Source organism: Pinus tabuliformis, chromosome 5_2, assembly GCF_031772625.1.
Source record: "Pinus tabuliformis cultivar Carrire ecotype Pingquan chromosome 5_2, CPIR1, whole genome shotgun sequence".
NCBI lineage: Eukaryota > Viridiplantae > Streptophyta > Pinopsida > Pinales > Pinaceae > Pinus > Pinus tabuliformis.
The window spans coordinates 794702760-794846938 of record NC_142306.1 but is presented as its reverse complement, the minus strand read 5'-3'; positions in this window follow the sequence as shown (position 1 = coordinate 794846938).

Here is a 144179-nt window from a genome sequence, read left to right as displayed (position 1 = left end):
GTTGCGTTCATGTTTAATTTCGTATCATAAATACTGATATCATTGAATAAATTAGTATATTATCATTTCAAAATTAAATATCATAAAGACAAATGGATAGAATCATTGCAACAAGAATTACTGACCAAAGAAAATGTATTATTAATATTTGCCAAGTGTGATGCACTTTGTGATACTAGTGATATCATTCATATGACGAATAGTTCTACTGAGAATTTTCACTTGATTAATGATATTAATTTCAATGTATATATGCATCTCTCTTGTCCTAAGGCGTCGAATAATTATCTTGGTAATATTTTTAAAGATGAATATGATGAACTAGCCTATTTTGAGAAGCACAAGAAGGAATTGTTTCCAATATTGGACTAAAATGGGTTATGATGGAAAGGATTTAGGTAAAATAGGTCAAGGTACTGAGAAGCCCATACAAATATATGTAAGGACAAAAAATCAAGGCCTAGGTTATGAAGGTGAAAAAAGTAATGCAATGATTAAATTTGTGAAAGGAGTAATATTGATAATAAATGAACCATCTACAACTAGTGGTACAACAAATAAAGTGTAGAAGCAAGAAAAGTTTTGCAGTCATTACGGTATAAAAGGACAACTACAAGCTAAATGCAATGATCAAATTTTTGAAAGGATTAATATTGATAGTCAATGACCCATCTACAACTAGTGGTACAACAAATAAAGTATAGAAGCAAGAAAAAGTTTGTAGTTATTGCGACAGAAAAGGACAACTACAAGCTAAATGTTGGAACCTACATCCTTGCAGTGTTTTTGGTCTTACAAATCATGGTCCTCGCGATTGATGAATTTTAGCAGAAATTCACAACAACCCTTGAATCCTTGTACTGGTTAGACCAAGGATATGGGAATGTATCCTAGTTTAAAGCTAGTGCAATATGATATAAATTCAAAGTATCAAAATAAAATAAAAGAAAAATAACATAAAACCTAAAACAAGAAACTTCTAAACTATAAAGAGTATTAAACAAGTAACCAAAGTATGTCATTTAAGAGAGCAGTAATCAACAAATTGTATTTCAAGCCAAACTCACAAGCAGATAATCAGTGATGATCAAATGAAAAATAAAATTACTACTTCCCGTTAATGTCATACATCATAGAGAAGAGAATTGTAATGTACAATATACAAATTGCAGTTAACAAGAAAAGGAAAATATAAAAATGATTATCAAGACACAAGATGGTAGAAAAAGTGAAAGATTCTTCATTGATATTATAAAAGAATAGTGTTCAAATAAGGTATCCATAGACTTGGCAGATTAAATTTTTCATAAGGAAACATCTTTAACAAATGACCTTGTTTACAAGACCATGTGGTCATATGCTAACAAATAAAACAACTAAATGAAACAAATCTCATTGCAACAAGCTCAAAGGGGCACATATACCACTCCAAAAAGAGTCAACATTAGAATTGACAAAAGCAGTAAGTTTCAATCTTCAGTAAATGAAATCAAATATACCTCAGACAACAAGAAGTATTATGAACCTCTGTCAGTGTTGCTACTTAAAAGAATCCCTGTAAAACAATGCATGTGAATAACAATTGCCTAAACAGAAAGAGGTTGAAACTAAAATTAAGAATAATACTTCGATCATACCAACTTGTGATGTAGCCAAAGGCCTTTGTCTTCCTTTTGAAGCCTACATTTATACTCATAATTTTGAAAATAGTTGCATAACTATTTTTTTAATCAAAATAATTAGGCTTAGTTAATTAAAGGTAAGACAAAAAGGGTGGACTTCTAAAAAGTAGTCAATGACTTGAAAGGGGAGGACCCACATCCATAATATATGAAATGGAACCAACACTCTAGAAAACCTCAAAGGCACTCAAAATTTGCAAATTAAACAACTTAAATTTCTGATTCTTAAAAATATCTACGGGATTTTGGGAAAATTTGACTAGAAAAAGTGGCCATTTAGTCTATTAGTTTGACAAAGCATTACCTTTCTTTCCATAACAATATTATTGTATTGCTTCATGTCCACTTTAAATAATGATCAAATTCCAATTAAGATAAATAATCATTTAGTACCATATTCTTAGTTCATCCGCTACAAACTTTATTATTTATTATTTACGTCCAAGTCAAAATACCTTGATCGCTTTCCCAAAACAGTTATTAAATATTCTTTTTGGTCCCACCTTGTGCTGAGTGGTGGAACTTACCCTTTACCTTTGCACATCTTTAGCTCTCCCGAAACAATTATTAAATTTTTTTTTTGGGCCCAACCTTGTGCTAAGCAGTGAACTTACCCTTTACCTTTGCACATCTTTAACTCCACACATGCTTTACTTCTACACAAGGTTTAACCTCGCACATGCTTTACTTTTGCACAAGGTTTACCCTCGAACATGCTTTACTTTTGTGTAGGATTTACCTTGGCACATGCTTAACTTCTACTCATGGTTTACTCTACACACGTTTTACTGCAAGCTTTAGACTTAGTGAGCTTTTTCACCCGAAAAAACGTTTATGTGTGTGTGTGTGTGCGTTTTTTCACGTGAAAAATCTGTAACAGCCCTGGTTAAAAATCCATGTAAAAAAATATAATACCAAGGTCATGGGACACATATTCAAAGCTGAATGGTGGGAAAAACATCCTAGTGGGGTGTCAGTTTGGTTTATTAATGGCTAAGGAAATTGGAAAAGGTAATGGAAAAGGATTTTAAAAGGAAAAGAGGTATTAACTGGCATTTTATTTATGAAAATAATGGAAATTAGAAGAAAAGGAAGGTGAAAGGTCACAGGTTGCGTGTGAGGATTAAAATGAAGGAAAATAATGGAAAATGAAGAAAATAAAGGCCTCATTGATAAAAAGGCTTTTGAGGATCAGTTGGTAGTTTTTGTCAGTGTTAGACTTTTGGTCCATTTTAGCTTGGAGCTCTCTCTCTATTCTCTCTCTTTCATACTCTTAGACACTTATAAGAGTTTTCTTGGAGCAATCTTAGAGGAGTGTGGCATACTTGAAGTTTTGGAGCAAGAAGGCAAAGGAAGAGCAGGAAAGTGCAAGAGGACATCAAGATCAGCAATTACAGCTAGATTTCTTTTCATGTATGGTTTCCTTTCTAGTTTTGGCATGCATGGAATATGCATGTGGTTTCTTGGTTATGATATGTCATTAGCATGGAAGATTTCCTGGATAGATAGTGGTTTTGCCTAGCCTTTCCATTTCCTATATAGCCATGGTGTTGTGGGTTTTATCTTTATTTTCTAGTTGGTTGTCATGTTCCTTTGGTTATGGGTTGAGTTATTAGTTCTTGGAGCCTTGGTTGGAAAAATGCTCTAGATCCCTTGGTAGGTTGAGTTACTAGTCCTGGAGCCTTGGTTGGACAAACGTGCTAGAGCCCAACAGCAACTTAACGTTGAGTTACTATTTCTTGAGCCTTGGTTGAACAAACACTCTAGAGCTTGACAGTAGTCGTGGGTTGAGTTACTAGTCTTGGAAGTTGGGATGGAACAAACGCTTCGAAGCCCTGGACATCTTGTGTAGAGACCAATCTGGTGATGGTTAGTGATGTCTGACCGTTAGGTGGAATCACTAGTTGAGGGTTGAGGTGGTTTGGCCTCTAGGAACTCTGGTTTGGTTTATGTTGGTTTATTCCATGAGATCCCACATTCATGCTTGGAATATGGCATGGGGGTGATTGGCTGAAGAGAGATTTGGTTCAACCAATCTAAGGTCGGGTGGAAAGTGGAAGTCCCCAACCTGGTTGGCCTTTGCACTCATGTTTAAGAGCTTCTTCTACTTAGTATTTTATGTGTAAATATATTGGTTTATATGTGGATTCTATAGTTGTTGTATCCTTATTATTTATGTGGTTTATATGTTGGTTATGAGCATGTTTTATAACAATGATGATGTATCGATCTCATCGTGTTTTGATTTGTAAATGAATGAACAATGAATATGTGACCTAATAGATGATAATTCAGCTAATGTGATAAGGCATCAATTATTCTTAGCGATTCTCAAATAAGTATGAGACCCCTATGCTCAGGTATGTTGTTATGACCTGCAGATTACTTGTTCATGATCTATTTGACGAAATGTTTGTCATGGTTGGGCATGGCTAGGTCAAGTCCTTGATCAATTTTTGTTTTAGAGGGTTTGTCTTGGTGTCATTTATTGTCTTAGAAAGTCTCATCAACTTTTTGGGCAGTGGTTTGGAGGCTAGCTCTGAAAAAGTGGCTTAAATCTCATATTCTATGGCATAAAACTTGTTGAAAAAAACTGCAGTCTTTCCCTTGCATGCATTGTGGGAGTGACTGGAGGGTCCTAGCTGCATGAATTCCCATGTCATGGGAGCGACTAGGGGTTTGAAAAGGAAATTTGACTTAGGGCTTGGGCAGATGGAGGGGTGGTTTAGCTCTTGAGAGTCCTGTAGCACCTAAGGGAGGTCTGTAAAGTGTTGGTTTGTCGGTTCCACTTCCTTAACTACAATTAGGGGTTTTAATCATATCATAGTAACTCTTTGTCACATATTTACCCCGGTGGAATGGTAAGCTTGGGTAAGTGTGGGAGGAGGGTGGTTACAGAGTGGTATTAGAGCATGGTTCAACACTTGGAATAGATGGGCAGAATGTGTTTATTATGCATACATGTTGGTTACATATATGTCCTTATTCTTGTGGTTTATGTACTTGTTTTGTATTCATGGTAGTGGTCATTTTCATAGTTGTGTTGCCATGTAGGAGTTGATGATGTTGTTGTTGGAATGTGTTTGTCATGAATGCATGTCAGTTGTATATGCATTTGGTATGTATGTCAATTTCTATATGTTGTTATGCATGTATTGTCATGGCTATGGTTATGCATGTATAGTAGGTCAAAGATGCATTGTGATGGTAATTGTTGTGATCTTGTGTCATCGTGATGATATTGGTTGTTATGATGCTAATGTGTTGGCTGAGATAGAGCAGGAGATGAAAACTATCAGAGTGAGGTTGCAACACTAGACTTTGGGGGTAAGAGAAAATTGTCATACAAGTATTGTATATTTGGCATGTAGGTATGTTAGTTAATGAATTGTTATATGCATTAGGGTTATATACATGTTTGTCATTTTATTGTTGTTGTGGTTACATGCATGGTAGATGCTAGTGAATCAGTGTGGTCATATGCACATGTGTCGAATTGTCATGAATAATAGTAACTTCTTATTATATGCATTGTTGATGTTGTTTTATGTTAGTTAACTTGATGATTATGTTATATGGTGTTGATGAGTATGCTATATGTTAACTTGTCGTTGCTATATATTAGTTAACTTGATTATTAGGGTTATTCCAGTTAAGACCTTGATGTTATATGTATCATGCTAATTTGGATTGGCCTATGCAGATGGTTAGGGTTATTACATTCAGGTATGAGTTGACCTATTTGTGATATTGTGTTGTACTAATCTAGATTGATTGTGCATATGTGATTTTTATGCATGAATGACAATTTTTTATGAACTTATGAGGTGAACATGTTAGCTAGTTATTGTTATGGATATCATGATCCTATTTATGTTTGATTTGATACGTTGTGAAGTTATATCATGCTAATATAGATTGATTGTGTAGATAAGATAGCCTCCCCTAAGATACATTGAGGTATAAGTTTGCTTATGTCGCCTATTTGGTGTTTGAGCATCTGGTGTCTATTATTTCGACTAGTTTATTTATTTAACATTGTACCTTTATATTTTGTTGAATGTTTGATTAATTTCATGAGATGAGTTTCCATCTATAAGATTGCATGAAGGAATGATCTTGTTTTAAGATGGTTGTACTAATTCATATGTGTTGAGATAACAGATATGTACTTGAGTGTAAGTAGGTGATAGTTATAACATTATGTCTTATGATTGTTAGTTGATTATGACCTAGTTGTTAGACTTGGTAAAGGTTGATTTCAAATTAATGTGCATGATGTCTTGATCTTCAGAACGTGAGACTAACATGTGTGAGAAGTTGCAAGAAAACATGCTTGGTATTAGCTTGATAAGGTAATAGTTGATATGTTTATATAACTAACAGTTGGGTGATGTGATAATGTATAGTAAGACTCAATTGCAGAAAGGAAAAGGTAAAAGAAAGGAACTGTGTGAAAATTCCTTTGGCTATGTTTGGGAACCATAATTCCAAACAAGTGAGTGCTTTGCATACAGGAAGTCTTCTTAACCTTGATTTTGTTTGACATTATGTGGATATGTGTTATATTCTCGAACATGTACTTGACAGGTATAATAACTAAATTCCAGTTATGGATGGATTCGTCAAGGTAATTGGAGTCCCTTGAGAGATGGCATGGATGTGTTCAGTTACAAGGAAATGTGCTTGGCACAACAAGGTAAGGTAACTAGTATGTTGTTATGTTTATTTATGCACTGGCAGTTATGTGTTTATGGCAATATGATGCAAGGGATTGCATGGAAAAGAGATTGCCATGAAATTTTGAAGAAGGCTCAGGTTGAGCTTTCCTTTGGAAGCACTGGGAACCATGGGGATTGAGTCATGGTGTTTTTTGCTAATCTTCTACTTTTGGTATTTTGTGATTTGTTTGAGCTTGATTTATGGGTTCTGAGTGCGTCTAGTGCAAGGCCTTGCCACTTTGTTTATGGTGTCATATTGTATTGGTTTTCATGGTTTCTTCTTGTTTGCTTTTTGGTCTTGCATTTTATGTTTTGAGAGTCTTGGGAATTGGTTGGGAAAGAGGAAAGTTAATGGAGCTCGGGAAGAGCTGAATGAAACCCAACATGTGATGTAAGGCTCGAATGAAGCTGGGCACATGTATAAGGGCAGTGAAGGCAAGAATATAACAGTTGGTTGAATTGGTTAGGTCCATCATGGTAAATGGACGGTGGCAGTACAAACATGAGAAAAGTAATCAGGAAAGGAAAATTAAATGGATTTGAGACATCATATGCCTTGGATAAGTTGGGAACTGTTGTTCTCAATGTTGTGCATGGATAAAGGGAGTTCTCTTAACCTAGACCTTATGTTATTTGGTAATTATGTTGTGATCATGATTATGTTGATGTTTATATATGTATACATGTATGTATGTATGTATGTTGTGTCTAACAGGGTCATCATGGATCATGGTTGTTTAATGTTAATGTTTACATGTATATATGTGTGTATGTATGTCATTGTCTGACACGATCATGATTGTTTTATGCTAATGTTTATGTATGTGTATCTATGTTGCTGTCTGACAGGGTTGTCATGGATCATTCTTGTGGAGGAATGATTTCTTATGTAGGTAAATGGTGTGAAGATGTTCCTGGTCTTATGAGGAATCAAGTGGGAATAGTAGTCCTAGAAAGTCTATGAGTTCAATATCATGTGCTTATGAGTTGATGTTATGTGATTATACTATGTCTATGTTATGGACAGGCTATACTGAGAGATACATCAGTGGAATGAAAGTAGCGTGATCTACGACATGCTAGGATAAGCATGGATGGCGGAGAGACACCAGAGGCAAGGTTTCCTAGTAGAGACAGTTTGGTATTTGGATGTGCAGTGCTACTGTTGTGTATATGTTATGAATATTGTATATTTAGTGATTTTACATATGATGTTGTGTGCCTGTTGTATATATGGTGTTCTTTGTATATTCCATATGCGGTGTTGGGTATAGATGGTGCTATGTACTTGTTGGATTTGTGGTGTTGTATACATATTGTATTATGTGCATGATGGATATGCAGTGTTGTGTGCATGTTGGATATGCGGTGTTGTGTACATATGATGTAATGTACGTGTTTTATATGCAGTGTTATATACATATGGTGTTGTGTGCATGTGGTGCTATGTACATATGGTGTTGTGTGCATTATTGTACATGTGGTGTTGTGTGCATGTGGTGTCATGTACATGTTGTATATGTGGTGTTGTTTGCATGTGGTGTTGTGTATTTGTCGTGCACGTGGCGTTGTGTACATGTGGTGTCGTGTACATGTCGTGCAAGTGATGTTGTGTACATGTGGTGTTGTGTACATGGTGTGCATGTGGTGTTGTGTACATGTGGTATTGTGTACACATTGTATAGGTGGTGCGGTGTACATGTGGCGTTATGTACACGTTGTGCAGGTGGTGTCATGTACATGTAATGTTGTACACACATTGTGTAGGTGCTGATGTGTAAAGGTGGTATTGTGTACATGTTGTACATATAGTACTAGTGTACATGTGGTATTTTGTGCATGTCGTACATGTTGTGTTGCAGGCATGCGGTACTATGTATGTTCCTTTTGCATTCGTGGCATTGTGACATGCGTATTCGTTGTGTTTTACTATGTGTACGTATGTACATTTGTTGTACATCAGATGTAGGAGTATGTATTGTGTCAGGTGTAGGTGTACGTGTCGTGATGTATATCAGGTGTGGGTGTATGTGTTGTGTTGTGTTGTACATCAGGTGTAGGTGTATGTGTCATGATGTATATCAGGTGTAGGTGTATGTATTGTGTGGTGTTGTACATTGTGTGTGGATGTATGTGTTATGATGTACATTGTGTATGTGTACATGATTGAAGAAAATAAAAAGGCACTAAGTGTTTGTTGGTTGTGGAAACCAATCTGGTATGTGTACGAAAAGGACAAAGATAAAGGTATAAGTGAAGGACCGATTAAAGGATAAGTATTAGTATTTCAGTTTTATTATGCATGTGATCTATAATTCTAACTTGTGATATTTACATGTGATTTATGATTATGGTTTATGATGATTTCATGTAATTCATGATTTTGATGTATGATAGTTTATGTTTTGAGCTAACCAGATGTGATATGTTTATTCATGATGATTTGATCAAACGACTAGTTTGACTTGTTGTGACAAGAAGTAAGCAGAATTATAGGTGTACCTTGTTGACAAGCTAATGATGAGGTATGATGTGAATTTATTTCAATTTATTTTGAGTCTAATGAAATTTATGTGCTTGGTACAGGAAAGCATGGAAATTCCCAATTAAGTGGTTGAAACTGGCTATAAGAATTAATAGCGTCAGTGAAAGGAATTGGAACAGGAAGCAGTATGTTGGTAAAGCACTTCAGGAGCAGGGCCATTGTAGGACACTGGTACCCAATAGTGCCCATTGATTTCCATGAGCATGTTATTATCAGTATGATGGTTTTGAGGCAAGAATATGCCTTGGTTTTTAGACTTTTCGATGCGAGGAAGCCTTGATAAGGGATGGACTACCCTGGATGGGGTTGCCAGTAGAACTTGGAAGGTGTGTGACTGCATGAAAGGGGGTGACCAAATTTCCCGGGGGAATGTGTAGCATAGAATGGAAGGTCAGGGATGGATTTTTTTTGGTCATTAGCATTACTAGATGGAATTAGATGCACATTGGGAGTGTGCCTTAGAACAATGAGTCAATAAATATTCACCAAGAGGACAAGTGGCTCAAGGATTGTAGCGTTATACATTGGATGCAGCTTTGACTTTAGTAATGGATTCTAGACTTCCTCGGAAGGAGGTGAATCTTGGTACTACTTTGAGGGTGGAGGTGTGAGCCTCTGGATTCCTTTATTGTAGATGCAGGCATCGTATGCTTTATTTGTTGGTTGAGTAAATGTGCATATGTGTACATTATTGTAAATATTGCATCGAGCTAGATTTATAAAGCTCTGTAAACAATATGGTTATTTTTTGGTTGAAGCAAATATGCATGAGTATATGTGGTTGTTATTGTAAATATCGTAATGAGCTATGTTATAAAGCTCTAATAAGTGGTATGATTGTCATGTTTTCAGCTGGTGGTCATTGTAAATACTGCAATGAGCTATGTTATAAAGTTCCATAGGCAGTATGTTTTGTTTTTAGCGGTTTGCTAGTTTATAGGTTTCATTGAACACCAAGGACATCTTCCCCCAAGGGTCAGGGTTATGTAACAACCCTGGTTAAAAATCCATGTAAAAAAATATAATACCAATGTCATGGGACATGTATTCCAAGTTGAATGGTGGGAAAAACATCCTAGTGGGGTGTCACTTTGGTTTATTAATGGCTAAGAAATTTGGCAAAGGATTTTAAAGGGAAAAGAGGTATTAATTAGTATTTTATTTATGAAAATAATGGAAAATAGGAGAAAAGGAAGGTGAAAGGTCACAGGTTGCATGTGAGGAGGAAAATGAAGAAAATAGAGACCTCATTAATAAAAAGGCTTCTAAGGATCATTTCATAGCTTTTGTCAGTATTATAATTTTGGTCAGTTTTAGCTTGGAGCTCTCTCTCTACTCTCTCTCTCATACTCTTGGACACTTCGATTTTTCTTGGAGCACTCTTAGAGGAGTGTGGCATACTAGGATTTTTGGAGCAAGAAGGCAAAGGAAGACTAGGAAAGTGCAAGAAGACATTGGGATCAAAAACTACAGTTGGATTTCTTTGCATGTATGATTTCCTTTCTAGTTTTGGCATGAATGGCACATGCATGTGGTTTCTTGGTTATGATTTGTCATTGGCATGGAGGATTTCTTGGATTGACAGTGGTTTTTCCTAGCCTTGTCATTTCTTGTATAACCATGGTGTTGTGGGTTTTATCTTTGTTTTATGGTTGGTGCTCATGTTCCTTTGGTTGTGGCTTAAGTTATTAGTTCTTGGAACCTTGGGTGGAAAAACACTCTAGAAGCCTTGTAATGGCTTGGGTTGAGTTATCAGTCTTGGAAGCCCTGGTTGAAAAAATGCTTTGGAAGCCTTGTGACAGCTTGGGTTGAGTTACTAGTCGTGGATGTCTTGGTTGGACAAATGATCTAGAGCCCCTGGTGGGTTGAGTTACTAGTCTTGGAGCCTTGGTTGGACAAACACTCTGGAGCTCGGCAACAGTTATGGATTGAGTTAATAGCCCTGGAGCCTTGGTTGGACAAATGCTCTGAAGCCCAGCTACAGTCATGGATTGAGTTACTAGTTCTGGAAGCTAGGTTGGAACAAACACTCTAGAGCCGTAAACAACTTGCGTAGAGGCTGATCTGGTGATGGTTAGTGATGTTCAACCATGAGGTGGAATCAATGGTTAAGGGTTGAGGTGGTTTGGCCTATGGAAGCCCTGGTTTGGTTTATGTTGGTTCATTCCATGAGGTCCCACATTCATGCTTGGAATATAACACGAGGATGATTGGCTAAAGAGATATTTGGTTCAGCCAATCTATGGTCGAGTGGAACATGGAAGTTTCGAACCTAGTTTAACTTTGTAATCATGATTAAGAGCTTCTTCTACTTGGTATTTTATGTCTAAATATATTGGTTGTTGGGTAGTGAAAGCCCCGCGAAACAAGTATGGGGTGCGAAGCCCGGAATTTTGGGTAATATTAGGGTAAAAGACTTTGCAGAAAGCGCAGAGCGCGAGCTATAAGAGGTTGAGTCAAAGGGTAGTCCGCCCGAAAATATTGTAAAGAAATAGTAATAGAGTCGGCCCGCGGTGGGATCGCAGGCCAAGGGAAAGTATAAATAGAGTGAGGCTCTATGAGGGAAAGGCAGTTCAGTTTTTGGATTTTTGATTCTATGATGTAATGGGTGAATAGTCTAAGAGCAGTTGTAAGTCTTATTTGAGGGAGTAGGGTAGAAGGTAGAGACTTTGCAGCTGTGTGAGCAGAGGCCTGGAAAGTTCGCAGCTGTGTGCGCGGACCCCTGCAACTGAGTGCGCAGGGTGGATCTAGATGTATTGTGGAAGATTGATAATAAAGATAAGTTTCTTCTGAATTCTGTGTTGATTACGACTGTACTCTTTTATGATAAATGTATTGTTATGATTTCTGCATTTGCTATGGTTGAATTCATGTGAACTATATTAATCTTGATGCGCAAAGTAACGAAAAGTAATAAATGTTTCCTTAAAGACCACTTTAACTAGATCAAACTAGTAATAAGTGATTCCATCTGTAATAAGTGCGATAAGGGTATTCCGATCTGCACGAATCTGGGGTAGCGTGAGGCTGCAGAACAGCGCACAAGTCCCAAACCACATCCAAGACATCCCCAGGGTGTAGAAACCTGGTTCCAGCGCCCTCCCCTGCTACCTCGGGTGAGACCTCAGTCCGCGCTTCGCGGACTGTTGCCGAAAGGGCAGGTAGCTGCGGGATTTGTTTGGCTAAATAATTCTTATGAACCTGTGTCAAGCCCATATATGCCAACCAATGGTTCCATTACTGGGACCGGGATCTGCCTAAGGGGTGTCTAATGTGGGAACATTGGAATCCTACAAAGAAAGAGCTCAAAGATTGGTGGGATCTGAAGCTCCACGAATTCGTGGTTCAGGAAAACAAGAACTCACAGATATCAGAAGAATAGTGGTTGGATCGCTATATCCTCATGGACATACATGAGATCTTCTTCGTAACATTCCCGATAGAATTGTATGAGTGGATTGCAAAGTTAGCTGATAGCGTGGGAAGGTGCAGATTAGACTAGCCAATAATGTGGACCGCAGACTAGTGCATAGACTAGAAGCCACTGAAGACAAACTCGCACGCGTGGTCGATCACTAGGTAGATCAAATCATTGGAGCATTTATCACTGAATTCGCAATAGATACCACTAGAAGCTACAGCGAAGCGGAAAGACAATTTCTCCAAGGACCGCGGGGTAGGTACATCAAGTCATTAAACACTTGGATTAAGATCCTGTTATGCGAAAAATAGATTATGCGCATACATTAATATCTGGGGTAACACAGAGTGGAAGAGGTTACCGAGGAACGGGAGGAGCAGGGAACAGTCCTCTGATTTCTATCTCATGGGAAAGCGAGGAAGATCTCGCTAGGTTCTTGCCCAGAAGTGTAGTCCGGTTGATTACAGAATGCCTTCCACTGATACCACCTCCATCTACGCCATCACCCCCATCACCCACATCACGTCCGCCCACACCACCTCAACCCTCACCACCTCTTCCACCACCTCCTAGAACAGGGATGGCGGCCGCAGTCAAGTTACCAACCTTTCAAGGTATAGGGAATGAAGATCCAAGCCGGTTTTGGTTTGTGATAAACTTCGTATGGGATGCGCAAGGTATAACAGATGAAAACATCAAAAAGGCTACGCTGGTCAGTGCACTCCAGGACCGTGCACTGACATGGTACATAAAACACTCAACCGACCATCCGAATGAAGGACTAGCAGCTATACAAGATGCACTTAATAAGGAGTTTGGCCAACCAAAGTCTAAGAACCAATCGATCATTGGGTTCAAGGAAATAGCAATGCTGCCTGGTGAAACCCCGTGGGATCTGGACCAAAGATTAAAGAGTACTATTCACGAAGCTAATATGATGTTGACTGACGGACAGCATTGCGCATGGTTTGTGGCATCGTTAACACCCCATCTAAGGACGGCTCTGTCACAATAGAAGATCTCAACCCAGGCCGAGGCACTAGAGACAACTATGAGGTTATACGCAACCCCGCTTCCGGACCCAAGGTTGGGAGTTCAGCAACTCCACGCGCAACTTCAGACCTTAAGTTTGGAAGTACAAAGCCTGAAGCAAGGAAGAATGCCTCGATCAAGGGTATAGCCGGAGGCAAGGTGTATTAAATGTAAAAGCCACACACATGACAAAGACCATTTCCCGGTCTTCGCGACTATCTAGCAGGAGGAGGCCCGATGCCATTAAAAGTGGAAGTCTAGACAGGACAAAATGCCACGCCTGTGCTCTGGTGTGCAATTTTCCAAGTGGGAGGGAAACATGCAATAGATAACTGCCATCTATTACAGAAGTATACCCAGACCTCACAACAGTTATATTGCAATTTTTTTCGATTAGTAGGACACGATGAGCAAACGTGTCGAAGTTACGACTTAATGATGGAATGGACCCCAGCCTACAGGGTACAGGCTGAAACACGGGGAGGATTTCAAGGACAAGGTCGGGGAAGAGGATGGGGACCCAGCTGAGGTTGCGGACAGATAACTTGTTATAATTGTGGTGAACAAGGACACTATGCTCATGAGTGCACGAACCCAACTAGGATCTCATGTCCTTATTGCGAACAGTTCGATCACGAATTGGTAGATTGTCCAACATTGCTTGCCCAATTAAACGAGAAAGGGGTGCTTCAACCTCTGCCAACCCAGAATGTCCAGATGATGCGTGCGAAACCCCGCGAAGAGGACACTAGTATAAATATGGTGCGAAGGAATAGCGTAACAGAAGGAGGGAACACAGGAGGGGCGCGAGGCAACCCACCTATGGGGAACCATACTATTGAGCTAAAGCAAGGAAGGGTGGGGCCAAGCGAAGATCAACTGAGCTTCATGAAAGCTGCCACCTCAGGTGAGAAGGACCAAATGAAAGCCAAAATGGACCCCTATATGATCACCTCCTTTCTTGATGCGTGCATGAAATTACTGCGGAATCAGAAGGTTGTCCAAGGGCTACAGGAGTTGATTACCAAGAGTCCTGAATTCAGCGAACCCCAAGAGGTCCGGAGGATAGGACGACATGCTCTACGCATTGGACGAGAAATGAGAATGACGGCGCAAATAGGAGATTATGAGATGGATCAACTCATCATGGATTTAGGCTTAGATGCAAATATAATACCTAAGCAAAACCCCAATCAAATGCATTACAACGACAATAGAAGAACCTCATGGGAACGTGAGAGTATCTGCACTATCAATTTTGAGGAGGAGAAGGAGCACTGGCATAATTGATTGCAGGGAGTTACAACACTCAACTGTAATAGGGTGACTCGATCGGCACGATGTGAAGAAGGACACCACCCGAAAGAGCAAGGCGAGACCACTAAAGACCAGCGCACATGTATAGTACAGGAACTGCCCAGTGCGTTGGTAGATAGGGCGCGTGCACCGATAGAAGGATCGGGGAAGTCCAGATACACAAGAAAGTTTCGACTCTGAATTGGAAGATATGCGCGGCGATTCAGTTGGCACAAAATGATAGCACGAAGAATACAGGTGTATGGCGGACGACCGACACTTCAAACAGACCACAGTGAACCACAGGATCATCAAGCTAGAGGGAACCTCCCCCATACGGCCCAATCGGACACTATAGGCATAGCTTCTCCCACCATAGATGGCGTCCATGACACGGTTTAGCAATTGTGGGCTGCCATTCAACGTGAAAAATGACGACTTGATGAGTTGGAACAAACTAAGGCCCGAATCTGTGACCACCGTATGAAGTTGGACAAAGCCATGGAGAAACTTCAATTAGAAGTAGTCGCTCTAGATGATGAAAAGGAATGGCCCAAGGAAACCAACATGGTTGGCTTTCCTACCTTGATAGGGCTGCACTAGAAGCCATAGAGGCGCACACACCATAATTTCGTGATAGAAGCAGGAGAACAACTAGGATGCTTGCGACCCGGGTGAGTGAGGAACTGGGGGGACTCGCGAGAAGGGTTCACCCTTCTGACTATCCATCAAGGGTTCAGTCCCAGCACCGCGAGTAGTTGGAAGAGGGTGCGTGACTATAAAACAGGTTGTTGTACAATGGCACGATACGACCACCGGCCCCTTGGAGAAACCGCATCTGCGACCTTGGGGATTCGCGGCTACAAAGGAAAGATGGAAAGTGACCATTAAAGACAGTGCTCATGGTATAATGGTGCATTTAAAGCACCTTGAAGCAAGTGGTGGGCCATTAAGGCAAAAGGATAACCATCCAAATCGCATTTATGAGCTATCACAAGAACAAGCTGTTGATTTTAGGTTCAATCAATATATAAACAGCACAAAGGTCACACCACCACGTCATACTATCCAGCAAGAAAATCGGCCCGTATTACCTACGTCATGAGCAATGAGGAAGTTGAAAACAGTCTGTGCTTTCTGGCATTGCCACAACAATACAAAGATGTCATCTTGAAACGAGGGCGTAGTTCAGTTGGCTAAGCTCAAACGAGACCCCTTCCCGGGAAGAGTGAATGGCAGTCGCCTAAAGCTCTATACAGGCAGGCCGACCACCTGACTAACTATTCCACAGAGAGTCTCACCGCTCCGACCAGTTGAAAGAGAGTGAGGGACGATAAAGCAATCTGGGGAAAAGATGCGTCGGTATCAGGGTACGTGTACAATTGGCCTACAATCAGAGGCATGCTTCCGCGAACAAAGCCACGCGGGTGTGCCGCTCCAAGGAATGATGACCATTAATACCACTATTCATGACAAGATGGCTGCATTATGGAAAAAGGGAGCAGGTGGCGGGCAATTAAGAGCCATCGTATGAGCCAGATATGAAATGATCGACCACAGATTTCACACGGGAAGGTTACACGAGCTGGAACGAGCGGTAATCCGGGCATTTGAAGTTTGCATGGCTTATAAATCACCATGGGGAATCCGCTGGGCAACCTACGCTTTGGAAATACAGATGGAACTTGTCATCATCATTGCACCCGGCATGCGCTCGAAGGTAGTAATCTGGCCGAAGAAGGGGCAGGACTCTTTAAGGAGTCTGATATTGACAGTTGCGGGTATCCTGCAGGCTGCAGCTTCGCTAGCAGGGGATGTATCGAAAAAAAGGGAATGCGAAGTAGAATTGGTCCGGATGTCGTCACCCCGCCTAGGGGTAGGATGGCGCGTTACAACATAACAATAGAAGGATGGATAGACAGTGACCACAAGTGGAGATGCAGTCAATAAGTTGCCTCTAATGGTTCTCGATGAATGGGATCCGGCAGACGGCCAGGGTCTTGCAAAATTGCAACACAAGTTGCAGCGGATGGTGCGAAGAGAAGATACATCGGTCAGGAAGGGCTATGGTGGTACCAAGAGGTCCTGTATGCGGCTCCCCCGCTCATGCTAAAATCCTTAGAGGGGGTGTTCTGTGTTAACCGAGCAGAGTAGAATGAGCATCATCGGTTGCGAGATATGGTAGAAACGCTGAAGCCAGAAAAGTGTTGCAAGAACATTCGGATGACGAGCACCACTCAATGAAAGGTGAACCATGAAGCCAAGATTGAGCATCTAGCCACATCGTTCAGTGACTCAGGACGAGTCACGATGATTGTGTTTGGGGATTGTTGGGTAGTGCAAGCCTCGCGAAACGAGTATGGGGCGCAAAGCTCGAAATTTTGGGTAATATTAGGGTAAAAGACTCCGCAGAAAAAGAGAAGCGCGAGCTATAGTAGGTTGAGTCAAAGGGTAGTCCACCCAAAAATAATGTAAAGAAATAGTAATAGAGTCGGCTCGCGGAGGGATCGCAGGCCAAGGGAAAGTATAAATAGAGCGGGGCTCTATGAGGGAAAGTAGTTCTTTTGGAAGATGGAATGTAATGGGTTCTGAAAGGAAATAGCTTGAAAGCATCTGTAAGTCCAAGTCAAGGGAGTAGGGTAGAAGGTAGAGGCTCTGCAGCTGTGTGCGCAGAGGCCTGGAAAGTCCGCAGCTGTGTGCGCGGACCCCTGCAACTGAGTGCGCAGGGTGGATCTGGATGTATTGTGGAAGATTGATAATAAAGATAAGTTTCTTCTGAATTCTGTGTTGATTGCGACTTTACTCTTTTATGATAAATGAACTATTATGATTTCTGTAATTTCTACGGTTGAATACATGTGAACTGGGTTAATCTTGATGCGCGAAGTAACCAAAAGTAATAAATGTTTGCTTAAAGACCGTTTTAACTAGATCAAACCAGTAATAAGTGATTCCATCTGTAATAAGCGCCATAGAGGTATTCTAATCTGCGCGGATCTGGCGTAGCGCGAGGCTACAGAACAGCGCGCGAGCCCCAAACCACATCCAAGACATCCCCAGGGTGCGGAAACCTAGTTCCAGCACCCTCCCCTGCTACCTCGGGTGAGACCTCAGTCCGCGCATCACAATCGAACTTCGTGCAAGGGCCGGCCGCGTCGACCAGATACTCCAAGAGCAGAAAATTGATATTGAACAGCTACGGCTCTACCGAAATGAAGCAGTCACACAAAAACAACATATGGAAAAGGTAGTAGTCGAAGCTTGTTTAGGTGCTCAGGCGTTAGATATTATAGAGGACTTGCATGTTGAAGCACAGATTCATACGTTGGCTACGGAGTTCCGAAGGACAAAAGAGGAGGCCACACGGCTGCAGCTCGAACTCACCGCACAGATCGCCGAGTTGAAATTGCAGGTCCCACCACCAACGCCCCCAGAGGTCGTAGTACAATGCAAGAACATTATTGATATGGGGCGCGCAATGCTTGCACGATCACTTGAAGAATGTACCGAGTTGCTAACTTAGTCGATTGATATGCTCACTGTCCTTCAGGAAGATCCCACACTTCGCAGGTTAGAAGCAGAGGCCCGGGAACTTCAGCACGCCTACGATCAGCTCCGGGGAACCGCGTATACCGTTGTTATCCCGCAACGGTTGGCTAAGATGAGGGAGGTGCAGGACATGAAAATCCAAGCAGAAGTCGCTTGACAAAAGGAAGTCATGGTGAAAGCTCGTATCTAGCCATGGTTGGACAAGGCATTTGCAGTTTCAACCACCATAGAGCATAAGGTAGCACACACGAAGGCCGAATGTGCTAGGATGGAGATAGCCGAGATTGGGGCAGAAATATCGGTACCACAGGTGGAATGGATGCAGCGCATGATGGAAGAATTTGCTGCTAATACCAGCGACACACAGAAGTTGTTGACTGATCTCCGCGCAAAGATGGATGCACCAGCTCAGTGACTCGGGATGAGTCACGATGATTGTGTTGGGGGATTGTTGGGTAGTGAAAGCCTCGCGGAATGAGTATGGGGTGCGAAGCCCAGAATTTTGGGTAATATTAGGGTAAAAGACTCCACGGAAAGCACAGAGCGCGAGCTATAGGAGGTTGAGTCAAAGGGTAGTCCACCCGAAAATATTGTAAATAAATAGTAATAGAGTCGGCCCGCGGTGGGATCGCAGGCCAAGGGAAAGTATAAATAGAGCGAGGCTCTATGAGGGAAAGGCATTTCAGTTTTTGGATTTTTGATTCTATGATGTAATGGGTGAATAGTCTAAGAGCAGTTGTAAGTCTGAGTCGAGGGAGTAGGGTAGAAGGTAGAGGCTCTGTAGCTATGTGCGCAAAGGCCTAGAAAGTCTGCAGCTGTGTGCGCGGACCCCTGCAGCTGAGTGCGCAGGGTGGATCTGGATGTATTGTGGAAGATTGATAATAAAGATAAGTTTCTTCTGAATTCTGTGTTGATTGCGTTGTACTCTTTTATGATAAATGTATTGTTATGATTTCTACATTTGCTACAGTTGAATTCATGTGAACTGGATTAATCTTGATGCACAAAGTAACCAAAAGTAATAAATGTTTGCTTAAAGTCCGCTTTAACTAGATCAAACCACTAATAAGTGATTCCATCTGTAATAAGCACGATAAGGGTATTCTGATCTGCGCGAATCTGACGTAGCATGAGGATGCAGAATAGCGCACGAGCCCCAAACCACATCCAAGACATCCCCGGGGTATGGAAACCTGGTTCCAGCACCCTCCCCTGCTACCTCGGGTGAGACCTCAGTCTGCGCTTCACGGACTGTTGCCGAAAGGGCCAGTAGCTGCAGGATTTGTTTGGCTAAATAATTCTTGCGAACCTGGGTCAAGCCCATATAAGCCAACATTGGTTTATATGTGGATTCTATGGACATTGTATCCTTATTATTTATGTGGTTTATATGCTAGTTATGAGCATGTTTTATGACAATGATGATGTATGGCTCTCATCATGTTTTGATTTTTAAATGAATGAACAACGAATATGTGACCTAATAGATGATAATGCAGCTAATTTGATAAGGAATCAATGCTTCTTAACAATTCTCAGATAAACATGAGACCCCTATGCTTAGATATGTTGTTATGACATGTAGATTACATGTTCATGATCTGTTTGACAAAATGTGTCATGGTTGGGCTTGGTTAGGTCAAGTCCTTAATCAAGTTTTGTGTTAGAGGCTTTATCTTGGTGACATTTATTGTGTTGTAAAGTCTCATCAAGTCCCGAGTGTTGGAAAAATAGAAACATAGTAAATATTTTCTCGATCTTTATAATTACTTGTGATGTTACTTATTATTATGATTCTTTATATCTTCTATCTTTAGTTCATCAAGCTATTACCAAAAGTAGCAGCAAATAAAAAAATGAACACAAGATGTAGGCACATGCCAGGGAAAAACCCCCCTTGGGGAAAACACGGTCAAAGTAATTCTTCCTTTCAATAGTATTCTTTGAGACTCTTCACCCTAGACCTTGACCAGACCTTCCCTCCACACCAAGTCAAACTCCATAAGATTGATCTCTACCCAACAACTTTGACTATGCAGCAGCTAACAACTTTCGACAGCAGTCCAACTTTGGAGACTTCATTCTCCCAATCCAAAACATGAAATAGAGAGAGACCACCACCAAAATTTCAATTTTCCTTAACTCCTTAGACTCCCCCAAATTCACATTCACTTCATCTTCCCGACAATTGACTTTCCCAGCTTCCTACTTCGCATTTCTACCCAACAAACAAATTTTCACACTTCTTTCCAGTAGAGAGAGAATGAGAAGTGATGCTCCAAATGAATTCAAAGTCTTTCATTTTATAGGCTTCTTGTGCGGTCAGATAGGTCCTTAGACCGACTTGATCTTTTCTTAGGATGACATGGTGTGCAGGTTACATAATTCATATTTGACTCAATACTTAACCTTTTTACATGATTCAAAAGCCCAAGAAGGGTCTCTTTAAATGTACAATAATTCTATAGACCCATAATAAATCCTAGAAGTCCTCAATGGGGACCTTGACCTAAAACATGGTGACTCAAGCATGAAACCCATGCTTTAATAAGTCACAATAATAATAATTTTCTTTATTCTTTTGACAAGTACATTACATAATGACTCAAGTAAATTATTGAAGATTGAACATATTTACTTTTTCCAACGCTCCCTCTTAAATAGGGAGGTATTCATAATATACATATATAATGGAAGATCTCAAACTATATGAACCATGAAGAACTTTAGGTACTGCAATGCCATGGACTAGATTCTTGACCAAGGTAATCTATCCAACTAGTCACTCAACAATTTAGGCACCACAATGCCATGGACTAGATTCCTGGCCAAGGAAATATATCCAGGTGGGACTAAGGTGGACTCAAGATTTCAGCCCCTCTAGGTACCATCGGGCTTACTTGTTAACCACCAACCCAATAATTCAGGTGTGTAACAGAGCTCGATAATCAACACCACCTTTCTAACTTCGAGGACTCAGACATCAACACAAAGTGTCAACCAGATGTCTCCCAAGGCAATGCTTCACTTGCAAAGCCTCAACACCCCTTGATCCAACAGATCAAGAATAACTAATCTCTCCCAATCAAACTGATTGGTAACCAACATGCTTTCCTTCGAGAGATTCACCTGTACAAACACAACCCCAATCAATAACATACTTTCACATGTACATAATCAAATACAAACCTCTAGGTTCTTCCGAGTGACAAATGTTACTTCTCAATTTTCCATAGTAGGACTATCAACTGAATCTTTGACAGAATATTCCTCATACATTTTTTCTTCCTACTTTATATGCACCAACATAGTCGAATCTCGCTTTCCTTCTTTCAACAGCACTTCAAAATGCATTCTCCAATTTCCTTTTTCCTATTCATGGTCTTCACTTAGACTTACGGATGTTAGTCCTGGTCTAGTGCATGGCACATGAAGCAGAGAACCATATATGTCACTCCCTCTCAACCAAGAAGCACCTCTTTATCCAGACTCCCTCTTAATATTAGGGAGATCTCTTATATTCATGCTTCCTCCAAGAGATCAGCTTCTTCTTTTCGACACCGAAGAATCTTTCATGGTTTCCAACTATTTCATCAGAGTTATTATCATCCTCATCATGTTTATCATAGCGAGCATCTTTACCAAGTTGAAGATTTTGTATTAGCACAGCTTTCTTGTTACATCGAACATCTTCACCAAGTTGAACATTGTGTACCTGCGCAAATTAGATAGAAAGTACAACCAAATATATAGAAGCATGATGTTTAGCCATATCAAAAACATAGAAGCATTTCAACTTTATTCATATCAGATACCCAGAATTAGTTATAAGCAAGAAACATATACTCTTCAACATCTTGCTAGGGACTTTATACACCCTAGACTCCTTCATAAGATCATTCATTCCATATAGGGTTTCAATGTGTCTTCCAAATGTATAACATACCTTACTACAACATATAGAAAACCCTAGACATATTTCAAAATAAATATAGATTTTCAAAGCATCTAACAACATTTCAAAATACATATGTTAGATTTATTACTAGGGATTCATATAAATCCTAGATTTCATACAAACAAATCAATCAAATTCAATCATAGCTTAGTCATCAACTTGACCAGCTTCCACCAAGGTTAGTTCCAAGCCCCCAGATTTTCAAGCATCAATCAGTGATTAACATGACCAACTACTACTAAGGTTACTTGCAAACCCTATATTTCAATTTTCACAAATTCAACAATCTTATACAAATCTCAAATCATCATATTCCGTAGATTTTACTTTGACTAAGTTTTAATTCCAAAACCTCATATTTCCAATCTCAAAAATCATTTTATGCATAAATCTCAGATTGTTATATTTCACACATACTAAACAGCTTTTAACTTCACTAGGGTTTAGCTATAACACTCCATATTTCCAAACATCAACATCCTAGAAACTCAGACAAGGATTCATTGAATCCTAAGACTCATGACCATCACTAGGTCATCACACATATCTAGGAATCCATAACCATGCATAAGCATATCATATGTCAAATAACATAAATACAAATAACCTAGACCAAGCTATGGATTCAACCAAGAAGAACATATTTAAATATGCCTATATTTCATTATCATGCAAAGACATTTCATATCATGTGTTAGTCAAACCCAACTTCTTAACAATATCAAATAAGAGTTAGACACACAATCATTTGATTACTCTAGGGGTTGATCAGACAAACACACACATACCAAGTAGATCAATTCTAAGATAATATAAGGGTCTTGCTCACACATTCCACCAAATCTCAATGAGCTAGGGTTCCAATGTGGAAACGTAGAAAACCCTATATTACCATAACTTCAAAGGTTTCGAGATTTTAGACCTTATCATTCCATCCTAACAAGTTAGGATTTCCCGATCATACCAAAATCCCAAAGATGAAATCATCAATAAAGACTTCAACTAGCATTTCACAATATCCCTAATCAGCTTATGGTTTCAAACATTCACAATAGCATACCCTCCAGTTAGGGTTTTCCAGAATGTAATATCCCTCCCCTTAATAATAAATAATAAATAATAAATAATAAATAATACAAAAATAATAATTAATTCAACTTAACTTCGAGACGAAGTTCCTTAAAGTGGGAGAGTATGTAATATCCCTCCCCTTAATAATAAATAATAAATATTACAAAAATAATAATTAATAATATAAATTATAAATAATAATAAATAAATCACTTAATAATAATAAAAATAATAAATCATAAATGTTAAATAATAAATGATATTAAAAATTATATAAAAAGAAATAAGTAATAAAAATAATAAAAATAAAAATAGTAATAACCATACTAAAGCTCTAGATAAAAATAAGGAAACTATCAAAAAGAAGGAAATAAAACAAGAAAAGGAAACTATCAAAAAGAAGGAAATAAAACAAGAAAAGGAAACTGTCAAAAAGAAAGAAATCAAAAGAAAGTTGCATGAGACACATGGAGTGTGTGCATGTGGTTCCTCTTCCAATGTTTGTTCTATTTAATAAATGGCGAGGAAGATGGGAGGCATTCATGCATTCCATCTTTCCGAGATTCTGTCTTTCATTCTCTTGGGAGAATGGTATACTAAGACCTAGGAGTCACTGGCAGCAGTACGTTGATTAAGGGCTCGGGGGTGGCCAGTTGTAGCAAGACGTTGCACAATTGAGCCTACGGTTGGGTGGAGAGTCGTCCCCAAAACCTTGTTGCGGTAAGCCTACTTCGACCATAGGTAAACAGGTAAGCACTATTCATTCAATTTGAATTGTTAATGAATTACATGTTTATTGGGCTAGGTAAGTGCCACTCTCATTTAAATTAATGTTAAATTAGATATTTATTTTTTGGACTGTTACATATGAATCTAAAACTGGCAACTAATCGTTTAAATCTGAGCTGGAAATGATTTTATTTTTCTTCATTACAGGAGCTCAAAACTATGTCATCTTTTCTATTCCCATCCATCCTAAAAGAAACATCAAACCATAGTCTTTTGTCTTCAAAAATAGGGTACCAAAAAGTTCTTCTAGACTAAAGTAGAATTTTCAGCAAGAATTTTCAGCAACATGATCATAGTTGGCATGTTCTTCAAAATCTGGAAAAATATTTTCCTCATCAGGATTGCAAAACTTTTCTACCTTTATAATGAAAATCCGAAATCTCAACTAAATTATAATAGCTAACGATTATGAAACTTAAAACAATTTAAGATAAATAAATAAATTGGAAAATGAAATTTGCATTTAGCATTCTGAAGTGAAAATGGAGAAATATTAAGAATTATCCTTATACATTATATGTATATGTATAGTATAAAGGTTTGTATTAAAAAGTTTGAAGTATAACTAAAATTCAAAATATCATTTTTGAAAATACCCATTTTTATAATGATTTACAATGACAGTGACATTGGTTTTTCTTAAATTCCACATATTTCAGTGTTGAAATTAAAATATACAATATACAAATAGTCAATATCATAGAAGTCAAAATAAATTTTATATGGAGATAGACTTTACATGGATATTTTCAAAATCAATCATGAAGGATGATTATGGATTAGGAAAAATGAAATTGGTGAAATGTTACAGTTGTATGTTTAGTATTTGTATGTAAATTGTATAATCTATTAAAGTAATAGAAGTTGTTAATGAATTTATATAAGCGACATTTCATTATATTAAAAGGGAATTTAGATATGAAAATGGAAAATTATAGAACATGAAATAGTAATGGGTAATAACCTGTCTACTCTTTTCTTCTTTTATTTTGGTGATTAATTGTAAGAAAATATTCATGGTATAATTATTTTGAAATATTGACCCTGTTTTGATTTTATTTCTATTAGAATGTTTTTCCCCTTTTTCCTTGTAGTCATGTTTTAACATAGAATTATGTTGGCTATTAGGTGGCCTTTGAAATTAATGTGAATCTTCACTTAGTGAAGATTATTTTTCTTGTCCAATTTTGTGCATGTTTATAGTTATGGTTACATCTCATTTTCCATGCATTAATCAAAAGTGGAATCAATTCTTTTGATATCTTTTTATATTTCATAAACTATAACCTGAAGGAAATTTTGTGGTTAGGTAAAGAAGATATAACAAGCAATTCATAACATTAAGAAATTTCATATGAGGATGACACCTCTTTATATGCTCCTTGCAACACACCTATTTTCACAAAGATGATAATAAAATTATGGTGGTATTGATGAGTCCACAAAGAAATCAATATGCATCTTATCTACTTGATAATGTAAAATTAAAAGCTTGGAATGAACTTGTAAAAGAGACCATTAAACATGAAGTGGCATACATGCAAAACTAGTTTAGTTAATATGTAAATTAAAGAGACACTAGCTATTTGGCGAAGGTGTGAGAAAATAGTGGTGTAATTCCAGGGAACTAATAAATATAAACCTAAGATAACAAGATACTAGCCTTGGGAGAACAACAAACCTATTATTAGAATAAGGTGATGGAAAAATATATAGACAACAACCTTAAGAAGTGGAAGCAACATTAATGATCAACTAACACAGTTGAATAATAAAAAGGGTCATTGTCAAGGGCCTGAAGGGTATGATAACATTGAATTAAAGAAGTGAAACCATAATAAAATTCATCAATTTGAGAAGATAATTTATGTGATAGTAACAATATTTCCTAGTGTAACAATTTTATACATTTCAGAGAGAGGAGGAAAATAAACTAGTATGACTAAAGGTGAGAAAACAAGGCCAATTTAATAATATTTCTATCTTTGAAGCTAGTAGACACGGAGTGGATTGGTCAACATGATTGGTAAGGGTCAAAGTGATGGCCTATAGAAGTGTCATTATAGGAAGTTCTAAGCACTTGTAATCGGTGAGAAATGACAAATGATAAACTAGGAAAATGTTCCAAGGATAATAATTGTTTAACTTTTTGAAAAAGAAATACATGATGTAGACTAATGAGAAAACATTGAGCATGAAGTGTAGGAAGAAATATTGTTGGAAATATAGTTGGAAACTCTATAATGAGACTTTGATATGGATTACATATAAATTGGCAAAAGAAGTGAGATTCAACTAATAAAGGGTGCAATTGAATAAATTTCACTCACGAGTGGATTGATCATATATTGTTACCTCATACAAAACAACTTACTAGTGCGCGTCATTAGTATTGAAAGAAGTTATTGCCAAAATACAATGGGCATACCAAATCATTCATAGATGATAATGATGGTAGTGGTTCCAATCATTTCAAAGTCTAAACTGAATATTTAATGAGTGAAAATTAAAGTGGAAGAATCCCTATTCCAACTTGAACATGGGTGAATCTATGATAATAGAGATCAAGTGGAAACTTGATGAGAAAAGCAAATCTTTTTAGGATGAACAATGAAAATTATGCAACTAATGAATAAATCATGAGGGGGCAACAAGCCCTCATGCAGGTAGATTAAGCATAAAATAAGACTTAAATAAGATGACCTCTTGTATGTGTGCTACTTGGATAAGAAAAATATGTATAGTGATCATGGAACTTTAACTTGATATTGATGATTTAAATGATTATACAAATGCTAACATATTAGCAATGAATTTCATTGGGGAAGGAAGAATAAGTGATGAGAGATTAAGACTGAAGATGGTGAGGCTAAGTTGAAATTTAACGATGTACTTAGATGAGTATACCTAATATAAATAACATGAAAAGATTATCTAAAAGTAATTGGTAACTTGATAGAAACATGACACTAATAACACTAGCGAGATAACATAAATCCTAGATGGATGTTGAATGTTTGTACAAGTAAATGAAATTGATGAATCATGATAAGAATACTTATAGAATATTATTCTATATTTGTATTGAAATGTATCTCAGATTAACGATGTTTCATGATATGATGGTATGAGGATGATCATGCTCATGTGGTTCATATTTATATAGTTGTTACAATAGTGATGATGTATACTTATGATGATGATGATATGCATAGGCATTATAATGTTATGTCTAGGTATATTGACATATTCATTTACTACGTGATGATAGGTATTTAATGTTGAATACTCATGATGGATATGATATGCATAACATGGCATAGGAATTATGATGCTATAATATGAGATTTAGTTACATATGGTTCATTTATTATGTGAAGTCATGATATGTCTTTGATGTAAATATGTTGATGTCATAACTTATGATGGTATTTCATGAAGTGAAGCATATGATAGTTTCATACAAATTTATGACATGCATAAGCATGCGGTTCGTTATTATTCATAATGATGAATGTTCTCATGATGACATGCAAGACTTGGCATGTGGATTATTTTCTATGATACTATGATGGTATAGCTAATGCATTGGTTGCATATTGAGGTGTGATGATTGACAGGACTCCACAAATAGGCCGAGAGGGCCGGTTTATTTGATGATCTCGTGCGAGCCCATACGCACGAGGGAGAATAAGTAACACCATATGGGCTGGGGACAAACTCAATCAACACTACATATGCCAAAATAATACATTATTGAAAGTCAAGATGCCTTGGCAATTCTACACAAAAACAATATGGACTGTTAATTTATTTTAAAAATCACAATCTGGCCCAGAATGTATAAATGAATTCTAATTTAAAAACCAAAACAGTTAGAATATGCCCCATTAAAATAACAATGATGATTTAATGAAAAACTTAAAACGGAAATTTCTGTTGTTTGATCGGAAAATTTTGTTGTTCGCATTTAGAGGGGTGGTTATGATTCGGAATATTGCTTTTCACGGACATTTTGTTGATGTCGAACGAGAAATTTAATGCGTGTATTTAGTGAGTAGTTAAAATTTGGACAATTAGATTTTACAGGCCAATTGTAAGATTTTACATGCAGCGCCTTCCAAGGGACCCAATAACAAAATATGAGGAGTATATATATCTGAGCTCTCAGAATTCTAATGGATCATAACTCTAGCTCATTCGCGTTGCATTCTCTCACTGAGTGCAACATATATTCAGCGAGAATTAAGATCGAAATGGGTGGAGGGCTATCACTATGTTTACTCATAATGTTGGTCTCATAATGTTTACTCTGTCTACACTTGCAATTGGGAAGGCAACAATGACAAGGAAGTGGACCCATTAAGGCTAAAGCACACGGGCACCTCTAAGCTATGTCAGTGTAGGAATGAGGGAGAAAGTTGCACTCAAAGCCAAATTCGATGCAGATTGACAACGCTTATAGTGTGTGTTATAAACCGCCCTTGTTTCACAAAACAATGAAAATTCCACTATACTAAAAATCAACAAGGTGAGAAATTAAACGCTTAACTCTATAGTTTCATGTAGGTGAGTGATATTAGGATGGTCAATTTTTCTGAGTATCTCGATCTCTGACAGAAGACTCTCCTGTAACTTTTTGTTAAGCCGTCCGGTTGCAATTTCCTTGATAGCAACATCATAACCCTTGAATTTGTGCTTTGCATGCCATACTACCGAGAACGAGCCGGATCCAATCTGCTCAATGACTGAGTAGTCCCCTATCTCCGCGGGCTGATTTCCATATTGTGCCATCACAGATAACAGTAGAGCTAAATTGTTCTTCGAGACCAACTCTTGAAATTGGTTTCTATCAATTGTACAGTATTGGCTTGTATATCATTGCATTGGGGAATCCAGCAGAGCCAGGGAGGATTCAAGTAAAGCATCAGAACACGAAAGACTAAATGCCCAGATGCAAAAAATCAGTTGGAGAAGGCGATGCCCACAGGTGATTTAAATTAAAGGCTTAAACACAGAAAAGGAAATCGCAATGATATAAAAAAAATGTTTCTGAACGCAATTCTCTTAAAATCCATAAAATAAAAGGGGAGGGGTTTAAAATTTAACCAAAATGGGCCCAAAATACAGTCATGCTTAAGGAGTGTAATGAAATCAAATCAGCCCATGTAAACAAAATTGAAGGATCCCACGTCCTGAATTTACGCAAGAAATCTACCCAGGTGAACGAAATTGATAAGCAAAATCAGAAATTCAAACCCTCCCCGAGAACTGATACCATATGTAACAGTCCAACATACGAAGGAATTCGGAGAATGGTGAACTCACGCATTAACACATATACTCAGATGTTTTTGGGTATATACCAGAGAGTTTTAATGAGGTTTTAGCCCAAACAGCTCAATATAACTCATCTCAAGAAAAAAAAATTAGGCAAGACAAGAAAGGATAAACACTAATTCCCAATAACAGCGCATGCCAGAGAATTTCCACCAACTTGCCACAATGCAAAATAGAGTCAACAGAGATGTCCACAACATCAAACGACCTTCAAAAAAAAAAAAATAAGCAATCCGTTCAGCCTCTAGACTGACCAGGTGGTTGTACTCTGCCAACCGAGTCGACCCATTTCTCAACCTACACATAAAATGAATACCGAAGAATGCCTTTGAATTGATACCCAAGTAAACATAGATGACAGTTCTGCATCCAAACCCACCTTAACGTGCAGGGCTTCGGCTTTTTCTCCTCACTGGGTGATTTTTGTGTGCTGTGAACCGAGTTCTTGATCATGGCTGAATTCAACCACCTCTTTTGAAAGCGTCTAGGTAGGTGTACCGTCTTCTGGAAACGTTTAGAGCGTTAAGAAGCCCGGAAGCTAAGTCTTCGAACGCTTCAAAATATTAAAAATTATAGAATGTTAGAACGAAACTCGTCCGAGGAATGATCATGAATTTTCACTACCAGACAGAAACATTAAAAAAGTAAACAAAAAAGAGCTCACAGGATTTGAAAAATGTCGGGTCAATTGCCCTTTTTCTAAGAGTCGTGGGAAGATTGCGCGAAGCACTCTCGGCGGCGGTGATGATGTCGCGTGTTTCTGAAGACCAGTGGATGATCAACTTAGGATATTGGAAATTTGTATTATTGGTACTTGGAAGTAGAAATTCTCCTGACAAAAGTGCCCCTCATTTATTTATTAATTTTGCTAAGAAAGCCATTCGCAATTGTTATTGGCTCAGTTGCGGGCTAACGGTCGCAGAAAGTTAGCGACGGTTTAAGCCAATGAAGTCAGATTTCATCATTGGGAGTTTCACACGGCCAGTTGAGCTGATTTGTTTGATAAAACAGCTGTGGTCTGACAGTAATAGTAGACTGGTCACGGTTTAAGCCAATTAAGTCAGATTTAGTAGCTGAGAATATTTACCCAATTTAATTAAATCTGTTGTTTCGATGAAAATATAATCCAATAAATTCAGATTCGACTTTCAACACATATATGAAAGTATTTACTTGAAAATTTCGTGAGCCATCCTATGAAGATTCCTTCTCTGAGCCATCCAATGAGAATTCCTTCACTGTTAATAATTAAAGGAGCAACATGAAAATCCTTAAGCTATCCAAAGAAAACTCCTCCACTATGAATAATGAAAAACAAGAATTAAAAGACTGTCAAAGATAGAGTGCCGAGACACTCGAGAGAGTGACACGGAAATCCTAAAGCCATCCAAAGAAAACGCCTCTACTTAGAACAATTAAAAACAAGCTTTAAAAGGACTATCAGAGACAGAAATTGAGGGAATACACTCCCAACGATTGGATGACTCATCTGATGCCAGTGTTTTCCTGTACAATTAGTTTTGCAAACTAAAAATAAAAATTTTAATAAATGATGTTTAAAATTAGATTAGGACGAGGTTGTCATGATTAAAAAGAAATCACACATTTTCAATGCGTTTAATTTCATATAAATTTTTCTAAGGTTTTATCGCTTTTAATATATAATCCCAATTAGGTGGGGAATTGAATCGGTAATTTTACATCAAAGAATGTTTAAAATACCATTTATCCAAAACCCGTGAATTTTAACCTGTAAGTGCATAAAATTCCCATAGAAGTGCTGCAAAAGTCAACAAATTTAAAGTATAAAAGGTAGAGGGAAAAATATCGTGTGCCTATTTGGTTATAGCTTGGATTCGGTCTTGCAATAATAGCTAAAGGAGATCAGGAAATAAGGCACTAAATTAATTGAGATTATGGCATATCTGACACAAATTTTTAATGTTGAAAATCGATGAATGTCGTTTACTTCATTCTTGGAAACTTCTAGAAAATGAAAGATTCATGGACTTATACGACATAAACAAATGAAACATCTCAAGTCTTGGCATCAATAATAGTTTTCCAAAAAAATACTGTACATCGTCAGAGAGACCATAAACGATACAGCATCCCCCTTTCACCGGTAAGGCAATGACCAGGTAAGTGCATTTAATAATAAAAAAACTTAATATATAAACAAATTAATACATCTCTCATGAAAGTAGTAAATGTCAAGAAATAATAAAAAATTTCTACATAAAAATGCCCATAGGCCCTAGGTGTCCCTACTCTGATACCATATGTATAGTGCTTACCTGTTTACCTGTGGTCGAAGTAGGCTTACCACAACAAGATTTTGGGGACGACTCTCCACCCAACCGTAGGCTCAATTGTGCAACGTCTTGCTACAACTGGCCACCCCCGAGCCCTCAATCAACGTACTGCTGCCAGTGACTCCTAGGTCTTAGTATACCATTCTCCCAAGAGAATGAAAGACAGAATCTCGGAAAGATGGAATGCATGAATGCCTCCCATCTTCCTCGCCATCTATTAAATAGAACAAACATTGGAAGAGGAACTACATGCACACACTCCATGTGTCTCATGCAACTTTCTTTTGATTTCTTTCTTTTTGATAGTTTCCTTTTCTTGTTTTATTTCCTTCTTTTTGATGGTTTCCTTTTCTTGTTTTATTTCCTTCTTTTTGATATGTTCCTTATTCTTATCTAGAGCTTTAGTATGGTTATTACTATTTTTATTTTTATTACTTATTTCTTTTTATATAATTTTTAATATCATTTATTATTTAACATTTATGATTTATTATTATTATTATTATTAAGTGATTTATTTATTATTATTTATAATTTATATTATTAATTATTATTTTTGTATTATTTATTATTTTTATTTTTATTATTTTTATTTATTATTAAGGGGAGGGATATTACATACTCTCCCACTTTAAGGAACTTCGTCCCGAAGTTAAGTTGAATTATTTATTATTTTTATTATTTATTATTTATCATTTAATTTACTTCATGTTGCCAACACCCTCTGCTGAACTAGTATAACCAGCAGGCATCGAAAGTCCCCAACACCCCGGGAAATCTCAAGGAATCTCTGTCCTTTTTCCCACTTTCGGCACCAGGCTAAGCCTGACCCGGTTTGTATCCTAGTCCAAGGCTGGCCCCAAGGCTCACGCCTGACTCAGACCTCATCTGCCCCAAGGCAGGCATCCAGTCCGGTACTCAATGACCCCGGGCATCTGGCATGGCTGGCCCACTCCCTCCACAACTACTAAGGCGCACAGCCCCAGCCATCGAAGTCCTTTACATCCCTTCCAGACTTCGGCATCCCGATCCAATAACAGGCACCAAGCCTAGAACATCAGGCACTTGGCCTCCTCAAGATGGTCCCATAGCTCTTCTAGAGCTATCCATCAAGAGCTATACACAAGACAAAGGAACCACTGACATATGTAGTGTTGATTGAGTTTGTCCCCAGCCCATATGGTGTTACTTATTCTCTCTCATGCGTATGGGCTCACACGAGATTATCGAATAAACCGGCCCTTTCGGCCCATTTGTGGAGTCCTGTGAATCATCACACCTCAACATGCAACCAATGGATTAGCTATACCATCATAGTATCATTGAAAATAATCCACATGCCAAGTCTTGCATGTCATCATGAGAACATTCATCATTGTTAATCGCAAAAATAACGAACTACATGCTCATGTATGTCATAAATTTGTATGCAACTATCACATGCTTCACCTCATGAAATGCCATCATAAGTTATAACATCAACATATTTGCATCAAGGATATATCATGACTTCACATAATAAATGAAACACATGTCAGTATACATCTTATCATAACATCATGATCTCTATGAATATCATACCCATTATGAACATTCAACATCGTTATAATAAGAGATAAATAAAGAAGCATCACATATACCCTCATACCATCACATCATGAAACATCATTAATATGATAACCATCTCAATACTTATCAAATATAGAACAACAATGCACTTTAAGCATTATTATCATGAACTGATTTCATTTAATTATATAAACAATGAATACTAACTATGAATTAAGATTATTCAACATCCCTCTAAGATCTATGTTATCTCATGAATACTATTATTGTCATGTTTTCATCAAGATACCAATTGCTTTCCAATATTCATTTTCACTTCTTTCAACTAGGAAGTTGACAATTCATTAAGTACATCGTGAGCCTCATCAGCTTTGAAATTTAATCTCTCGTCATATTTTCTTCCTTCCTCAATATATTACTAGCCTTACAACATTCCTTAAATTATTAATATTGGACAGCATCGTTTGCTGTTCAACAAGTATTCTCAACTTCCAATTTAGACACTTCCACTTTGCAGGTCATCATTATGACCCTTACCAATCATGTTGCTCAATCCACTCATTAACATCTTAGGAACAATGTCATAACATCTTGAATTCTATTCTATATGCACTTTAAATACATTCTACATCCACTTTAAATACTTCCCACATAAAACTCCAAATTCTTTATGGATTGTATATTGTACTAATATTTTCCCTTTAATAAGAAAACATGATAATTAATAATTCCTAGTAGGTGGTCATAGTAATCATCACCCCATACTTTCATCATAAATAAGTTTGAAAAAGTTTGTTTGGAATGGTCCTCATCTCATTGGAATATAAAAATTTTAAACACTTCAACCTTCCCATATTTCATTAAGTTTCCACAATGCATCATTCTAAAGATGTGCCTCTTAAGAAGTGCAAACATAAAGAGCTTAGTGACAATGCAATTCCTATATATATATATATATATATATATATATATATATATATATATATATATTTTTTTTTTATTTTTTTTATTATACAACCTCTTTAAGATATGTGATTGCGTGGTATTTGATGCGCTATAATTAGATATACAAACCTTCTTTGAAAAAAATATATAAGGATTTGTATATTTGTAACATAATTCAAATGTTTCATTTTTACTAAATAATTAAGCTTTATGAAAATTTTAAATGCATTCCAAATCGAAATCTAGAAAACCAACCTTTCCACCACATTGATTATTCTATTGGATCTCCTTGAAAACCGGATATACACCCTTAGTGTGTCTTTTCAACAACGAAATTTCAACTAAAATAAGATATTAGTTTATTGATTTTCGTAGTTTGTTTGAATCTACAAGTAAGATAATGTTGCAATAAAGTCAATAATGAAATTATTACTATGTATGGATAAGGATAAAATAAGAAAAAGGAAATGCACGAGATAATAATATTTCTTAATCGAGAGTTGTAGAAAATTAATATGGACCTATGGTTAAGATTAAAGAGTAGAAACTATTATGTCATCAGGACCAAACTCTGATAGACATTCAAGAAGAACCACAGGCCAGTGTAAGAATCTGACATGATTTAATCGAATACAGGCCAGTGTAAGAATCTGACATGATTTAATCGAATACAGGCCAGTGTAATGCGTTTGAGAGTTGCATACCATATTGCTCAAGCACTAGACCACTGTAATAGTGAAGATCATCGGATTTATCATCATTTAAATACTTACAGGGTCCTCTTTGATGAGGTGAGACCTAGAAAATAGACAAATCTTTTGATTGTGAATAAAAAGTGTACCTGTTACATGTTTATTTCAATTCATATACGGCTCACAATAAGGGAGAACGACTATCATTCAAACAGCAAGGGGAACGACTATCAACTATTTTCAAAGTCTAAAAATCATCATGTAATATCTCATTTGTATATTGGGAAGAAAAATCACCCAATCTTGCCTTGTAAAATCATTATTTGTTATGTTGAACCTATCTCATAATTGGGTAAACTCTGAGATTGGGGAATTGGTTTTAACTGCTTGTGATTCATAATAATGTCTAAATTATATTATTGTTTTCTAATCATATAGATCACGCATAAGAGTCACATATGAATCGAAGATGATGTAACCAAAAAAAAAAAAAAATTAGGGATGAGGGTTTCGTAGAACCACTAGAAAAATTTATGGAAAAATTATTGGAGACGTTCGTGGAAATAGTTGAACTGAATATCTAATAATAACATGGTTGTTATGTTTATAAAAGGACAGTATATAATAAAAATACACAGAGAAATGCAATGAAATATAATTTCCCCCTGTGTGTATTGCAAGTCTAGAAAGACTTTCACTGAATGCTACTAATATTATTCTAGTGAATTTCAATCTCTCCAATTATTCTGCCAACCCCAAATAGGAAAACATGAAAAGAAACATAAATCCCCAAAAATGGCTCCCACACAAAATTCAGGGACAGTTCAATTATTTTGTCAAGCCTCGTCATCTAAAAACACCACCTTCGTAGACTTCGAGACTAAAATATTATAGAGACCTCTCAAATAAGAATGAAGCATGGACCGAAATGAGAAATCAGAAAGACCAAATTCTAGGATAACAGGAGCAGTTTTCTAGAGACGGCCAGATATTGAATGGTCGACATCTACAAAACCATGAAGTGGAGCTCAGTATGGCAACAAGAAGACACAATAGGCAGATCGACGTAGTATCATGGCACAATGGAAGAAAAATAAATGGGCAGAGTCAGGAGATATAGAGTTCAGAACGCATTACTGTCAACACACTGTAATGTAGCTTTACAAAGAATTCAGCTATCAAATATCAGTTTAAGCCTTCAGGGTATGTATAAACCACTGAATATGAAATAGTAGAAAGGGAAAAAAAATAGGAGAATTTTAAGATGCACCAAACTGCATTGATCAAAAATCAAAAGAGCCATGATCATACAACACGCTGAATGAAATAGGAAGCAAAAGATTTCAATAAGATGGCACAAAATACATTATTGAAAGTCAAGATGCCTTGGCAATTCTACACAAAAACAATATGGACTGTTAATTTATTTTAAAAATTACAACTTGGCTCTGATACCATATGTAACAGTCCAAAAAATAAATATCTAATTTAACATTAATTTAAATGAGAGTGGCACTTACCTAGCCCAATAAACATGTAATTCATTAACAATTCAAATTGAATGAATAGTGCTTACCTGTTTACCTGTGGTCAAAGTAGGCTTACCGCAACAAGGTTTTGGGGACGACTCTCCACCCAACCGTAGGCTCAATTGTGCAACGTCTTGCTACAACTGGCCACCCCCGAGCCCTCAATCAACGTACTGCTGCCAGTGACTCCTAGGTCTTAGTATACCATTCTCCCAAGAGAATGAAAGACAGAATCTCGGAAAGATGGAATGCATGAATGCCTCTCATCTTCCTCGCCATCTATTAAATAGAACAAACATTGGAAGAGGAACCACATGCACACACTCCATGTGTCTCATGCAACTTTCTTTTGATTTCTTTCTTTTTGATAGTTTCCTTTTCTTGTTTTATTTCCTTCTTTTTGATAGTTTCCTTATTCTTATCTAGAGCTTTAGTATGGTTATTACTATTTTTATTTTTATTATTTTTATTACTTATTTCTTTTTATATAATTTTTAATATCATTTATTATTTAACATTTATGATTTATTATTTTTATTATTTTTTTTTTTTTTTTTTTTTTTCGATGTGGTTCATGGGGCACCGGAGGTGGGCCGCTACGTCCACGTAAAGCTGCACGGCCATCAGGCCTGACCCCGAGGGCGTCGAGGAGATTTGACCCCGTGACCTCCCAAACCGGGAGGGTACTATCAACGGGAACTCGACCATTTGAGCTATCCCTCGGGGCTTTATTATTTTTATTATTATTAAGTGATTTATTTATTATTATTTATAATTTATATTATTAATTATTATTTTTGTATTATTTATTATTTATTATTTTTATTTATTATTTAAGGGGAGGGATATTACACAGAACCTGTCTAGGGTTATATAAAATCATATTAGAGTGGGGTGGGTAGATTTATCAAGAGATGAATCACCCAAACAAGAACCACTAGGATTCAATATTGCTAGTTATAACAAGGATAGTAATTATAGATCATCAAATGAATAATCTTTTCAATCAATGAAGTCAAAGCATACCTTTGTTTCTTGACTAACCTTGTCTTGAGAGATCCTCCTTCTTACAGATGTTTTCCCTAATCAAGACAGTAGAGGGAGAATGGTGATTAGTATTTAACATAATCCAAGGGACCACTAACAAGATTGCGAGGATCCTAAGGAACCATAAGGTGGCTTCAACCTTTAGGCCTTTAAATACCATCTGGAGCTCCCTTAGATTTGTAAAAGACCTAGTGGACCCCAAGTATATGAAGGGTGTTTACGTTATCCCATTCTCTTGTGGGACTCCCTACATTGGTGAGACTGGTCACTCGATTAATCAAAGGATTCGTTAGCATGCCGATGACATCAAGTATAGCAGGACTCGCTCCTCTGCTTTAGCAAAACATGCAGATAAATATAAGCATCACATATGCATTGAGGAGGCCCAAGTCGTTGTTTGGGTTAGTCATTTCCATCATCGTAAATTGAGGGAGACCCTCTAAATCGAAAAAAAAAAATAATAATAATAATTTGAATAGAGACGATGGTTGGATTATTAGTAGAAGTGGGGTCCTTGTCGTGTCCTCCTAGTTTTTTAGGTTTCTTTTTTCGATTCATTTTGTTTGTTTATTTATCTATGTAGGTATTGGTGCTCTTTTTATAGTATTTGTTGTTGGTTTATTCTTCATTAGAATTTATTTTCTTGATCCTTTGTGTTTTCTTAAGTATTTTATCCTCCCATTCGTTCTTAATTCCTTTTAGTATTTTTGTTATTTGTTTGATGGGCCTCAGCCTTGTATTTTATTGTTGACCCAGTTTTATTTATTAATTACTTTTCTTTGAATATATATATATGTAGAATTTTCTGTAGAATTTTTCTACAAATCAGCTAGCTCTGATACCATGTAGAACTTTTTCTCACTTGTAGATCACTTGGTAATGCAATGTACTAAAGCAAAACACTTGATCTACTTCTACAAACAATTTAGCAGAAGCTTAATAAACCATGAGAAACTTCAATAAGAACACATATAACTGATAAGAAGGAATCAATCACACATACCACAGAAGATATAACCCGGGGAAAGCACCAGCCTAAAACCCCATCTTTGTATTATCATACAAGTGGAAATATGTCCGGATTACACAAAGCCTTAGCTCGGAAGCTATCCAGCTCTCAGTACAATCCCTCTACTGCTCATAGACAGTCAAAGGCTTCTCACAAACCTTCTCCTCTTCCCTCCAAGCCCCCTATTTCTATGCACAATTTTCCTGGGTCCTTCAGCTACAACCTGTGTGATTCTCACCTCACACACAACACTGACCTCTGAAATAACTGCACAAACCTGAAGGAGATAAATCCTCATCATGGATGAGCTTCCTTTATAGGAAAAATATTCATCCAACTGATAGTACACTATCCCTTCTCTGATCTCAATTGGGTCTTTGACAGAACTGACATGCATCAGTTATCCATGAGTGAATACACAGTTATCTGAAAATAACAGTTGTCACATGCATGCAAGCATCAACAAACTGTATCTCATTAATTTAACAACTTTTTAAATTAATCTAACTGAACTTGACTAAATTAAACTAATTAAACTGATCCTCTCAATATAGAACTCATCCTTAATTCCTCAATCAGTGGAGCAAATCAAGGACACATTCCCCAATCAGTGGAGAAATAATTGCATGTTCTCACAAAGACTTCAAGTTTGCTTTTCCTTAACTAATTAACTCATGGAGAATTAATTAATTAATATTCCAAACTGCTGGTAAGACCAAATTCGAATTTTACTTCCTATTTTAGACCAGGGACTGTCTAAAAATAGGAATCCAACTTGAACTGCTAAAAATAGAACTTCTATTTTTAGCACTTCCATTTTTCATTCCCTGTTTCCCAATCCAGCACTGATGCCCAAACTGTTATTTTTAGCACTTCTATTTTTAGCAATTTCTTGTTGCCAATTTTCAACAATAGATATATATATATCTTTGACTTGTGTATATTTTTGTTTTATTTTATTTATTTTCCATTAATTATTTTTATTCTAATTTATTTTATTTCCATTAATTATTTTTATTTATTAATTGAACTTGTCTCGATTAGGGCCTTCACTCCTTTTTATAACTTTTTACTTCCTTCCTTGTTTGGAGTTTGACTTTGATTTTTTTTATTCTTGTTAGTTTTGTTTTGTTTTTTTCCGATTATTTCCCAGTAATAGATTTTTTTAATAATATTTGATTTTAATAAACTAATTTAAATACTATTTTTCAAAAACTAGTCATTTAATATAGTCGTTACTTATTAATATTTATTTTTAATAAATTAATATCATAATTTAAATATTAATTTTCAAAAACTAGTCATTTAATATAGTTGTTACTTAAGAATATTTTTTTAATATATTAATAAATTAATATCATAATTTTAATATTATTGTTCAAATATATTCGTTACTTGAAATTATGGTCTCTACATTGCTCTCTATTTAATCTTTTTCCATGGTTTGCCTCTTCATCTGGTCCTAATGATGAACCACACTTGTTGGTTCGAAACACGTCGACCAAAAATTTCTCTTATGTGATTTCTATTGAAAGACTTTTCTTAATAATCAAAACTAAGTGAATGCATGAGCCCAAAACTGAAAATACATGAGATACTTGTCTCTTAGATTTGTTGGGAGCTCCCTCCAAAGCTTGGGGGAAACCTACAAACTTAAAACAATACAAAAGTGTCTTTTCCAAAATAAGTTAAAAAACTATAAAATCTAAAACATATAAAACAAGATATGTAAAGCAAAGGACTCAATAGTGCAAGTCCCTAGTGTCAGATTCTTCGGGCTTGACTTTATTCGAGTCTCCTTCTTCAGCAAAGTTGGCTTGATCTCTTCCTCTCTTCTTATTCTTCGAACTCTCCGGATAGTCACTTCTGTCGTAACCCTTCTTATGACATTGATAGCACTCTATCTTAGAAATGTCAACTTTCTTCCTTGGTCCCTTTGCTCTCTTTCCTTTATGATGAGAAAAATAAGCATTTGATACTTCTTCGAGATTGGTAGCCATAGAGATCCTTAATTCTTCTTGACTACATGTAGTCCACAATTCTTCAAAGGTGGGAGCTACTTTCCAATTGTTGAGACCTGAAGCAAATGCACTCCAAGAGGGTGGAAATCCTAATATAGTAGTGATCACCAATTCTTTGTCCAAAATAATCTCATCGATGGACAAAAGATCATCCCTGAGTCTAGCTATTTTCACAAAGAAGGTTGCCACAGTATCTTCCTTTGTCATCTTTGTATTCCTCAACTCATTCTTCAAACTTGCTACTTGATTGATGTTCTTAATAGTGAACAAATTCGACAAGGCTTCATACATCTCCTGAGCATGATTGATGTTAGCTATGAACGGGATAAGATGGTCTTTTATCCATTCTACCATCAGATTCATAGCCACCAATTCTAGATCCCTGAATTTTTGTTTTTCGGCATCACTGGCTTCTTCTGTAAGCTTCTTTACATTTCCTTTTACCAAACCCAACACCTTGTTGTTAAGGGAAAAGTTCCCCTAGGGTCTTGGGCTGATACCCTAGCAGACCAAAAGTTGTCTATACAGAGAAACACACATACCATACAGCCATAATGCTAATATAAGCAAACTCTACGATAAGGGACGTACCTCAGGTCCTACGTTTGAGAAGGTCCTTCCAGGGTCCAAACCCTTCTTGGAGTTCCTTTTGCTCCTTTGACCTGCAATGTCACGTATAGGGAATAAAACACTGTTTTTTATCTTTAGTTCATCAAGCAATTACCAAAAGTAGTATCACATAAAATAATGAACACAAGATGTAGGCACATGCCAGGGCGAAACCCCCCTCTAGGGGAAAACCCCGTCAAAGTAATTCTTCCTTTCAATAGTAATCTTTGAGACTTTTCACCCTAGACCTTGACCATACCTTCCCTCCACACCAAGTCAACCTCCGAAAGATTGATCTCTTCCCAGCAACTTCTATTATGCAATAGCTAACAGCTTTTGGCAACAGTCCAACTTGGGAGACTTCGTTCTCCCAATCCAGAACATGCAACAAAGAGAGACCACCACCAAAATTTCAATTTTCCTTGACTCCTTAGACTCCCCCAAACTTGCATTCACCTCGGCTTCCTAACAATAGACTTTCCTAAATTCCTACTTCGCACTTCTTCCGAGCAAACAGATTTTTGCACTTATACCCAGTAGAGAGAGAATGAGAAGTGATGCTCCAAATTAATTTGAATTCCTTCCTTTTATAGGCTCCTTGTGGAGTCAAATGCGTCCTTAGGCCGACTTGATCTTCTCTTTGGCCGACATGGTGTGGAGGTTACATAATTCATCTTTGACTCAATACTTAACCCTTTTACATGATTCAAAAGCCCAAGAAGGGTCTCTTTAATTGTACAATAATTCTATAGACCCAAAACAAATCTTAGCAGTCCTCAATGGGGACCTTGACCTAAAACATGGTAACTGAAGCATGAAACCCATGCTTTAATAAATCACAATAATAATAATAATAATTAGTATTATTATTATTTTATTTATTCTTTTGACAAGTACATTACATAATGACTCAATTACATTATTGAAGACCGAACATAGTTACTTTTTACAACACTGGGCAGTGGTTTGGAGTCTAACCCTGAAAAAGTGGCTTAAATCTCCCAATCTCTGGCATAGAACTGGTTTAAAAAGACTGCAATATCTCCCTTGCAGGCATTGTGGGAGCGTCTGGAGGGTCCCATTCGCATGCATGCCCATGTCATGGGAACGACTGGGGTTTTTTTTAATGAAAATGAAATATGACTCGGGGCTTGGGCACCTACAAGGGTGGTTTAGCTCTTAGGGTTCCTATAGCACTTGAGGGAGGTCTGTAAAATGTTGGTTCGCCAAATCCACTCCCTTAAATTCACTTAGGGAGTTGAATCATATCATATTAACTCTTTGTCACATATTTACCCTGGTGGACCGGTAAGCTTGGGTAAGTGTGGAAGGAGGGTGGTTACTCTGTAACACCCTCCTCGCACATCTACCCAAGTAACCGGCCAACCGTGGTATGTATGTGATAAATAGTTACTATGATATGATTCAACTCATTATGTGTCAGTTAAGGAAGTGGAATTGATGGAACACACAACACAGACCTTCCATACATACTACAGAACCCCTAGGAGCCATCCAAACATTCCAAGTGACACCCTCCTCCCACACTTACCCAAGATTACCAGTCCACCCAGTTAAATATGTGAAGAAGAGTTACTATGATTAGTGAAGTTAAGGAAATGGAACCAATCAACCAACACTTTATAGACCTCCCTCAAGTGCTACAGGACCCCCAAGAGCTAATCCACCACTCCAGGTGCCCAACCCCTAAGTTAACCTAGCCTTTCAATGAATTAACCCCCTAGTCACTTCCATGATATGGGAATGCATGCGACAAGAATCCTCGAGTCACTCCCATAATTCCTTCAAGGGAGAGACTACAGTGTTTTTCAGTTAGTTATGTACTAGAGACTGCGAGATTTAAGCCACTTTTTCAGGGCTAGTCTCCAAACCACTGCCCGGAACTTGATGAGACTTTCTGAGATAATAAATGACACCAAGAAAAAGACTCTAACACAAAACTTGATCAAGGAATTGACCTAACCAATCCCAACCATGATAGTCATTTCATCAAACATATCACAGATATGAAATTTACAAGTCATAACAACAAATCTGAGCACAGGGATCTCATACTTATCTGAGATTCGTATGGAAGCATTGATGCCTTATCACATTAGTTTCATTATCATCTATTAGGTCACATATTCATTTTTCATTCAATTAAAAATTAAAACATGATGAGATCCATACATCATCACTATCATAAAACATGCTCATAACTAGAAGATAACTTATAGAAATAACAAGGATATAACAGCCATAAAAACCACATATAAACAAGTATATTTGCCCATCAGATACAACAGGAAAGAATCTATTATTAACTTATGCAAAATTCAACTAGGTCTAGGAATTACATGTACCACCCAACTATAGACTAGGTTGAACCAGGTCTCTCTTTCATCCAGTCACGCCCATGCATTATTCCAAGCATGAACGTCAGATCTCATAAAACAAATCAATCAAAACCATTCAGGGCTTCTATAGGCCAAACCACCTTAACCCTTAACCAATGATTCAACCTCACAGTCGAACATCACTAACCATCACCAGATAGGTCTCTACCCAAGTTGTCCAAGGATCAAGAGCATTTGTTCCAACCAGGGCTTCCAGGACTAGTAACTCAACCAATAGTTGTCTTCAGGCTTCCAGAGCATTTTGTCCAACCAGGGTATCCTGAACTAGTAACTCAAACTACCAAGGGCTTCCAGAGCATTATCCAACCAAGGCTTCCAGGAACTAATAACTCAACCCACAACCAAAGGCACAAGAAAACAAAAGTAAATCCCACAACACCATGGTTATCCAAGAAATGGAAAGGCTAGGAAAAACCACAGTCAATCCAGGCAAGCCTCCATGCCAATGACGGATCTTAATGAAGAAACCACATGCATATGCCATGCATGCCAAAACTATCAAGGAAATACCTGCAAATCAATCTAGCTATAGTTGATGACCTTGATGTCCTCTTGCACTTTCTTGATTTTCCTTTTCCTTCTTGCTCCAAATTCCAAGTATGCCACACTCCTCCACGAGTGCTCCAAGAAAACTCTAAGTGTCCAAGATTATGAGAGAGAGAATAGAGAGAGAGCTCCAAAATTGAACAAAAAAAAGGTTATCAACTTATCCTCATAATCCTTTTTGTTAATAAGGCTTCTATTTTTTTCAATAACCATTATTTTCCTTCAATTTCCTCCTCTCATGCAACATGTTACTTTTCACCTTCCTTTTCTCCTAATTTCCATTATTTTCATTAATAAAATGTAAATTAATGTCTCATGCCTTTCCAAAGCCTTTTCCATTGCCTTTGCCAATTTCCTTAGTCATAAAAAACCAAAGTGACACCCCACTAGGATGTTTTTCCCACATTTGCTAATCGGTTCTAGTCACACCCGTGCGCATGTTGCCCACATTTTCCAACCAGGGAAAACATGTGATGAAGGGTTACTGTGATATGATTCAGCTCCCTGTGTGTCAGTTACAGAAGTGGAATTAATGGAACACACTACATAAACATTCCAGACATACTGCAGAACCCCCAGGAGTCATCCAAGCCTTCCAGGTGAATAACCCCTGAGATAAACTGACCTTTTAGTGCATTAAACCCTTGGTCACTCCCATAAAAGGGTTATGAGTGCGACTGGAACCCTATAGTCACTCCCACAGCATGGGCATGCATGCAACTGGGGACTTTCCTAGGTATTTTTGTGCCACTTTTTCAGGGCCATGGCTCAGGTCACTTCCCAAAACTGCATGAAAATTATAGAAATGAAAGATAACATCGGAACAATGATACAAATGAAATTACTTGAATAAGGACTTGACTGGACCCCTACTATCCATGACAAACATTTCATCAAACATGTCACAAATATGCATTCTACATGTTCAAAAAACATATCTGAGCATAGGGGTCTCATACTTATCTGAGAATCAATAAGAAGCATTTATGCCTCATCACCATAATTGCATTACCATCTATTAAGCCATATATTCATTGTACATTCAATGATTAACTAAAACATGATGAGAGCCATGCATTTTCACGGTCATAAGACACATTCATAACCAGCATATAACCAACAGAATTATCAAGGATATAACATCCATATAAGCCACATATAAACAAGTATATTTACCCATAAAATACCAAGGAGAAAGGGAGCTCTTATTGATGATTGCATCAGCCAACTATGTATGGGACTTCCACGAACCACCTGACCGTAGACTAGGTTGAACCAAATCTTTTTTTCAGCTAGTCACCCTTGTGCCATATTCGAAGCATGAGTGTGCGATATCATAAAGAGAGAGCTCCAAAACTTAAACGAAAAAATGTTACAAATTGATCTTCATAAACCTTTTTATTAATGAGACCTCTATTTTCTTCATTTTCCATTATTTTCCTTCATTTTCCTCCTCACATGCAACCTATGACCTTTCACCTCCCTTTTCTCTTAATTTCCATTATTTTCATAAATAAAAATGCTAATAAATGCCTCATGCCTTTCCAAAGCCTTTGCCATTGCCTTTTCCAATTTCCGTAGACATTAATTAATCACAAGTGATCCCCATCACTATGTTTTTTTCCCAAAATTCAACTTGGAATATGTGTCCCATTACCATGGTTATGATTTTAATTTATGATGGTTGTGTTTTGATCTAATCGAATGTGATATGTTTATACATGATGATTTGGTCAAAATCTAGTTTAACTTGTTGTGACAGGAAGTGAACAACATTGCAAGTGTACCTTATTGATAGGTCATCAATGAGGTATGTTGTGAATTTATTTCAATTTATTTTGACTCTAATGGAAATTATGTGCTTGGTACAGGAAGCATGGAAATTCTTTGTTGGATGATTGAAACTTACTACAAGAATTAGTAGTGTCAGTGAAAGGAATTGAAACAGGCAGCGCTATGTTGGTAAAACACTTCAGAAGCAGGGCCATTATGGGACACTGGTACCCAATATTGTCCATTGATTTCCATGAGCATGATATGACTGTCATGATGGTTTTAAGGCAGGGATATGGCTTGGTTTTTGGACCTTTTGATGTGAGGACACCTTGCCAAGGGAGAGCTCACCAGAGGGACTGCGTAACAGAGAAGGGGATACCCGTGGAACTTGGAAGGTGTGTGACTGCATGGAAGGGGGTGACCAGATTTCTCAAGGGACTGTGTAGCAGAGAAGGGAAGGTCGGGGATGTATTTGTTTTGGTCATTAGAATTGTCAGATGAAATCATATGCACATTGGGAGTGCGACCTAGAACGATGAGACGGTAACTATTCACTTAGAGGAAAAGTGGCGCAGGATTGTAGCATTGGACATTGGATGCAGATTTGACTTTGGTAGTGGATTATGGACTTCCTGGGAAGGAGGTGAATCATGGTATTTATTGAGGGTGGAGGTGTGAGCCTCTGGATTCCCTTGTTGCAGATGTAGGCATCGTATCCTTTTATTTGTTGGTTGAGCAAATGTGCATATGTGTATATATGTATCTTATTGTAAATATTGTATAGAGCTAGATTTAAAAAACTCCATAGATAGTATGGTTAATTTTTGGTTGAAGCAAATGGCCATATAAGTATATGTGGTTATTGTAAATATTTTAATGATCTATGTTATAAATCTCTTGTAAACGGTATGATTTTCATGTTTTTGCAATGGTCATTGTAAATACTACAACGAGTTGTGTTATAAAGCTCCCTGGGCAGTATGTTTTTCTTTTCAACATCCTTGTTGGTTGTAGGTGTCATTGAACATTGAGGACGGTGTTCCCCCAAAGCGGAGGATTCTGTAACAACCCTGGTTAGAAATCCATGTAAAATTTAATAAAGGAAAAATAATAACTATGGTCATGGGAAACATATTCCAAGCTGAAAGTTGGGAAAAAAGATATTGATGGGAATCACTTGTGATTAATTAATGGCTAAGGAATTTGGAAAAGGAAATGGCAAAGGCTTTGAAAAGGAAAAAAGGCATTAATTGGCATTTTATTTATGAAAATAATGGAAACTAGGGGAAAAGGGAGGTGAAAGGTCATAGGTTTGTTGGCACTATGATACAGGTATGACACAAGTGTTGTCCTTGATGGCAACTCTCTCAGATGAAAGATCACAGTATAGCAGGTAAATAGCAAGAATGAAGAAAGAAAGGTATACGCAAGTTCACCATTGACCAAGCTGCGTGTACACGCAAGTTCACTGTATACAAAGTCGCGTATACGAAAATGTATATGTAGGTTCACCATTGACAAAGTCGCGTATATACACAGGTTCACTATATAAAAAGGCACGTATAACATACACATGCACTTTCACAGAAGGAAAGGCGTGTACATGTTGGAAAACTAAGTTTTGGTCCGTGGTATTTGGTCCATGGTATTTTGGTATTGATCCATGGTATTTGGTCCGAGGTATTGACCCCAGGTATTGGGTCTAAGGTATCGGTCCTATGTGGTTTTGGACCATGGTATTGAGAGAGGCCTAAACCTATATAAGGAGAAGAAGATCATTAGACCAAAGGGAAATTGTGCAAGTGATGAATATCTGATGAAGTGTGAGATCTAGTATGTTGGTTATGGGTTTGTGATGCTTTGCTTGATCTGAACCAAGGATGCACCTATGCAGTTGATGATGGATGATGGATCGGGATAATAAGGCTTGGAATATATGTATGCGGGTTCACTTTGGTAAAAGCGTGTATACATGCTGGTTCAGCTCATCATAGTAGCATATACAGTATGAAGTATGATATTTGAAGTTGCAGTTGGATCTGGTTGTTGTTGCAGAATTCTGTGGTCTACTCTGTATTCTGGTGATTGTGTTTTGTTGACAGGGTTTCAGTGTTTCAATGTTGGGTGATTCAGAGATTGATGATGCAGATGTAGTTGATGGGTGTATTGCAGTGGTGATTAATTTTGTGCTTCAATGTTGTTGATGGGTCCAGTATGAAAATTGGATGAAACGTGGCCTTCAGATTATGGTGTTGTGCTTCAGGAGTATCCAGTATGAAAATTTATGAAACATGGTCCCTGGAGGAAGAGAGAAGGTTGTAGCCTTCTATAGGCTGGCGCCTACGTACTGGTAAACATATCAGCCAGTACAAGAGCCAGGGGGTTGGAGCTCCCTTCTAGTAGCAGCTGGAAAACGAGTGAAGGTTGGAGCCTTCAGTAGGCCGATGCCTACGTACTAGTAAACATATCGGCTAGTACAAGAGCCAGGGGGTTGTAGCTCCCTTCTAGTAGTAGCTGGAGAACGAGAGAAGGTTGTAGCCTTCTGCAGGTGGGTGCCTGCATATTGGTATGAGTCTGCGCCAGTACAAGATTGTAAACAGGTTTTTCTTATATTAAAGGAAGACGGCAGCAAGTGGTTTTTGTCCCGCATTAGGTTTCCACCTTATATCATGGTGTTCATGTGTGTTTCTTATGTGTGATGATCTGTCTGTTTTACTGCACCTTTTTACTGTTATATGGTTAATGAAGTTCTGATTCACTGATTAAAGATCAACATATAATGGATTAACTGAATCATAAGTTTACTGGATATACACTAGTTGCATTAAACACAGTTGCGTGTACACGCGGGTTCCCTTAACTGAAGTAGCGTATATGAATCTGATTATGGAAATGAAAAGGTTAGTGATTTTCTAATACTGATTCACCCACCCCCCCCCCCCATCTTAGTATTATTTCCAACAAGGTTGCATGTGAGGAGGAAAATGAAGGAAAATAATGGAAAATGAAGAAAATAGAGGCCTCATTGATAAAAAGGCTTCTAAGGATCAGTTGGTAACCTTTTGTCAATTCATTTTTGGAGCTCTCTCTCTATTCTCTCTCGCATAATTTTGGGCACTTAGAGTTTTCTTGAATCACTCTTGGAGAAGTCTGGAATACTTGGAATTTGGAGCAAGAAGGAAAAGGAAAAGCAGGAAAGCACAATAGGACATTGAGATCAACAGCTATAGCTAGATTGCTTTGTAGGTACCAAGTTGCATGTATGATTTCCTTACTAGTTTTGGTATGCATGGAATATGCATGTGGTTTCTTCGTTATGATCTATCACTGGCATGGAGGATTGCCTGGATTGACAGTGGTTTTGCCTAGTCTTGTCATTTCCTGGATAGCCATGGTGTTGTGGGTTTTACTTTTTTTTCCAGTTGGTTTTCTTGTGCATGGGTTGAGTTATTAGTTCCTGGAAGCCTTGGTTGGAAAAACACTTTGGAATCCCTATAAAATCTTAGGCTGAGTTACTAGTCCTAGAAGTCTTGGTTGGACAAACGCTTTGAAAGCCCTTGGTGGTTTGAGTTAATATTTCGGGGAGCCCTGGTTGGAAAAAAGTTGTGGAATCCTAGTGGCAGTTGTGGGTTGAGTTACTAGTACTGGAAGCCCTAGTTGGAACAAACGTTATGGAGCCCTGGATAGCTTGGGTAGAGACTGATCTAGTGATGGTTAGTGATGTTCGACCATGGGGTGGAATCACTAGTTTAGGGTTAATGTGGTTTGTACTTTGGAAGCCATAAATGGTTTTGATTGATTTGTTTTATGAGATCCCAAATTCATGCTTGGAATATGGCATGGGGGTGACTGGATGAAAGAGAGACTTGGATCAACCTAGTTTATGGTCGGGTGGTACATAGAAGTCCTAGACCTGGTTGCATTTTTCATAAGTTAATAATAGCTTATTTCCTATAGTATCTAATGGATAAATATACTTGTCTATATGTGGGTTTTATGGTTGTTATATCCTTGTTATTTTTGTTGGTTATATGTTGGTTATGAGCATTTTTATGAAAATGATGATGTGTCGCTCTCATCATGTTTTTATTTGTAAATGAATGAAAAATGAATATGTGACCCAATAGATTATAATGCAGCTAATGTGACAAGGCATCAATGCTTCCATACAAATATCAGATAAGTATAAGACCCTGATGCTTAGATTTGTTGTTATGACCTGTAGATTTCATATTTGTGATATGTTTGATGAAATGATTGTCATGGTTGGGTTTGGTTAGATCAATTCCTTGATCAAGTTTTGTGTTAGAGGCCTTTTCTTGGTGAAATTTATTGTCTTGGAAAGTCTCATCAAGTTTTGGGCAGTGGTTTGGAGACTAGCCCTTAAAAGGTGACTTAAATATCACAGCCTCTAGCACAGAACTAGCTGAAAAAGATTGCAGTCTCTCTCTTGCAGGCATTGTGGGAGTGACTAGAGGGTCCCATTCGCATGCATGCCCATGTCATGGGAGCGACTGGGGGTTTAATTCATTGAAAGGTTAGGTTAACTCAGGGGCTAGTCTACCTAAGTAACCGACCAACCGGGGTAAACACGTGACGAATAGTTACTATGATATGATTCAACTCCCCATGTGTCATTTAAGGAAGTGGAACCAACATAACACACTACAAAGACCTTCCAGACATACTGCAAAACCCCCAGGAGCCATCCAAACCTTTCAAGTGACTATCCCCTGAGACAAACTGACCTTTTACTTCATTAAACCCTCAGTTTCTCCCATAAAATGGTTATAAGTGAGACTGGAACCCTATAGTCACTCCTAGAGCATGGGCATGCATGCAACTGGGGACTTTTTCAAGTAGTTCTTTGTCTACGACTCTGAATTTTGTACCACTTTTTCAGGGCCAGGGATCAGGTCACTGCCCAGAACTCCATGAAACTTCTAGAAATGAAAGATAACATTGGAACAATGATACAAATCAAATTACTTAATTAAGGACTTGACTAGACCCCTAATAGCTATGATAGGAATTTCGTCAAACATGTCACGATTATGCATTCTGCAAGTTTAAACAATAGATCTGAGCATAGGGGTCTCATACTTATCTGAGAATCGCTAAGAAGCATTGATGCCTCATCACAGTAACTGCATTACCATTTATTAAGCCATATATTCATTGTACATTTAGTGATTAACCAAAACATGATGAGAGCCATACATTTTCACTATCATAAAACTCATTCATAACCAACATAAATATCAAGGATATAATAGCCATATAAGCCACATATAAATAAGTATATTTACCCATAAAATACCAAGGAGAAAGGGAGCTCTTATTGATGATTACATAAGTCAACCAAGTATGGACTTCCACAAACCACTCGACTATAAACTAGGCTAAACCAAATCTTTCTTTCAGCCAGTCACCCCTTGTGCCATATTCTAAGCATGAATGTGGGATTCCATAAAAATAAATAAATCAAAACCTTCTAGGGCTTCCAAAGGCCAAACCACCTCAACCCTCAATCAGTGATTCCTCCACATGATTAGACATCACTAACCATCACCAGATTGGTCTACCCAAGTTGTCCAAGGCTCCAAAGTGTTTGTTCCAACTAGGGCTTCTAGGACTAGTAACTCAACCCAAGATCTTACAGAGCTTCCAGAGCATTTGTCTAACCAAGGCTTACAGGAACTAGTAACTCAAACCACAGCCAAAGGAACATGAGAACCAACCAAAAAACAAAAGAAAGGAACCCAAAACACCATGGTTATCCAGGAAATGGCAAGGGTAGGAAAATACTTTGTCAATCCAGGAAATCATCCATTCTAAGGACAGATCATAACCAAGAAATTAGATGCATATGTCATGCATGCCAAAACTAGTGAGGAAAACATATATGCAACTCGGTACCTGCAAGCAAACCCTGATGTAGTTGTTGATCTAGATGTCCTCTTCCACTTTCTTGCCCTTCCTTTACCTTATTGCTCCAAAACTCTAAGTATGCCACACTCCTCCAAGAGTTCTCCAAGAAAACTCTAAGTGTCCAAGAGTATGAGAGAGAGAGAATAGAGGGAGAGCTCCAAAACTAAACTAACAAAAGGTTACAAACTGATCCTCAGAAGCCTTTTTTATTAATGAGGCCTCTATTTTCTTCAATTTCCATTATTTTCCTTCATTTTCCTCCTCACATGCAACTTGTGACCTTTCACCTCCATTTTCTCCTTGTTTCTATTATTTTCATACATAAAATGTTAATAAATGCCTCATGCCTTTCTAAATCCTTTGCCATTTCCTTTGCCAATTTCCTTAGTCATTAATTAATCACAAGTGATCCCCATCACTATGTTTTTTCCCAACGTTCATCTTGGAATACATGTCCCATGACCATGGTTATTATTTTTCCTTTATTAACTTTTACATGTATTTTTAACTAGAGTTGTTACAGAACCCTCCCCCTTGGGGGAACACTTTCCTCGGTGTTCTATGACACCTACAACCACAATATTGTTGTAAGAAAAACATACTGGCCATGGAGCTTTAGAACTTAGCTCGTTGCAGTATTTACAATGATCAAACTGCTGAGAAACAAACCAACATGACAACATGAAAAATATAACATCATAGTGCATGACACCCATACTACTTATTGGAGCTTTATAACATAGCTCATGGAGGTATTTACATCCATATACATATGTACATATAACAAATCATTGTACCAAAGCATGTACTGAACATATACCAAAGACATATACCAAAATATTCACTCAACCCGTGAATAGAGAAGGATACATAGCCCGCATCTGATCTGCCATCTCCCATGTAGCTTCATTGAGCCCAAAATGCTTCCATTGCACTTTAACCTGCTTGATTTCTCGATTCTAAAGCATGATCATCTTTCTCTGCAAAATGAACTGAGGTTCCAGTTGGAATTCTCCTTCTAGCTCCACCTACAATACAGACCAAGCAATCACATGATTAGCATCTTTAACATACTTCTTAAGCAATGACACATGGAAAACATCATGGAATTTCACTGTCAGAGGCAGTGCAAGTAGATAGGCTACTGGCCCAATTCTCTCAAGAATCCTGAAAGGTTCACAAAACTAGGGTGCCAACGTGGCACACAATCCAATCCACAAGGAGCTCTTCTTTGGCTTAATGCACAAGTACACCTTCTCACCAACCTGAAACTCCTTAAATAACATGTTCTGATCTACATAGCTTTTCTGCCTATCCTGTGTTCCTTTCATATTCTTCTTGATTACCTACATTTCTTGTTCCATTTTCACCAAAATGTTTGATCCAATCAATACCCTATTAAATGGATCACTCCAACTGCTGGGAGTATTGCAACTCTGCCCATACAATGCCTCAAACAGACTCATCCTCAAAGATTCGCGATACCCATTGTTGTAAGAAAACTCTACCAGTGGAAGATACTCTTCCCACTTCCATTGTTGATGCATCACATACATCCTCAACATCTCCTCCAATATCTTGTTGACCCTCTCTTTTTGTCCATCTGTCTGTGGATGATAAGTTATAGTGAAGGCGAACTTTGTACCTAAACCTGCAAACAACTCCTTTCAAAACTTGGAAGTGAACTTCACATCCCTATCTGACACAATCTTTTGTGAAACACCATGCAATAGCACCACATCTCTGATGAAGACTTCTACTACATCATTCGCTAAGTATGTAGACTTCATTGGAATGAAGTGTGCTTGTCTGTCACAACCATGATGGAATCATGTTGTCTAGATGTTCTTGTCAAACTTGTGATGAAGTCCATGGAAATTACCTCCCATTTCCACTTTGGAATCGGAATCGGCTGTAGTAATCCACCTGGATGCTTACACTTTGCCTTCACCTACTAACAATCCAAACACCTAGCCATGAACTCTGCCACGTCTCTCTTCAAATTTTTCCAATATTAAAACTTCTTCATCATTGTCGATGTCTTCTGATATCCTGGGTGACTTGAATACGAGTTTGCATGAAACTCTCTCAAGATAAGCTTCTTGAGCTCACTGTCATCTGGCACATATATCATGTCCCTAAATCTAACCAAGCCATCTGTCGTGAGACAATAGTCCACATCCTATGCACCTATACCTGCACCTGTACCTATACATGTACCTGTACCTATACCTGTACTCTATTGTAACATGTGCATGAGCTCCATGTGCCTGTTATCCTGCTGACCTACTTGTAAGATCCAAGCTTGTAAATCTATCCCATAGGAGCTCATTGTTGTTATATGATTCACCTGTATCTGCATGCTAAGAGGATCTGCAACCCTATTCTATTTACCTTTAATATAACTAATCTCAAAATCGAACTCACTGATCATGGCCAACCATCTAGCATTCTTAGCATTCAGATTCACTTGGTCAAATAGATACCGCAATCCATTGTGATCACTCATCAATACAAATCGTCTTCCAAGGAAATAGTGCCTCCACATCTTCAATGCGTGAATGATTGTTGCCAACTCAAGATCATGTGCCAGATAGTTCTGCTCATACTCATTTAGTTTCCATGATTCATATCATACTACTTATCCTTCATGCATAAGAATTCCACCAAGTCCTCTCTCTCAAGCATTTGTACATACCACAAACTCTTTGTCTTGATATGCGATATTTAATGCTAGAGCATGTGTCAATAACTGCTTTAACTTCTCAAAACTAGTTGCACATTCCTATTTCCATTCAAACCTCTTTCTTCTTCTTTTCAATGATGTGATAGGATAAGAAATCTATGAGAAGTTCCTGATGAACCTCCTGTAATACCCTGCTAACCCCATGAATGATCTCACCTCATCCACGTTCCTAGGAGCTGCCCATTCCATGATTTCTCTTACCTTTTCTGGGTCCACTATTATTCCTTTCCTTGGAAACCACATGTCTCAAGTAATGTCCTCAATCTAAAAGAAATTGCACTTGTTGAGCTTAGCATACAATTAATGATCTCTCAACAATCTCAGTACTGATGCTAAGTTTTCAGCATGCTCTTCTTCATTTTTAGAATATACCAATATATCATCAATGAACACAATAGCAAACTTGTCCAAATAAGGGAGTAACACACTATTCATCAAGCACATAAAAGTAGTTGGAGAATTATTCAAACCAAATGGAACTACAACAAACTCAGATCAATCTTTGAGAATATTGTTGTTCCCTTAAACTGACCGAACAAGTCATCAATCCTTGACAACGGATACTTATTCTTGATGGTCACTTTGTTCAACTTCCTATAATCAATGCATAACCTGATAGTACCATCCTTCTTCTTTACAAACAATATCGGTGCACCCCAAGGCGATACACTTGGCCTAATGTATCCCTTGTCCAACATTTCCTTCAAATGTAGCTTCAACTCTACCAACTCCAGTGTGCTCATCCTATAAGGTGCCTTAGATGTTGGTGTTACCCCTCATACCAACTCTAGAAAACTCTACTTCTCTGTGAGGTGGAAACTCTAAAATCTTTATGGGAAATACATCCTAAAACTATTGTAGAACTGGATACCTGCTCAAAACATCTGCATTCTCAACCTCCTTACCTTTTTCACTAGAAATATGCATTGCAAATAACACACACCCGGTGGAAACTCTAAAATCTTTATGGGAAATACATCCTAAAACTATTGTAGAACTGGATACCTGCTCAAAACATCTGCATTCTCAACCTCCTTACCTTTTTCACTAGAAATATGCATTGCAAATAACACACACCCTTTTCTGCAGCTACGCTTGGCATGCATAGTTATCACCATTCACACTTATGTTACTTTCTTCTTACTCTGCAAGACTCTTTGTTCCCCATTGTCATCTAGGCACTCAATAACCTTCTCATAAGAATCCAACTTGGTCGAAGATAAAACCAGTCTGTACCCAACAACATATTGTATGATCCCAACAGCAATACATTCAAATGTGTTGATGTTACATACCATTCAACTCAAACACACAAGCTCTTACCCAGTGATGAACTCGCTTATTTTTACTTGTAGTCAATTGTACTAACTAAGACTTTGCATATACTTCTTTATTCAAACCACACTTATCCACTAGGTTGGGATTAACATAACTATAATTAGATCTAGGGTCAATCAAAATAGAAACGACTTTATCACAAATCTTACTGTCCATCTCTATAATAGATGCCTGGTGATCTACCTTCTTGTTATGCATTTTTTCATAGATGCTAGGAACACTATGTCCAACATCCCCAACCGTTTGTGCCTCCCAGGCACTATAAATATGTGGTATACCACCCTGATACTATGGACAATCATTCTTGTGATGCTCTCCTCCACAAGTCCAATGTTGAAAAGGCTTCCAGCCTTCATTCGTATTCTCCTCCTCAGATTGAAGTCCCTATCCTCTGTCAGATGCATTGAACCTCTTAGATGGCGCTGCATTCTCTTTACTACCTGTACCCTGAGGTCTTGCTCACTTCTTGTCCCATTTTCTTTTGTTATTTGCATTACCTTTCAAGCCTGGTTTAGTCTCAGATATACGCTTTGATTGCTCATAACAATGCTTTAACTTCTGGATCACCTCCTCCAATGATCTAGGCTCATCAAACTCAAACATATCTTTGAATGCTATCAACAACCCACTGATGAATCTTTGAATCTTGGCCTTCTCCTCCTTGAGGTAAGGCTCAACAACTCCATAAATTTGCTAGTGTACCCCTCATCAGTCATAGATCCCATCTTCAACTCATAGAATTATTTTTCCCTGTCATCATAGTATCTCTCCAATATATACTTCTTCATGAATAGTCTCTCGAACTCACTCTAAGTCAACTCCTCTTCATAAATATCTATGATGTTCTTTACATCTTCCCAATAGATATATGCTTTACCTTTAAGATTGAATGCATTTATTTTGGCCTTCATGTTCTCTGAATAATCGTGTAATTTAAAGAACTTATTCATTCCAAGCAACCATGCTTCTGCATCCTGTGACTTTTTAATCTCTCCACCAAATGTAGGTGGCTTTGCTTTCTTAAACTCATCCAACTTTTCTTTAAAAGCATTTGTCCAACCAAGGCTTCCAGAACTAGTAACTCAACCCAAGTTATTACAGGGCTTCAAGAGCATTTGTCCAACCAAGGATCCAAGACAAGTAACTAACCCCAAGTCGTTATGGGGCTTCCAGAGCGCTTATCCAACCAAGGCTCCAAGAACTAATAACTCAACCCACATCCAAAGGAATGTGAGCACCAACCAAAAAACAAAGATAAAACCCACAACACCATGCTATCCAGGAAATGGAAAGGCTAGGAAAAACCATTGTCAATCCAGGCAATCCTCCATGCCAATGACAGATCATAACCAAGAAACCACAGGCATGTGCCATGCATGCCAAAAGTAGCAAGGAAACTATTAGAGTCCTATGTTAGGAATCAAGCTACTAGCCTCTTACCATGTAATTTTAATGCCAGAATAGCCTATTGATCAGTGTCTGTCAATAGCCAAAGGTTTTCCATGTCAAAAGAGTCACTGGTGTCATAAGGTTAGTCAATCCAAAGTAGGGAGGGGTTTTTTTCCTGTGATGCTTTCCTTAGTTGATATTACAGGTGAAACCATCAGATGGAGCTTAGAGTTAGCTTGCCAATGGTATGTGGAGCTCTCCAAATGGACCCCAGAATCGAAAGTTAGAGCAAATTGGAGTTCCCCTTCGCAAAGCAGAAGCAAAGAAAAAATTCTTAAGTAAAGTCTCGGATCCTGCATATCAAAGGTTCAGAGGGGCGTGCAATGGAAGGTCAAAGCAAAACTAGTGAACTCCGATCTCCGATCAGGCATATCATAGATCAAAAATCGGAGATCTGCAAAGGATGGCACGATGGTCACATTTCAAAAGTGTCGATATGCGAGATTACGATATCGGAGATTGACATACGGTAGAATGGCGAACTCGGTAGTTGGCGGGGTATGGGTCATATCGCAATCAGAAATCACCGAATTGTCAAAGTGGAGCAGAGTGATAGATTTGGAAAAGTGCGATATGTGATCAAAGTGTCGAGGATATGCTTCTCGTGTAAAGTGTCGGGAAATGCTGTTGAAAATGCAACAAGATGATGGACCTTAGTGAAAAGAAGTCGCCTTCACTAAGTGGGCCCGCAGGCTATTTTTGGCGCAAAGTCTATTTTTATACTATGTCTATTTTTAGACATATGGATCATGGTCTATGAGTTGCAGGATGCTATTTATGGATGATTGGTCATGTTGGTAAAAATAGATGGACTTCTATTTTTAGACATATGGGCAGAGTCTATTTTTAGACTATCAGTCTAAAAATAAAACAGTCGAATATTATTAGCTCTTAATAATATTTGGACTATAAACATTATCTTATCCTCTTGTAGCACTTCAGTTCGAGCTACGGATGTCGCACATGCAACTGCCAGAAGGAAATACGCTTTTCCTATGGGTTAGTTGAGCTATTGCATGATGGACTTCAGTTAGAACTCAAGTGATTGAGTTTGGTGGAGTTGATTGAGGAGTTGATGGAGTTGTGTTTAGTTTGACTTAGTTGAACTAGTTGTATTTAGTCTAACTGCCAAATACACTAGTGATGAGTGATGTGAATAATTATTAATTAATTCACTATTTATTAACTCATAAATCAACTAAAGAATACATCAATTAATTCAATGCATGGACAGTTCAGTGGAGACAAGTGTTAGAGGTGGGTGAAAGGGTGAGACTACTATCAGTTGTGACTATAGCTGTGCATGAGATTTGCACAATCATTGATTGAGATTTCCAATGAGAATTGCACAGTACAAGCCAAGGGAATTCAAGCTTGGATCAGGTCTATTCTCAACTTGGATTGCACAGTAGAGGCAGGCAAACAGTGGAGGAGATTTGGACCCGTGACTTTTTCAGATCTGAGCTAGTTTGTGTGTAGCAGGTGGAGATAGTACTGAGTACTTGTGAGGAGTATTGTACTATGTATTGTTACATGTTCTCTATCATTATAATATACAGATAGTTGGGGGTTTTCAGCTGTATACTTTCCCCGTTACATACTGTGTTGATATGTGTGATTGATGTTTCAATGTGCGCATGCGATTGTTTTTAATTCCGCAAATTGGTGATCAACGTAGAGGAGGTTATGTATTATACATGCATTCCACAGATAGTGTATAATTAGGATAATCTCTGTGAATAAGTGTTATATTATTCAAAATTTCTACATGGTATCAGAGCGAAGTTGATCATCAGATCTATTATTCAGAAAGTGATTACATTTTATTTCTTCAGGCAGAGTCTGTAATCGGGCCAGGTAGCCTCTGGATTCATCCTTCTTTTGGAAGGTGAGATGTCCGGTAAATGCCCATACATTCAATCTCTGTACGAGAAATACTTTGTTCTCACGAATTTTAGATCAGAAGCAGTTGAGTTTTGAGCTGGTGGAATTCAAATTTGCAGCAGTGTTTTCTTGGTGTCGAAGTTGAAATGCCTTTCAACGGATTGCGATTGGAGTATGCCCTTGAAGGCAGCTCGAATTATATTGCATGGAAAGAAAGCATGAAGGCGGTGTTAGATGACAATGGGTTGAAGGAGTTCATAGATGCTAAGGTCCCAAAGCCTACTGATGTTGCTCACGTTGAGGCTTGGCAAAAGAAGACAGCAAAGTGTCGAAGGATTCTGTTGGAGGGCGTGAAGGATCACATTGTATCCAGCCTACATGGAAAGGCTTCTCCATACTTGATGTGGAAATCGTTGACAGATTTATTCCAAAGAAAGAGCGACCAGAGGAATTTGACGCTCAAGGATAAACTCAGAAACATTAAGTGTGAGAAAGGAGACAGTATGCCCAAGTATCTCACGAAGTTCACCAATGTCGGGATGAGCTGGGAAGTGTGGGGGTGATTGTAGATGATGAGGACTTGGTGAGCTTGGCTCTCCTTGGTCTTCCGAAGATTTGGCATTCCTATCAGGACTCTATCAATGGTCGGGAGAAATTGCCAGGATGGGAGAGACTTTGGTCGGATCTTGTGCAAGAGGAGATCAGGCGGAATACCAGGGACGGACCTTCATCAAAGGCACCTGATGAATAAAATTTCGCTTTGGCTGCCAAAGCAAAGAAGGGGAAGAACAAGAAAGCTTCTCATTCCGGTGCGAAAGGCAAGAAGCAGGACATGTCCAAGGTGAAGTGCTTTCACTGTCACCAGCACGGACATTATGCCACAAATTGTCCGCAGAAGAAGAAAAATAAGCAAGTTGCTGGATTTGCAGTGGGAGAGGCCTTAGCCTCGTAGTTTGAGCTGGATTTTTCGTTGATCGCATGCTTGGTATCAAGCGTGATGGGATCGGTATGGTTCTTGGACAGTGGTGCATCTTTTCACATGACAGGAGATCGAGATTTGTTTTTTGATCTGGATGAGAAAGATCTTGGAGTGCACATCGAGATGGGCGATGATGGTAGATACAGTGTGACCAGTATCAGTACCATTTCCTTTGAGATGGAGTCTAGTAAACCCTTCGTATTGAAGGAAGTGATGCATGTTCCAGGATTGAAGAAGAATCTTATCTCCGTGGCGATGTTAGAAGACAAGGGATATGATGTTGTCTTCAGCGAGGGAAAATCTTTCCTGCGCAGTAAGACAACTAGAGAAACCCGGAAGATAGGGGTTCGAGTCAAGAACCTTTATCAATTGCATGTAGATGGTTGTGCAGCAATGGCATGCAAGGTAGAAGGATTGGTGAGCCGGGATGATGGCGAGCTGTGGCACCAGAGATTGGGCCACCTTCACCATGGAGCCTTGAAGATACTGCAGCAGATTTCTATTGGGCTTCCTAAAGGCACTCTTGCGCAGTCAGATCAGTGCAAGGGGTGTACTTTGGGAAAATTTGTGAAAGCCACCTTTCACGAGAAGGATAGTCACGCCACGACGATCCTTGAGAGAATTCACATAGACGTGTGTGGACCTTTCTCAGTAGCTTCGACAGCAAAGCACAGGTACTATGTGATCTTTGTTGATGATTTCTCTCGAAAGTGTTGGATCTTCTTCATGCAGAAGAAGAGTGAGACATACTCAAAGTTCTGTGAGTTCAAAGCACTGGTCGAGAAGGAATCAGGGAAGAAGGTGAAGGCTCTTAGGAGCGACAATGGTAGTGAATTCATCTCTAGCGAGTTCAAGGACTTCTGCAGCGCAGAAAGGATTCGAAGAGAGCTCATAGCTCCCCATAGCCCACAGCAGAACGGGGTTGCTGAGCAGAAGAACAGAACGATCGTGGGTGCTACACGGGTGATGTTGCATGATCAGGGCTTACCCCTTCACTTGTGGGCGGAGGCATGCAATACTACAGTATATGTGCAGAACCGTTGTCCTCACAAGATACTTGGCATGAGTACACCCAAGGAGGCTTATTCTGGTAAGAGGCCTGATATTTCCCATTTGAGGATTTTTGGTTCTCCTGTTTACATGCAAGTGACGAAGGATGCCAGGAAGAAGCTGGAGCTGACCGTAGAGGTTGGGATATTTGTGGGGTACACTGATATGCCCCACAACTATCGTGTGTATTTTCCAGACAGTCGCAATACTGTTGTGCGACGGGATATCAAATTTCAGGAGGAGAAAGCCATGAAGTGTTCGCTTGAGAGGGAGCCACACTTGCATGCAGATGAGGAGCTATTAGTTCCTAAGGATGAGCTTCAGGACGTGGATCAGCCACAAGATGAAGTTCATGGAGTGGAAGAGACCACTCATGCAGCGCCGACTATCAGAGGGTGAAAGCACACTACAGAAGCTGAGCGACTGGCTCAAGATGCAGAGAAGGTTGTAGGACCACCTACAGCACAATGCAGACAGAGACAGTCACCTGATCGGTACATTGGATACATGGCTCTTGTGAGCAAATGTGTCGTGACTGAGCCATCCTCTTTCGAGGAAGCTATGGAGGATCTCGCATGGGTAGATGCGATGGTGGAAGAGTATGATTCGGTTGTCAGAAACAATGCATGGGAGATTGTCCCAAGACCAGAGGGTAAGTTGCCGATCATTGTACTTTATGTAGATGATTTGATTTTGACGAGAGATGAGCTGTTGATACTTTCATGCAAGGAGGATCTTGCTAGAGAGTTTGAGATGAAGGACTTGGGCCTCCTTCATTATTTCCTGGGATTGGAAATTTGGCAGCGCATTGATGGACTATTTGTTTCTCAGGGTAAGTATGCCCGGGAGATACTGGAGAAGTTCAACATGCATGGTTGCAAGCCTGTTGATACTCCTCTTCCTGGAGGTTGAAGGAAGGAGGATGCTACTTCAGCGGAGGTAGTGGATGCCACTGTTTATGACAGTTGGTGGGGTCGCTTATGTATCTGGTCAATACACGACCCGATATATGCTATGCTGTTAACCAGCTTTCACAAGCTATGGTTAAGCCAACCAAGCTCTTCTGGAAGGCAGGCAAGCATGTATTGCGTTATCTCAGAGACACATCAGGATATGGATTGTGGTACAGACAAGAGGATGAGGTGAAGCTATGTGGCTTCACGGATGCAGATTGGGTAGGGAGTCCAACGGACAAAAAGAGCACATCTGGAGGGATCTTCAGTATCGGGTCGACAGCAGTTTCTTGGTACAGCAGGAAGCAGAGATCCATGGCACTCAGTTCAGCAGAGGCCAAGTATATGGCAGCAAGTTTGGCTGCATGCGAGGCTATATGGACGAGGAAGATCCTGGTCGGGTTGTTCGGGTCACACTTGGAGCCTACTGTGATTTATTGTGATAACTAGAGTTGCATTAAACTCTCGGCTAATCCAGTATTTCATGATAGATCCAAGCACATCGACATCAGGTATCATCATATCAGAGATTGTGTGCAGCGGAGAATCATGTTACTTTCATACATTCCCACGGAGGATCAGGATGCTGATATCTTGACGAAGGCACTCACCAGGAGCAAATTCGAATACCAGAGGTAGGATAGGGGTTGCAGATAATCCATATCTTGTTGAGAGGGAGTGTTGAAAACGCAACAAGATGATGGAGCTTAGTGAAAAGAAGTCGCCTTCACTAAGTGGGCCCGTAGGCTATTTTTGGCTCAAAGTCTATTTTTAGACTATGTCTATTTTTAGACATATGGATCATGGTCTATGAGTTGCAGGATGCTATTTATGGATGATTGGTCATGTTGGTAAAAATAGATGGACTTATATTTTTAGACATATGGGCAGAGTCTATTTTTAGACTATCAGTCTAAAAATAGAACAGTCGAATATTATTAGCTCTTAATAATATTTGGACTATAAACATTATCTTATCCTCTTGCAGCACCTCAGTTCGAGCTACGGATGTGGCACATGCAACTGCCAGAAGGAAGTACGCTTTTCCTATGGGTTAGTTGAGCTATTGCATGATGGACTTCAGTTAGAACTCAAGTGATTGAGTTTGGTGGAGTTGATTGAGGAGTTGATGGAGTTGTGTTCAGTTTGACTTAGTTGAACTAGTTGTATTTATTCTAACTGCCAAATACACTAGTGATGAGTGATGTGAATTAATTATTAATTAATTCACTATTTATTAACTCATAAATCAACTAAAGAATACATCAGTTAACTCAGTGCATGGACAGTTCAGTGGAGACAAGTGTTAGAGATGGGTGAAAGGGTGAGACTACTATTAGTTGTGACTATAGCTGTGCATGAGATTTGCACAATCATTGATTGAGATTGCCAATGTGGATTGCGCAGTACAAGCCAAGGGAATTCGAGCTTGGATCAGGTCTATTCTCAACTTGGATTGCGCAGTAGAGGCAGGAAAACAGTGGAGGAGATTTGAACTCGTGACTTGTTCAGATCTGAGCTAGTTTGTGTGTAGCAGGTGGAGATAGTACTGAGTACTTGTGAGGATTATTGTACTATGTATTGTTACATGTTCTCTATCATTATAATATACAAATAGTTGGGGGTTTTCAACTGTATGCTTTCCCCGTTACATACTGTGTTGATATGTGTGATTGATGTTTCAATGTGCGCATGCGATTGTTTTTAATTCCGCAAATTGATGATCAACGTAGAGGAGGTTATGTATTATGCATTCAGTCTGCAGATAGTGTATAATCAGGATAATCTCTGTGAATAAGTGTTATATTATTCAAAATTTCTACAAATGCCTGAAGTTAATTAACAAAGGATTGGCTTGAAAAACTGATATAGTTTGGGCCTTTTCTCTCTCCTTCCAAATGGATGCGTGTCAACGAGGGATTGGATCCAATAGAATACACATGGCAATCAATCATTGGATCTGATTGAGGCCATGTGGAGAATGATGTCAGCAATGACATGGCGTATGGAGGACACGTGGCAGGTGAATTCAACATTTTCAGGGGTCACAATAAGCCGAAAAAGGATGACACATGTCACCACTCATAGGGTGACACGTGGCAGTGATGTGGTAGTAATAATTTCAGCAATCGCAAATTAGCGATCAAAGGGTGAAGCATTGTGTGCATTGGAGTGAAACCTCCGATTGGAAACCTCCAATTTAAGGGGGGCTCCGATAAGAGGGTTGGGTTGCAGTTGCGTGAGGAGCCAGCATACTAGGAACTATGCAGAATAGGAGATCGACATTCGACGATTGGCAGATATGTGTTGTGGGTTAAGTTGAACCGTCGGTTAGAAAATGTAGGGAGAGGAGCTCCGATGTAGGGGCTAATTCATGATCACAGAGAACTCAGAGAGTCAGGAGCTATCGGCACAAGGCGCGCAACGAAAATAATATGTGTGTTATGTAGCGAAGTCATGAAATTGGGCAAAAAAGTTTAATACAGGTTTTTTATATTAAAACAAAGGTGTGGGCCCTCCCTCATCCCCTCTCCACGTGGATCAGGCCACGTCATGGATCGAAGATCGCAAATTTGAAAAGGTGCAACCAAATGTAACATTGTGAAATCGTCGATCACCGAAGTTCTAATATCTAAAGTGGCCCAGGTGCATATATGTTGTGGTTCTATGGTCTTATGTGCCCATAATGTGATAATACAAAGAATTGGCCCCCGTCCCAACCAAAGGGTTTAGCCCTTAAAAAGGCTTGGCCCTAGGTTCTCAAGCTCTGGTTATAAAATATTGTGCCTAAGCCCCAGAGGCTAAACATATCACAAAACTCCATCCCTTCACAGTCTAAAGTAATACTCAAGAAGAAAACCCAGATTTGTTAAAGTCCCGATATGTTGGCCCATGATCTTCCCTTTGGTCACATAAACAAAGAGATGTATCAAAGCACGCAGAAAGGGGATTATCACACAGTTGCAGCACAAAGCAGAGGAGTCGTTGTTTCCTCTTTTTCATCCTAAAGGCAGAGGACCTGATAAGTTTGAAAGAGTTGAGAAAGCATGAAATGAACAAACCAAGGCAACTGAAGAATCTAGGCTGTTTCTAATAGTATTTTTAGCATGATGACAGACAGTTGCAGTCTTTTTCCAAAGGCACCATTTTGAATTGTTGTGTCTAATTTTTTATGTAAACACTAAGTTTTGTTGAGTTTCCATGTGTTATGAATGGTTTCTCATTCATTGAATCTAGTCATAGGATATTTCAATTTGTAAGCCTATTTAAGATTATGAAATGCAATGTAGAAGAGGTGGGTTGGTTTTTGATTGATTAGTGTTGGAAACAAAGACTTTTGTTCTATATTTCAAGTATTTCTTAAGTGAATAGAAGAAGGCTGAGGGTATTTAGCTAGGGATTCTCGTGTCAGATATCTGTTGGTATGTGTCTTATCTCTTAAATTGTCGTTATTTATGTTTCCGTGATGGTAAGATAGTTCTTCATGCTTAGATAAGAGAACTTGCATAATTCACTTTGTGCTCTGCCTAATATTTGTTGAACATTTATGTGTTTCTTTTTCTTCTAAAGGAAATTTGAATTCATCCTAGTTTGATGCTCATATTGTCACCTCCGATGTTATATCCATCCATTTACTACAACGAAATTTGTTAATTACTAATAGATCTACCTATCCTACCCCTGCTCAAGCATCATCATTATCCCTTATTCATTTAAATAATTAAAATATGAGTCTGTTCAAAGTGGGTATTCCTTCCTTCACTTACCACTTAAACTTATGCTTTGATCATCATAGCTAGCCTGCAATCTAAATTACCCAGTCAATTCATTGACTGAAATCATATAGAGAGATACCTCTCTAAAGCTAGAAGGGCTAGATTCTAGCTTACAAGCATTTTGTTGTTACCTTTGAGTTTCCTTCCTACATCCAAAGGAAATTACGAAGTGCTAAAAGAAACCATACATGCAACTCAATACCTGCAAAGAAATCCAGCTATAGTTGTTGATCCTAATGTCCTCTTGTGCTTTCTTGCTCTTCCTTTGCCTTCTTTCTCCAAAACTCCAAGTATGCCACACTCCTCCAAGAGTGCTCTAAGAAAACTCTAAGTGTCCAAGAGTATGAGAGAGAGAGAATAGATAAAGAGCTCCAAGCTAAAACTGACCAAAAGTACAACATTGATAAAAGCTACCAACTAATCCTCATAAGCCTTTTTATTAATCAGGCCTATAATTTCTTCATTTTCCATTATTTTCCTTCATTTTCCTCCTCACATGCAACTTGTGACCTTTCACCTTCCTTTTCGCCCATATCCCATTATTTTCATAAATAAAATGTCAATCAATACCTCTTTGCCTTTTAAAATCCTTTGTCATTGTCTTTGCCAATTTCCTTAGCCATTAATAAACCGAAGTGACACCCCACTAGGATGTTTTGCACATCATTCAACTTGGAATATGTGTCCCATGACCTTGGTATTATATTTTTTTACATGGAGTTTTAACCAGGGCTATTACAATTTTTTCACGCGAAAAAACATAAATATATATATATATACTCATCAATTCTTACCAAGTAAAAACATGAAAAGTACATTTAGATATATTACCTTCTTTCACACAATGAATAACTCTAGCCTACCAAATGGGGGGAAAGGCAAGATTTCCACCAAAGTGTCTTTAAGAATTTAGGCTTAAATTTGACATAAATAGTATTTAAATCTTTCCATGTGGAGTGCATCCAATTTAATATATTCTTCCAATATATATATATATATATATATATATATCTATATATATATACTATATATATATATATATATATATATATATATATATATATATACTCCTCATCAATTCTTACCAAGTAAAAACATGAAAAGTATATTTAGACATATTACCTTCTTTCACACAATGAATAACTCTAGCCTACCAAATGGGGGGAAAGGCAAGATTTCCACCAAAGTGTCTTTAAGATTTTAGGCTTAAATTTGACATAAATATTATTTAAATCTTTCCATGTGGAGTGCATCCAATTTAATGTATTCTTCCAATTATATAATAAATGTGAAGTTAAGCCTAATTATCTACTTGAGGCTCTAGATTTGTTTTGCATAGGTAACTATATTTCTTTCCATATGACTAGAGAAATAAATCATACAACCATGATATTTATTAATTCCTTAACATTTTCATATTATGCCTTAACTTCTCCCAATATTTTGTCAAGACTTGAGCCATTTCAACCGAGTATTAATTTGAACTTTACCTGAGTGAAAGAGAATACAAAATAAATCATTTAGACTAACAAAGAACATTTACACCCATATTCTATGTTTGTGTTGATGTTAAAGTAACTATCACTAGATGCCATGAAATTAAATGCAGATGATCATTCCCAGATTCACAACAGTCCAAACAGTGCATGAACTTTATGACAACTCGATGGCTCTCATGTGTTATGCTCCATTGCTCTACAGGCAATTAGTCAGCAACATTTATTTAACTAACTCTAAGGGCCCCAACTTAATTTTACAACAATCTTACAAACTTCCAACTTAACATTGGTTGTGAAAAATTGCACAACAATATCATTTCAGTAACAGAAAGAGAATTTCACACTGGTGGAAACTACATAGGAGACAACCACTCTCCACTCAATCGTAGGCATATATATAACATAATTACTTATAGTTAGCCAACCCAAGCCAGATCCAATAGTTAAAGGATGCTTCACCAGGGAAATATAATAGGTATTTAATTTAGGGTATGGAGTATGAATGGCATTCTCCTTCATTGGAAGGAAACATGAATGTTGCCTCTCAAGCATGGAGTCTAGACATATCACACAAAAAATATATGGAAATGGGGGGCCTACACATAATTCAGTTTGAGCATCGACTCTATGGTCTAGCTTTCAGACATAGGTTTACAGGCTACTAGTTCACACTCACGATTCAATTCTCTTCCTTTGTCTTTAATCTCCCATCCCTAGAAAAAAAAAAAAAAAAAAAAAAACTCTCTTTTGTTCCTCACAAGCATTTCTTTAAGTATGAGAGGTTTTGGGTGCATTTCTTGTATTGTGGAGTCAACCAACACTCTCCCATATGGTACATAGTCCATACTAGAAGCAATTTGGTACCTCCTCCCCCATCTCTCTCATAACTACTTGATATATCAATTAGAACATCAAGGTTCAAAAACATTAATTTTAGGAAAGATAGGAAACTTCTCATTCTCCCTTATAGGATTCCTTAAGCAAGCAACCCTTTTAGACATTGAGATTTTTATAATCTTGCCTTTCTCTTTAGCTTTAGCATTTTATAGTTTAAATCAACAAACTCTTTACATCAAACAGTTTTGGACATATAGCCATGTTGGCTCTCCAGCATCATCATCTTTTAATTACATTACAAAACTTGGGGGATTAGAAAAAGGGATATTACATTCTCCTCCCCCTTAAAGGAACATTGTCCTCAGTGTTCTACTATCCATAAAACTAAGTTTTATATAAGAAACAAAAATGGGTACACTTATTTCATGGCATCCTCTAGCTCCCATGTGGCTTCATCTAGTCCAGTTTCCGTTGCACCTTGAACTGCTTAATAACTCAATTCCAAAGTGTGCTCTTCCTCCTATCTAGTATGCATTATGGTTCTAACCAGAATTTTCCCTTGAATTCCACCTATATCAAAGTCCAATCAATAATATGATTAGCATCATGTATATATATTTTAAGCAACGAGATATGAAACACACAACGTACCTTTACGATGGGAGGTAAGGCAAGTATGTATGTTGCTTGTCCTATTGTTTCCAAGATCTGGAACAATCGACAATATCTTGGTGCCAACTTGGCACATGATCCCACTCTTAAGGAAATTCTCTTTGGTCTAATTCAGAGATATACATGTTATCTTACTATAAATTCCTTTTGCATTATTTTTAGCTTGCATAGCTATTTTTCCCATCTTGTGTTATCTTCAAGTCTGCCTTATGCTAAATACCTCATGTTCAATTTCTTATAACATTTCTAGCCCAGTTGTTACTCTATCCACCGAATTATCTTAACTGATTGGCGATCTAGAAATAGAATTGGCATTGACACTTTGCAAGTTAAAAATAATGGGTCTTAAAAATTATCCTAGATCGTAAGTTCAAGTATGAACAAATAAATTATATGAACTAGACAATGTAAATGAAGCATGTGCTACTAAAATCCAAACTATGGAAAAATAATAGCAAAGCAAAGAAACATCACAACACTGAAGTGATAACAGAGTTCGTCTAGTATGGACTGCATCTCCTAGCCCTAGTCCAATAATGATGAGGCCACTTTATTAAGCACAACAATCGAATAATGAGTACATGCACATCTCTGTCAATACAAGAAAGGACTCTCTCATTAAGTGGTGATGCCTCTCCTACGAAGAGATGTTCTCCTACAAAGAACTCTCACTCAGAGTCATTTCTGCAACAAGAGAAATAACATAAAAGGAACAGTCTCACACACCGTGGCATTAGGTATACTGGAATCAACTGCTCAGATTCAAAATATACTCAATCATCATCACAAATGTCTCATGATTCTGAGACAAACAAAAAAAACAAAAACAAAAACACTTCCCATTGAAGTGTGAACTCTGCCTTCTCTCAAAACCCCAATCTAAAACTCACCTAAAAATAAATTGCTCAAATGAGAAAACGAACATCCACACATGAATTTCTTGCAAAATTTCAAGTCATTTAAATATGGACTCAACTATATTTCGCTCAGACCCTCTATGCCCTCACTCTAGAATTCTCCTATCAAAATGCATGTGTAGAAAAGTACAATGGCAAAACCTCCAGTTCTGCATATGCAGGTATAAAGTCCATTGATCATCATTGTGTTATTGCTAATTAAATGTGTTGTGGGGAAAAATGCCTATGTAGGACGATCCTATCCACCTAAGGTGTGACAGTGCCTTAGCAACAAACAGAGACAGCTATTCTAGTATTCTTCCTTTATGAATTAAGAATGAAGAGAGAGATGGATGGACTAACCGGTGTCTTCCGTTTGTCCCTCGATCCGGCTTATCTTCTCCTGGAGAGTTCCCAGCTACTTGCCTTCTCGCTCGCCCAGCTTCAAGAGGTTTCTGCAAGATCACAAGAAGAGAACACTACACAAGACATGGATTCATATTCATAACTAGTTCAGGATTAGAAATAAACTAAACATACTAATGCAATCATACATCAAAAATACATCAGTATATAGGAGAAACCAAGATAGCTTTATTGATGAATAACAAGGTTCAGGAAGAGATACAACCCAGAGGGCTCCAATCCAGCATCTCCTTCCCAGCAAATGGAATTCCTATCTTCACCCCCTTCAAAGCATTAAGCACCCAATGATTCCAATCTCAAAACAACAGCAATTCTTTGCAATAACAAAATTCCAGCCTCTAGATCTCATGGAGGAGAGATCCATATATAGATGTTTGGAGAGAGGATGAGTCAGCTTGAGATCTGACTAGTGTCCTCTCCCTCTGTCAGTTCTTGATTCCACTTGGAGGTTCTTGCTTCCACTTGGAGATTTGGAACCTCTTACTCATCACCAGTCGAATTCCCTGAGGCAAGTGTCATTTTGGAAGCTTCCTGGGTTCTGACACCTTGAGAAATGAACTTGCCACATGTCCACTCTCGCTCAGCGCAGGTAGCCAGTGTTGCTTTTGACATTCAGCGCAGGTAGCCAGTGTTGGCTTTGACATTCAGCGCAAACAGCTAGTGGAGCCACTGAAATGATCCTGAATTGACTTGTTTTTGAGCAGTTTCTGGTGGAGAACTTCTGTGAATTGCTGTGGTTTGTTAGCCTTGTTCCTCTAGGGGTAGGAACAACATGTTTAGGGACTTTGGATCCCTTAGATTATGGACATTTTATGCTCAATGTTGTAAGGCACAAAAATGTCTATAACAGTTGCCCCCTAAAGTATGAGGTTGTTTATCGGGTGAAATGCTTTATCAGGGGAATCCGAAGTTCATCCAATGCTGGGAGGAAACCTGTAATAAGATACAATACAATACATTATTTTTCATACTGCTTTCATGTTCTAGCTGAGGCGGGCATTCCCATGCTCAGCTTTGTTAATTCATTTTTCTGTACATAGAACAGACAATCGTCTGATGGTAGACTGATAATTTTGATGAAATTATCATCCTTTGAGTAGGATGATTATCTGCTGCAATGATGTACATGTCAATGTCTTTATCTTTCCTGAATATATATCGCAGCCCGGATGGATGAAACTAGATCCGGGGTCTTCAAACTCGTTCGATCTTCACTCCAAGTACAAGTCGATCCATGTGAGAAATGTTCTGAAGTCGAACATGGAAAGACATCGCTTGATTACCGGTCAATGATGTAAACCGTTAACAAGCGCGAGAGGAATCACCAATAATGATAATGACCCTCAAGGTACTGCAGTACAATTCACGTGGTGTGAATAAAGGACTTGGCGTCGAACACCACGCAAAATCTTTCGGTCGAAGGTCATTGATGTATACCTGTCGCCGGAAGTGAGAAACTTGTCATTGAGGCATGCAAGCTTCAAAGTACTGAAGGGGTTGTTCCTAGATCAACTTCTTGGATAATGAGCTGATGTCGACAAGAAGCGATCCGTCAAAGGAGGGCCTTAATGAATCCCACATCAGTGACACGGAACGGAGCTAATGATTTTGATGGAGGTGAAAATGATCTGTGACATATGATTCAGGGTGGCGGTCATGAAAGGATGAAGGATAATGTATGGCAGTGGATGAGACACGGTTGACTTTTCTGAACGACTTCTCTTGAACATATGGCGACACTGATGCGATGGATCAGTAGCATTACCCCAAATATGGATGGTATGGCGAGACCATGGATGTGACCGGTGAATGAAACAACCCAACCCGATTGTGGAACGGAGGAAAAGTGTCATGTTCAAGAGCGACTTGCTACCATCAAAGTTTTCTTGAGTTTCTCCCAATTTTTCCCCAGTCATTGCTGACCAGTACCTCTTTATTTTTGTCAAGCTTGAGGAGGATAACATATGCTTGTTCTATAACCTGCCCTTCGGGCAAGCCCATCGCTATATTTTAACGAGCCTAGCGATAGTGAAACTCGTTCTCGTCTAAAGACAAGTTTGTCGCTATTTAGTGATTTTAACGAGTCTAACGACAAGGATAACTCAGTCCTTTTCATTTTTAGAGAGTCTGAAAAGGTACATAAAGTTAACTCCAAAAGTCATTTTTTGTCATCTAATCCCTTAAGTCCGAAAAAGTATAAAACAATACAGAAGGGATGAGTTTTCGATAGTTTTAACGAGCCGAATAAAACAAGCGCTCGATCTTTTTGTGCAATAATCCCTCAGCTCCAAAAAGATTAAAATCTAGAGGAGGGATAGCTCTTCCGGTCGCTTTAACAAGCTGGAAGGCCAAAACTCGGCAATCTTTTCATATTTTACGAGTCAGATGAAAAGAGCTTAAAGAAGACTCGTCTTTTGAGGAACGAGTGATAAAACGGGTTAGCAGCTGATTCCAGGTACAGGTTGGAATTTTCCAATCACGGCAGTGTCACAAGGATGGCTAGGTGAAATCACTCTTCGCAGCTGTTCCTCAAAATGGGTAAACAAACATATGGAGGTGAACGATCGGCCAATGGAAAAGTGGAGGTGACGGTGCAAACACGACCAAGGCTTTAATGGCTGATGATATTACATTCACAGTGGTTATTTACCGGGATAGTTCATTTTTTAACGAGCTTAAACGCGGGTGGAAACATTTGCTCGATCTTATGTTTATTTTTTAACGAGCATGAACTATGCGCTAAAACTGCTCGGATCTTGCGTTTATTTTTTAACGAGCATGAACTGTGTGCTAAAACTGCTCGATTACCCAGTCATATGATAAGAGTGTCTCATTGAGATTCTATTTTTTATGGAGCTTCATCTCACAAAGCTATGCCCCGCATCCTTTCTTTATGCAAGTTAGGAAACGGCTAACCCAAAAAACAGATAAATAACCACTCTTTGCTTGCACTCCAAAAGGTTTGCATGCCCCTAGGTATAAAGTACAATTTCAAGGTTACCTCTACTTCTTTTCCGTCAAAACAATTGTTTTAACGAGAGAGGCTTACCTCTTTCAGGTTACTCAAAGATTGTCTCGTTAATCTTTCAAACAAAACACTTCCTCGGCAATGTCTACCGAAATAGACAAAGGCGAGTGACGATGCCCGCAATCTCACATAACTTTGACAAAAGAATCTTATTCTAGAATAACCCTCTTCCAACATGGGCGGGGTACAGACTAGTCATATTCTCCCGCGGAAACCTACCCTATACCCAAAGTTTTCCTGCCGAAGCAGACCAGGACGCATGCCCCCTGGGTTCCAGTCATATCCTCCCAGATTACTCGCTCTCATCAGGAGGACGGACCGTGGGTTGAGACACTTCTTGCGTGAAGAGACCATTTAGGGATGGTACATGACTATTTGCGATGCGTGATCCGGGAAACGAAAGTTGGTCCACGAGCTTGACCACTCTTCCTTCATGCGGAAAACACATTACTCTAAAGAGTGAGGAGACGAGGGCCCCCATGCAATATATATAGTCTCGTCCAAGGAGTAGGTTATAATCCAAGGGTCCTTGAACGACCATCACATTCATTTGAACGGTCTTCCCTTTCAATGTGATAGGCACATTGGGGAGGATCCCTAAAGGTCGACTGGTTCCTTTATCAAAGCCTGATAGATTTCTCATTTCAGGCAAAAGCGCTGGCGAACCAAGCGCTTTCCAAGCAATAGAGGAAAGGATACTCACAGATGCCCCCTCATCAATGATAGTGCCAGCCATTGCCATTCTGTATATTTGAACGATAATTCTGAATGGTATGCTTGCTGGCAACCGGGGTCTGCCTAGTTGGTTCCAGTCGAACGAGACAACTAGGTTGCTTGGTGGTGGGACCGAATAGACGGCCGGGTATGACTCTGACGAAGTTCCTTCCTGCGATAAAGGAATGGGAAAATTGCCCCCTTGTTCGTCGGAGTCTGTGTTGATGAAGAGAATTTGGACGGTGTCGTCTTTATTCTCCTCTATGATGGTATCATTCGAAGATAGAGCCTCTGAAGGCAAAGCCGGGTCAACTGCCGTCTCAACCTTTAGACTTTCGTCAAGTATGGATTCAGACGGTTCATCTTCAATGATAGGTGCTTCGGCTGACCACCTGGGCGGGCCAGCCGGGTTTTCAACTAGTGAAGGACTTGGCAGGAGTTTTTGATATCCAGGAGGAAGTTGCGCTCGTAAAAACGGGCGATCTTCCAAAACTCTTTTAGACTCGTCTAAGAAGGGACAACGGTGGATGGCGTGGTCGCCTTCACACAGTTTGCAGGGAAATCTAGCTTTCCCTCTCTGTCCTGGGACTTCACTTTCACTAGTCGACGGTGAGCTGTCAACATGGCTATCAGAGGTCGACGCTACCGAATTGTGCAAACGGGGAGACCAGTCCCTTAGTATCCGAGGGATGCAGGGACAATCTCTGTGGAAGTGGTCTCCTTTGCATATGACACATGGCGATTTAGGCCTGGTCAGTGCTGTGTGTGGATTTTTGTCAGACGACACTTGTTTGCCCCCAGTCGCCTTTGGCTCCTTCTTCTTCTTCTCTTTCTTCTTCTTTTCCTTTTTCTCCTTAGGAACTTGGTTTTTTGTTTTACCAGTTCCGTCAAGCGAAGAGGAAGGAGGAGAGGAAGAATTAGATGAAGTAGAAGGCTGGTGGGCAACTCTGGTCTGGTCTAACTGTTGACTCGACTGTTCAGGAATAGTGGTGTTCTGAACGACATTGGTTGAAAAGAGCCAGACCGGCAGGCCAATTGTCAGTCCTGGAAGCGACAATGTGGCCATATGGGGCACACCAACATCTCCCCAAGAGGAGAAGGGACTAGGATTTCCACCATGGGGAATTCCTTGGTTGGTGTGCTCCATTTTTTCAACCTAAAGATCAACGCAGGAATAGGGGTGATTGTTCCGTTTAAAATAAATTTTTAACGACGCTTAGACACAACTTGCTTTTTCAGTTTTAAAGAGTCGAGAAAAAGCTAAAGATGACTCTAGTCTCCTTCGATGTTTTAACGAGCCCGAAGTGACAAATGCTCGAATGGACTTTTTCTGTTATAGAGTCTGAAAAAGGCCAAAAGGAACTGCTCTGGAGTTCTAGGCAGAGGGTGTGCCAAACTTTTCGCAAAACCGTAGAATACTTTTTAGGGTACGGGCGGTCGATCTTCCTGAATGCTGTGTTCAGTGCATTGCGATCAGTAGGGCGGCCAACACGGCTTCCTATGGATAAAGGTTTTATGCCTATAGGGGTCTCCCAATATATACGCGACGGTACGTGGGAGCACAATCCGTACTGGCGCTGTCGTCCCTCAAGAGGAATCACCCACCATCCACGAGATCGACAGTCACCAGGTTTTACGACGCCGGAACACGTCTCTAGCCCAGACCTCTATGTTGTGCGTTATGTTGCAAAGCGTTGTTAAGTTCATTCAATTTATTTTAGGTTGATCTTTTTAGAAGTTTGCCTTTCAAGGTTCACCACGAGATGTATGATACAATTCCTAAATGCAGTCTAAAGATGATAAGCAAGCTTTATATCTTTTCAACTTTGAAAATCCTAGCTACTAAGGGAAAAGAAAGACACCATCTTTTCTCAAAGAGCAATCAGCACACTCTAATGCACTTTTCCTAAATCAGTCATGCAAACTATCAAGATGCAAATGCACAATGCAAGTGTTTGTTTTCCGCTTTCTTAGTATTGATGCCTACACAGAAAGCTTTTTGTACAACTTTGAATTTGCTTTTAAATGACAAATACAAACAAGTTTACTTTTTCGAAATCAGAGAGGGTAGAAGGGATTACAGCACTTAACGATTTTCGAAATGAATACTTGTTTCGACACTTAAAAGAGACAAACTCAAACCAGTAAGCAAAAGCAAATGTATAATCAATTGCAAACAGCCAATGAACTCTCTCCTAAGATCACAATCAACAGATCTGAATCAAGGGCTACAGGATGATTATTTCACTCATGCAAAGGAAAACTGCGAATGACGCCACAAACACATAAAAACACTCACAATCTTTTTGTAAAAAAGGAGGCGGAATTTAAGCAGAGAAAAGGGGTTATCAGACTGGTACCTATGCTGGTTACAGGCTGCAAAAATCAGAGATTAAAACAAGGCAAAACAGAGCAGAGAACCCCAGCTGCACAAGGCCAAACTGGTTCAGTGCAACCTCAACACAGGGGTTTTGACATTCAGCGCAGGTAGCCTTCATGGGACCTGCGTTGAAATGCAGAATCCCTTCACTGGGTCTGCGCTGAAGGAGAAACTCTCGTTTCTCACTGGTTCTGGGTCACAGATTGCTATTTAATCTACAGTTTCAGGCCAAATCAAAGCAACAAGCAAGGTGCAATCAAAGGGATGCTTTGAGAGAGTACTAAGATCTATCACAAAGGATCATCAAATCATTTGTGAGTCCATTGTTCAGATCATAGACAAGTCCAGTGATTGGATCAAAGCAGCAACTGTCTACTTTGCATCCGGGAATAGCAGATGCAGTTCGATTGTTGCTGTCAAGTCTATGAAACAAACAATGATAGAAACACAAATAAAATGACTAAACAGATCTCCCCAGCGGAGTCGCCAATTTTTTGTGGGGAAAAATGCCTATGTAGGACGATCCTATCCACCTAAGGTGTGACAGTGTCTTAGCAACAAACAGAGACAGCTATTCTAGTATTCTCCCTTTATGAATTAAGAATGAAGAGAGAGATGGATGGACTAACCGGTGTCTTCCGTTTGTCCCTCGATCCGGCTTCTCTTCTCCTGGAGAGTTCCCAGCTACTTGCCTTCTCGCTCGCCCAGCTTCAAGAGGTTTCTGTAAGATCACAAGAATAGAACACTACACAAGACATGGATTCATATTCATAACTAGTTCAGGATTAGAAATAAACTAAACATACTAATGCAATCATACATCAAAAATACATCAGTATATAGGAGAAACCAAGATAGCTTTATTGATGAATAACAAGGTTCAGGAAGAGATACAACCCAGAGGGCTCCAATCCAGCATCTCCTTCCCAGCAAATGGAATTCCTATCTTCACCCCCTTCAAAGCATTAAGCACCCAATGATTCCAATCTCAAACCAACAGCAATTCTTTGCAATAACAAAATTCCAGCCTCTAGATCCCATGGAGGAGAGATCCATATATAGATGTTTGGAGAGAGGATGAGTCAGCTTGAGATCTGACTAGTGTCCTCTCCCTCTGTCAGTTCTTGATTCCACTTGGAGGTTCTTGCTTCCACTTGGAGATTTGGAACCTCTTACTCATCACCAGTCGAATTCCCTGAGGCAAGTGTCATTTTGGAAGCTTCCTGGGTTCTGACACCTTGAGAAATGAACTTGCCACATGTCCACTCTCGCTCAGCGCAGGTAGCCAGTGTTGCTTTTGACATTCAGCGCAGGTAGCCAGTGTTGGCTTTGACATTCAGCGCAAACAGCTAGTGGAGCCACTGAAATGATCCTGAATTGACTTGTTTTTGAGCAGTTTCTGGTGGAGAACTTCTGTGAATTGCTATGGTTTGTTAGCCTTGTTCCTCTAGGGGTAGGAACAACATGTTTAGGGACTTTGGATCCCTTAGATTATGGACATTTTATGCTCAATGCTGTAAGGCACAAAAATGTCTATAACAAAATGTCTTCTTATGCAATAAGGGAGATATGCTACCCCTTTTATTGACGTGTATCGTTTCAAATTGTAATGGTTTGACAAGGAGGAATACTACTCATATTTATTGCTCCAAAAAGTCAATAAAAGGAAGCATATAAACCCTAATCATGTATTAACATAGTATAAGTAACTACTTTAATATAAGGAAAAAGATTTGAATTTTATGCCAAGTAACATAATCTTCACTCATTTAACAAAAACCGTGATTGGATGTGTCTTTTTTACCAATAAAATTTCAACTTTAAATAAGTCAGAATCATTCTCGATAATGATATAAAAGTTTCAATATTACACTGTTTTAAGTAAAAATCCTCTTTCCAAGGTTTTTTAGTGTAAAAGTTGCCTCTAAACTATAAGTCAAAATCATTCTCGATAATGATATAAAAGTTTCAATATTACACTATTTTAAGCAAAAATTATCTTTCCCAGCTTTTTTAGTGTAAAAGTTCTCTCTTTCTGTTAAAAGGAAGGCATTCAAGCATCCCGATATGGCTTATGTCAACCATACACGTCGTCTTCAAAAGTTTAGCGTTAGCATATGGTTGGTTATTTGGATTTCAAAGATAAAATAACAACTCCAGGTCATAATCTTATAATGAGAATATAAAAAATATTAGGGAATTTTTTTAAATTTTTTATGTACAACTAACCCATATAAATTACATTTTAATCATTTTTTTTTTGGTAAAATCTAATATAACTCCAATTAAATAGAAAATATTAGGAATTTTTTTTAATTCTTTTTAAAAAGGGGCAGTCCCTTGTAGAAGCTTTTATTAGGCTCAAATTGTACAATATATACATCAACAGTCACATCGACAATCACATCAAATCACATTTTACTCCGGTATATAGCTGAATGCGCAGCATCATATTGACGAAAGTCGATCGCGAGTGAGGTGCGAGAAAACCGATAACCCCCACCGCGAAACATGCACTCGGGTGCTTTTATGGACAACTAACCCATATAAATTACATTTTAATCATTTTTTTGGTAAATTTTAATATAACTCCAATTGAAAAAATAAATAAATTAACCAAAAAAAAGCATTAAACCATTTCAAAGATGTCAATTTGCAAATTTGAATGAATTTATATGATTGTTTGGGAGGTATATGTTTCGATGTTTTTTTTGGTTTTCATTTGAAATTTAGTTAGCATATAAGATTGGATGCCCTTTTTTAAGTCATTTGGAAAGGGATTTAATTAGAAGTCGAGAAACGACTTTAATGAATATATAAAAGGTTTTGGACATTTTTGTTTGATTATAAAGTTATTCGTTGATTTTTATTTTAGATAGGAAATTATTTTAGAGTGTAATTTAGGGTAATACTTGATTTTATATATAAAAGGTTAAATTTTTTTATTTAAAATTATATAGTTTGAGTGTTTTAAATTTAATGATAAATATGAGATATTAATATTTTATAAGTTATATTTAAGTTAAAATTGTATACTTGATGATGATGATGATGAAGATGGTTAACGTTCACTAAGACCAAATAATGGTCTATTGGACCTAAAGAAACAAATTATCTATTTTGATTTAAGTTAAAAATAGTTTTATTTTAGAATAGGAATTAAAATTATTTGAGTTGATTATAAAAAATTCAAATATGGAGTAATGGCCAAAAGTTTAGAAACATTTTATAAGAAAGAGTGGAAGTTTGACTTTTTTAGTTAGCACCTAACAAATTATTTCTAATGATGAAATTGTCTTGTTTTTTGTTTTTGTTTTTGTTTTGTGTTTTTTTCAATAATGAAGACAAGTTAGCCCAAATTTACAAATAGCAAAATAATGATAAATTTTACCATGTAAAAAGAAAAATCTTTTTATTTCCATATAATAATTTTGTTATAATTAATCATATTAAATTATTGGTTGATTTTTTGATATTTTGCGTTATTATTAATATAATTTTTTATTTCTATATAATAATTTTGTTATAATAAATATCTTTTAAATTATTTGTTGATTTCTTAATATTTTCCCTTCTTTTTTATTTCCATATAATAATTTTGTTATAATTAATCAATATTAAATTGTAGATTTCTTGATATTTTGCATTATTATTAATATAATTTTTTATTTCTATATAATAATTTTGTTATAATAAATAGATTTTAAATTATTCGTTGATTTCTTAATATTTTCCATTATTATTAACCTAATATAAATTAAAATATTGTATAGAATATAACTCCTTAATAATAATTCTATATAATAAAAAAATATTTTATAATTATTGATATTAAAATAGCAATTATTTAATAATAAATATATATTCATATTATTATTAATGGCATAGACTTTTTTTGACCATTTGATTATAAAGTTATATTATATAAATTAATATTTTAGTAAATTAATTTTAAACATTTTAATAATTATATGAGAATTGTTCTCAATCTCAAGGAAACTTGTTTGGAGTATTTTGACATTTAAGTATTGTGCGAGTTGGAACAGAAGGTTCCAAATTGTAGAGAGAAGGTCCCAAATTGTGGAGATATGGTTTTAGGAGTTTAGGAATTGTTTGGGAATAGTCATCTTAAGAAATCATGACATGAAATGGAATGGGTTTTGAGATATGGGAATTGTAAATGAGAATTTGTATAAGCTTCATCATTGTCAAGCATATTTTATATTTTATATGTTTTCAAGTTTTTGGCGTAAAAATCATCAAATTTGTTTTATCTTAGGCATTAAATAGGTAGGTAAATCTTTATAAATCATTTATAGATAAACTTCTAAGTGAATAATTATGACGTAATGCATTTCTCTTTGAGAAGAACCCCCCTAGATGCCATTATGTATCACTCTTCACCATCAGATCCATTGTTAGATGATTGGGAGTTCTTCCACCATTAGATCCCATTGGGTTAATTGTCAACAAAATCTTGATTTGTGCAACAGTTCAACTTGTTCATCTTTAAAATAAAAATAATTATAACCCATTAAAATAATGCAAGTCAAGTACCTCGATGTTCGGTGTTGTTCACGAATTCTTTCAGGATGTTAATGTATGGGGTAAGATATGTGAATCGAGAGCAATTATGCCTATTTAGATTAAGGAACAAATTCTGCTTTAAAATTTCGTGTAATCATTTTCTTGCCTTGTTACACATTGTAATTTCTTTATTTGTAGCAAATATGCAAGAAATTGTGCGATACAATTGTTAAATTGTAGGAGACATAGAATCCTGAAAAGCGCATGAGAGTTTAAAGATTTAGTAGAAGAAAATTATGGAACAACGTGCGGTCAGTACTTGGTGAATCTGGTCTGCAAATCTTGAAGAAATCAAGAATATGCTCAGGAGATGAAAATTTATATAGAAATATTTTGTTCTTTATTGAATTACTTAAATCAACCCTTCAGAGGAAGCTTTGTTGTTGAATTTAGGTAAATCTGTTGAAAGTTAGACAGTAATTTCTATATTTAAAACACTATTTAAATCCTACGAGGGTTTTCCCTTGAATTTGAGCAAATTTGGTAAAATATTGAAAGAATTTTTTGATATGCTGAGAATGGTCAGTTAATTTTATAACAAGAGAAAATAAATTATAATCAGTATAAGCATTATGATTTTTTTTTGCTTTACATATCCTACCTATCATGTTCGATTTTTTCAAGAAAGAGACTTTCAATAAGGCACCCACCTTATATTAAATGTGACTCAATTTAAATAAGAATTTTTCTTTGCTTCCTACCCACTTCCTGTTTCTACAAACCCTCACTAATATTTCAAGGGAAATAATATCAATTACCACCCAATACTAAGACACATTTAAAGTGGGATTTCAATGATACAATATACTTTGACTAGAACAAGACATTTAATCACTTGTAAGCATAGATGGTTCAAAATTGAATTAATCTACTTCAAATGTTGTTAGTTATGTTTTTCATTTCACTATTGCATCTTCAATATGCCTTTGAATTAATCTATTTCAAATGTTGTTAGTTTTGTTTTGCATTTCAATAATGCATCTTCAATATGCCTTTCTTTCCCATTTTTGTTAAGTGAATGGTTTGGTCTATATGGTTGGTGTTCCTACTTTCAATGTATGTTATTAAGCTACTGAGAACCTAGAAGATAATACTTAATATTTAGCCAACATATTCTTTACTATCAACTCATGCTATTAGTTTGCTCAAAAGATTACTACTTAAGATTTAGCCAACATGTTTTGTACTTATAGGCAACATTTTTTTTCCAGATTTTGCGCGATACAATTGTTAAATTGTAGGCGACAGAGAATCCTGAAAAATATATGAGAGTTTAAAGTTTTAGTAGAGAAAAATTATGGAACAGATTGCAGTCGATGCTTAGTGAATCTGGCTTGCAAATATTTAAGAAATCGAGAATACACTCAGGGGATGTAACCTTATATGGAATTTTTTTTGTTCTTTATTGAATTACTTAAATCATCCCTTAAGAGGAAGCTTTACTGTTGAATTTAGGTAAATTTGTTAAAAGTTAGACAATAATTTCTATATTTAGAACACTATTTAAATCCTAGGAGGGTTTTCTCTTGAATTTATGATAAAACCAAATTTTAATAATTTAGGTTATACATTTAATAAGTTAATTGATTCATATTTGCAATGGTTCATTTCTTCCTATGTTGTATAGTTGTGATGTTTTTCATATTTGTGACATCGGGTGAAATTCGTGGGAGGACAATTTTTTTTTAATTTTCATAACAGGTGTAAGCAATGGGACAGTGGACAAGGTGATAAGGAAGCTTCCATGAGCTTGCACAATGAATCTCAATTTCTACAATGTTTCTAGTTATCAATTGGTTTTCTTATTTTTTCTTACTACCTACAATTCTGCAAAACATCTATTGAACCCATGGGAGAAGAGAGTGATCATGTCCATATTATTGCACTATCAAATGCATTGGGTTGCTAGTTTGAGTTGTATACCTTGACTAAAGTTCATGTGATATTGGTAAGACAGATGTCAATCATCATGATTTCATACCTTCCAATTTCTTTTTAAAAGAACTAGGATTAGAAACAGTTGAACCTTATGTAGTTATATTGTATTCCCACGCAGTTATGACATTATTTATCCCAGGTCAAGAGCATTGTTTAAGTTCAAGGCACCACCTTTATAATTTTGCTAGCTTAGGAAGTTGTAGGCCTAGTTTTATTGGATTTGCTTAAAAATCACATATGTATTGAATTAATGTTTTGGGATTTTAGCTGCAAGTGTAAATATGAAATTGGCAATGATTGGAAAATTATAATTCCATTCAGGTCCATTGCTGACTTTCCAACTTTAATCAAGATTGTTGAAGGAAGGTTCCATTTCTATTGTATGGAACCTAAGTTTATTAAGTTGTGGCAGGTTATATTTGAAATATTGATTTTATATGATAGATGAGTCATTGTTCACCTGATATAATGGTTCTAAATTACAATGAGTGTTGTTTTTAATGATCCAATCCTTTTGACTGAGGAATTTGAAATGACCATAATTTGTAGTTTTATGATTGATCAAATATTGTGAAAGGTTGTGTAAATAGGGCCAACCCTATGTCAAATTGGTACGTATATACACCATTCAAATGAATTTGTGTCTTTGGATAAAACTTTGTTTTCTCCTTAAAAAAATTATAAAGGGATTGATACATGCCTCTGCAAAGAATAAAATAAAATATATGTTATTTTGAAAAGAGAGTATAATTGTAGTGTAAACAAGGTTGGGTCTAGAAAGATAGTGATGGCTTGGTTGACAACTCAATTGTTATTAATATATAAATTTAATTGTTATTGTTATTAATATATAAATTCAATTGCTATTAATACCTAAATTCGATTATTATTAATATATAAAAGTTATACCATTTCAGTCATATAAATTAAATAATTGATAACAATTGATAGGTATTAATTTGTAATAAGTTATTGGATTTATAATATATAATACATTACAAAAAAATTTAAAATCATAAAAAATAATTAAATTATGACTCTATTTTATATTATTATTATTATTATTATATATATAAACCATAAAATATGTAACAAGATTCTTAATCATGGAAATTCAACCCTACTTTATCATGGTGATTCTTGACTAGTAAATAGGATTTGTTACAATACCATGGCTTATCAATAACACGTCCAAAAAACCATAACTCATTTCATATGACACTCGTTCATATACCATTTTTTTTATTAATCAATTTAATTAAAAAGGTAAAAGGAGTATAACTACTTTTAAGATAAATATCAAATTTTAATCTATCTAGTACTAAGAAAAGAGTTATCACTAATCTATTTTATAACACAATTTGACCAGGAATGTTGAATGGCAAGCTATATAAAAGGTTATGTTAACCTTTTATCCAATTCCTTTCAATTTGTAATGGGAAGTCACAAATTTCTCATATGGTTATTTATTTGTTTTAACATTCCTTAGTTTAAACTATAAACTATAGATGGTTATTTGATATACTAGTCATGCAATCACATAGAGATCGGTTATAAGCCTAAAATGATATTTATTATTGCACAGAAGAATCATCACACAAAGCTATTTCAAAGTGGTTGTTCGAGCAATGTGCAACCAGGGAAGTATTCTTTTTAAATTTTATCATTTGGATAAGTACAACTCTATTAGAATCAACCATCATATAGGTATCTAAACCATTAGTGTGAATTGTTATTTAGTGGCAATATTTCCTTTTGTGTTATGTGCACAAATTATGTATATAACTTTTGTGTTCTATGTTAAAAGCCCTGTAGAGAACTTCAACTTAACTTAACAGTGGCATCATGAGAAATTATTGAATAGGCATTTTTGTGTGCAAATTGAGAAAGGTATGGGGAATGGGGCAATTGGGAAGAAGTGCAACAAATAGAAGTAGTCCATAACATTTAACAATTTGGTTCAAGATCATATACTTTTATTGCTTTTTCATGGGAATAAGCTTTAAAATGTGCATATGGATGAAATAAAAGTCCACAAATTGTTTAACAACATAATGGAATGGAATATGATGATCTCATTATCATGCAAGAAAATTCTAATTGAAGATTCATAAATATATTTGGATCCTCCATAGTTTTGGTACATCCACAAGGGAACATTTGACAAGACAGGAACTGGAAGAAGGTATAAAAAGGGTAGCTACAGTGAAAGCAAAGGATATCAAATGCCTCCAAGAAGAACACCTCAAATCAGGGCAAGAATATCTCATCCACACTTATCAACAAAACTCAATGAAATAATATGGGAATGCCTTTCAACTTCCAACATATTGGACAACAAGTCTTATTATATCAATCTTCAAAGGAAGGGAGAAGAAGAACTTCGGGAATTACATAACAAAAATGGTCAACTTGGTGTTTTTGAAACTAATGGAAGGAATGATAGGAAGGAAATATGGTAAATAGGTCAAAATTGAAGGGAAAGGGCCCTGAAGGTGAGCTAACTTTTTGCCCAAGCACTCTATTGTTGATCATTGCATTAGCTTAAGGCACATGATAGAGAAAATTTGAGACTCTAAAGATGAAGAATCTTAGTGCTACTTCATGGACATAGGATTCAACATATAACAAGGGACATTAATAGGAGAGAAAGTGCTTGCCCACATATTACATGATAGGAAGATCATAGTGCTTGCCCCACATATGACTTGATAGGAAGATCATAGTGTTGTCAATCAAAGGAAACATGTTACTAATGGAAAAATCACATAGAGAACCCTTCACTTCCAGAGTCATTTAAGACAAACAAAATATGATGTACAAAGATTGTCTATACACCAAGTCATTAGTGATAACCTAAGACCATTTTCTTAGGACATTGAAAATAAACAACATAAGAGAACTTATAAATTAACAGAAAAATAGGTCATGGAAACATCAAGATTCATACTATTCTTCATATGAAGAATTGCACCATGTCAACTCCATATCTCTTTCAATCATTGGGAACATAGAAAGGTGAAGTAGAAGAAGAAAATGCTTCTATAATAATTTAAGGGTTGAGCACTAAGCACGTGTAAATATTTGGGATATTGTATCAGACTTTAGAGAAAATGCACATCGATACAAACAAAATGGCTAGAACAACCACACTATTTGATGGGATAAAACACACACTTATCAGGACTTGAACTTTGGTTGGGAGGATATCACCATCCCCACTTAAGCATTCAATCTAGCCCTTGGTGTGTTTTTACTTAATATATATGACTAAAATTATTTCCATTAATGCACATTTAGAGTTGCAAGTTGCAACAACACCAGAAAAACCAAATTGAAGAATGAGACAAAATACCTTAACTCTCTCCTCAGCTTTTCCCCTTGTTTCAACAAATGGCATGAACACCCACAACTCACAAAAGATACCTAACAAATGAACCTTCGCTTATGAAATTTCCTTGAAAGGATTTTACATGAGACATAATACCCTAACTCTCTCCTCAACTCTTCCCCCTTGTTTCAACAAATGGCATGAACACCCATAACTCACAAAAGATACCTAACAAATGAACCTTCACTTATGAAATTTCCTTTAAAGGATTTGACATTGGACAAGATACATCAGTTAAACATTCGTTATGACATTTCAAATTATCATGTTAGTTTTCTCTGATAGAAAAAATACTCAGTGTCTCCTACCAAATGCACAATAAAAATTAAAAATTAAAAATGATGATACCAAGTTTGATTCATATTAAAAAAAGACAATTTTGATAAAAATTGAAAAACATTCAAAAGTGTCTTTACTTTTATTTCCTTTCTTCACTACTCAATATCATCTTTTATTATTCTTTCCCTCTAACCTTTGAAGCTTCTTCAAGATCTTTTGAGTATCTCACCATTCATTAAATTTAAAAATAATGTACTCAAATTTTTGCTCACTCTCTTGATTTTCTTTTGCACATTGAATTTATACTCACTACCTTACTGCTTCTAGCTTTTTCACTACCATAGGTCACAGGGTCAAATCCAGTCAAATCCCTTGAAGTTAATAGCCACTCTTGTAGTTGGAGGTTTACATAGACCTCAATCAAAATATTACAAGAAAAAGGGAGGGGATGTAGTTTAAGTCTTTTCCCAGAGTGAGTATATTATTTTTAAAAGTTCATAGAGAATATAGTATGTCTATTATAATGCAGAACAAGAATTGGAAATTTTGATTGAATTACAATGTAATGTTAGTCTCTCCCCAAGGCAGTATGACTTGTCTATCATTGATCATCTAAATAAAGTGAGAAACCTTGTCATTCTTGTCTTTATGTGCAACCCTAGGACACAAGGTATTGTTGAAATTTTTTATTACTTCTTTTGAAAAGTGAAGGTAAGAAAAGCAGAACATTGATTGCAAACATTAAGCAGGGTATAATCATGTAAAACATGTCTTTGTAATTTTTGAAAGTATGTTAGTGCCTGTGTATATTATGCATGGTTTCTATCATAAATGGGCCAATTATATGAGAGAATATGAGAGATGAAATTAAAAGAAGTCCAACCAGTTATATGGGATCATAACTTTGAAATATATGTACAAGACATGTCTAACAAGTTCACCCCAATTGATAATACCTTCACTGTGCTTTACTTGATGCATGTACCTTGCTCCTCATCTTGTAGATTTTGAGGCCTAGAAATCCTCTCTTTGTAAATGTTTTATATTACCTTATTATCCATTTGACGGTTAAATGTTAAAATTATGTTGCTTTTTCTTTGTGAAGAGCTACCCTCCTCAAATCCAAATTAATGAATCTAGTTGGCCTAGTGCAACGGCACATAGAGGGGAAAAACTTCAAACACAAGTAAGACAATGAAATGAATTGTCTAAATCAGTATTTGCAAGAAGAAGTATACTAGCTTTATTGACGCTGGAAAAAATTGTCTGTATTACATGATGTAAACTTGATAAGACAATAAAATAATCATGTACAAAATTTATACTTCATAATTAACTTTACATCAGTTGACAAAATTCCAATGCCTCAAGATAGTTCTTTCCCACACCCAATTATTTGTCTCTGTTATTGATTGTGAATAGCCTTATAGGGTTGACATGAACATCTCTTCAGGACCTCCTTGACAAATCGTGCCTTATTCCCTTTTGACTTATTATGATGATATTTTATTTTCTTCTAGTGTTGAACTAGCAAAACACAAGGTTCAAACATAACAGAGAACTTTTCTAAGTGCTTTTCATAAATATGATCTATGAATCAATTGTCAAGCTAATCTAGCTGGAAGTGTTCCTCTGCAACTTCCACCCAAAGACCAAAAATGCTAGAGGCCTTGATATCTAACCATTGATGCTCAATATGTTCATCACAGATGATATGCAACAGAGACCTTAAGTCCCTAGCCAATTTAGGAAGTTTCCTCACATGTAAAAACTCCCTCATATCAAGTTCTTTTAACCTAAATAATTACCCCAATTGATTTGGAAGTTGTATTAGGCACCCACACAACGAAACATCAAGGGACTATAGTTGTCTAAGTTTACAAATTTAATATGGTAGTTCTTTTAAACTTGGACATGCGTACAATTTGAGCATTTTCAGTGAGCTGAGATATTCTATATCATTGGATAACTTGTGAAGATCATGGCAGTTTGTGATGGACAACCGTTGAAGGAAAGTCATATTATATATACTTGAAGGCAGTTCCTCCAAATTGCTACAATGATCAATAATGAACTCAAGAAGACTGGGGAACTCCAAACACAACCCTCTATATAATATAGTCATATTTCCACAACCCTCACATAGAATCAACGATAACTTCTATAATTTTTGCTAGGATTGAAAGTATTTTTGAAGGGGAGGAAGAATTACTCTCTCTAACTGAACAACTTTTAGCTGAGTTAATGAAGACAAGACTAATATTCCTTGGAGTGTAGCACACTTAAAATTGTGATTGAAAATTATCAGAACCTTTAATTTATGCATTGATTGCATAAATGGTGGAAGAAAGTATTCACTTGCAGAAAAGTTTAAGATAAGAGCCTTGGCATTTGGAAAGTCCATATGACACCAATCCTTCATTAGACCTTGACATACAATAATGCAGAAATCAACACATTTAGAAACAAATTATGTGCAGGTAGAATGTAAGAGCTTTCAAGTTTTTGTTCAAGTGAGACAGTTCAATATTGAAAGAAATAGCACCAAACCTGTGTGGAAGACTCTTACTTTTTATCTTTAATGATTTTTTATATGTCACAATTCTTCTCAAATTTATGCCTTACAACGTTTCCTTTGCAACATCTAGTGCAATTTCTAGTATACAATTTATTTCCATGTATTTAATGAACTTGGTTGTGTGAAGTAGCTAATACGAGGGAAATGTGTAATTCCATGTGTCATTTTTAAAGTAAAAATAAAATATCATCTAAATGAAAAAAACAATATTCTCTATAATAAAAAACAAAAATGAATAAAAATGTTTGATTAGTTTTAATTAAAAGAATTAAAAAACATCAATAATCTCATTTTGGGTTCCTTGTTGATATTACAATATGGTATGGGTGATAGCATTGAATTTGTTGGAAAATCAGGGCTCTGCATTCTGATCTAGGGTTTTAGTCAGGGTTTGAAGCTGGTGACCATGGTGGGTCGTGGAGGAGGGAGTTCTGCTCCCTCCTATAATCACATAGTCGCGAACAGAAACAAGCAAACAACAAAGGGGATCACTGAGGACACTGACATAGGAAATATCAAATCTCATGAACAAAGAGAAAATCATGAGGAAGATAGCAGGGAGAAGAGGAAAGAGGGCAGCAGTCAGAAAGTTGCACCTTTGAGGGCGACAGGGGGCTGCAAACCCAAGTTGACCATTACTCCTCGGGTCATTTTAAGTGACCCAGCGCTACAGGTGCATAGAGATCACATGGCAGAACACGCGATCATATGCAAATTTATGGGGACTTGGCCGACGGAGAAGGCCTTACATGCATGGATAAGGTACCACTGGAAACCAAAAGGAGAAATAAACCTTCACCTTGGATCCAAGGGTTTCTTCACAGTGGTGTTCACGAGCTTAGAAGATAAAGACAAAGTGTTCGAGGGAGGACCCTATTTTTACGCTGTTGTAGGCCTGTACATGCGACCATGGGTGATGAACTTTGTCCTACAACGAGAAACATTCACTTTAGTACCGGTATGGATAAGACTTTACTCCCTTCCTTTAGATTATTGGTTGCCAGAGTCTCTAAAGGCTATTGGCAATAAACTAGGGCATTTTATAAAGACATCAGATGCGACATTAAGAGGCAAATACACTTCCTTCACTCGGATCTGTGTGGAAATCTACCTATCTGGGACACTGCCAGACGAGATCATTTTAGAAGTTTATGATGAGGAATGGGTGCAGGCAGTGAACTATGAGCATGTCCCATTTAGGTGCCGCAAGTGCCATGAACATGGGCACCTATACAGAGACTGCCCATTAAACAAACTGGAAAGCAACAAAAAAACCACCACAAGCAAAGATCCTGAGGGTTTCACTAAGGTGGGGGGTAAGGGGAAAGGAGGAAAGTGGCACCAAAATAAAATCAACGAGGACAGACAACTGAGCCATAATAGTTTCAAAATCTTAGAAGAAGAAATTGGAAACAATGGGAAAAACCAGAAATCAGAGACTAAGACCAATCAGAAGGATAGGGATACTAACATGGAGGACATACCAAAGAACAACCAGCAACAGGAGGATCTGCCAAGCATTGTGGAGCTCAGCAAGGACCATGAGATGACCCCAAGTGAGGCGGGAACAGAGGATCATGAACTACAGGAGATTCTTGAGAAGGAAAACTTAGATCTAGAAAAGTTTCTGGAGCAGGTGATTAATAAAGGAATTGACTCCCTGCCAAAAGAGGAGTTTGGCAGGGTTCAACAACTCTTCCTATGGAGATCCCAGTCGAAGAGTTCTTGAGTCAAAAGAAACCATGACAACCAAGAAAATAGAGGGATGAAGATAAAGGAGGAAACATTGGGGCACTCTTCCAAGAACCCGGGTAGGAAAAGAGGAAGGAAAAGACAAAATGAGCTACTGACATAATGTCGAAAACTCATGATCAAATCAGGTAAGATGAAATATCTGACCAGTTACTCTTTTACAAACCTTTCTTAATGAAGTTCACAACTTGGAATATTAGGGGTCTAGGAAGTAAAAGGAAACAAAGAAATATCAGCAGTAGAATAAAAGAAGAAAAACTCGACATGGTTTTCATTCAGGAAACAAAATGATCGATGGATAAAATCAAGGAAATACATAGCAAATGGATGAGCAGGTATGAGTATCTAGAGGTTAAGGCAGAAAACTTGGCAGGAGGGATTCTTACGCTTTGGGATCCCTAAAAACTTGGAATCCTGGACGCGGAAGCATCCAGGAACTATCTTTCATTGGTAATACAACCTGTGGGTGATAAGGAGAGTTACATGGTTAGAAATGTTTATGGTCCTTAAAAACTGTAAGACAAAATCAATCTCCTCACTTCCCTTGAGGAGATAAGAGAGAGATATCCTGATACACCCTGGATTCTGGCAGGGGATTTCAATATGATCAAATCTCTTACAGAGAAAAAAGGGGCTACCAGAACACTAGGTAGATCCATTGCCTTCCAGAACTTCATAAATAACAAGAGATTAGTGGATGCTGAAATAATAAATGGCACCTTCACCTGGAACAACAAGAGAGGAGGGGATTCTCAAGTTGCCTCTAAACTAGACAGATTCATGATCTCAGAGGACCTATTTCTCACAGGCCCTGACATGTCAACTTTAATCCTTCCTTTTGGAGGCTTAGACCACTGGCATGTCCAACTTGAAGCCACTTTTATGGGCACACCGAGGAATAGACCTTTCAGGTTTGAAAATGTCTAGCTTTCTCACCCTGACTTCACCAGAAATATTGATAAATGGTGGAGGGAAGAGTTGCCCTTTAAAGGCACTAAAATGTTCATTCTACAAAAAAGACTTAAACACATCAAAGTCAGACTCAAAGATTGGAACAAAAAATAGTTTGGTAACATTTTCGAAGCCAAAAAAGAAGTTGAACAGAAACTTCAGGGGATCAATCAGCTCATGATCACAGATGGCTTTAACGAGGAAAGGAAAACTCAAGCAGATGCTCTTCAAAAGGAATGGGATGACAGGTGCAGGCAAGAGGAGATTTTTCTAGAGACAGAAATCAAGAGTACAGTGGATTAAAGAAGGGGAAAGAAACAAAAAGAAAATTCACAAGTCAACATTGAGGCACAGGTCACACAACAGAATTCTAAAACTCAAAGATTATCAAGGGAAAGAGCTCATCACCCACAAAGAAATGGAATCTATCCTAGTACAACACTTCCTTAGCATTGCAAAGGAGCCTCTCTTAGACAGGTCATAGTTCATTAACAAATTCACAAGGTACATTCCCAAGCTTGTCACAAGGGAAGACAATCATAATCTCAATAGGCCAGTATCCGAAGATGAGGTCAGTGAAGTTATCAATGAGATGCAAAATGGGAAAGCTCCTGGCCCGGATGGTTTCAATGTGGAATTTTTCAAAGAATGTTGGAAAACAATCAAACAAGACATCCTTGAGGTGGTGGAAGACTCAAGAAGATCCAAATCGGTCCTGAAGGCTCTCAATGCCTCTTTCATAGCTTTGATTCCAAAGCAGGAGAAATCCATCACACCGGACAGATTCAGACCCATAGCTTTATGTAATGTGGTGTACAAAATTATTTCAAAAGTGATTGCTAATAGACTCAAGCCCCTTCTTCCAGCTCTCATCTCAGAGGAGCAAACTGGTTATGTGGAAGGAAGACAGATTCTCAACAACATCATACAAGCTCATGAGATGGTACACTCTCTGAAGAGAAATAAGCAATTTGGTATGATCATATAGCTTGACCTAGTGAAAGCTTATGACAAGCTCAGCTGGTCTTACATCAGGGTAGTTTTGAAAGCTTATTGTTTTGACCACAATTGGATCAGATGGGTTATGGCCCTTGCATCCATGGTCAGTTTCTCAATCTTGCTTAATGGCTCGCCCTCAAGAACCTTCATGCCTTCTAGGGGACTAAGACAAGGAGATCCACTCTCCCCCTTCCTCTTTGTGCTCATGATGGAAGGGCTAGGTAGAGCGATAAAAATGGCAAGTGCTGAGGGAAGAATCAAGGGTTTGAAACTCACCACAGATGGAGCGACCTCAACTCACCAACAATTTGTGGATGATACTATGCTGTAGGGCATTCCCACAATCAAGGAAGCCAAAGCTTTTAAACAAATCTTGAATGACTTTTCTATGGCCGCTGGTACAGAGGTAAGCCTTGACAAATCAAAAGTTTTCTTTTTTAACACTGACATTGCTATTCAGAGAAATCTTACCAGAATTCTAGGGTTCCAAAGGGATCAGTTACCCTCTAAGTACCTTGGAATGCCCCTTACAAACAAACCTCTAAGCAGGGGAGTGTGGGAGCCGATCATTAACAAACTTCAGGATAAAGTAAGGAAATGGACATGCAGATCTTTAAATTTAGTAGGGCACCTTGTGCTCACAAAAACTATCCTGCAGACCATACCCATTTTCATAATGTCTAGCCTTACTGTTCCTAAAGGAATTTTACAACATATCAAGAACATTCAAAGAGATTTTCTTTGGGGCAAAGGGGAAGAGAAAAAGAAACGGGCTCTAGTAGCTTGGGATAAGCTATGAAAACCTAAGGCCCATGGAGGTTTGGGGCTTCATGACCCCGAAACCCTCAGCAAAGCTTTGGTGGAGGTGGCTCAAGGAATCAGCAACCCATTGGGCCAAGCTTTAGAAATAGAAATATGCAAGAAAAGAGATCATATTCGAATGTCTGGGCTTATCAAGGGCTCCGACATTTGGAATCTTGCTTGGGAAAATAGAGGCATTGTCCAGAAGCATAGCTTCTGGGAGATCCCAGAAGGGAACCTGGCAAGATTCTGGGAGGACAAGTGGCAGCAAGAACCAAACCTATTTAGGGAAGAACTAACTGATCTCAAAAATGACACCAACAACAAAGGTTTATGCATGGTAAGTGACTTCTGGGAACAGGTAAGGAGAAATGGCAAATGGAGAATATGGAAGGATCTAGGCTACAGGGAAGAGAGCCCTTTGAAAGGTCAGGCAAACTCTCTTGCTATGGACTTGGAACAAAGGAAGATTTTTGTTTCATCCTCGTTTGACCAACTAAGATGGGGAAGAAACAAATAAGGTAACTTTAACATCAAAGAAGCCAAACAAATAGCCCTAGGGTTTGATTATCAAAACCCTGATAAGGCATGGAAGAACCTCTAGCAGCACCCGCATTGGATGAAGATGAAGTTGTTCATGTGGTTAGTTCAACAAAAGAAAATTTTAACTTGGGAAAATCTTCTGAAGAAAGGTTTTGTTGGCCCATCCAAATGCTTTATGTGTGGTACACAAGAGGAGATGATGGAACACTTACTCAACCTTTGAACCTTCACCTCAACATTGTGGGATTGGGTGGCCTCAGTCTTTAGGCAAACTGATAGGGATGGCCTCAGCATTACCAACACTTTGAGGAATTGGAGAAGGAACTTCTCAGGCAATGAGATCATCAATAACACTTGGACTATGGTTCCAGGCTTCTTAATCTGGGATGTCTGGAAAGAACTCAATGGCAGGATTTTCAAGAGAAAAACTGGCTCAACCTAGAACAATATTGCACAGATATTAAGACAACTCAAAGATACTGTGGGTGCCATGTTAGGGAGACCTCCTAAGAACCCGACTCTGCCCTAGGACACTCGTATACTACTACAGTTGGGTCTCCATTCGTTAGTTCCCCAGAGCATGCACAAGGATGTGAGCTGGATAAACGTTGTTAAAGACTTTTGGCAACCTCCTCCTTATGGTTTCTTGAAAATTAACATAAATGGAGCTTCTAAAGGTAACCCAGTGATGGCTAATTTTGGCGGGGTCATCAGAGATGAGCAGGGGTGCATAAAGGACATCTTTCATAGTCATCTGGGAACTGCCACAAATAATATGGCGAAGCTCATGGCCTTAAAGCAGTGCCTGGAAATACTAATTGAGTCAAATTCTCATAATGTCATCATTGAAGAAGATTCGGTATTGGTTATTAATGTGGCCAAGAAGATCTGCAATGAAAAAGCACCTGGAAAAGTATCAAAACATTGGCAACTGTTGCAGGTCTTTCAACGAATTCACTCCCACCTACAAACCCTAAGAATGACCAGCTTTGTTCATGTGCAAAGAAAAGCCAATATGCTGACTGATCATCTCGCGAATGAAGGAGTGTTTTGCAAAGAAACTTACAGCAGGTATGCATGGGACTCGACACCCTCAGGGAAATTGCGTGAGGATTTTCAAAGATAGGTGGACAAAGACATGGAAAAATTCCAAACTATTAGGACTGAACAAGAACAAAGACTAGTGGAAGCAGGAGAAAGTGGAAGTGAAAGTCATTATAACCGTTAATTTTAAAAAACAAGAATAAAAGGAAAAAGGGAGAAGATAAATGCTTAAAATAGAGCTTTCCACAGGGGAGAGGCACTTGGTAAACAACAGGCATCTCAGTAGGTCGTTGACCATGGATCTTGACAGCCTTTGTAATCAATTGGCCATCAGGCAAAAAAGAAATCAGAGGTTAACCACCATTAAGCAAACCCGATGCTCTTTAGTTTAATGGTTTATAACCCTCATCGGGTCCGAAAAGGAAATTATAGACTGTGCAGGGTTTCCGCTCTGATATCTCGGAGGACCGTCAGATCAATCGTCGCATTCTATAAGTAATCGAAGCTTAAGTTTCAAAACAGACCCGAACTTTTATAAACCAATGGCTCACAATCATTTCGAGTCCATGAACCGGGTTTGTGATCATCGGATCTCACGAGATCTTAGATGGTTTTGGGTTTGTTTCGAGTTATGTATTTGGTTACCCTTCATAGGGTTAGCCCTTGTTGATCCTTACATTGCAAAGCCATGAAAAGCCATTATAAAGCCATGTAACATATGTAATCTTTCTTGTGGTTAATAGAAGGCTCCACTCTTATTTGACCAAAAAAAAGATATTACAATATGGTATGAAAGAGATGTAGTAAAAATATTTCACTTTCATTTTTAACAATAAATAAAACATCTTAATGTCGATATATATATATATATATATATATATATATATATAGGGATTTTTATCAAATCTCCCCCAGAACGCAACGAAAACCTAGAATTTACATCAAGTTCTAGAGTCAGATTCCTCGGCTAGAGAAGACAAAATGAGAATTTCTACATCACTATGATATCGTCTATTTGCTAACATAGTGACAACTATTAAATAAGCAAAATTGGCCATAGAGTAAAATAGATTTACAAAATTTAGTCATTCACCCAGTTAAGATTCAACAGACATATCTTTTGCCTCATTTGCATCTTCATTTCCATTTGATGATTGAAATATGGGGGTTGGGCTTGCCAAGGACAAGTTCTCCAACTAGCAGCAAAGAGCATCAATCTCATCATTTTGATGGTTAATTTAACATTGTAGTCCATGAATTCTTTCATTTTGTTCCACAATTGTAAGGGAGAATTGGAGGAGCATCTGCATAATTGAATTGCAGTATAATTTTTAAGAAATAGAGAAGTGAGGGCAAAGGGGGCACTTTGAGGATCCCTCACTTCCACCTTCAAGGATGGAATTCTCCATCAAAGAGTCGTGCCAAGGACAAACTCTATCACTGGCCTGGAAAATTTTAATCTCCCAATTGCATGCCAGATACATTGACGGATGGCTACCAAACACTACAACACAGATGGGACTACTGCAAATCGATTCCAAACACCAAAACTCTAGAGGCCAGAGTTGGTGAGGGGACTTGCTTTCATATTGCTTATATCCTCTCACACTAGGGGCAGATAACACCAAACACTGACATAAGCCAAATAAGGAGACCTAAAGGAAAAGAAAGTTACCAAATCCTCCCATGAAAGCTGTTGAAACTGACGAAGACCAACTACCATGCAACGTAGCAAGCTATTGTTTTGGACCTTACTTAGAGAAAGACCACCTCAGGTCGTTATCTTCTTAATTTTCCAACACTCGCACTCAGCCAATTGCTTTTTCTCTAAATGACCAACTCAAAATGATTGAGCACTAATGCAAGAGGAAAATTCAAGTAATTAACCCCATCCTAGTCTTGCCACTGCTTGAACCTTACAGACAAAGCCGGTGGGCTCAAAATGATTCTCCAATTATTGAGGAGGTGGAGCTGAAGCTTCACACTATTCCAACAATCTGCATCCTATCTTAAATAGCTAAAATTCTATATTGGATCATTAATATCCTCCATGAATGGGAATATCGAGCTTTGTATTGCTCACAAAAGCATCCTTCTTCCTTCCTATATAAGGGATGAAGCCATCACTTCAATTTGTTTGAGCTTGAAGTTTGCACATAGGGAGATTAAGTGCTTGAATCCACTATGTAGCCTCACCCTGCTTGATGTATGAGGTGGCGTGTGGCCTGCAATTCACCATTTAAACTGAAATCCTTACATAATATTGATTGATCCCAAGATGCATTAATATACAAAAGGTGGACTACCAAATCGATCCTTTCCTTCATGATTCTAATGATTTTTTGAATTGAATACCCATAAGCCTTTTTCATTAGCATTGTTAAGTCATGGAATGGTATGCCAACGTTGTTGCCCATTTATTTATGTTTGTCCCTTTCTAAGATTGCATGTTAGATTGGCTTGGTGATTTGCCAAAGAGTTGTGAATTTGAAGGATGTGAACAAAGCTTTTACGTTGAAAGGAGCCCAAGATACTCATAATTTAAAAGGAGGAGGTGATTAAGCTTATTCGTTTTGGAGGTAGTGCTCTTTTCCAGGAATTATATTGTTATGAGGGAATCTTCAACAATAATAATTCTAGAGATTCTTTCTTCCTTAGCAAATTTGAGACCAAGGAGGAGCATGTACATTTTAGCCATGTTGTTATATTCATTTCCAAGACCCCGAGTGTTATAGACATTTTTGTGCCTTACAGCATTGAGCATGAAATGTCAATAATCCAAGGGATCCAAAGTCCCTAAAAGAGTTGTTCCTACCCCTAAAGGAACAAGGTCAACAAGAGACAGCTTCTCCCAAAAGTTCTCCACCAAAAACCACTCAGAAACAGTCAATTCAGGATCAATTCAGAGGCTCCACTAGCTGTCTGCGCTGAAATGCAGAGATTACATTGGCTAGGTGCACTGCAACGCAGGTAGAAGCACTACCAGGGTGCGCTGAGCAGGAAATGACAAATGGCAAGTTCATTCAACGAGGTGGAAAGACCCTGGAAGCTTCCAGAATCTTCCTCAATGACACTTGCCTCAATGAATTCGACTAGTGATGAGTAAGAGGTTCTCAACCTCCAAGTGGAAGCAAGAACTGACAGAGGCAAGCCACAAGTCAAAACATAAGATGACTCATCCTCTCTGCTTACATCTATATATGGATCTCTCACCCAGAGGTTCAGGAGGCTGGAATTTTGTACTTTGCAGAGAATTGCTGTTGGTTTGAGATTGAGATTAGTACATTGGGTGATTTATGCTTTGTTGGAGGAAAGGAAGGGATTCTTTGGTCCGACGATTAGTATAGCACAACAGAACATGGCTTCACAACCGTGGCTGGTGCAATACCAACAACCACAATTCCAACAAGTGTACCAAGGTTCTGAGCAGCAGATCTTTGCGAACAGTGGACAACCGTACATTCAAAACGGTCAAAATCAACCACTTTACAGTGGTCAAGTCCACCAACCGTATCAGTCATACCAGCATCAATTACATTATGCTGGTATGCAAAGGCCAACTGCTCAGGCAATTCCATCGTACCCTGGGTATGCTTCACCTAACCTGAATCAACAGTTACCATTCGTGGCAACTTTAGAGTTACCCGATTTACACCGGTTAACAAACGATCCAATTGCTTACGCCCCTTAGTGGCCAGCGATTCCTCACAAACTTCCCTCAGACATTCCTAAATTTAATGGAAATCCAGGTGAGGACCCATTGAATCACGTGATGACATTTCATCTGTGGTGTTCATCAAACACCCTAAACGATGATTCGATAAGGCTTCGCCTTTTTCAGAGGACGTTAACGGGTCCAACGGCAAAATGGTATATTGAATTGCCTAGAGCTTCGTTCGACAATTTCAGCACCTTAGCCACGACTTTCTTAACCCATTTTCAATTACCGATAAGGTATGAAACGGGAACGGAAATCTTAACCAACTTCAAACAGACAACGGCCACTCACATATCTGATCATATACATGAGTGGCGACGTCGTCGTAGGATGGTAAAAACGTACGTTCCTGATCAGCTACTAGCTGAATGGTTTATTAAGTCGTTACTTCCTGCCATAACGGAAGATGTGGCGAAGGGGGGAGTCGTAACGGAAGAGCAAGTTATCGCTTGTGCGCAATATCTAGACTTGGTCTATACTCAGTCTGGCACGCTCTACGACAAAATACCTGACGCCCCTAGACCAGAATTCTCAATTCCTCCTCCTCCTAACTCAAACAATGACTCTCAAGCCGGCGATGGCATGATTTGCACGACAAACGCGAAATCGACAAAGGCTTCATCCAAGAAAGCCCGTAAGATTTCAGATCAAAATGCAAAAGACGAAATTCTTGCTTCGGAAGTAAATGTCGTATCAGCAGATAAGGGCAAAGAAACCAAACAACCAGGAAGCAAGAAGAAACAAAGCAAAGGGAAGAAGAAGAAACAAGGAGAGTCATCTCCTGAAAAAACTTCTTCAAACCCTCCTGGAAATAGGAAACCAAAGAGTCCATGTCAGATATGTGATGAGGATCATTGGACAGCAGATTGTCTATACAGAGCTGAGCTTAAGAAATTCTTTAAAAGTTCGAAAACCTCAGCAGTATAAACTGATCCGTTTCCGAATCCAGGGACAAATCTGGTTGAAAGTGGAAATGCTTCCCCGTCGCAAGTGCTAATGTTGTCAATTTCGAAGCAGCAAAATGATGCTTTGATTTCGACAAGGAACAAAGATTATGGGAATCCGCAGCTGTCGAACGACAAAGGTAAAGATCAACCAAGTAGTTCGACAACAACTTCGACAGAAGTTGTACCACCCATAATTCCTGAATTAACAATAAAACCGCCAAAGGGAGTAGTACACAAGTCAACATTTAATCCTCGCGCCAGAGCGGCGCAGCATTATAACATAGTGGAAGATTTGGCCCAATCGCCATCCGCTATGTCGACTCTTGAAGTACTACAAAATTGTCCATCCCAAAGGTAGGCTTTGTTATCAGCCATTGGTGGGGTTGATCCTAAGGATTCCAATCTTGTATCCTTCGACCACAAAGGATACGATCCTCAGTTACCAGCTCAACTAGCTTTCCTTATTCAAGTGAAAGCCCTCAACAAAACTATTCACCGAACGATTATTGATGAGGGGGCATCTACATGTATTATGTCGATGAGTTGCTGGAAAACTTTAGGATCTCCAACCTTGTCGCGATCTTCGACGACATTAAAAGCATTCGACGGAAGGACATATACCCCATATGGTATCCTAAATAACTTGAAGGTTGAACTAGGGGGAAAAACAGTGGAAATAGATGTTGAAGTCATCAATGGGAATCTTGATTACAACATCCTGCTGGGAAGACCGTGGATATATGCCATGGCGGTTGTTGTGTCGACCTATTTTAGAAAGATCGCATTCCCCTTTCAAGGGGGGATTACGATCGTCGACCAGCAAAACTTCCTCCCCAATGATTCACAAGTTACAGGAAGCATTCCCATGATCCATGGAAGCCCCCATTCACTTCAGAATATCGGAGTAGGCCTACTGAAAGATCCTATATTAATGGGAACTTTCGCTCTTCCACCTCCAATTGATTTGGCGGGAGTAGCGTCGATAGGTACCTGCAATATGATATCTTCCACGAAGATCTCAGAAGACGATATCAACATGGATCATGCAATGGTTTTGCCCCCCAAGCCCAATAGAAGTATTGTAGCAATCAATTTTCTTGGCCTGGGGGGCAACCCCAAATCAACGCTCATCAAGCGTTTGGATAGATAGGTCTAGAGAATATGGTACCCCTTCAGATCCTTGGTCGCGAGTGCATGGAACCGACGAAGGAATTGTCCAATCAATGGTAATTGACGAGGCACCATGGAATGATTCCCACCATCGTTCCCTTCTCCCGGATTGTGGAGAAGATACTCAAGATGACCTTTATCATCCTTCAGTTTTCGATTTTCTATCAAATACTGTAAATATAGTGGACTCCGAGGACGGTTCTTATCTCGTGTCAACCTCGTTAAAAAATGAAACAAGGAGTCATGAGGATAGTTCTTTTACTGAGTCAACCTCATTAAAAAATGAAACAAATCCCCTTTCCAAGTCTCAAAGGTAAACCTTCATTCCAACCACCGAGTTGAATGCAATGAAGCTTGGGGGGCATGCACCTCGATTAGCGTTATTATGCTGGGGGCATGCAAACTTATCGAGCAGTTTTAGCGTATAGTTCATGCTCGTTAAAAAATAAACATAAAATCGAGCAGTTTTAGCGTATAGTTCATGCTCGTTAAAAAATAAACATAAAATCGAGCAGTTTTAACGTATAGTTCATGCTCGTTAAAAAATAAACATAAAATCGAGCAGTTTTAGCGTATAGTTCATGCTCGTTAAAAAATAAACATAAAATCGAGCAAGTGTTTCAATCCGCGTTTAAGCTCGTTAAAAAATGAACTACCCAGTAAATAACCACTGCGAATGTAAATTATCAGCCATTAAAGCCTTGGTCGTGTTTGCACCGTCACCTCCACTTTTCCATTGGCCGATCATTCACCTCCATTTGATTGTTTACCCATTTTGAGGAATAGCTGCGAAGAGTGATCTCACTTAGCCATCCTTGTGACACTGCCGTGATTGGAAAATTCCAAACCTTACCTGGAATCAGCTGCTAACCCGTTTATCACTCGTTCCTCAAAAGACGAGTCTTCTTTAAGCTCTTTTCATCTGACTCGTAAAATATGAAAAGATTGCCGAGTTTTGGCCTTCCAGCTCGTTAAAGCGACCGGAAGTGCTATCCCTCCTCTAGATTTTAATCTTTTTGGACCTGAGGGATTATTGCACAAAAAGATCGAGCGCTTGTTTTGTTCGGCTCGTTAAAACTATCAAAAATTCATCCCTTCTGTATTGTTTTATACTTTTTCAGACTTAAGGGATTAGATGACAAAAAAGGAGCTTTGGAGTTATATTTACGTACCTTTTTAGACTCTCTAAAAATGAAAAGGGACCGAGTTATCTTTGTCGTTAAACTCGTTAAAAACATTAATAGCGACAAACTTGTCTTTAGACGAGAACGAGTTTCACTATCGCTAGGCTCGTTAAAACATAGCGATGGGTTTGCCCGAAGGGCAAATTATAGAACAAGCATATGTTATCCTCCTCAAGCTTGACAAAAATAAAGAGGTACTGGTCAGAAATGACTGGGGAAAAATTGGGAAGAAACTCAAAGAACTTTTATTGGTAGCAAGTTGCTCTTGAACATGACACTTCCACTCCGTGTCTGAGTCGGGTTGGGTTGTTTCATTCACCGGTCACATCACCATGGTCTCGCCATACCATCCATCTTTGGGGTAAATGCTACCAATCCATCACACAAGTGTCGCCGATATGTTTAAGAGAAGTCATCCAGAGAAGTCAACCGTGTCCCATCCACTACCATACATTATCCTTCATCCTTTCATGACCGCCACCCTGAACCATATATCATCAGATCGTTTTCACCTCCATCAAAATCATTTGCTCCGTTCTGTGTCACTGATGTGGGATACATTAAGGCCCTCCTTTGACGGATCGCTTCTTGTCGACATCAGCTCATTATCCAAGAAGTTGATCTAGGAACACACCCTTCAGTACTTTGAAGCTTGCATGCCTCAATGGCAAGTTTCTCACTTCTGGCAACAGGTATACATCAATGACCTTCGACCGGAAGATTTTGCGTGGTGTTCGACGCCAAGTCCTTTATTCACACCACGTGAATTGTACTGCAGTACCTTGAGGGTCATTATCATTATCGGTGATTCCTCTCGCGCTTGTTAACAGTTTACATCATTGACTGGTAATCAAGCGATGTCTTTCCATGTTCGACTTCAGAACATTTCTCACATGGATCGACTTATACTTAGAGTGAAGATCGAACGAGATTGAAGACCCCGGATCTAGTTCCATCCATCCAGGCTGCGATATATATTCAGGAAAAAATAAAGACATTGACATGTACAGCATTGCAGCAGATAATCATCCTACCAAAAGGATGATGATTTCATCAAAATCATCAGTCTACCATCAGACGATTGTCTGTTCTATGTACAGAAAAATGAATTTATAAAGTTGAGCATGGGAATGCCCGCCTCAGCTAGATCATGAAAGCAGTATGAAAAATAATGTATTGTATTGTATCTTATTACAGGTCTCCTCCCAGCATTGGAAGAACTTCGGATCCTCCTAATAAAGCATTTCACCCGATAAACGGCCTCATACTTTAGGGGGCAACTGTTATAGACATTTTTGTGCCTTACAGCATTGAGCATGAAATGTCCATAATCCAAGGGATCCAAAGTCCCTAAATGAGTTGTTCCTACCCCTAAAGGAACAAGGTCAACCAATGACAGCTTCTCCCAGAAGTTCTCCACCAAAAACAACTCAGAAACAGTCAATTCAGGATCAATTCAGAGGCTCCACTAGCTGTCTGCACTGAAATGCAGAGATTACACTGGCTAGGTGCACTGCAACGCAGGTAGAAGCACTACCAGGGTGCGCTGAGCGGGAAATGACAAATGGCAAGTTCATTCAACGAGGTGGAAAGACCCTGGAAGCTTCCAGAATCTTCCTCAATGACACTTGCCTCAATGAATTCGACTAATGATGAGTAAGAGGTTCTCAACCTCCAAGTGGAAGCAAGAACTGACAGAGGGAAGCCACAAGTCAAAACATAAGCTGACTCATCCTCTCTGCTTACATCTATATATGGATCTCTCACCCAGAGGTTCAGAAGGCTGGAATTTTGTACTTTGCAGAGAATTGTTGTTGGTTTGAGATTGAGATTAGTACATTGGGTGATTTATGCTTTGTTGGAGGAAAGGAAGGGATTCTTTTGCTGGGAGGTAGATGCTAGATTGGGACTCATTTGGTTGTATCTCCTCTTGAACCTTGTTATCATGTCAATAAAGCTACTTGAGTTTCTCCTATATGCTTGTATTTCAATGATGTTTTGTTATATTTGCATATTTAGTTTATATCTGATCCTAAACTAGTTATGAATGTGAATCTATATCTTTTGTGTAGTTTTCCTCTCTTGTGATCTTGCAGGAACTGGGTGAAGCTGGACCAGTGAAAGAGCAGGCAGCGGGAAGCGAACGAAAGAGAGAGTGATTGGATCGACAAACTAGCGGAAGACACCGGTTAGTTACATCCTTCTTTCTCTATTTGCATCTCATAAAGAAGAATACTCAGATAGCTTTCCTTGTTTGTTACTAAGGCACTATCACCTCTTAGAGTGGGATAGGGGCATTCCGAATTGGATACTTTTCCCAACAACACCGAGCATATTTAGTTTTGTGGTGCTCAACGGGATCCTAAAGGATCTCTTCCCCTCCTACAACCCCTAATCATAATTAAATATTTTAATGCAGAAAAAGAAGTAATTGAAAGTAAAAAATTTGATAACTTCATAATAAGAGAAATGAGAGGAAAAACCGTTTTAATTTGAACAATGTAATCCATAAATAAAATATATCAATACCCATATTAAGTAAAATATTTTAATGTTAAATAAAAAACTATATATATATATATAAAGAACAATGTATAAATTGATTATAAAAAATAAAAAAATATCTTATTGTTAAAACATTTAGAGTACTCTAACTATTCTACATCTTGGCCCTTTTTAAGGTATATTCTTTCATCAAAATTTTCCAAATCCAACAAAGAGTTTTTCGAATTATAAGTTTAAGTTGTGTATTCCTCATAATCCAAGTGTCTAAGGACATTTTCAAAGCATTGAATCTATTTATGTATTCAAAAATAAAATTTAAAAAATGAAAAATTACACACACACATATGGTGTGAACCTTTTCACTAATTTTTGCACTTTAAAAGAGGTTTGCACCTCAAGGGATTTGATCCCTCTCATTAATACTAAATCAGTGGTTAAAATAAATCCATACTAGTATTATTTAACTTTCAAAAAAAAAAACGTCTAATTTGATAATAAATTAACATACTCAAATTCACTTTCAATATTTATTTATTTGTATAGTAAGAGTAATGCATTTGGTTACAATAAATACAATAAGAAATATAAATAAATATGAATGGCTGGTATTTTTATAATAATGAATAAATATGGTCATTGTGATTTTTTTTAATCAATTATTTGAACGAGACATTATGTTTAAACATTCTACTATTTTTTCCCAATAATGGTGTCTTTTACATATGTAAGACCTTATATTTAACATTTTTTAAAACCAACCTAGATCTATGTTAACTCTGGATCTATCAAGCGCCGAGAGGGATCGAGCGTCTTGAGGTGAAAACCTCTTTTTTGAGTGAAAAACTTGAGGAAAGGTTTGCACCTCCAGAGATTTGATCCCTCTTAGTGTTTGATAGATTCGGAGTTAAGATGGATCTAGGCTGGTTTCAGTCGTGTGTGGCCAAGGAAAATCTAACGAACATATGATTAATTTTATCAATAATATGTAAATACATCTAATATTAATATAACCATTTTAAATATGCTAAATATGTCTGAGATTTATCTGATCATTTTAATTTTAATTTTCTTAGTTACCTCAGTTTGTTAAGATGATAAATATTGTCAGTAAATTTAATGATGAAAGATGATGAAATAAAAAATTTGAATGCTACAAAGTGACAATGTAATAGTGTTGAATGATAGAAAATCTAAATAATAAAAATGTAGTCAATTACAAATAGTCTTCATCGGGATCAATCTCAAACTATTTTCTTCTACTATTCTTGTTGTCACCCTTGTTAGTTTTGTCATATTTTCATATTGATTACATGAAAAGGATAGTTGAAATTGTAAACCATTTAAATATTTAGCTCGAACTATTGTAATAAATATCATACATTATCTGTCTTGCTCTCTAATATTAACAGGTTGAATTACTATAACAAAAAAATCAATGTGCATTTTCAATAATCAATATTGTTTTGTGCTTACACTGAAATCAATGTACACTATTAATCCAATCACTTTAAAATTAATGTACCATCATACATCCAATAACATCAAATCATAAATCAACATATACACTAAAATCAATGCATCTAATGCAAGAAATCAAATAAGATTAGAAAACAACATCTACATTGAAATCAATGCATCTAATACAAGTAATCAAATAGGATTAGAAATCAACATCTACACTCAAATCAATGCATCTAGTGCAAGCAAGAAAATAAGATTAGAAACCAACATCTACAATAAAATCAATGCATCTAGTGCAAGAAATCAAATAGGATTAGAAATCACTATCTACACTGAAATCAATGCATTTAATGCAAGCAATCAAATAGGATTAGAAATCACCATCTACACTGAAATCAATGCATTAAATGCAAGCAATCAAATATAATTAGAAATCAACATCTACATTGAAATTAATGCATCTAGTGGAAGAAATCAAATAAGATTAGAAATCACCATCTACACTAAAATCAATGCATTTAGTGCAAGAAATCAAATAAGATTAAAAATCACCATCTACACTGAAATCAATTCATTTAGTACAATCAATCAAACAAGATTAGAAATCATCTACATTTAAATCAATGCATCTAGTGCAAGCAATCAAATAGGATTAGAAATCACCATCTACACTGAAATCAATGTATCTAGTGCAAGAAATATTCTTCCCTCTCTCCCCCCTCCATCTATATCTATATCTCCCTCCATCTCTCCTTATTTGTCTATTTATCTCAACCCCACAAACACACACACACTCTCTCACTTCATATCTATCAATCTCACTATCCCTCCCTCCTTGTCTCCATCTCTCTCTTCTTTCTCTTCACCTTCCATCTATATCTCTATCTCCCTCTGTCTCTCTATATCACCCCCAAAACATACACTCTCTTTCTCCAATATATCTATCTATCACTCCCCCCTCCTCTCCCTCTCTCTCTCTTCCCCTTCTCTCCCTCTCCCCGAATTCTATCTCTCTTCCCTCCTGTTGTCCTCACTCTCTCTCTCCACCTTTCTCTCTCTATGTATTTCTTCTTACCTCCCTCTCTCTCCCCCTCCATATCCATCTCTCTTTCCCTACCTCTCTCCACTCTCTCACATCCTCTCTCTCTTCCTTTATCTCCCACCACTCTCTATCTCTCTCTCTTCACCTTCCAACTCTTTCACTATATGCCTCTCTCTCTCCTTATCTCCCCCCTTATCTCCATCTCTCCTTCTATGTCTCTTTATCTCATCCCCAAACATATACACTCTCTCCATCTCTCCCTTGTCACTCCCTCTATCTCTCCACTTATCACTCTTCACGTCTTTCTTCTTCCCTCCCTCTCTCCCCCTCCAACTCCATCTCTGTTAATTTTAGGCAACAATGGTTTGTTCTATGCTTTAGAGCAATTTTAAGTCAATTTATTTATGAGCCCAATATTAATTTCATTTTAGCAATCACATAAACATGTAAGTAAAGTACTGATAGAACATAAACATAAACAGTAGAAGACAAGCCAAGACAAGAGGACACAAGATGTGGCACTAGCTAGGGACAAACCCCAATGTGGGGAAACCCTTGATCAAACCATCTTTTAGTCTTCAATAGTCAGCAGAGAGAGATAGTACAATTTATAAATTTTGATAATTTATAACAGCAACAAAAGAGCCCTAACCAAAAAAGTCAACATGGGTCAACAGGTCAAATTTTCTTCCTCAATTCATCTCTCTCAAACCCAATCAACTCGGCCTCCAACAATCCTCTGAATCAACCCAAAACAGTCCTAAAAATCACAATCAAACTTGGTCAAAGCATAAGTCAAACCTGCGGTCAATTCTCTGTAGTCAACGTTGGTCAAACAATACGAAATGCCTCAATTTCTATGCCCAAAAATGTGGCTTGCCCAAACAGAAATTTCCCTCACAAAAACGCAGTCAAACAGGTCAACATTGGTGAAAACCCTTCCTGAAATTCGGTTAACGCCAATCAACGCCCAAAACAAAAAATGACTATCTTCTTCTTCACACGTGTGGAGAGGCTGCCCAAAATTTTGCACCCAATCATGTGAGGAGAGAGAGATGTGTGAGAATTGAAGTGTGTCCAAATGAGGAGGAGGCGTCGTGTATTTATAGGTAAATATTGAGGATGAATAGACGTGACTGTTGGGCTTCTGAGCCTACATGAGTTTATTGGCCAACCTTGATAATTTGTCCATGATCAAAATAAATTCATAACTTCATTTGTACATGCTAGAATGGGATGATCTTTAGATCAATCCTACACCTATCGGAGAGAGGAATCCAAGAAAAATATCAGTTGTCATAAATAAGATGACCCATGTGGAGTTTGGCCCTAGTTGTCAATTTTAACACTCCCTCTCAACTAGGGAGAACTCCACCTGCTAATCCATCCACCAATCTGTACCATCTTTGCCATCCATGCACTAATATGCACTACTATGTTATGCTCTGTTGAACTATGAAGAAGAAGAAGTGATTGAGAATGTATCACACCATTCTTTACTGACCTGAAGTCATTCCCAATCAAAAGAGAGTGTCTCGTACCACTCTTACTGACCTGAAGTCAATTCCAATCAAAAGAGAGTGTCTCATACCACTCTTACTAATCCAAAGTCAGTTCCAATCAAAAGAGAGTGTCTCATACTACTCGTACTGACTCGAAGTCAGTTCCCATTGATCCTAGATCAATATCGGACATCCTAGCATAGGGAGTATGGTAGTACACGATGCATCCATCGGTAGTACTATGGTACCTATCCTCATTTCCCTACTCATTGGCCAGATGAGAGGTACTTCCCATGAGTCTCAAAATGCATCGGTAGGATGTCTCGGTAGGAGAAGGATGAACCACTCATCTTGCTCACATGTCGCCAAGGGGTATCACGGGGGAAGGATGAACCATTCACCCTGTACATATCAAACCACTAGGTGAAGGTTGAACCACTCACCCTATGGTTGCTCACTGCTCCAAGGAGTACCCCAAGTCCCCCAGAGCTCCCAGAGGTCAATGTCCATCTCATACAGGACCCTCACAAAAGGGTCTCTCCACGAATCCAAGTCATTCTCGGAAGACCATGAATTTAACCTTCTCTAGGGGATTTGTCAGAATATCAACAACCTGCTCATCAATCCCAATGTGATGGAGCCTTATTACTCCTCGTTGTACCATATCCCGGATAAAGTGGTACCTGATATCTATATGCTTGGAGTGATCATGAAACCCGGGATTCTTTGATAATCTAATCCCACTCTGGTTGTCGCAAAATATCACGGTGGTATCCAGCACAAGTCCAAACAACTCATTGAAGAGCTTCCTCAACCAAACAGCTTCATAGGAGGCTATAGTAGCAACTATGTATTCGGCCTTGGCGTGCTCAAGGCAACCAATTTCTGCTTCCTGCTCATCCAGGATATCGAAGCAGAACCCAAAGAAAAACAACATCCAAAAGTGCTCTTGCGATCCACCACACTGCTAGCCTAATCAGCATCAGAATAACCTTGCAGCCTGACATTTCTGGTAGTGTATCTCAGTCCATGATTGATTATGCCCCGAATATATCTCAGAGTATTCTTGGTGGCAATCCAATGTATATGATGAGGCTCAACCATGTATTGGCTCAATGTGTTAATTGCAAAGCATATGTCCAGATGGGAGTTCACCTAGAACATCAGTGCTCCTATAAGTTGATGATACTCAGAAGCATTCCCCAATTCAGGTCCAGCAGCACCACCACATAACTTCTTAAAGTTAAGTTCCATTGTAGTAGTCACAGGCTTGCAGTCTTCCATCCCAAATCTTTCCAATATCTTCGCAACATATTTTCCTTGAGAGAGGAAAATTTTACCTGGCTTTTGCTAGACCTCCAACCATAGGAGATAGTGCATCGATCCTAGGTCCTTCATCTCTTACATTTGTGAATGAGAGGGTCTGCACCTATCAGAAAGAGATCATCCACATAAAGTACCAGAATGAGAGGTTTATCATTTTCAACCTTAAAGTAAAGGTTTGGATCGGCTTCACTTCTAGTGAATCTCGGCTTAATCAGATAGTTATTGATCCTCTCATAGCAAGCCTGGGGTGTTTGCTTCAATCCATAGAGAGCTTTCTTCAACCTGCATACATGAGATTCCCGATCATGAACTTCAAACCCCTCTGGTTGTTCCACATAGACTTCCTCTTTGATTAAACCATGCAAGAAGGTGGTCTTGACATCCATCTGACGTAGGTTCCATCCTTGTGAGGTAGCAAGGGCTATGATCGAGCAGATGGTGGTGTATCTGGAAACAGGTGCAAATATCTCATCGTAATCTACACCTTCCTTTTGAGAGAAGCCTTGAGAAACAAAGCGATCCTTGAACTTTTATGCACTTCCATCAACTCCATGCTTGATTTTGTAAAGCCACTTAGAAGTGACAACCGATTTATCCTGGGGTTTAGGGACCACATCCCAGACATCATTCTTCATAATTGACTCGTATTCTTCATTCATAGCATCCTTTCATACTTGTTGATTCATGTCTTATTCGAATGATGAAGGCTCATTTTGAATGATAGTGCTCATGGCGGTTAAATATCCTTGGTACATGTTCGACTTCTTGCTTTCACGGAAATTCTCCCCTTGGTGCAATGTGCCTCTAAGCATCTTCGAGAGTCTCCTTAAGCCACAAGGGTCACCTCCTGGAGGAGGAAGACTCATGAGGGAGTGGATATTTAGGATCCATAGGTTCATCAACATCAGGCATCGTTTCGTCCTCTTTTTCACCCTGATTTCTTGTGTCATCTTCTTTGTCCTTCCTTAGGATAGAAAGGTTGATGATCTTCCTTGGGGCCATATTTTCGTCGAAGGTGACATCGTGACTTATCTCAACTTCCTTTTGACCAACTACATAAATTCTATATCCCTTAGAATTTTCACTATAGCCCACAAAGATTCCTTTCTTCCTAGATGCACCCAATTTGCTTCTTTTCTCTTTCAGCACATGGAAATATATGGGGCTTCCAAAAATTCTAAAATGAGAGACATCGAGTTTCTTACCAGTGAACATTTCTTCAGGACTCTTGGAGTCCAATGCTTGATGAGGGCATCAGTTTTGAGCATACATGGTGGTATTTGCAGCTTCACCCCATAGAAACTTTGGAAGGCCTTGATCATGAAGCATGGCATGGACAATTCTACAATAGAGCGATTCTTCCTTTCAGCCACAAAATTCTGCTGAAGAGTGTATGGCATTGTAGTCTCCCTCTTAATGCTATCTTCTCTGCAATAATATTGGAATTCATTGGATTCATACTCTATCCCATTATCAATCCTCAATATCTTGATTTTCTTCCCGGATTGGTTTTCGATCAAGGCTTTGAAATGTCAGAACCAGGTGAAAAATTCATCCTTCTTGTTCAAGAAGTAAATCCATGTCTTGCGAGAATAATCATCCACAAAGGTGAGATAATATAAGTATCCTCCCAAGGAGTTTACAGGCATCATACCATATATGTCAGAGTGGATCAATTGCAATATGTCTGTGGTCTTGTTATTACTTGAGGGGATTGGTCCCCTTGTAAGTTTTCCTTCGACACATCCCGGACACACACCTTCATGCTCTACTTTGAACTCAGACATACCTGTCACCATCTGTCTCACATCGGGAAGGGCCTTATAATGAAGATGGGCAAACCTTCGGTGCCATAGTTCAGATTGTAGAGATTTGTCGCAGGACATGGCTCCCAATGGACTTCCTCCAACTTGATACAAATTGTCAACCCTGAACCCAAGAGTAAAATCATACTTGAAATTTGTTTTCCAAACACGTACCTTTCCATTGATAAATCCACCTTGAGTCCTTTATCTTCTATCGTTGAAATGGAAACTAGGTTCTTGTTAAGATCGGGTACATATAGTACTTCTTGCAAATGAATAGTGTTACCTTGATTCAATTAAAGGGTAACATTCCCTACTCCCTTCACAAGATAGGTAGCATCGTCTCCAAGGATGATCTCCAAGTTTGTCTCCTTTTCTATCATATTAGAGAGGGCTTCCTTGTATCCGGTGAAGTGCCTTGAGGCACCACTATCAATCAGCTAATTTCCCAAAGTGTCTAGACCAGAGGCAGTGGAGAGGGATGATATAAGATAATACTCTTTTTTCTTATTGTTAACAACATTGGATTCATCATACCTAGAGTTCCTTGATTTCTTGGAGAGTCAACCATTTCCTTGATGTCCCACATTCCTTTTTCCTTTGCCATTGGACCTGCCATTCCTTTGATTGTTGTTGTTGTTGTTGAAGTTGCCCCTGGAGTTGTTATGATAGTCATCATCTCAAGGTGTATCCCTTTTATTAGGAAACTCCCTTGCATAGTGGCCAAACTTATTTCAAACAAAGCACCTGCCCTTCCTTCTTCCCTTAGATCCAGGCTTTCCATGGAAATGACCTTTAGACCCTGCATTATTCCTCCTTTTGGCATGGGAGAAGAATGCAGTGGGGTTGTTTCTATTAAAAGGCATTTATTTCTTTCTTATTGACTGCATCTTGACTTTAATTATTCAAACCCTGGAATTGGATCATTTTTTAGTATAGTGGTTCTAAATACATACCACTCAAGTGGGAGTCCTCCAAGGGTGGTGAGAGTAAGTTACCTGTCAGGAATGACTTCTCCAATCGAGAGTAGACCATTCTTGATCTCACTAATTCTCAAGAAATAGGATTGAATATCCTCATCCTTGCCCTCCTTAATATCCTTCAACTTATTCTTGAGAAAGAGAATTTGATTAGCATTAATAACCTTGAACATGTCGTATATCTCCTTGCAGGTCTTCAATTTGGAGATATAGGCCACTAGATGCTTGTCAATGGAATATCTGATAATCTTCTTCACTTTGACTTCAGCTTTATGGTACTTGGTCTTCACAGCAGCCGGTGCATTTGAAGTGGACTCATGGATTTTACCCTGCACATAATCCATCACTTGCTTTTCTTCCAAGGTCAAATCAAGAGACATCTTCCATCCATGATAGTCAGATTTATCATGGAGCTTGTCTTCAACCAGGAAGTAGGATGAGGAACCCATTGAGTGTTTTGTCCTTGTCCAACTGTCTTTGGTGATTTCTCTTTCACTCTTGCTTGGGCTTTGTCTTCACCTCAACTCTGATACCATGTTAATTTTAGGAAACAATGGTATGTTCTATGTTTTAAAGCAATTTTACTTCAATTTGTTTATGAGCCCAATATCAATTTCAGTTTAGCAATCACATAAAAATGTAAGTAAAGTTTGGAGAGAACATAAACATAAACAATAGAAGACAAGCCAAGACAAGAGGACACAAGATGTGGCACCAGTCAGGGACAAACCCCAATGTGGGGAAACCCTTGATCAAATATTCTTTTAGTCTTCAATAGTTCAGCAAAGAGAGATAGTACAATTTACAAATTCTGATAATTTATAACAACAACAAAAGAGCCCTAACCAGAAAAGTCAATGTTGGTCAACAAGGCATATTTTCTTCCTCAATTTAGCTCCGTTAAACCTAATCAACTCGGCCTCCAATAGTCCTCTGAATTAGCCCAAAACAGTCCTTAAAATCACAATTAAACTTGGTTAACGCTGGTCAAACAATACAGAATGCCTCGATTTATGTGCCCAAAAATGCGGCCTGCCCAAACAGAAATCTCCCTCACAAAAACATAGTCAAACAGGTCAACGCTGGTCAAAACCCTTCCTGAAATTTGGTCAACGCCCAAAACAAAAAATGACTTTCTTCTTCGCATGTGTGGAGAGGTTGCCCAAAAATCCATACCCAATCATGTGAGGAGAGAGAGATGTGTGAGAAGTCAAGTGTGTCCAAATGAGGAGGAGGCATCATGTATTTATAGGTAAACATTGAGGATGAATAGACGTGATTGTTGGGCTCCTAAGCCTACATGAGTTTGTTGGTCGACCTTGACAATTTGTCCATAATCAAAATAAACTCATAACTTCATTTGTACATGTCAAAATGGGATGATCTTTAGATCAATCATGCACCTCTCTCAGAGAGGAATCCAAGAAAAATATCAGTTGTCATAAATAAAATGACCCATGTGGAGTTTGGCCCTACTTTCCAATTTTAACAATCTCTCTATCCCTCCCTATATCCTCCTATCTCACTCCCTCTCTCCTCCTCTCTCTCAAGTCCTCTATATCATCCTTACTCTCTCTCTCTCTCTCTTTCTCTCCTACCTTCCTCTCTCTTCCCCATCTATCTCTCTCTCTCTCTCTCTCTCTCTCTCCCCTACAATCCTCTCCCTTCCCCCATCACTCTGTTCCTCTCTCTCCCTTTCTCTCCTACCTCCCTCTATCTTCCCCCCTCCTGCTCTCTCTCTCTCTCTCTCTCTCTCTCTCTCTCTCTTTGTCTTTGCCCTCCAATCCTCTCTCTCCCCCCATCACTCTCTCTCTCTCCAACTATGTTACTATATCCCTCCTTTTCCCCTTCTCTCCCCCCTTGTCTCCATCTCTCCTATGTCTCTTTATATCACCCCTAAACATACAACTCTCTCTCCATCTCTCCTTTTTCACTCTCTCTCTCTCCATCTCTCTCTTTTCACTCTCTCTCTCCACTTCTCACTCTCTATGTCTTTCTTCTTCCCTCTCTCTCTCCCCCTCCATCTCCACTTCTCTATCCCTCCCTCTCCTCCTCTCTCTCACCCGTCCTCTCTCTTCCTTTCTCTCCTACCTCCCTCTCTCTTCCCCCATGTCTCTCTCTCTCTCTCTCTATGCCCTCCAATCCTTTCACTCCTCTCCATCTCTCTCTCTTCATTCATCCTCTCCCCTCTCCTTCAATTTATCTCCATCTCTCCCTTGTTACTCCTCCTATTTCTCCACCTTTATCACTCTATGTCTTTGTTCTTCCCTCCCATATATATCTAGAGTTAATATTTATATCATGATATATTAATATATAGTATAATATAACAAATTTACTATTGTATTAATCCAAAGTTATTAAATTTAATAATATTAATATTATAATATATTAATATGAATATTAGATTTAATAATAATAATAATAATAATAATATTTTAATATTAATATTAGGGTTAATAATAATTTGGTTCATGGCATTTGGCCCATAGGCTTGGTATATAATTAGATGTTGATTTCTAATCTTATTTGATATATTTTTATTTATTTACCATACCTCTTTTATAAATATTGTATTTGGCCCATGGTATTAATAATAATTTGTCCCATGGTATTTGGCCCATAGGCTTCACCTAAAGAAAAACTCTTTATTAGTTTTTGTAAATCTAAAGAGGTTTATGGAGTAAATATAAAAAATATGGTATTTGGCCCATAGGCTTCTCCTAAATAAAAACTCTTTATTAGTTTTTGTAAATCTAAAGAGGTTTATGAAGTAAATATAAAAATAGGTTTTATTTATTTTCTTGAGTTTTTGTAAACATAAATAGGTTTATGGAGTAAATATAAAAATAGGTTTTATTTATTTACCATACCTCTAGTTTATTTATATTTTTATATATCTACCATACATTGGAGTAGGTATAAAATGAGGTTTTATTTATTTACCATACCTCTAGTTTATTTATATTTTTATATATTTACCATACATCTGGAGTAGGTATAAAAAGAGGTTTTATTTATTCACCATACCTCTAGTTTATTTATATTTATATTTCATCATTTTTATATCATAATGAATTTTTTATTGTCTATTTATATCATTTTGTAAGTTATTATTTAAGCCGACATTATTTAATTTATTTTTAAATTGGCCGACATTAATGAAATTTCAGCTACACGAACACACTTACACGTACCCCATACTATGTTGTAGAATGTGCCTCATATTTGTTTTCTTAAATAGATTTATTTTAATAAGTTTAGAATGTTTTGAATTTGTATGTCATATACTAGTTTATATTTATTTTAATTTTTGATCTATTAAATGGGAAGCAGGGTTGGAATTTCAAAAAAAACACATTCGGACACACTTACACATGTACCCCATACTAGGTTGTAGAATGTAGAATGTGCCTCTCAGCGCAATTATTCAATTTGTTTTCTTAAATAGATTTATTTTAATAATTTTATAATGTTTTGAAATGGTATGTCATATACTAATTTATATTTATTTTAATTTTGGATCTATTAAGTGGAAGCATGGTTGGAATTTCAAAACAGACACATTCGTTAAAATTGACAGTTTTCACACCTCCCCACCAATATTCATAATTTCAACAGGGTTGGAATTTCAAAACAGACATTTTCTTTAAAATTGACATTTTTCACACCTCCCCACCAATATTCATAATTTCAACAAAGGAACTTGACGGTTTTGCAATTTTCTTACCTGTACTTGATGGGAAAATCACCCCTCAAATTCCATCTTGGTGGGAAGGGACTAAATCTTTTTTATTCTAAAAGTGGTTTGCATCTCAAGAGATTTGATTCCTCTCGACATTGGTAAAAAATAGAATTGTTATCTTGACTGATGGAGATTTGAACCTTGAATATCATTATTTACATAATACTTCATTTCATGACAAACACCAATTTAGTAAATGTCTTTCAAATTAATCACATTATCATTTGTTAGTTGAAAAAATTGATCTGTCATTATGAATAAATAATAGCGATGCATCCTGTTATAGCAAATGAATATTAAAAAATAAATTATTTTAATTGAAAAATGAACATTAGGAAAAGTCAAAGTATAGAGTCAATATACTAAGAAAAAACTAAAAACTTAAACTAATGTTATAATAGCAAAAATCCACAAACTAGGGAAAAAATAATAATATTATTTTATGTCATTGAAAAATAAAAATATAAATTAAATAATGATACGAAATATAATATTTACTAAACAATTAAATTTCTATATGTAAACGTATTAATGGATTATAAAGGATAAAAAAGTTTTATAGTATAAAACTGGTAATAGAAATAAAAAATAGAAATAAAAATAAAATAAAATTTAGATAAAAGATTAAATTTTATATAATGGTATAAAGTGATATTTTATATTATTATATCAATCTATAATTCTTATACTTATATGTGTGTGTTTTAAGACAGAAAAACAAGTTAAATTAAAGAATATAAACAAAAGTGTAAAAAAAGAGGGATTGAAGAAAGAAAACAAACGAAGGAAGAACAATACCAATAAACTATAAGGGAAAGCAAAAGGAAATGAACCAACGGGGACAAGAGATGATCATGAAGAGAGAGAGGGAATCCAACTCCTACTTAACTTCCGACCATCATCCATGTTGAGATTATTCGAATGCTTCTCAATTTCAATGGCCTCCCTTAACTTCCTATGATGGAAGTAATCAATCTTCGTGATGACCCGACAATCCTCAATGCAAACATGATGCTTAATTTTCTCTACATGTTCAGCTATAGCTGAGGAGCGATAACGATTGTGTTTAATGTCTGTTGCATGCTCATGAATTCTTTGATTAATGGAGTGACTAATTCCCCCTATGTAGGGAATCCCACATGAGCAAGGGATAGAGCAAACACCTTTCATGTCTTTAGGGTTTACCAGGTCCTTAATAGAACTAAGGGAGTTTCTAATGGTGATAAGGGGCTTGAAGGTGTTGTAAACATTATTCTTCTTAAGAATATGAGCGATTTTATTTGTGGTCCCGTGGATGAACGGAAGATGAACAATGGAAACTTATTCACTATGATATTTCTTATTCCTTAGACCTTTACTGGCTCTTTGAAAAGCTCTAAGACTTTGATGTCTGTTGTATCCATTATTTTCAAAATGTTTCTGAAGAAACATAGTTACCGATCAAATGGGAACTATTACCTCAAAACGAGTATTCGAGCCCAAAAACCCCAAAAAAACATGAAAAAACAACCCAAAAATAAAAAGTGTTGATTCTACATCACCATTTTTTTTCACAGTAAATTTTCAATGGTTTTTAAAAATAACAGTAAAAAACAATAAAAGTCATTTTGTTTGGTGCAAAAAACACCTTGAAATAAAAAAGTGTCAATGCGGAAATAAGGGTTTTTTTTTTTTTTTTTCAAGGCACATTTTCAACATTTTTTAATAATGACGTTAAAAACAAAATATCATGACAATGAAAAACTTTGAATTTCCAATGATTTTCAACCATGACTTTAAAGATAAAATATCACGTCTTTGAAAAAGCCTTAAAATTCCAACGATTTTTAAGCATGACATTAAATTTAAAATATCACTTTTTTGAAAAATCTTATAATTCCAACAATTTTCATGCATAGTGCTAAGAAAAAATACTTATAACTGTTTTCAACCACAACAGTAAAGATAAAATATCATAACTTAGAAAAACATTAAAATCTTGACAAGTTTTCAACCATGGAATTAAAAACAAAGATTATGCCTACAAAACAATCTTAAGTTTTCAAAATATTTCAAGCATGACATTATGGAAAAAATTTATGACTAGAAAAACTTAAAAAATGAATACTTGAATGAAAGAGTTATTATACCAAGAGTAATTTTTTTAAATGATGAATGTATAGCGATTTTAAAATGTTAGCCTAAGACAACTTAATACATTGCAAAAAAAAATTAAAAATCAACTATCAAATTGATACGCAGTGTAGGTGAGCTCAACCCATTGTAATGAAAACTTAAAGATCAACTATAAAATTAACACATTGTTGGGCAAACTCAATTCATTATAACGAAAAATTTAAAATCAACTATCAAATTGCACATAATGGGATCGGGTTGCATCGACACGGACCCTAAAATATATATATATATATATATATATATATATATATATATATATATATAATTCAAATATTGAAAAAATTAAAATTAAAATAATAACAAGTATAAAACATGACAAAAAAAAAAGAAGAAGAAAAGAAAAAAGAAAAAAAAAAAAAAAAAAAGAAGAAAATAGAATAATAATATAAAAAAAAAAAAACCTTAACAAAAAAAATAAATTTCTCTGGCCACCCCTAGGCCCAGCCGCCAGGGGTGGAGAAAAAATATTTAAAAAATCAAAATTAACTTGTAAAATGAAAAATTTAAATAAATAAAACAATATATATATATATATATATATATATATATATATATATATATATATATTTAAGAAAAATAAACAAATAAATAAATAGCATTTTTTAAATTAAAAATAAAAATAAAAAATAAAAACATCATTTAAAAAAAATTACCCAAAAAATTAAAATTAAAATTAAAAAATATATATATTTAAAATTTAAATATTAAAAAAAAAACCGTTGTCGTCACTCCCTTCCTCCCACTCCTGAACCCCCTCGCTCTGCCCCCCACCCCACCCCACTCCACCCTAACCCTCCCCTACCCGTCCAACGCCCGCTCCCTCCCTACCCCTTGTCTCACATCCTCCCCTTACTCTCCCTACCCCACCCCTCCTTTAAATTATATTTTTGTTTTTGAAATTTTTTCATTTTTTTATATATTTTTTGATATTTTTTATTTTTTTTTTTTTTTCCCGTTAATTTTTTATTCAATTTTTATTTTTATTTTTATGTTTACAAGTTAATTTTGGGATTTTTTTTACAATTTAATAGGTTTTTTGTGTTTTTTGTTTTTAATATATTTTTTGTATTTGATTTTTTTGTCATGTTTTTTTTATTTTATTTTTATGTTTTATTAACAACATGAAAATCACCAAAATTTGAAAAAAAATCCTCACTTATTACATTAGAAAATTTAAAGTGTAAAAAATAAGCCCTCTAAACAAAATGGTTGATGTTCATCAACACTTTTCAAAATCAAGACGAAAATCACTAACAAAAAAAAAATTGTTCGCACTTGATACATAAAAAAATTTAAAGTGTCAAAAATAAGTCCTCTAAAAAAATGTGTTGATATTGCATCAACGCTTTTCAAAATCAGCATGAAAATCACTAACATTTAAAAAAGTTGTTCATACTTGATACATAAAAAATTTCAAGTGTCAAAAATATGCTTAAAAAAAGGTGTATTCTGAATCACCATTTTTCAAAATTGAGTGATTTTTTAATACCTCAAAAAATTATGTACTAAGTAATTTTCTCGTTTGAATGGTAACTATGTTAAGATAAGATTTTTTATCTTTCGGGTGATTGTCATAAAAAATCCTTAGAGCTCTCGTGGCTAGCGTGTTGAGAACCTTGAATTTTTGAGTTGAAATATGGTGAGAACATGTATGAAGATATTGTTATGTGTGAGTCTTCTTTCGAAAAACCTAGTGTGACAATGAACCATCTTCCATGCTAGAGAGGATCTCATCAAGGAAAGGAAGGCTACCATCAGTCTCAACCTCCATCGTGAATTTGATGGATTCAAATTGGGAATTAAGATGAAGGAGGAACAAATCCAACTTCTCCCTACCATGGGTTCAAATGACGCAAGTATCGTCAATAAACATTTTCCAAAGCTTAGGGCAGAATTGAGCAGAGGCCAAAACTTTGGTCTCAGATTCTTCCATGAACAAGTTTGCAACGACTAGGGAGAAAACAAGTTAGCAAGAAGCTTATTAAGAGCAACCCTCTCACCCCCTCATTCATTTCCTTTTGCTTTCTCTTGTAGTTTATTGGTATTGTTCTTCCTCTATTCATTTTCTTTCTTCAACCTCATTCTTCTTCCTTTTTAGCTATTATTCATCTTCTTTAATTCAATTTGTTTTTTTGTCTCTCTATATATATAATGAACCATTAGCATAAGAATTATAGGTACATATGATAATATCAAATATTACTTTATACCATTATATAAAATATATTCTTTTAATTTTTATCTAATTTTTATTTTTATTTTTATTACGAACTTTTTCATCTTTTATAATCCATTAATACATTTACAGAAATATATGTTAGAATATATAAATTTAGTTGTTCAGTAAATATTATATTTCATACTTTAATAATTACCCCTTTTTTAATTATTTTTTTTCAATAATATAATAGAATATTATTTTGCTTTACCTAATTTGTGTTTTTTTTATTATAGCGGTTAGTTTCCAAAACTAATGGTTGGTTTTTAATTTTTTATTAATATATTGACTTTATACTCTCATTTCCCAACTTTCATTTTTCAATTAAAATGTTTTATTTTTTAACATTTAATTGTTGGAACAAAATGCATCTTTGCTATTTATTCATAATGATACATTTTTCAACTTTGTCGTGAGGATGAACCACATTAGATGGCTTGAAACATTGACCAACAAATGATAATGTGCTTAATCTGAAAGATATTTGCTAAATCAGTATGGATCACAAAAGTCTGAAATCAATAATCACCAATTTAGCTATACCCATGGGTTAATTATTAATTATAATTATTATTAACTATAAATATGATTACTAATTTTATGTGTTTTTTTATATAGTTTTATGTAATTTGGCCTAGTCAACATGTTTTATTTTATTGATAATTATAATTATTAATTTAATTATTTTATTTTATTTTATTTATTGTGATTTTATTTTTATTTTTATTTTTATGTAATTTAACTGAGTTGAAATGTTAAATAAGACATTGCATTACAACATCTTTACCATACTCGGCTGTTGAGTGCCTCTCGACACAAATATGTTTAAATATAAAATAAGCCCTCTCTTTTTTCTCACGGGTCAAGGAAGAAATTTTGAACAATTTTAAATCCAAGTTCTCTCAATGGAGGCCTTTTTGGTTGAATTCAGCATGCAGGATTGTTCTAATTAAAGCAGACCTTAAATCCTTGCCTCTCTGCCAATTTGTAGCCTTGTTTTCTCCAAAATTCACCCTTAATTCCTTGGCAAATCAAACTCGCAAATTTATTTAGAAAGGTGGTATATCTCACACAATAATGATGGGTGACCCACATGGTGATGTACTTGGTCAAATGACACCCTGTTCCAGCAGCTGTTGCAACTGTTTCTTCACCTCACTTGCTTCTATAACAGACTGCATGTACAACCCTGTATTTGGCAATGGGGATTTTAGCAATGATTGGATCTCATGCTCCACTTCTCTCTTAGGGGGTAGCCCTTTAGGCTCTCAGAACACGTCCTTGTATGCATGTAACAACTCCTCAATTGTTATTTTTGTTTCTTAATACACCCCTCTAGGGATTCCTTGCCTCTTATTGACTCCTCTACAGATTGACCTTCTCTTAAAAACACTAAATCATACTTCTTGCTAGAACTAATCAAATTCTTGGCCTGGTTGTCACTTACCAGTTAAATTTTCGACTTGCCTTTGTGCGCGTTGATGATCAACAATTTTCCATCCTTGATGAGCCAGTTGATCCAGGTGGATATTGGTGGCCACCCACCAAGTCCACTTGGACCCCCACCATTGTTTCTTTCAATTTTTTAGTTTCCTTAATTGTAGCACAATTTACTATTTTTAGCAGTTTTTCGGGTCTTGAACTTCTGGAGTCGTTTTGAGGCCCTAAACGGTGTTTTTTGGGAAAATTAGGAGCAGCATGGGACCATGGAGTGATCTTTCTCTTACCAAAGTTGTAGTTCTCGGATAGATCTTTCTAACAAGATATTGTACGCATCAAACGGAGATTGTATGCCAAAGTTACAACCCTGGGAAGTTGATGTACCAATTTACCCAAATGGGGCCCACAGTTTGGCATTTCATTTTCTAGGGTTAGGTTTTTGGATGTTTAGGGTTTTCCATTGTTTCTCAACAATAAATAGGCCTTCGAGCCTCATTTTAACACAATTCAGAGGCATGTAGCCACCACATCTCTTCTCAGAGATAAGCTACCATCGCCCTATCTGGTTTATTTCCATTTCTGTTTGTAAGCATATTTCAGTATTTACATTAATGAAATGAAGTATAGTTTCTGCCGCATCTCTGTGTTTATGGTTATCTCTATAATTTGTTGTGTTCCTATTTAAATCCAGATGAGTGGTATCAAAGCGTCTGCTTTTTCTCTATTTTTCTTTACATGTCCCCAACGAGGTCGAGATATAAGGAGTTAGGGCTTGAACTGGTCGAACCTTTGCAAGACCAACCTCGCAAATCCCGACGGCCTCCCATGGCAGATGAAAAGAAAGATGAGGGCGCAGGAGATCCTAGCAAAATCTTGCTCAAAGAAGCCCTCGAGCGACAAAAGAACGCGATGATGGACAACTTTTCCCAGATCCTTCAGCGGCTACCCGGGGGCGACGCATCGGCTTCCAACAGCTACTCTGGAAACACCACCATTTAAGGTACAAGTTAATTTTGAAATCCCCATATTCGAGGGTCAGATAGATGTAAATGTCGTCGATAAATGGTTAAATCTGCTAGAGGGTTATTTTTCTGTTCATGATTTTTCCGGTCGGGAAAAGATTATTTTCGCTCTTCTCAAAGCAGCCCCCCCACATCAAGGACTGGTGGGAAACCTACTGTGAGCAGAAGGATGAAACTACAAGCTCACTATTTTTAGTCGCACCCACTTGGAATTCATTCCGGGATGCCATCAAGGAGCAGTACTACCCTGTCGGAAACTATGAGGATCAATACATAAAGTGGACCACGCTGCAGCAGGGAAGGGACCAAGATGTGCTAGAGTTTACCAATATTTTCCATACCCTTCGCACAAAGTTGGGTATCAAGGATTTGGAGCAACATTTGGTACTCAAATATCATGGCTTCCTGCACAAGTACATCCAGGAAGAAATAGAATTCCTAAACATCTCCTCGCTCGATACAACATACCGATATGTCGTCAAGGTCGACCAAAAGTTTAAATAGAAGAAGTGAGACTTTGGATCTGTGAATCCGAAGTAAGGGAAAGGTGCCCCCAAACTGCAGAACAAAGGAAAAAGCCAAGGCAGGGCGGCCCAAGACAACCGGCCAAAGCTACAAGTAAAGAACAGTGTTGCGAAGCCAAAAAAGGACACGGAAAAGTGGTGTGATTTCCATAAGAGCTCCACTCACAACACAAGTGAGTGTCAGGCCAAGCAATCACTGGTGGCCGAGCTAAAGGTTTTAGAATCAAATGCATGTTCCGACTTTGAGTCAGAACCCGACAAGGGGAATGACAAAGGGAAGCAAATTATCGATGCAGAGCCCAACGCCACCGTTGACACCACGAAGATCCAAAAGGAGGAACCCGAAGATCCAGAGGAGGAGGAGCGTCTCTTCCACTCCCATATGTGGGCAAAGAGCTCCCCGCTACGGTTCATTGTCGACAGCGGGAGCCAAAAGAACCTCATTTCGACAAAGGTCGTTAAGTGGTTGGGCTTATTGACCACAGCACGTCCACAACCTTACACCATTGGGTGGCTTCACCAAGGATGGGATCTTCGCATGAGCCAGCAGTGTCGCCTTCCATACAACATCAAGCCCTTCACGGATGAGGTATTGTGTGACATTGCTCCCCTTGAAGTTTGTGATGTATTATTAGGACAACCATACTTGTGGGAGAAACATGTCGTGTATGAATCAAGGCCCCGTGTTGTTATTGTTACTATGGGAAATAAGTTGTACAAGATACTGGAGGTAGCAGCGCCTACCGCCATCTCTTTGGTTACTGCAAAACAATGTAGTAAGCTCATTTCCAAAACCGGGAAATTTGTTTTCTTGATGATATGCCCTCGAGGAAAGAAGAAGACGGTGGCCACGACCTCCAGACAAGGCTCCTCCGCACGACAACTACAAATGGACAAGGTCGCGGAGGAGTATGAGGACATCTTCACCTCCCCCGCAGGGGTTCCTCTGCAATGTTAGGTCAAGCACTCCATCGATCTGACCCTAGGTGCATCGCTGCCCAATGGACCAATCTATCGGCGCTCCATTCTGGAGATTGATGAAATCAAGGGGCAGATTCAAGAGCTGCTGCAGAAAGGTCACATTCGTCTGAGTTCATCACCCTGTGGGAGCCCGATCGTGTTGGTATAGAAGAAGGATGGGACTTGGAGACTCTGTATTGACTATCGGGCGTTGAACAAGATCATTGTCCATAATAGGTACCCGATCCCACGGATTGATGACCTCTTGGACCAACTGAAGGGGGCAAAATATTTCAGCAAGATCGATTTGAAGTAAGGATATCACCAGGTACCAATCGAACCCTCCAATGTGTGGAAGACTCCCTTCAAATACAAGGAGGGCATTTTCGAATGGTTGGTTATGCCTTTCGGATTGACGAATGCTCCTGCAACCTTCATGAGGCTAATGGATGACATCTTGCGGCCATTCACCAACTCATTTGTAGTGGTATACTTGGATGACATCCTAATCTTCAGCCAAAGTTGGGAAGAGCACCTCCACCACATCCGACAAGTTCTCCAAACACTGCGGCAACACAAGTTATGTGCCAATTTGGAGAAATGCACTTTTAGCATGACTCAGGTTTAGTATTCGGGATACATTATTGGTGAACAGGGGGTGCATGTGGATCCAAACAAGATCCAAGTCATTCGGGATTGGCCATCTCCAACCACTCTGATAGAGCTCCGCAACTTTCTAGGTCTTGCCAACTTCTACCACAGGTTCGTGTTGGGATTTTCTCATATCACTTGGCCCTTGAGTCAAGTCACCAAGGAAGGAGCAAAAAAAAAAAAAAAATTGGTTTGAATCTCAACAGAAGGCATTCACATAGTTGAAAGATCGCCTCTGCTTGGCACCAGTGCTTGCATTACCAAACTTGCAACAACCATTTGACGTCATGATAGATGCCTCTGACTATGTTATTGGGGCAGTCCTTACTCAAGATGGGCATCCAGTGGCATATCATAGTGAGACACTTTCAGACACAGTCCGGAAGTATCCCACTTATGACAAAGAGACGTATTCCATTGTGTAGGCATGCTGACAATGGAAGCATTACATTTTGGGGAAGGAAACAGTCATCCACATGGACCATCGACCCCTGCAGTTCATACAGACCCAAGGGAAATTGCAGAATGATCGGCACCAGAAGTGGTCCACATACTTACAACAGTTCCATTTGAATATCAAGTATAAGAAGGGCAGCACCAATAATGTTGTAGATTGCCTCAGTCGACCACCGATCATGGCGTTAACCACCGTGCTCAACTCTTGTGGGCATGATTGGCCACTTCTCTACAAAAGCGACCTAGAATTCGGCCACACATACCAGACACTCTTGGAGGGTCAACATGTTCCAAATTTTCACCTCTAGGATGCCCTGTTATGCCACCTGGGTCACCTTTGTGTTCCTTCAAGCGAGCATGCCAAGATGATTTGGGAAGCACGCTACAGTCGAGTTGCTGGGCATTTCGGGGTAGAGAAAACGGTGGTAGTATTGCAGAAGTATTTCTATTAGCTGAATCTTTGACAGGATGTCGGGAAGTACATCAGATCATGCACTGTCTACACCATTGCCAAACCAACCATCAAGAAGCAAGGCCCCTATACCCTGCTGCCTACCCCTAGTCGACCTTGGGAATCCATCTCCATGGATTAGATGTTAGGCATTCCTTCCAATAAGCATGGAAATGACTGTGATTTTGTGGTATTCGACAGGTTCTCGAAGGTGGCCATTATGGCGGCCTGCAAGAAGAATGTCACAGCAGAAGCCACTGCTAAACTCTTCTTTGAATGAGTGTGGGTACACTTTGGGATCCCACAGTCTATCATCTCAGATTAGGATAGCAGGTTCCTCAGTACATTTTGGTCCAGTCTCTGGTCGATGTTGGACACCAAACTCACTAAGTCCACAACCTTCCATCCTCAAACTGATGGCCAGATAGAGGTTGTCAACAGGATGATCGTACACATTCTGTGCATGTACAACTCAAAGCATCCACGCATATGGGATGAGTGCCTCTCCTATTTTCAACACAGCTACAACCGGGCTCTCCACAGCTCGACTGGCCACAACCCTTTTCAGGTGGGCTTGGGATTCTAGCCACTATGTCCCATTAATGTGGCCATGCCATTTGCAGCTACTCACGCAGATTCGGCTCATGTCCAGTCCGAAACAGATAAGGCAAATAGCTTCATTGAGCACATCCAACATATTTGCCAGCAGGTCCATGACATTCTGGAGAAATCAAATGCCAAGTACAAGCAACGACATGATCAACATCGGGTGCCACAAAAGTTTCACGTGGGCGAGAAAGTCTGGTTGCATTTGTAAAAGGAACGCCTTACCGGAGCCTATCGGAAACTCAGACCACTCCGATATAGTCCGTACACCATTGCCAAGGCTGTGGGGGACAATGCATTTGAGCTCAGCATTCCCCCATTCCTTGGCCTGCACCCACTATTCAATGTGGAACGCGTTCGGCCATACTTTCCACCATTACTAAACACATCCGACATTGGAGAATAGCTCGCGCCCACAGAGTTAAATCCAAATTGCATGGAACAAGCTGCAACTGATCAGATCATGGACACACAGATCAAGCACACTCGCCAGTAGAATATCCAATTGTATTGAGTTGTCAAAGCAGGCCAACTCCTTCACCAGGGACCAAGTTCAACAAAAGTTTCCTCATCTCATGGAGGAGCTCAACGCAATGGGGACCATTGCTTCCTAATGGGGGAGGAATGATTCAGGTGGATATTGGTGGCCACCCACCAAGTCCACTTAGGCCCCCACCATTGTTTCTTTTAGCTTTTCAGTTTCCTTACTTGTAGCACAATTTACTATTTTTAGCAATTTTTCAGGTCCTGAACTTCCAGAATCGTTTTGAGGCCCTAAACGACATTTTTTGGGAGAATTGGGAGCAACATGGGTCCACAGATCAATGTTTCTCTTCCCAAAGGTGTAGTTCTCAGATAGATCTTTGTAACGAGATATTTTGCGCATCAAACAAAGATCGTATGCCAAAGTTACGACCCTGGGAAGTTGATGTACCAATTTACCCAAACAGGGCCCACAGTTTGGCGTTTCATCTTCTAGGGTTAGGTTTTTGGATGTTTAGGGTTTTCCATTGTTTCTCAACAATAAATAGGCCTTCGAGCCTCATTGTAACACATTTCAGAGGCATGTAGCCACCACGTCTCTTCTCAGAGATAAGCTATCATCGCCCTAGTTGGTTTATTTCCATTTCTGTTTGTAAGCATATTTCAATCTTTTACATTAATGAAATGAAGTATTATTTCCACTGCATCTCTATGTTTATGGTTATCTCTATAATTTGTTGCCTTCCTGTTTAAATCCGGATCACTAGTACTATTTAGCTCTCCTCATGAATATTGCATCACACATGTACATGTATGGACTCCCAAACATGACTCCGCATACTTCAAGGGGAACCACATCCAGAACTACTTCATCAACAAAACTAGCACTGATAGCAAATCTAATTTTGCATTGTTTTGTTACCTTTAGCTTTGCATCCTTATGTACCCATCCCAATGGATATGGGTTTGGATGATCATGAACTTCCAACCCCACCTTCTTGACTGGATCTACTGCAATGATATTTGCCTGTGATCTTGAGTCAAACAGAGGATCAAGCTTTGTCTTCTTGATCGGTATGTTTACATGGAAGAGTTTGGTCATTTCTTTATCTTCCTGTTGTTGAAAGCTACTCAGATTCACCTCCTTCTACACTGATGTACATACGATCTTCTCATCCATGTCTGAGTTGCTTTGAACTTGGTTGCTCGAATCAATGGCCATGAGATTCTTCTTCTTATTATCTTTCTTCTCGTTCTTCGGGTTTAGCTCTGGATGCAACTTCCAACACTTATCCTCTGTATGGCCATCAATGTTGCAGTGGTTGAAGTGGTTGCTAGGATCCTTGCACTGGTGTGTTGTGGCTGGCGTCTTTTTATCTTTCCCCCTTTTTGCTTCTTCTTCTCGTCCTTAGAAGCGTCTTGTTTCTCCTTTTTCTTTGATCCACTTGATTGCGCTCTTTTGAGGCCTATGTTCTCTAGGTACTGTGCCTATACACATGCCTCATCCACCATTTTGGGCTTGAACGACATTACTTACTCACATAGATGGCGATGCAGACCCCCCAAATACTTGAGGAGTACAATTGGGCTCTTTGGAGAGATACCCAACATTATAGCCATATTTCTGAATTTTGTGGCGTACTCCTACACGCTTTGGCCCAACTTTTTCCTGAAGTAATGCCACCGGATCCATTGTCTTCCATGTACCCAATGGGATAAAACTGTGACTTAATGAGGGTTTTGAAATACTCTCACTTAGTCACTGGAGGTTCTCCCTCCAACCTTAGGGTTTTCGTGTGGCTCTCCCACCAAGTTAGTGCATGGCCCTCCAATTTCAACCGCACGAATGAGATCTCCTACCCTTCCTCGATTTGATGGACACTGAAATAAACTTCCAGTTGTTACAACTAGTGGTTCAGGTTCATAGCATCGATCTCACCATGGTATGGCTTGATATCTAATTTTGCTTCCACTTTAAACAAGGATTGGTTCACGACACTCGAACTGGGTTGATCTTTTCTGGGTTCTTTCTTCGGCGGGTTATCTGCATCTTCTCGATCTCCTGATGCCCCTTCTGATTTTTCCTCTGCATTCAAACTGCCTCCTTCTCCAAATATCCCCAACTTATTAATTAGGGCCATCATGAGGAGGTTTACATTGCGGTTTATATCCATGACTTATTCTTCAAGCCGCGAAAACCTCACCTCTGCAGGATCACAAGGTTCGTTTACAAATTCCTCGCCCATGATTAGGGTTTTACGATTTTTAGCCTCATTGATCTAGATCCCTGCAATCTCCAAAAAATACCCAAAGAAACCTGCTCTGATACCAAATGATCGGTAAATCGTTGTGGATATTCCAATGGATAGTTCCTCACAATAGATCTGATAATATTATATTAAAAATCTGAGATTCTACACTATTATAGTTTTATTTAATTTCTAGATTTGTAAAAATTAATTGTAATTGGTGCATGCATGTAAAAGTAAATCAAGCATAAAATTAGAGAACGAAAAAATAATCCCACACACACAATACACAAGATATGCTCTCTGCAAAATCCTTTCAGGGGAAAACCTAGCTGGAAGATGAGGCAGCTTCGCTCTCTTTCTCTGTCTGGAAATATGGTTGCAGATACAAAGAAGTAAATTATGTCTATGGCCCGTGGGCTACTACAGTGCATAGATCCTCTCTATGTGCTCTACCTCCTATCTCTCGTAGCTACCTTTTCTCAACGATGGAACACAATGCTCTCGAAAGAATGGAAAGTCTCTTCCTCCTAGTGACCGAGTTATAACGCAACCTGATAGCCTACTAGTGGTTAAGTTTGACTACATCAACTCTTAGGTAGAGTTAAAAAATAGACTCTTCTAGAGTATTTTACATCACAAACATGTGGCTAGCCCCTTTTCCATGAATAATCAGGGCTAACATGACATCCTTCTGAACTATAGGTGTGAAAACAAGAAGGTCAAATTTTGAGTGGCATAAATTTTGCATACAGACTTTGATTTTCGCGATTCTTGCATCATTGGAAAGCTTTATGTGTGTAGAATAGCATGAGCAGGTGTTTCCATGATGCGACAAAGTTTTACCCCCAAAAAATGTCGTTTGATGCCGCAAAATTCTCCTGGAAGGTTTCAGACCCTGTTTCGCCAAACTGGGTCCCACCAGTAAAAACAGTCCTGTGAGCTGATTCCTCCATTTTTCCACTCCAAATGCATTGATATGGATGAAAAAAAATATAATGATCCAATTCAGATAAATCCTTTTCCATTTTATCCCATTTTTATATCATGTCCTTCTTCACCATCTTCTATGTCGGTTTAATAATCTTAGCATAATCAAAGATAAAATTATGGAGGAAATTGACCTTCCCCAGGAAGGACTGCATGGATTTCTTTTTCACTGGGAATGAAATTTGCGTGATGGATTTGACCCTTTCCAGGGCTACTTTAACCCCACTCTTTGCGATAATATGGCCCAAGATATTACCCTCGAACACTGCGAAAAATCTCTTTTTGGGATTAAGGGATATCCCATATTTGCGACATCGTTCAAAAATTTTCTTCAAGTGGCGTATGTGGTGAGATCTCTTCTTAGAAAATACGGTGACATCATCAAGAGAGATCACTACGTTCTGCCTGATTATTATGACGAATGTGATGTACATGGCACATTGAAATGTTGCACTGACGTTGATCAAACCAAATGGCATTCTCCTAAATGAGAACGTACCTCACCTCATGCGGAATGTTGTCTTTAGTCTGTCAAACTTTGAGACTAGAACCTAGTTGTAACCAGAGTATCCATCCAAAAAATAAAACATCTCTGACCCCAATATTGTTTGCAATATTTGTTCCATAGATGGCATGGGGTAATTATCCTTGTCTGAGGCACAGTTCAGGTTGCGGAAATCAATGCACAAGCAGATTTCCTCAGAATTTTTCCTTGTCGGGACCAAGTTCGATACCTAGGTATAATGTCGCACTTTATATATGATTCAAGCATCTAGTAGTTTCCTCAACTCCTTTTGAATCAGAGGCTCAAGTATCGGATGTACCTTCCACAACTTTTATTGAAACAACTTGGCCCCTTCTTTGATTGGAATCACATGTTGGATTATTCCCATGTCGTAAGTTTTGAGCTCATCGTATGTCCATGCGAATACATATCGGTACTGCTTGAATATGAGGATGAAATCTTGTCGCTCCTAGGGTATGCAACAAGTACCAAGATTAACAAACTTCGGATCTTTTTCTGTCCCAATATTTATTTGATCATGCGATAGTGTCGAACTATGGGTTTTCACATTGACTAGCCCTTAGAAGCGGTTTTGCAAGTCATACATTTTTTCTAGTGATACCACGCCTTTCGACATGGGGTTCTCTTTGCTTGTGCAAGATGCATCCTGCAACGCTTTCTTGTGCTTGTATTCATTGATATATATGTCCTTAAACACATCAACATTTTCCATGAAGTGCAGTATTTACCGATCATCATTGAAAACATGAAAGTTAGTGTTGTTGTCAGGGATGGATGGTTTATAAAAAATCTCTATAGAAAAACCATCCCTAAGCGGTGAAAACCTAGCAACAACATTTTTCAATGCATCTGCAGTTGCGTTGCGTAATCTAGGAACACAAATAATATTGAACGATTGGAAATGTGAAATAAAACACCATACCTCTTGTTCGTAACTCTTGAGATGAGGCGACACATAGTTTATAGTATCATGTACCTATCGTACAACAATTTTTGAGTCACCTACTACTTTGAGAACTACAACATTGAGGTCAATGGCTCTTTGCAAACCCAAGATGAGTGCTTAATATTTTGCGATGTTGTTTGTGCACTCAAATTCCAAGCAACTAGAGATCAAAATTTTCCTCTATCACGGGTCTACTAAAACACAACCAGCTCCAGAGTCCTCCTGTGTTTGGCACCCATCAAAATACAATGTCCAAACATCATATGTACAAGGACTATGTGCTACACTAATACTATTATTACTACTACTGTTAGTGTCGGTATCTTCATCCCTCCATAAGTGATCAAATTCTCTTTTTGCATGCATTTTAGGTGTCCCATCCGATCAGCTGCATTCCATTAGGTCATGGATCAACTGATCGTAGTGGTTCATTATCAAACTTCCCTCATGGTCTTTACCTGCTGACCTATTTTCACAAGTTCAGGTCATTTACAAGCATCTTTCGTCATTACATTTGCAAAAGGTATTTTTAGGGTTTTAGGTCTCATTAGGTCTAGGGTTTTCTACCATAGTCTTGTAAAAGCTCAATAACAGTCAACAAGCACATGAGGAAGTCTAATAAGGTCTCAAGATCAAAATTTCAATGATGATATACTCAATAAGTGATTTTTTCAAAACAGAGTTTTTATTTTCTATGTATAAAACTTTTATGTAATTTTAATTTTTCTATATGTAATAAGTTCAGAGCTGTTGCCTTTGGTCACCTTGCCAACTCCAGCTACTGCAAGCAAAAACATAAGCATCAATGCATCAATTTGTCAAATGATTAAGAAAAGTCAATTTCAATGGAAAAACAGAGTTCAAAACCAAAAGTGACTTTAACATTAGAAAAGTGGGTTTGAGATGAGTGAAAAATTAAAGTCATTCATGTTTAAAGTGAAAAAGGTCCTCTTTGTCATTTCATTGTGCAAATTTACTCTTGGAGAAAAAAAATTGCGATTTGGGAGTCAAAGAGGCAAAAACCCTTTTTTTCAAGGCAACTTGGCCTGGCGTTGCGCATCAGAGGCAGTGCGTTGCGCATCAGGTAGGCGCTGCACATCAGAGGCAAAGCTGCAGTGAAATTTTGAACTGGCGTTGCGCATTGGGCCCAGTGCGCTGTGCATCAATCCAGTTTGGTCTAAATCATCCCAAATCGTGCCATAACCCTCAAATTTGCTACATTTTCCCTCTACAAGTAAGTAATCATCCTCCTAAGGTTGAATTTGAGGTCACATTGGTGTTTTTCATAAATCTTGCATGTGAAAAATGAAACCCTAGTTTCTCTTCATTGTTTGCCATCCAATTGTGCAATTTTCATCCCATCTTCACAAAAACATCATCAAACCCCTTTTCACTCTTTATTTACCCTAATACACTCCATTTATCCCATTTTCCCATATCCCACTCCCCTAAAGCAATTATTTCCCTCACCAAACCCTAAATCCCTCACTAAACCCTAATTTCCCAAAATCATTCTCTTCACTCCCCAACTTCATTTCCTAAGAGTAAAATCTCTTCATACTCATCACCATTGTCCTCTTTCATCACCATTTTTCATCATACCTTCATCTCATCATTTTCCTAAGACAAGCACTATGGCAAGAAACAGTGACTCAAGCTATGAGGAAGAAACACAAAGTGGTAGTTCAGGAGACAAAAATGTACAGCCTAGGACACCTCACAAGGGTGGGAAGATAATCAGAGAGGAGCCTATTAGCATTGATGAACTTCATGCTTGCCCTCTTGCCACCACTTGTTTCAGATACCAATCTTGCTTTGAGTTTTGTGAGCTAGTTGAGAGGGTTAAGTATCATCATGAATTGGCTAGACAATTTGTCATCAACATGGAGGACAATATGGTACAACTTGCTGGCATCAACTTCACTCTTTCACCAGCCATTATTGCAGAAGCAACTAGGATGCCAGATGTGGGGGAAAGATGGAATGAAATACAAAACATCAGTAAACAGAACTATGAACCCTACATTAAAGCCAAGTATCATAGTCAATTGGGTAGGGTGTTTCCTTTCAAGTTTTTGGAGGACTAGTATGTGCCATTAATGAAACTCATCATTAAATACTTCACATGTGAGGGAAGGTTCTCCCGACTCTATGCTTATCATATCAGATTGCTTATGCATTTTACTAGGCTCAAAATGATGAGTATACCATACTTCATTTGCAAAAACATAGAGAGGATGACTGTGCTTGCAAAGAGGAAACCATACCCACAACAGCTTAATAGCATTTATCACTTTGCTGTCATCAAGATTGTTGTTGTGCATCAGCTCACTCAGTTGGGAGTGCCATGGGAAACCTTCATTGCCCATGAGATTTTCAAGGGACCTCAAATGTTTGCAGAACCTCAAGAGGAAGCTGGACCTTCTGGGCAACAAAGAGAGCATGAAAGAAAAACTGAAGAGGCTCACATTCCTGTGTTTATAACTTATGAAAAGGGGACAAGAAGACTTTTTGCAGCTGCCAAACGAGTATTATCTCCACCAGGGGTGGAAGGGGTCTCGTTCTCTTCACCGGACAACAGGAAAATGTTATCTTCACCTGGGGTGAAAGGGGCTTTGCCTTCTTCTTCAGCAGAGCAGGTACAAGATAGAGGAAAGAAACCATTGCATGATGAAGGGCCTTCTGAAGGCCAAGATAGGGATTTCATTTTGATTGAGGAAGAAGACACTGATTTGGGCTCCCAAAGCTCAAGACTCAAGGATGAGATCATTGAGGAGAAAGAAGCTAAGATCCAAAGCCTATCACTTGACCTTGAGAGGGATAAATGGATCATTAATTACCTTGAGCAATAGAATAAGCAATTGGAGGACAAACAAACAATCATGGAGCTGCAAACCATCAAGGAAAACCGGCAAATGGCAAAAAGAAGGAAAATCAAGCTAACTTCACTAGAGCAAGAAATAGAGGTTGACCGAGAATCATGGTTGGAAAGAGTGAATGTCCACCTTGAGAAGCTTCTTGACAAGGCTAATAAGGAGAAGAACATGTTGTGACACATGGCCTATCACTATTTGGCCCGGAACAAAATTTGTAAGACAAGAATAAGAAGCCTAAAAGCCAAGCTAGGGAGAGCCTTAAAGGCCAAAAAGGAGCAAGATAAACTTAGAATATTGGTTGAAGCTTCCTTGGCCCAGAAAAGTAGTTGATAAGCTTGCCTCTTGCCAATTTTGAAGAATTTTGGAGAACTTTTTGTCATTTCCAAATTTTTAATTGCAATACACAGGAATTTTCCTCTGATGCGCAGTGCCACTAGTGCTGCACATTGAGCTGGTAAGGAATTTTGAGGAATGGCTTACATTTTTGGATTCCTCATGAAAAAATATGAAAACCCAGAAAATTTCATGAATTTTGGAGGAGATTTGGGTCACCTAAAGGGCAAAAAACACCTCAAAAATGCCCTCTCTGCCACTTTTTGGACCCACAGGAAGCAGTCTTGGGAGAACTGATTTTTGGAGGGGAAAATGGACACCAAATTCAAAAATTCCACTTTTCCTAGAAAGTAGACAAACATACCTTTCCAAAAAGCCATCTTGGAGCAAATTTGGTGAAGGGGAAGGCCTTCAAAATCAGCTTGGAAAAGGTGCTGCGCATCAGGCACAATTTTGTCAATTTTTCTCAAAACTCAAAATTTTCGCCTAGTTTTCTATCAGTTTAACTTTTTCTCTCTCATGGTCAAATTCATGATTTAAATTGATGTAATTTGATGTAAAAATGATGAAAATTGACTTAAGGAGGTAGATACATCAGTTATAGGTGGTTTTGAACTGAATGAATCAGTTTCCATAGTTTTAGAGGCAAGTTGTTCCACTGCCTATTTTTCAGTTCCTAGTTTAGATCTTGTTGAAACAGCTCCTAGACTCATGGATTCGACCCCTAATGGCTAGCATGGGTGGTTTGATGCCTATATCTTGTACTTTCTTAGTCATTTGTCAAGGTTGGACTCTTGTGGATGCATTGAGCTACTTTGTACATCACTTCTGCAGTTTGGCAAGGAAATAAACTAGGGTTTTGCAGCATTTTGTGGGATTCTTGTGGTAATGTGAATTAGCATTGTGTTCTTCTCTGTAATTCAGTTGATTTATGTTTATGTGTGCCATCATCTCTCTCTTTCTGCATAACTAAATGAATCAAGTTTGAAAGGTGGAATTCATTGGTATTTCAGTGCTCTACCTTGGGGTTTATTTAGTTCTACATGTTTTCTACTATTTGAAGAGAACTCATGACACTTGCATGTGCTCTCTAGCTCCTCATCAGTCTTTAAACTCGCCATTACATTCATTTCAAAGTGCTAAAACACTTGCCTACCTCGCCCCACATAAACCTCTGCAAATTTGTGTTCATTTCCCGGAGCCAAAGCTACATTCCCCATCTGATCCAGCAACCCAACCATTAAATTCAATCAAACTCCTTTGAGCAAACATACCTAGCCTAAAATTAGTATTCATATCAGTCATCTCAAGCCTTCCTTGATATATTTTCATTGAGATTGATAAGGAGAGAGCCCTCTCCCGACCTGGTAGGGCTATCTACCAGGTTAAGCGTGGTTTGATGTTACCCTAGACCTGCCTTCCTTAAGCCTGAGGTAGATTTAGGCCCTAACACAGTGGCGACTCCACTGGGGATGAAAATTTTGTTTGTTCGTTAATGTTCTTTGCTTTATAAACTACAGACGGAGCCTGAAGTTAGCCAGGTAGCCTTCGAACTGCTCTTGCTCTGCAAGTGCATAAGTAGATGAATGTTGCTTCAGTCAATCTCTGGTTTAGTTTTATAAACTGAACATCTGACTTGCAAATTGCCCCAATACATTACATAATTCTAGACTTTTGGATGATGAGTTTAGAATTTAGTAGGCTGATGAGATTGTAATGTCAATTTTATTTTTGGGAATAATTGAACACACTGGCTTCTAGACGATACACTAGAGCCAATCCTGATCCTGATCTTCCTCCCGTGTATGAAAACCCAAATCTCATTCCAAGAATTTTTTGCCAAGAAAGTTCTGTGATTCTTGTGTTTAGATCTCATTCATGCCTGATTGCTTTTGAATATCTTGAAGATCTTCCATTTGATGAACATTTTGATCTATCGTTGTTTGAACTAAGTCTGAAAGTGCAATTGGTGCTACTGTTCTAAATCCAGATTTTGTGCAATATCTTGAAACTGAAAGAGCAAATAGATCAATTGATGCTTACATTCTAAATCTTCAAAATTCAATTGTGGCTACCAATATTCCTGAATTCTTAGAATCTGCATTTGCTACTCTTGGTTCATTTGCTGTGGTGTCTGGTTCAGAAATTCCTACTAAGCCTCCTTTTATTCCCAGCATTCTCGTGCAGCCCACCATATCTTATCAGAGATCTACAGTCTCCTCTCCCCCATCAACCCCTTCAACACCTCAAACATCAAATATTTCTTCATCCCCTTCGACACCTCATACACCCGTCACATCGACTGCTATCATTGTTCCCACTCCTCCTACATCCCCAAGGCCAGTTTTAAATCCACCTCGAGCAATGGCTGCCAGATATGCACCTCTCGTTTTTCCACAGAACTTGGATGCTATGCCTACTGATTACCAAAGTAAAATCCCATTGTTTGATGCTTCCCAAGGTGTCACAACACAGCAGCATGTTGATAGGATGAGTGATTTCTTTGATCTCCACGAGATAGATGAAGAGAATGTGACTATGAGATTATTTGTGCAAACTTTTGGAGGCGAAGTGCAAAAGTGGTTCAAAGCATTGCCTGCTGGAACTATCAATACATTGGTGGCTCTTCAAAGACAATTTTTGGATCGTTGGGAGGTAAAGAAAAATCCACTCCAAATCCTTTCCAAATATGAAAACATAAAGAGGAATGTTGGTGAAAGTGTCCAGGATTACTGTGTTAGATTCAATACTGTTTATAATGCCATTCCAGCTGATATCAAGCCACCAATGGGGCTGGCTTTGATCAAATTTCCCAATGGCTTTGATCCCGACATGGCATATCAATTGAGAGAAAGAGACCTGGCTACATTGGAGGACATGCAGAAAATCGCAGTGAGTGTTGAAGCAAATCTGCTAGCTAAGAGAGCTAGGACAAAGATCGAGAAGAAGGTGACCATAAAGGAAGAAGCTTCTTCCTTAGATCATTTGCTTTGTAAGCTTGATAAGATGTTCGATAGATTCACCATTGTAGATAAGCCCGATACACACGTCAGAAATCCAAATTTTCATGGTCAAAAACAACCACAGTTTAGAATCAAGCAACAGAAGCAAAGAGCTCAAGATCCAACAGCTCAACAACAAGTCAAAACACCATTACAGCATAACTATGTCCATGGCACTGAATCAAAGGATGATGAGACTCCAATAGGAGAGGAGAATCACTTTTTTACACAAGATGGTTTTCCAATTTATATCCCCGAAGATGAAGAGTATTTAGAAAGCCCAGCTGTACAAAAAGATGAAGATTTTATATTGGCAAATGAAACAGTCCTATGAGAGGAATTAGATGAATATCAGAGGGGATACATGAATGCATTAATAGCACAGCAAAGACAGTACTCACTTAGAAGTAGGGATGTATCGATCAATCCAATTCAGACGCAGAAGGAAGCAACACCGCCAAAGAATGATTCTCCAAATGTGCAGAAAAAGGAAAGGAGCTAGCAGATCCTACTTCCAACAAAGTACAATCAGCAAATGAAAAGTCAAATCAGCCAAGTGCAACAAAGGAGAAGACTGAAAAGAAGGATGCTCCAGTCAAAGAGGTAGAGAAAACTACAGCCTTTAGCTTAGAAAATGAGATTGCTAAGTTAAAAGTGTCAATACCTTTGACTGAATTAATGAAGAATAGCAGCTATAAAGGTCAAGTGGCAAAGATTTTGAATGTAGATCCTTTGTCTGATATGGTTAATGTGGAAGATGACCAACCCGAGCTTATCTTTGGTCTGGCATTAGAAGGCCAATCTGAGGATAGTGATGTGGTCCTTTTTTACATCAGCCTTAGATTGCATGATTATGTTTTGCACAATGCCATGTTCGATTCAGGAGCCTCTCACAACCTGATGCCAAAGGCAATTATGGAAAATTGGGTTTGGACATCACTCATAAGTACCATGATCTTTATTCCTTTGATTCGGGTAGGGTCAGATGTATTGGTCTTATTAAAGATTTGGTTGTGACTTTGGATCAGATTCCAGCGAAAAATGTTCTTATGGATGTAGTTGTGGCCGACATTCCCCCTAGATTTGGCATGCTTTTATCTAGGTCATGGGGTGTAAAACTCAAAGGGACATTGCAATTAGATTTCTCCTATGCCACTATTCCCATCTTTGGTCAGTTGAGAAAATTATACAGGGAGAAAAAGATGAAGGATATGATCACGAGCAAGGAGAAACCTTTGAATCATCCAATTAATTATGTACATACAGATTTAGAATCTTTTGTTCTTTATTTTGATTGTGGTTTCAATGATGTAAATAGTCAATTAATTGAAGTTGAAGATATACCGGAGATAACAGAAAATTTCAGAGTTGTACTTGATTAAGAGAGACAAAGGCTTGAAAGTACCGCTGAACAATCAACATCCCACCAATAGTAAGAAATTGATGGACAATAGCCAAAGGTAGAAGAGCGGGCAGAATTCTAGCACTTGGAGGAAGAAGCCAGTTTGTGGAGTATGGACTTTGATGGAGCAGTAGGTAAGGAAGGTGCCAGAATTGGTATTTGGATACGCAACCCTATTTTCCTACCAAATAAAGTCCTGAGTAATGTAAGAGTTTGTTCGTATAAGTTGGCTTTTGATTGTTCCAATAATGAAGCCGAATATGAGGCATTAATTGCAGGCTTGAAAATCCTTAAGAAGTTGAATGCAAAGAGAATTTCAATTTATGGCGACTCCGAATTAGTAATCAAACAAGTCAAGGGTGAATACCAAGCTAAACATCCTTGAATGAGGGCCTACCGTAATGCGGTTTTAGATATTTTGAGGTTGTTTCCAGATTTTACCTTGACATGTGTTCCTCGTGCACAAAATGTTATTGCAGATTCCCTTGCTACAGCAGCAAGTAACTTGAAGATTCCGATGAATTCAAACAATAAGTTTGAAATTCATGTGAAACATCGCCCAACTATCCCTGATAATCTAAGATATTGGCAAGTGTTTCAGGATGACAAAGAGATTGAAGAATTTCTGCAAAATGAAGGCAAATATCAAGACACTTCTATAGATGGCGAGCAAGATGATGGTGAACTAGACATGGAAGTAAATCAGATGGAAGTTTTGCAGCTGAAGGACAATGTCATCCCTAAAGGCCTTATACCTTTAGAGGAATTATTTGACCAAGATGATGTAGCCCGGAAGCCAAGTTTAATGCCGACTGAAAAGGGAGTTGAAGATGTGAATATTGGAACAGCAAAAAATCCAAAGATGGTGAAGTTGTCAAAGGCATTGCCTCCTCAAGTAAAGGCAAAATACATTAGTTTATTGTCTTCATTTACTGATGTATTTGCATGGGACTATTCAGATTTGAAGGAGTACAATAAAAGTATAATTCAGCACATCATTCCAATCAAGCCAAACCAGAAGCCATTTCACCAAAAGTTAAGAAGGATAAATCCAAAGTTGCTGCCATCAATAGAGAAAGAGGTGAATCGATTATACAAGGCTGGTATAATCGTTCCAATAAGATTTTCAGAATGGATTTCCAATTTGGTGCCCGTGCGGAAGACAGGTGAGATTAGATTATGCATTGATTTCAGAAATCTGAATAAGGTGTCTTTGAAAGATAATTATCCGTTGCCAAAAATGGACCACATACTCCAAAGAGTAGTTGGGGTATCTCGTATGTCGCTGCTCGATGGGTATTTTGGCTACAACCAAATTTTGGTCCATGAGGATGACAGGGACAAAACAACATTCACCACTTTGTGGGGGACTTTCCATTATGCCAAGATGCCATTCGGTTTAAAGAATGCTGGTAAAACTTTTCAGCGGGCTATGGATATCGCCTTTGGAAATGAGAAATATGTATTTTTAGTAGTGTATCTTGATGATTTGACAGTTTTTTCCAATTCAAATGAGGAGCATCTTTACCATCTGAAGATTGTTTTTCAGCGGTGTAGAAAGTATGGCATATCTCTTAATTCCAAAACGAGCTTGTTTGCCATGGATGAAGGGAAGCTTCTCGATCACATCATATCCAAGGAGGGCATCTACATCGATCCTGCTCGAGTGGAAGCCATTCAGAAAATTGATTTTCCTCGTAGTAAAAAGGAGATCCAAGCATTCAACGGTAAGATGAACTTCTTACGTCATTTTGTGCCAAATCTAGCTGAACATTTGAGGGAAATTACAAACATGTTGAAGAAAGATAGTGTGGTAAAATGGACCGAAGAAGCCATAAAGTCTTTCAATTTGGTAAAGTTGGCTCTTTCTTCAACTCCGATTTTAATCAGCCTAGATTATTCCCAAGATTTCATTTTATTTTCATTCGCTTCAGAGCATACTATGGCAACAGTCCTAATGCAGAAAAGAGACCAGCTTGAGAAGCCAATTGCCTTTTTCAACAGGACAATAAGAGATGCAGCCTTAAAGTATAACATTATTGAAAAGCAAGCTCTTGCCTTGGTGAAAGCTTTGAAAGATTTCCGGGTATATATTTTGCACTCTCATATTCTTGCTTATGTCCCTAACGCAACCATAAAATATGTTTTGGTACAAACAAATCTGGAAGGGAGGCGAGGTAAATGGATCGCAACTTTGTTAGAATATGACTTGGAGATAAAGCCAACAAAGCTCATCAAGGGGCAGGGTCTAGCAAAACTGATGGCAGAGTCTAATTTGCATGCCTTGGACATAAACTTGATTGTTGCTATGTCCAAAGAAGATGAAGACAACTCACTCGTTCAGGTATCTGAAATTTTTCTCCATTCTCCTTAGTATTCAGATATTGTATATGTGCTCCAACATCTTTTACCGCCACCATGGATGGCTAGAAATAAAAGTATAACTCTGAAATTAAGGGCTGCTAAATTTAGTATTATGAATAATGCATTGTATTGGAAAGATCCCGGAGGTATGTTGCTAAATTGTTTGGTTGAGGAGGAAGCAAAACAGGTCATGGATGATTTTCACAAGGGAGATTGTGGAGGTCACCTATTTTGGAAGATGACGGCAAATAAAATTTTGAAAGCAGGGTACTATTGGCCTACCCTCTTTGCTGATGTTTATAAAATTGTTATGAGTTGTCACGAATGCCAAATTTTTCAGGGAAGGAGAAAATTACAGCCACTACCTCTCAAGCTAGTTGAAGTAAGTGCTTTGTTTCAGCAGTGGGGCCTAGATTTTATTGGAGAGATTCATCCTACATCTTCAACTCAACACAAGTGGATCTTAATAGCAATGGATTATTTTACAAAATGGATTGAGGCAATCCCCACTCGGCAGGCCACAGATGCGGTAATAATTCAGTTTCTCGAAAATAATATTTTGTCACGTTTTGGTTGTCCTAACAAGCTGATTACAGATAATGCAACAGCTTTCAAATCCAAAAAGATGATTGATTTTTGTAACAAATATCAAATTACCTTGGGACATTCTACTGCATACTATCCGCAAGGTAACGGATTGGTTGAATATTAAAATAAAACATTGGTTAACATCGTCAAAAAGCTGCTAGAAGCAAACAAAAAGAGCTGGCACAAGAAATTCGTTAATGCACTATGGGTGGATAGAGTAAGTCAGAAGAAATCAATTGGTATGTCTCCATTCGAAATAGTATATGGTATTGACATGGTGTTCCCGACATCTCTTGCAATCCCGATTGTAAAAATTCTGCAGGAAGCTGGTAGCGAGGAGGATCATTTTTAGCGAAGAATAAACCAAATGATCCATTTACAGCAAACGAGAGAGGAGTTTTTTCAAAATACCTTCAGGCTGCAAGAGAGAATCAAGAAAATCTATGATCAAAAGGCAAAGGCAGATAAGTTTCAGATTGAAGACATAGTGCTAAAGTGGGATGCTAGAAACGAGGACAAAGGCAAGCACAGAAAGTTCGAGAATCTGTGGAAGGGACCATATAGAATTGCTACATATCGAGGTCAAAATGATTTTCTCCTCAAAGAAATGAACGGGGAAGATTGTCCAGGAGGGCCGGTCAATGGTCGGCTGCTGAAACAGTATTATCTTTGAGAAGTTTTCTGCTGTCATAATTTGTCACTGTACATACCATTTTATTTCCTTCATTGCAAAGTGTGTACTATCGTCATTCATTCAGTTTGGGGCCCAAAGTGAAGGCTATAAAACTAAAGGTCTGATGTCAGTTTTTGGTTACTTAGTGTGGGTTGTTTGAGTCAGTTTGAAATCAGTTTTCAGTCTTGTAATTGAGTCAGTTTTGAGTCAAGATATTGGTTTTAGTTTGTTGAAGTTATTGACTCCATTTAGCCCAATGGAAGAGGCACTATCTGCTTTCCAGAGATCTGTAGTTCTTGGCACCTCCTAGGAGCTACCATCCCCATTGGAGCCAATGTTAGTGTCGATATCTTCATCCCTCCATCAGTGATCAAATTCTCTTTTTGCATGCATTTTAGGTGTCCCATCCGATCAGTTGCATTCCATTAGGTCATGGATCAACTGATGGTAGTGGTTCATTATCAAATTTCCCTCATGGTCTTTACCTGTTGGCCTATTTTCACAAGTTCAGGTCATTTACAAGCATCTTTTGTCATTACATTTGCAAAATCCA